The sequence below is a fragment of the Dromiciops gliroides genome, chromosome 6, assembly GCF_019393635.1.
Source record: "Dromiciops gliroides isolate mDroGli1 chromosome 6, mDroGli1.pri, whole genome shotgun sequence".
Taxonomy (NCBI): domain Eukaryota; kingdom Metazoa; phylum Chordata; class Mammalia; order Microbiotheria; family Microbiotheriidae; genus Dromiciops; species Dromiciops gliroides.
Genome location: NC_057866.1, coordinates 17,646,752 through 17,788,233, shown reverse-complemented (window position 1 = coordinate 17,788,233; position 141,482 = coordinate 17,646,752). Strand labels below are relative to the sequence as shown.

Here is a 141,482-nt window from a genome sequence, read left to right as displayed (position 1 = left end):
TAAGCTGGGGTTCAAGGATTTCAGGGGGCCTGGGAACTTGGGTCGGGAAAGATCACATCTTTATTTTTGCTTACCTCTTTCCTTCAAGTATAAAATAGGTCGCAAAATATGATTCTAAGAAGAGTCCATAGGCTTCCCCAGACAGGGTCAAAGGGGTCCACCCATGACACAGCAGAAGGTAAGAACCTCTGACCTAGAAACTTTTCAGCTCTAGATTCAATTATCTTATTACTTAAGATATAATAATATGATACGATGAAAATTAATAATAATAACATTAATTTATTGATTGATATATTATATCATGATAAGCCAAGAGGGACCTTGTCAGGCAGGGCCCAAATCCCAACTGATCCCCATACCTCCACCCAGTTTACAGATGAGAAAACTAAGGTAGAGAGAAATCTCCAAGCTAGTTAGTGATTTGTCTCCACCACATCCCTATCACGTTTTAAGGAGATGTGTTAAGAGTTAAGTCTGAGTCTCAGGACTTTTTGGTCCCAGATATTGGTGGGAGATGGTGTGAGTATGAATACAATCATACTCATAAATAGAGCCATACCATGGACACGTAGAAGATGAGAAAGCCTGGGTCCTTGGTTGTACAAGGGGACTGAGGGATGGCAGGAAGTTCCCTGGACTCGGTAATGGGTACAGCTGAGTTCACAGGCTTTCTCTCCCACTTATGAGCTTGACCAAGTTGCTTAAACCTCACTTCTTCATCTGTAAAATTAGAGGGATGATGATTATTCCATCTACCTCAAAGAATTATGGGACTGGGATGCTTGTAAGCTTTAGAAATCTGGGCTCTCTTATCCACGGGTGCCCATTCGTAGAGGTCTAACTGGAGTGGACCACACGACGTCAGCCAGTAAGTCAGTAGCAGAGATGAGCAAAGCAAGACTTTGTGGTCCCTGCTGGAGAGGAAGGGTGTGAAGAGTGTCCTGGCCACGTTACTCAGCCTGGGCTCAGCTCTCCAGGGTATTTGGAAGAGACAGAAATGAATCTGCACCAACACAGAACTACCTCAGATTCGGTAAAATGCGAAGTGTATGGTTGTGTTTACATCTGTGTAGGCACACACATATACAATGACACAACCACACTTGAAAACACAAACACAACCATGCATATGTATCTATGTGATTGTGGTTGTCTACTTAGAATTATGGGTGTGGCTGTGTATTTATATTGGGATACAGTGTGGTTGTGTTTATGTGTGTAACTGTACTTGTTTATATTATGATTGTGTGTGGCTGTTTACATTTCTAGATGTGATTGTGTTTTTATATTTGTGAGTTTGTACTTTGGCTTTTTGTTTAGGGGTACAGCTGGGTTTGTATTTGGGTACATTCCTGCTTTGTATGGTTGTGTGCTTTTGTTTAAATGTAATATATTTGTACTTGTGCATGGTATGGCTATATTTATGAGTGTGATTGTATTCATATGTTGTGTGTTTGTACATCATGTGAGGTTACGTGTTTGTAGTTGTAAATTTATGCTTATGTGTTTTTGTATTATATGAGTTTGTACTTTGTGTGGTTGTCTGCTTACGTCTGTTTTTGTGTTTGTGTTTGTATTTGAGCCAGTATGCATGTTTCTTTGTTTTTGTACTTGTATATATCTGAATGTTTGTTTTGTGGGTTTATGCTTATATGTGCGATTGTGTACGGTTGTATATCTGTACTTGTATGGGATTATGTGCTTGTATTTGTGGGCTTATGCTTATAAGTGTGATTGTATTGGTATGTATTTGTGTGTGGCTGTATATTTGTACTTGTGTGGGGTTGTGTGCTTGTTTTGTGGGTTTGTGCTTATGTGTGATTGTGTTGGCATGTATTTGTATGTGGCTGTGTATTTATACTTGTATATGTCTGAATGCTTGTTTTGTGGGTTTATGCTTATATGTGTGATTGTGTACGGCTGTATAACTGTACTTGTATGGGATTGTGTGCTTGTATTTGTGGGCTTATGCTTATAAGTGTGATTGTATTGGTATGTATTTGTGTGTGGCTGTATATCTTGTACTTGTATGGGGTTGTGTGCTTCTTTTTGTAAGTTTTTGCTTATTTGTTTGTGGCTGTGTGTGTTCATCTCAGGGACAAACATCTCAGCCAAAGGGGGAGAGGTGGGAAGGGCCTGTTAATTGGGTCTCTGTGTGTGTTTGGGATGGGGCAGAGAGCAGCTGAGAGCCCCCCAGCTCTGACATCAAAGCTGAGGAGCCGGCCTTCTTGCCCCCTCGCTGCTTTCTCACCTCCTCCCCTTTGCCTCCCCGCTCCTGCCCCCTCACTTCACATGTCTTTCTCTCTACTTTGAACTCAGCTGCCTCCAAGCACACCCATGTGGAGAGGCCTCTTTCTCACCTCCCCCAGGAGCTCAGCCCAGCTGTGTCCTAACAGCTGGTGCTGTTATCTAAGGAGAAGGTGGGGAGGGGACAGACAGACCCCAGGGCTGCCAGCTCCTGATCCCTTGAATCCTGCCCTGGGCCACCGCCACCCACACCCAGGACCTTATCTGCTTAAAACCAAAAGGCCCCTTGGCCTCTCCTGCCCCTGGCTTTGGGTCCAGCTCACCAAGACGTGGGGCAGCTGGGTCTCCAGACAGACAGAGCTCAGAGCCACGGGGGCTTCTGGAGACAAACAGACACAGACTCTCAAGCAGAAACTGAACACTGGCTGCAGCTGCCGGGTAATTGGGCAACCCGTTAGCAATCAGCCTGGCCCCAGCTCTGCTGGGTGCCAAGCAGTCCATTAGGCAACAAGGCTTCCTTAAGCACTGACTATGTGCCAGGCATTGTGCCAAATGCTGGGGATAGAAGGAAAGGTAGAAACAGCATCCAGGTCCTCCAGAATACATGTGAGACAAGGTCTGGGCCTTCAGAGAGCCTAACTGCTGTGTGTGTGTTTGCACGCATGCACACTCGCACACCTGTCTGTCTCTGTCTCTCTCTTTCTCTCTTCCTCTATCTCTGTCTCAGTCTTTGTCTCTTTCTCTGCCTCCCTGTCTCTTGCCTTTCTCCATCTTTCTGTCTCTATCTCTGTCTCTGTCTCTATCTCTCTCTGTCTCTATGTCTCTGTCTCTGTCTCTCTCATCTCTCCATCTCTCTCCTCCCACCCCTAGTAACTGCTTAAAGAATCTAACCATTCCTTTAGAAAATCAAAGCGTCTGCTTCACTAAGGCAACAGGGAAATGCGCACAATCGAAACCTCTACGGGCAGCAAAACAGCTTGGAATGAGAGCTGTGGCTCTGCGGGGAATCGGAATTTAGAGGTGCCGTGTCAGAGCTGGGGGCTCTTAGAATGCAACAGAGAAAATGCCAGTTAGAAGAGACCTTAGAATAGGGGCCTTAGAAAGCTGGAGATTGGGGGCAGCTAGGTGGCGCAGTGGATAAAGCACCAGCCTTGGATTCAGGAGGACCTGAGTTCAAATCCGGCCTCAGACACTTGACACTTATTAGCTGTATGACCCTGGGCAAGTCACTTAACCCCCATTGCCCCGAAAAGAAAAAAAAGCCAGAGATATAAGGGAGCTTAGATGGGAGCGTGGCAGAGCTGGAGAGGCCCTTAGAGTCTAAAACATGGACTACTAGAGCTGGAAAACTTTGGTGATCAGTGAGGCCAATGCCCTCATTAAACAAGGTCCCACCATGCCATGCACAGTTCAGTCAGCCACTGAGCTGCTCAGGCCCCTGGTGTTCAGATTCCCTAGTCAGCACACTGGCCAGTACACCCCAGCCCACACCAGCCTTTCAACAGATAGGGTAAGACAAGGCTATCATGGGGAGCTTTGGGGGGTGCAGTTACTGTGCCTCCCTTCCTCCCAGACAGGGCACTTCTGCTCTTGGAGTGTCTTTGTTAAACTCAGAGAAGGTGTTTGGCAGCAGGCATCACGAGCAGGAAACAGAGAGGAGACAGGAAGGAAGGAAGGAAGAAGAAAAGGGAGCAGGAGCCTGGCTCACACCCGGCCAGACTCCTGCTCGGGAGAATTATACAGTATTTCCAAAAATATTTACAGTGGCTTTCAATTAATTAAGTGCTATATCTGCCTGACAATGGGAGGACATGAGGACAAAGATCAACACGGTCGGCTTCCATGCTGGGCAGCCGAGGTACAAGGACCAGAACAAATGCGGATGCTCAGCCCATCAAAGGGATGGGCAGCTGGCAGAGAAGGGTTAAGGGGCTGGGGTGAGGAAATGATTAGGCTCTGCAACTAGATCATCTGGTTTCATATTTGTCTAACAAAAGAATATGTGTAAAATGCTTCGCAAATCTCGAAGCACTTTATAAATGTGAGCGGTCCTTATTCTTATCATTAGTGTCGTTATAGGGATCTTAAACAAGTCACGTCCCTTCTTTAAGCCTCAGTTTCCTCAACTGTAAAATAAGGGAACCAGAAAAGGCTTGGGTTTCCAAGGTTCCTCCCAAATCCTATGAATCTGCTGTGATAGGGGTAATTCAGGAGAGGCCTCTGCTCTGTTGTGGGCCTGGGCCTCCCTCTGGCCATCCCCGCCCATGCTCCAAGGGAGGACTCCGCAGGCCGGCTTTTTAATGGACTCCCAAATTACCCCCATTACATTATGAGAAAGGGATCATTCTAGAATGCTACCCAGGCGTATTCCTCAGGGGTCCCAAGGATCTTCATCTCCAGAACCAAGAGAATCCTGTTGCATTGTCTAGACTGATCTGAAGGGATCTTTAGAGAAGGGCATGAATCACAGAATCCCAGTGACAGAGGAGGCCATTCTCACTGATCATCCCTAAAGTGGGATCATCCACCTGGCCTGAACTTCAAAGCCAGATTAAAATGTAATGGAGTAGGGGGCAGCTAGGTGGCACAGTGGATAGGAGCACTGGCCCTGGATTCAGGAGGACCTGAGTCCAAATCCAGCCTCAGACACTTGACATTTACTGGCTGTGTGACCCTGGACAAGTCACTTAACCCTCATTGCCCACCAAAAAAAATGTAATGGAGAGGGGGCATCTAGGTGGCACAGTGAATAAAGCACCAACCCTGAACTCAGGAGGACCTGAATTCAAATCCAGCCTCAGACACTTGACACTTACTCTATGACCCTGGGCAAGTCACTTAACCCTCATTGCCCCCCCAAAAAAAAAATTAATTAAAATGTAATGGAGAAATGTTTAAGAAAATAAATAAAATACAATACTACATGAGAAATTCGTGGTTTCTAAGTCAATCTTGGCCCACAAGGATCCATTTCTATTCGAGTTTGACACCACTGAACCTCCCCTCATTTTACAGGTGAGATCTAGTGATGGCTTTATATTATCTTTCTTTCTATGTGAATCACATTAATTCAAATTCAAACTCCTCGAGAACAAGAACCATTTTTCTACTTTGCATCTCCAATGGCACTGAGTACAGTTCTGGGGAGATGGGGAAAGTTCAATTGATGTTTCCTCATTGAGTGCTGGGCCTGGAGTCAGTAAGATTCATCTTCATGAGTTCAAATCTGGTCTGAGTCCCTTACCAGCTGTGTGACGCTAGGCAAGTCACTTCACCCTGTCTGCCTCAGTTTCCTCAACTGTCAAATGAGCTGGAGGAGAAAATGGCCAACTCCTCTGGTATCTTTGCCAAGAAAAGTACAGATGGGGTCACCAAAAGTCAGACACAACTGGAAACTACTCAACAACAACGACAAATAACTTACTCATCCTGCCTCCCACCTTCCTTCAAGTCCTGGGCTTCATGGAGACTTGCACTATCAAGTATCCTCAAGGCTTGATGGATGGGGTTTTGTGGTTCCTGGTGTCAGGCTTAGATTTGGATTTAATGATTCCAGGTCATTGGCAGGGGAGTCTTGAGCATAGTAAGGGTTAAATTCTGGAAGAGATGAATAGGATGGAAGGGTTTATTTATTTGAATTCAGCTGGAACCTCATTGGTCCCAATTAAGTAAATATGACCTAGTTATCAGCTTTGGACTCCACTGTCTCATCGGTGTACTGGGCTGAGAGTCAGGAGACCTGGGGTCCAGACTCAACTCTACCAGCGTCTGACTGTGCGACTTTGGACACGGAGTCTCTATGGCCCCTTTCTGTCCTGACACTAAGATCTTTAAAGTCCTTCCAGATCTAGCATAGCACAGGGAACAGAACAGTGACTCTGTTTCCAGGAGACTGCGTTTAAGGCCTCCTATGAGGCCTTGGATAAGCCAGTTTCTCTCTATGGGCCTCAGTTTCCCCATCTGTAAGATGAAGAGGTTGGAACGGATGGCTTCCAATCCCTTACAGCTCTGATTCGTTAAACCTGATGGACTTGGAGAGGCAGCCTTGGCGATGCTGCCCTCTCGTGGTCACAGCATCACACTGCTACTTAAAATCAAAGTCTAAGAGGGCTTTTTGGTGTTGGTTTGTTTTTCAGTCGCATCTAACTCTCCATGACCCCATTTGGGGTCTTCTTGGCAGAGACCCTGGAGGGGTTCGCCATTTCCTTCTCCAGATCATTTTACAGATGAGGAAACTGAGGCCGACAGAGTTAAGTGACTTGCCCAGGGTCGCACAGCTAGTAAGTGTCAAGTGTCTGAGGCCGGATTTGAACTCAGGTCCTCCTGAATCCAGGGCTGGTGCTTTATCCACTGTACCACCTACCTGCCCCCAAAACACATCCTTCTTTTAATGAGCACAGGCCATAACTGGTCAGTGGGGCCACAGAAAGACCTATGACCTGGGAGACTTCTGGTTTCTAACCTTGGCTCAGCCCAGGCTATGGATGAAGATACATGAAGGAGGAGGTACTCTTTGGAATCAAGAGAGCGGAGCTCATCCTGCCTCTGCCACTTGTGACCCCTGTGATCCAGTCCCTTCATCTCTATGGACCTTACTTTCTACATCTGTAAAATGAAGTACCTGGACTAAGGTGCCTTGCAGCTCTAAATCTATAGTCCCATGAGCCATGAGGACATGACATCCGGATAAGACTGCCCCCGAGTGGCATCTGACCCTTCACCTCCGCCACCTCCCCTGCAGACCACCCAAATCCATCCCAGCGCAGGCTTCCTGGCCTGTCTCAGAACCTTGAACTGGTGGAATGTGTAGCAGAAAAAAGGGGAACCTTCTCAGTGCCTCTTATCTAATCCATGCCAGAGGACAGGGGTCAAGGACAAAGCCCCTCACTTCACAGAAATTTTCTATTTTATATAAATATATATATATATATATATAAAATTTTCTCGCATGCCAACACATTCAGCTATTACCAGCCTCCATACCCCTACCCGCTAGTGCTCTGCCCAAAGAAACACAAATTTGTCTGCAGAAACCTTACAAGATTTCTTGGGAGCGACCTCCAAGATGCCTTCTAAGCACCACTCCTTAAACCTAAATAACTCAGGCCCTCATTGAGTGGCCAACAATAGATCCCAGCCCAAGCCTCATTTTTCCATAGTTTGACCACTGGGTGGCTCACAGTGGGTCTAAATAGGAATTGTATCTCTTTTGGCCAGAATCCCTGAGGGTCTCCCCCCACCACCTTTATCTATTTTTTTTTTTGACTAGGTAAAAGAGCCCATTTTTTTTTTTTTGCCTCATTTCTTACCTAGCCTTAATTGTTGAATGGGTGTTGCCTCAGAACCAGCCTGGGGCCTGAAAGAGGAAGCCAGGATCATAGAAGAGGAGGATGAGCATCATCATCTATTATTATTATTATTATTATTATTATTATTATTATTATTATTATTATTATTATTATTATTATTAGTGGGGGTATGCCTGTGTTCTTGTGTTTTGCCCACATAAGTTATAATAATAGCTCGCCTTTATATAGCACTCTAATTTTGTAGAGACTTATATGTTATTTCATGTGATCCTCAGCATACCCCTTCAGGGTAGGTGCTGTTATGATTATCATTTTACATATAAGGAAACTGAAGCTGAGAAATATCAAGTGACTTGCCCACAGTCACACAACTAATAAGTATATATGCCAGGGACAGCTAGATGGCGCAGTGGATAAAGCACCGGCCCTGGAGTCAGGAGGACCTGAGTTCAAATCTGGCCTCAGACACTTAACACTTACTAGCTGTGTGACCCTGGGCAAGTCACTTAACCCCAATTGCCTCACTGAAAAAAAAAAAAGTATATATGCCAGGACTTGAATCAACCTTGGGAGCCACCTAGGGAAACCCAGCCTCTCATTTTACAGATAAGGAAACTGAGGCCTGGGGAAATTTAGTTACTTGCCCAAGGTCACACAGGCAGTTGTGTTCCTTACCACAGTATCCAGGTACAGTCAGGTAGGGGGTGGGACAGCCCCACCTGACTCTACCTGGATATTTTGGTTCCCCTGAGACATCTAAAGACCCCCTGAAGCCAATGAATGAATTGTCTGACCCAGCCCTTGCTAACGGCCTGCTCCTTGCTGAGCCCACAGCGACACCTTGTGGCCACATCCATGTCACACCAGCCACAGCTTCGGTCCTGCCCCTCCTTGGAGCAGAGGATCCTCCCATCACTTTCTTCTCCCACTCATCCCCAGCTAGAAGATGGAGCTGGGAAAAAGCCTGGGGCAATAAGTGGGGAAAGGGCTGAATGGAGAAATTCTTCCTTTGAAAATGTTCCTGATATCCCCGGGCAATGGCAGCAGCTTCCATATATAGCTCTACCCCAAGTGGAATGAGTGGACGAAAACAATTTGTTCCCATGGCCATGAAGGTGGATGAAGCCGGCAGACGCCAAGGTCATCGATTGCGCCTCAGGTTGTGTATCAGTTGTCTTGACTTTAGCCTTGCCACTGAACTCCGATGACTCTGGGAGAGCAAGGCTGGTGACTTTGTGCCACTCTGCCTCACTTCAATCCAAGTCACATGCAAGTCAAGACGTCCCCCTTTGATGTCATTGGTCCTCTTCAGAAACGAAAGACAAGCAACATGGGGCAGCGGGAGATCTAGCCCTGATGCTAGATCAGTGATCTTAGTCAAGTCCCTTTGGTTGTCCATTTTATCTCTAGTAAGATGAAAGAGCTGGACCAAATGCTCTTTACAGCTTCTGCCAGATCTAATATTTTCTATTTTATTCTAGGACATTCCATTGGGTCAGAGATTTAGAGCTCCAAGGACCCTTAGAGGCTATCTCGTAAAATCCTCTAATTATTCAGAGAACTGAGGCCCAGAGAAGTGATTGACTTGCCCAAGGTAATGCTGTTAGTCAGTGGCAGGGGTGGGATGAGAACCAAGGTCTTCTGGTGTCAAATTCAGGGCTTTTCCCCCAGACCTCATTGTGGACCTATATATACTGTAAAATCAGTTACACCTGTTATTCTGTAGTCTGCGTCATTCTTTGTTCTAAGGTGTCTTCCAGCTCTGACATCCCACGTTCTTTGTCCTAAGGGCTTTTTCAACTCAGATATTCCCCGTTCAAAGCTTCCAGTCAGGTGTGTGCTGGAGCCGGCTCAGACAGACCAGCTCTTGGGAACCAACTGTTAAATTTTTAGTGTGAGCATTTACGCCTCAGAGATGCATAAATACCACAAATCAAAAGGTGACATTGTTTTGCTGATTGTCTATACTTTAGAAAGCAAGAAATACCGATGCAGATTAATTTAAAAGTGTGTCATGGGGGCAGCTAGGTGGCGCAGTGGATAGAGCACCGGCCCTGGAGTCAGGAGTACCTGGGTTCAAATCTGGCCTCAGACACTTAACACTTACTAGCTGTGTGACCCTGGGCAAGTCACTTAACCCCAATTGCCTCACTAAAAAAAAAAAAAAAAAAAAAAAAAAAAAAAAAAAAAAGTGTGTCATGCCTTTTTGTGGGGCAGCTAGGTGGCGCAGTGGAGAGAGCTCAAGACTCATGTTCCTAAATTCAAATCTGGCCTCTGACATTTACTAGCTGTGTGACCCTGGGCAAGTCACTTCACCCTGTTTGCCTCAGTTTCCTCATCTGTCAAATGAGTCGAAGAAGGAAATGGCAAACCCCTCCAGTGTCTTGGTCAAGAAAACCCCAAATGGGGTCAGCAAAGAGTCAGACAGGACTAAAACAACTGAACAACAAACATGCCTTTTGAGAGAGCTGCTTTCGAAATAATTATCGGCACTCGTCTACTCCCAGTTCTGACATTCTTTGTTCTGCAGATCTTTGGTACCATTCTCTTTTGCACTAACCATGTTCTTTGTTCTAAGGTTCTTTCCAACTCTAACTTTCTGTTCCGAGGTTCTTTCTAGTCTAACAGCCTCTTCCAAAGTCCCTTTATCCCCACTGACATTCTATGATTCTGTAGTTCTCATCCAATCTCTCTCGATATTCCCCATGTTGCTCTCCTGCTCAATAATCCCCAGTGGTTCCTTATTAACTCTACAATAAAATACAAATCTCTCATTTTGCCATGTCAAGCCCTTCACAATCTGCCTCTATTCAGACACCCCCAGACTTATTTCCAGCAGCCTGCCACACATGCTCTGCGTTCTAGCCAATCTGGTCTCCTTGCCATTCCCTAAACTCCTCATTCCATCTCCTTCCTCCGTGCCTTTGGCCAGCCTGTATCCTTGCCTGCCTCTGTGTTCTCCTTACCCCCAGCTCCTGGAAACTTTAGCTTCCTTCAAGATTCAGTTCAAGTATGACCACCTGTGGGAAGCCATTCCTCAGCCTCAGGTGTTCTCTCTTTCCTCCAATTAGGTTCACTTTCTTTGCATGCTGTCTCCTCTGGCAGAGGGTCCCTGAGGGCAGAGTAGGAGTTTTGCCTCCATATTCCTAGTACCTCACATAACATCTTGCCCATCATGATGTTTCATAAGTGTTTGCTGAATGAAATGGGATGGGGGCAGCTAGGTGGCGCAGTGGATAGAGCACCGGCCCTGGAGTCAGGAGTACCTGAGTTCAAATCCAGCCTCAGACACTTAACACTTACTAGCTGTGTGACCCTGGGCAAGTCACTTAACCCCAATTGCCTCACAAAAAAAAAAAAAAAAGAAAGAAAGAAATGGGATCTCAAGCCCAGAGACCTCAAAGTCACAGAGAGGCAATATTCACAACAGCTGAAATGGAGCTGGAAGCTGACGCAGAGCAGCACTCGCAATTTTGTGGACAGAAATGTCTGCTTCCCTCTTTACAAATGGGAAAACTGATATCCAAGAGCCTTAATGATTCTGAGGTCACACAGTCCATCAGTGATAAAGCCAGGACTAGAATATACATACACACACACACACACACACATACACACACACCAGGTCACAATGTGCTTCCAGAGAACAAGTCCCAGATAACTCCAGATCCTTCATCTTCAGAAGGGGTTTATGCTCATCTCAAAAGTGAAAGGACTTGGGGCAGCTAGGTGGCACAATGTGTAGAGCACCAGCCCTGGATTCAGGAGGACCTGAGTTCAAATCCGGCCTCAGACACTTTACATGTACTAGCTGTGTGACCCTGGACAGGTCACTTAACCCTCATTGCCCTGCAAAAAATTTTAATTTTAATTTTAAATTTTAAAAAAAAAAGGGGGGCATCTAGGTGGCACAGTGGATAGAGCACTGGCCCTGGAGTCAGGAGGACCTGAGTTCAAAGCCAGCCTCAGACACTTAACACTTACTAGCTGTGTGACCTTAGGCAAGTCACTTAACCCCAATTGCCTCACCAAAAAAAAAAAATCCAAAAAAAAAAAAGTGAAAGGACTTGAAGAAAACAAGAACCAGGAAATTACATGTAAAAGGCTCCACAGTGGACAAAATTGAGCTCAATTGATTCAAAGTCCATTCACTAAAGCTCAGGAGCACACTCCCAGAAGAGCCCAATCACTATAAGTACCTATTGGCTCTTACTTTACACACCATTCTAACAGACTTTGTTTTCTAGTTTTCTTCCCAAAGCACTTGAAGGAAAAGGTTTGGAAAAAAGTCAGTATTAGAAAGGCTCCCACTAGCAGCAAAATAACATCTAAATGTCTTATAGGGGGTATTCAATGGCAGCTAGCTGGGGCAGCACACAGAGTGCCAGCCCTGGGGTCAGTAGGTTGTTATTGTTGTTGTTCAGTTGTTTTCAGTCATGCCCAACTCTCCATGACTGCATTCTGAGGCTTTCTTGGCAAAGATACTGGAGTGATCTGCCATTTCCTTCTTCAGTTCATTTTATAGATAAGGAGGCTGAGGTAAACAAGGTTAAATGACTTGCCCAGGGTCACAGAGTTAGTAAATTAAATAGAGGTAACATTAATGATATATTTTTGTTTGTTTGTGGGGCAATGGGGGTTAAGTGACTTGCCCAGGGTCACACAGCTAGTAAGTGTCAAGTGTCTGAGGCCGGATTTGAACTCAGGTCCTCCTGAATCCAGGGCCGGTGCTTTATCCACTGTGCTATCTAGCCTCCCCTAACGTTAATGATATATTAAAGCATCTGAGGCCAGATTTAAACTCAGGAAAATGAGTCTTCCTGATTCCAAGCACAGTGCTCTATCCACTGGGTCACCTAAATTCAAATCCAGCCTTCCACAATCACTAGCTTGTCAAGTCACTTTAACCCTGTTTGCCTCGATTTCCTCATCTGTTAAAAAAAAAATGAGCTGGAGGAAGAAATGGCAAACCACTCCAGTATCTCTGCCAAGAACCCCCCAAATGGGGTCAGGAAGAATCAGTCACGACTAATGAACTGAACAACAATGTCCTTCACAATCTGATGCCAAGCTACTTTTTCGCCTACACAAACTCTCCGTCCCAGTCATTATGAGCAGATCTTGTGCTTTACTATAAAAGAGCTTTTGGTCATTTCATTCTACCTGCTTCAAATGCTTTCACTCTTCCCTGCCAACTATTGAAACCCTACCCATCCTGCACTACATAGGCTCCTCCAGTAAGCCTTCCCAGCCCCTAAGTCAGAGTGAATTCTCTTCCTCTGACCTCCTCTAACCATTGTCCGCAATTTATTTGGCAACCAGTCAGTGACTCGTTCCATAGTTGTCTTGAACTATGCCATGAATTCCATTTTTTATTGTTAGTTCATTTTTCACTTCTTTTTGATGAAGCAATATGACTGTAAGGTCTTTGGAGACAGAAGACATGACAATCTTCTCTTCATCACATCTGGCAGGGGCAGTACCTGATAGAGACCCCTACATAGCCATCGTAGTCACAGGGCCTTCGTTTGAGGATTTCATTGGTGTGGAGAGCTCTCTCCTCCCCTCCCCACCTCCTCCTTCCCTCTCCCCTTTCCCTCCCTTTTCCTCTCTCTCCTTCCCTCCCTCTTCCCCTCTCTTCTCTCCCTCCTCCCCTCCTTTCCTCCCCCTTCTCTCCCCTTCTCCCCTCCCTCCTTCCCCCTCTTCTCCCCTCCCTCCTTCCCCCTCTTCTCCCCTCCCTCCTTCCCCCTCTTCTCCCCTCCCTCCTTCCCCCTCTTCTCCCCTCCCTCCTTCCCCCTCTTCTCCCCTCCCTCCTTCCCCCTCTTCTCCCCTCCCTCCTTCCTTCTCTTCTCCCCTCCCTCCTTCCCCCTCTTCTCCCCTCCCTCCTTCCTTCTCTTCTCCCCTCCCTCCTTCCCCCTCTTCTCCCCTCCCTCCTTCCCCCTCTTCTCCCCTCCCTCCTTCCTTCTCTTCTCCCCTCCCTCCTCCCACCTCTTCTCCCCTCCCTCCTCCCATTCATCTCCTGGTGTCAACCCTTAGGTGATGTGGCTCTCCTTACTCAGGTAGCTCAGGCTAAAGACACACAAACCATCACCAATCCCACACCCAAGGCCTTGATAGCTTGGTTGGACCGTGGCTCTCAAGAGCCCAGAGTCACCTCCACACCACCATGAAACAACTTAGGAGGGGAATTTTAGTGGAGGAATGATTCGGCAGCTTAAGCAAAACCTAATATCTTCTCTGTCCTTTGTGGCAAGATGTGAGTCTTCTGGTCCTCGGTTACCACATATGTAAAATGGAGACAATAACAAGTCTCATCTCCCTGGAGGGAGGGAGCTCTGCCGAATGATCTTATAAGATCCCTTCCAGTTCTAGGCATCTAGGATGGACAAGAGGGAGAAGCTCCAAACGGGAAAAGAGAAGCCTGAGACGAGTGGCCTGAAGTACCTGGAGGAATGTCATGGGGAAGAAAGATCTGACTTGTTTTGCTTCATTCCTGAGAACAGAACTAACAGCCATGGGTGGGAGGAAGTCTCAGAGAAACAGATTTTAGATTGATTTAAAGGAAAACAACCAGTTTTCCAAAAGGGGAAACAACTCCAAGTCGGGGTAACGAGGTCTTCCCGATGCCGACAGCCAATTACTAGGGACTTTCAGACAGGATTCCCTGTCTTATGGGGATTGGAGTAGATGCTGTCTGTAGTCCCTCCCAATTCTTATTTTCTGATGTTTCCTCCCCAGGGACCAGATCTTCTCTTGTTCTCGTCTGAGGTAAAAGAGAGACACGTTGCACCTGTATTGAGAAAGACCTGGGTTCAAAACCCACCTCAGACACTTGGCCAGCCGAGGGACCCTGAGAAATCAGTTTGCCTATGTAAAATGAGAGGATTGTACTTAATGTCCTCTGAGGTCTTTTCTCATCTCTAAACCTATGACCCTAAGATGAAGAGAAGATGAGGGAGGAGGAGGAAGAGGAAAAGGCAAGGCAAGCATAGAGGAAGGAAGGAGATAGGGAAGGGAGAGGCAAGAGAAGGAACAAGGAGTAAGCAGTTGGGGGTGGGGGCGGGACAGGAAGAAAAAAGGCCCTTCCTTCAACTGTATTTCTATGGAAAATGATTGCAGCATATCCTGTCACGCCCCTGAGGCCCTCAGCCTCCCCTGCCCGATGCTGCCCACAGCATCACAGGAGACCCTCCCACCTCCATCCCCAAAGTCCGTATCTTTTGGCTGGGCGAGCTGCTCCTTTTTAGAACCAATGACTAAGAGCCTCCACCTTGCCCTCCAGCAGATAAAGCAGGCCTCAAGGCCTGATGAAAGGAGCATTAGGCTAAGAGCCAGGATGCCCAGTCCCTCCTTTGGATTGAAACAACATGTTGTATGGCCTAGGGTGGGGGGGTCACTGCCTCCTCCCTCAGGCTCAGTTTCCATATCTGCAAAACAAAGGGATGGGGGGCAGTGCAGCTAGGTGGCGCGGTGGATTCAGGAGGACCTGAGTTCAAATTTTACTTTGGACACTTGACAATTACTAGATGTGTGACCCTGGGCAAGTCAAGTCACTTAACCCTCATTGCTCCACCAAAAAAAAAAAAGAGAAAGAGAGATTGGACAATAAACTACCTGAAGAAATCCTCTTCTAAGCTCCCACTCTATGTTTCTCAATCCCTGTGATTTCCTTCTGTTCTACCAACTGTTCTTCCTCACCTCTGAGAGACAGAGTGGCCTAAGATACAGGGTGCTGGATCCAGAGACTGGAAGGCCCTGAGTTCAGATCCTGCTTCTGATACTTAACACCTGTATAGGCAAGGCACTTGACCTGTCTGAGTCTCAGTTTCCTCAACTCTAAATGGGGGTAATAATATCACCTACCTCACAAAGTTGTTGGGAGATTTAAAAGGTATAATATTTGTAAAGTGCTTAGCACTGTGTCTAGCACATGGTAGGTGCCTAATTAATGCTTGTTGAGCTGATCAGAGAGAGAAATAAGGGCATTTGAGAAAGGGACTGGTATGAGGTAGGGCTAAGCCTTTTGGTTCTGTCTACATTCAGTTGGAGATGACCAGTAGACAGTTGGCACTTAATAAATGCTTGCTCCCTTCGCCAGGCCCATCCAACCCTGCATGGGAATCCCCTGAATAGCACTCCCAACAAAAGTTTATATAGCATGGTCGAATATACATTTGAAGAATTCCAACTTAATTCAATAATCATTTATCAATCACCCACTATGCGCCAGGGCCTGTGCTAGACACTGGGGATGTTTTAGTTGTGTCTGACTCTTTGTGACCCCATTTGGAATTTTCTTAGCAGAGACACTAGAGAGGTTTGCCATTTCCTTCTCCAGCTCATTTTACAGATGAGGAAACTGAGGCAAACAAGGTAAAGTGACTTGCCCAGGATCACACAGTTAGTAAGTGTCTGAGACCAGGATTGAACTCAGGAAAAGGAGTCTTCCTGACTCCAGGCCCTGGCGCTCTATCCACTGCACCACTTGGTTGCCCCAAGAAACTGGGAGTACAAAAACATAAATGAAAAAGGTTCTGCCCACAATGAGGGTGCATACAATCTGTACACATGTATGCCTATTAAGCAGGGATAAGGTAAATAGAGTATTTTGGGTAGAGAAAAAGCACTAACACCAGGGCCGGGATAGGGGTGATCAGGCAAGGCAGGAGGTGCTTTGAAGGAAGGTGGGTTCTCTGTGAGGTAGAGATGAGGAAGGAGAACATTCTCCTCACAGGGACAGCCTGTGCAGACACAAAAGCAGGAGATGGAATGTTGTGTACTGGGAAAAAAGGCAAACAGACCAGTTTTTCTGTAGTGTCGAGTACAAGATGGGGAGTAATGGGAAATCAGTCTGGAGAGATGGGTCGGAGCCAGATTGGGAAGGGCTTAAAGTGCTAAACAGAAGAGTTTGTACTTTCTCCCAGAGCCTCTGCAGTGTCATAGAAAGAGGGTTCTGTCTGAAGCCAGAGAGCCTGGATACAGATCCTAGCTTTGTCTCCCTGTGACACTTTGGGAGAGTCCTCTGTGACTCAGTTTCCTCACTTGTAAAATTAGGGTGTTGGCCTAGTCCAGGACTTCTTAACCTTCTTCCTGGAGTAATGTTTTCAAATTCATAAAAGCCAATTATATTGGAAGTTACCCCAAAAAACATTTTTTTTTTTCAGTTCATTGATGCCAGCTTAATCCTAGACTGGATGACCTCAGAGTTCTGTCCCAATTCTAAGTGAATGATTCCAGAGGGAACAGGACAATGAATCTACTTTGGGACAGCTCAGATCCATAGATAGTTACTGTCATTGTCATTGTTATTGTTCTAATATACAGGGAACCTGGTAATTTCAGGGGGTATGATGCATTGAGCATTAGCTGTAGAGACAGGAAGACCTGAGTTTGAATCCTGCCTCAGGTACTTGATAGCTATGTGACCCTGAGGAAGTTACTTAACCTCTCAGCCTCAGTTTCCTCATCTATAAAATGGAGATAATAATAAAGCACCTACCTCACAAGGTTGATATGAGGTTCTAATGCGATAATGTTTAGAAAGTGCCTTGCAAACCTTCTAGTGCTATATACATTCTGATCATTGTGATTATCATTTTTTAAATTGTTATTATCTTCTCCAGGTACTGCTGTATTGATTGCTTATCACAGAACGTAACAATCTCCAAAGAATCATAATGGCAGACGACACCAGCAGTAATAGAGACGTGCAGGATGCAACAATTTCCAACACATTGAACACAATAAGGGGGAAAAAAGGGAAAGGCATTTATTAAGCATCTATGGTATACCAGGCACTATACTGAGTGCCTTACAAATATTATCTTACTTTATCCTCCCAACCACCCTGGGAAGTAGGTGCTATTGTTATTCCCATTTTATGGAAACTGAGGCAGACAGATCAAATGACTTTCCCAGTGTCACCCAGCTAGTGAGTAGCCAAATCTGGATTTGAACACAGGTCTTCTTGACCTCAGGTGCAACACTATCTACCACACTTCCCGGCTACAATGAGAACATGTAAGAGATAATAGGTAGCCCAAGAGCTGCACTGGTAAACTATCTACTAAAAGAAACAGAGGAAGGTTGTCATCATGTGGAGTAAAACTCATGGAAAGATCTGAACACTGAATGAAAAGGCATAAAAGGGGAGGAATTTACAAGACTACAAGATACTTCTGGGGATGGGCTCTTTCTACACAGCAAGTGCTGATAACACAAACCTTGAAAGAAAGGACATGATGGAATCACCTAAAGAGCAGTAGAGTCAAGCCAAGTTTGTCTGCATTTTAGTTTGTTTCATGTTTTTCAAAGATAAAGTCAGTACAGAGAGAGAGACTGAAAATGCTAGAGAAGGAGAGCATTGAGTCATGAAATGTCCATCGGCATCTAGGAAAGGAGAGACTCTAGGATAAATAATAATAGCTAGCATTTTTATAGGACTTTTTCAAGGAAATGACAAATGTGAACTTGGACAGATTTTGAGAGATAGTGGAGGATAGAAGGGTCTGGTGTGCTATTGTCCATGGGGTCACGGCTAAACTACTGAACAACAATAAATAGGCTTTCAAGGTTTACAGAGTGGTTTGCAAATGTGCTCTCATTTTATCCTCGTGATAATCCTAGGATGTACATGGTATTATTATCCCCATTTTATGAGGCAAACAGAGTTAAGTGACTTACCCAGGGCTACACAGCTAGTACATGTCTGAGACTAGATTTGAACTCAAGTCTTCCTGATCCAGGTTCAGTTTTCTTCACTGCATCACCTAGATGCATATAAGAGATTCTCCTTCAGGGAGGTGATGCATCAGCACCCCATTGAATGGAAAAAAGAACAAAAAGATGGGTTTAGAGACAGAGACATCTTGATGTGAAGAACAGAGGAAATGAGAGACCATGAAATAAATTGACTCAATCTTTACAGACACATGGAAAGGAGAGTTATTACCGGTGGGAAGATATAGGGGTTTGAACCCTTTGTCTTTCTCCCTAGCCTTTAAGAAGGAAGGGAGAGGGGCAGCTAGGTGGTGCAGTGGATAGAGCACCAGCCCTGGATTCAGGAGGACCTGAGTTCAAATCCAGCCTCAGACATTTGACACTTACTAGCTGTGTGACCCTGGGCAAGTCACTTAACCCCCATTGCCCTGCAAAAAAAAAAAAAAGAAGAAGAAGAAGAACGAAGGAAGGGAGATCAGGAACAGCTCTGTGACAACTGTGTTGGGGATGAAAACAAGAGCCAAATACAAGCTGATGATGATGACTTGATACTGGACCAGGGCAACATCTTATCTGAGAGATGCTTTAAAGTCCTACAGCAGGAGTAGTGAAAGCAGATGGCTGTGACATTTTCTTTTTCTGTATGATGAAGGGCTTGAATGCCAATGTCCCTTCCAGACCTGACATCGCAAGTTCTGGGCTCTGTGGTCCCTCTTGGCTCTGACATTCTATGTTCTGTGCCCTAAGATCCCTCCCCCACTCTGACATTCTGTATTCTGTATTTCTGAACTCCAGGGAAGGTTATTAAGAGTGAGAATCTAAGGGGCAGCTAGGTGGCACAGTGGATAGAGTGCCGGTCCTAGACTCAGGAATACCTGAGTTCAAATCCAGCCAGAAGAAGAAGAAGAAGAAGAAGAAGAAGGAACTTTTTTTAAAAAGAGTGAGAATGTAAGATGAGGGCGAGGGTAACAGTGGCTGAGCTGACCACAAGATCCATGAAGGCCCAAAAGGACTTTGTTAATCACTTAGAAACTCTAAATCTATCGCTTTGTTTTCCTGTTGGTTGCCAGGTGAGTCTTATTCTTGGGAGAGGACCAGGCCCCTAAAGAGACACTACCATAGCCATGGCAACAGCCACAGCTGACTTTAGATGTTTTCTATATTAGAACATAGAATAACAGAGCTGTTAGGTACTGAATGTCACCTGAATCCCCAGGCCCATTGGTATGGGAGCCTCTCCTCACTGGTGCCTATGTGAGGAAAAGGGCAGAGCTGGTGTGAATGAGAGAAGAGGGTCCATCTCTTCACTTTCTTCAGCTTCTTAAGTCTCTTGAAGTCTTTTAAGTCACTTTGGACACTTCTGGCTTCCAGCTTCCAGAGATAACACAGATGATGCCAATCCCATTTCAGGCTGCTGAAAGGAGAATAAGATTCTGGGAAGAAGCTGACATGGGGGACCAACAGTGTCCATCATGTCCCTGTAACCAGCCTACTACCCTAGAGATTTCCAGTGACATCTGGGACTCTCTCTTTTATTTTTTTTTCAATTTTTTTTTGGGGGGCAGCAATGAGGGTTAAGTGACTTGCCCAGGGTCACACAGCCAGTAAGTGTCAAGTGTCTGAGGCTGGATTTGAACTCAGGTTAAGGTTAAATGATTGTCCTCAAACCCATCAATGAGTTAGGAGGATGTCTACCCCCAATCACGTGAACACTTCCCCCAGTGGGATGGGCAGATGAGAACAACTTGTTCCAATGGCTATGAAGCACCTGAATCAGACACTGGAGTGTTTAGAGCTTGGTCAGTCAGACACTGAAGACACCAAGGTCATCAGCTGCATCTCAGGTCATCACCAGTTGTCTTGACTTTTGTCTTGCCCCTGGACTATTCAGTGACACTGGAAGAGAGAATGAGGCCGACGACTTTGGGCAACTCTGCCTCCCTTAAATCCAATTCACATGCAAGTCAAGACATCATTGGTCCTCTTCAAAAATGAAGGATGAACAACAAGGTATCTCAAAGTCAAAAGGCCCCAAATGAACTCGTTATCTGTCCTCCTCAATCCACCTCTTTCACTGACTGCTCCACTTTCCATCAAAGACACCATCATTCCTCCATCCGAAGCTCTTCATTCTCACTCCCCATCCCACTTCTCCATATCCAACAAGTTACCAGCTCGTTGATTCTACCTCCAAAACATCTCATATCCAAGGTTGTCCTGGTAAATGTTTAACAACTACCTGAGGAAGGAAGGAAGCATGTACAGACTTTTAAGTTTAAATTCTTACATTTTTTCCATCACTTCCTGAAGCCTACACAATCAACAAAACACTAAATCGAGCCTTGATTTGTAGCATTTGCCAACTTCCAAGGCGTAAATGCCCACCTGAAAATCTGAGCCAGTAGGAGCTGGCTCCAGAACACTCTTGCATCACATCCATTGCCTTTTCCACCATTCACACAGCCTGCACCCTAATTCAGGTCCTCATGATCTCTCACCCAACCTACTACAACAGTCTCCTATTGTTCTCTCTGCCTTTGGTATCTCCCCTCTCTCTAATGCAAGCTCCACATAACCGCCACAGAGATAATTCTTAGGCAAAAGGCTGACCATGTCACATCTCTATTCAAGAAGCTTCAATGGCTTCCTAGAATCTCTAGGATATAATATAAACCCTGCAGTTTGCCTTTGGAAGGATCTAGTAATCTTGCTCCGACTTACCTTTCCAGGATGATTAGACGTTACTCTATCTCAAGCACTAGGCTTCTCACCTAACTGCCTGACTCACTGTTCCCTGTGTGCTACATTCCAACTCCCATCTCTGTTTTGTCCCATTCCTAGAGTGTTCTCCCTCCTCCTCTCCATCTCTTAGAAGTCCTAGCTCCCTTCAATACTGTTCAAATGCTACTTTCTTTCAACAAAAAGTCTTTCCTAGTTCCCATGGTTACACAGAATCACAGAATGTGAGAGATGGAAGCAACTTGGCAGTCATCTTGTCTAACTCATACTTGAAAAGAATCTCCACTATCATATCCTCAACAGACAGCATCTTGCTCTTGAAGACCTCTGAGGAGGGGGAATGAACCACTTTCTGAGACAACCCATTTCACTTTTAGGCAGTTCTAAATATTAAGAAGTTGAGTTGGGGCAGCTAGGTGACACAGTGGATAAAGCACCCACCCTGGATTCAGGAGGACCTGAGTTCAAATCCAGCCTCAGACACTTGACACTTACTAGTTGTGTGACCCTGAGCAAGTCACTTAACCCTCACTGCCCTGCAAAAAAAAAAAAAGAAAGAAAGAGCATCTTTGCAACTTCTACCCATTGTTTCTAGTTCTGTCCCCTAGGAGAGGGACACCTCAAGGGTCCTTTGGCAGAGTCCCGGGAAGTGGAAGGAGGCTAGGAATCCATCAGAGATGCTCAAACTGGGAACTTAAACTACAAAGCCCTCGAAAGTTCAAGGAGTTGTGATCACATCAGTGTCAGGGCTCCCTGCTTTAGGCATACTGCAGCCCTCAGAAATCTTCTGGATGCTGTGGCCAAAGTGTCCATTCCCTTATGGCTAGCCTGACCTCCCAACAGCTGGACCAGTCCTCAGACACACACACACACACACACACACACATTTCTGTCGTCGGGTCTATAACCAGTTTTCCCAGCCCGGCAGGCCGAGAGTGTGCACCCCCTGGGCTTTCAAGGACTCAGAGTCACCTACAAATGACCAGGAAGCAATGGGAGAAGGACGGAAGGTGGAGCTCGCTGACAAAAGTAAATAATGTCATGCTTTGCTCAGTTAACATCCAGTCAGGCCCCAGAGGAAGGAAAAACAATGTCATGTTGTCCTTCCAGCACCTTCTCTCCCCTCCCCCATGCTCCCAAACCATGCCCTTGACTTGCCCGAGCTTATCTCCATATTGATTCTGCACCTCTCCAGGGGCCCAACCCTAATACCAGTTGCTTGGGGGATGCAAATAAAAAAAAAGGTATATTTATGTATCCTTTACCTATAGTGATAAACAACTCTTCTTCAAGTCTTCATGGGTTCGCAGTCTTTAAGGAGAAAAGCTAACCACCCACCCACCAGAAAAGTGAAATAACCCATACAAGTGATGTCACCCGGCAACATCCACAATAAACACTGCGAGTGGCACTGGGGTCATGGGCTGGGGGTGGAGATCCCCGCAGGCTGGGCTGGTCAGCTGACAAAAACAGAACTCCACATTCCTGTCTCTCTTGCCCAGAGATTACAAGTCGGCACTGCTAACTTGGGCACAGCAAGCTGAGGTTAATGGGCAGCTTTATTTGGGGCCTGGTGGGCCCCACCTGATACTGTAGAATCAGGTAGGGGGAATACGAAAGAAGGAACAAGACTCCCAGCTGGTCCAGGGAGATGTAATGGCCAAGTCCAATTATACCCAACTCTAAGAAACTCATCTCATTCCTTGGTAGTCCTGGATTTTTATGACCTTGAAAGTTGCTCGGGATAAGTGGCATCTCCCCGGATCATAAATCTTGAGCTGGAAGGGACCACAAACATGATTTAACCCAATCTTTTCATTTTATAAATTAGGAAATCCAAACCCAGAGAAGTCGTGTTAGTCTCACAGCTTGTAATCAGCTGAGATCAGAATGAAGGCAAACTCCAGTGTTCAAATGCTGAGCCACTGTTGGGCTCACTAGTGCAGTGGGAGGCAACATAATGCAGTTAAAAGTATGAATGGCTTAAGAATCAGAGGACCGGGATTCAAATCCTGGCTCTGCCTGAGTGATTGGGGGCCTCAGTTTCCTCATCTTTAAAATGACAGTGTTGGACTACATGGCCTCTAAAGTTGTCCAAGCTCTGAGTCTATAATCTTATGATTCCATTACAGGGCCCTATATCCCACTCACCAACCCCTCCCTCACCTCCAGTCATAGTATCCTAAGGTTTTCCAAATGCTTTCCTTGTTAGAAGGAAATTGAAGGGGCAGCTAGGTGATGCAGTGGATAGAGCACCGGCCCTGGAGTCAGGAGGACCTGAGTTCAAATCCGGCCTCAAACACTTGACACTTACTAGCTGTGTGACCCTGGGCAAGTCACTTAACCCCCATTGCCTCACTAAAAAAAAGAAAAAGAAGAAGGAAATTGAGGCCCAGAGAAGGGGGAGGAATTTCCCTGGTCCACACAGGGAGTAAATAATGGAATTGGGTCTTCTGATTTCAAGTACAGCCCTATTGCCATCACATGACATTTAAATGCCAAGGGTAGCTACAGTGGATAAAGCATTGGGCTTGGAATCAGGAAGACATCTTCCTTAGTTCAAATATGGCCTCAGTCACCTACTAGCAGTGTGACCCTGGACAAGTCACTTCACCCTATTTGCCTCAATTTCTCATGTGTAAAAGGAGCTGGAGAAGGAAATGGCAAACCCCTCCAGTATCTCTGCCAAGAAAAGCCCAAATGGGGTCACAGAGAATTGGACATGACTGAACAAAAAACGAAATTATTCAGTCAAAAAACAGGTATCAAACGCATACTAAAGTGCTAGGCACGGTGCCTAATTCTGGTGTCTTCTGATCTGGGTGTCAAAAGTTTGGGCTCGAGATGAGCAGAATGGGAACACAGAGAGCCACTCAGAGACAAGAAACCCCATCCAACCTCTTCTCTCCCACCCTTCCGGGGAAGAGAGAACCCACCGTGTCTTATTATAGGGCCCATGTCACCCCAAAAAGGGCTTTTGCTTCCCCATCTTAAGCCAGCTGTCCACTCTGCCCGCCCCAGCTCCAGACAGCCAGGAATAATGCAAAGCATTGTTCCAGCTGCTAAATCAAACTGGCTTCTGCTGCCATCCTGGGGCCGCTTCCTGCCCCTCCAGGACCATTCTGAACATGTTTTTCTCCTTTAATTGAATAAGAAAAGAGATAACTGTGTGACCCTGGGCAAGTCACTTAATCCCAATTGCCTCATCAGGAAAAAAAAAAAAAAACCACACCGCAAAGAGAACAAAGTTGTGAAGAGGAAAAGATGGTGCTTGAAGAAGGGGGGTTTATCATAGTCCTGAAAACAACATTGCACAGACTCAGTAGCTCTCGGTTCCCCGATATTAACTCATGCCTTTGCAAAAGCTGCCAACCCTCCTTGCCTCCACTTCCTCTCCTGTGCCCAGCCCTTGGAAAGTTAGCTTCTGACCTCATCACTGAATCGAAACTGTTCTCACCGGGGCTACCCAGGATCCCTTAATTGCCAAATCAGATAATTTCTTTTCCGTGCATATCCCTGTTCACATCTCTGTAGCACTTGACACCGCTGATCACCTTCTCCTGGATACTCTCTCCCCTCTGCGTTCTCTTTGATACTGTGCTCTCCCTGTTCTCTCCCTACCTGTCACTCCCAGTCTCCTTTGCTTGATTCGTCATCCATGATCCGTGCCCCACCCCTATGAATGAATGTACCCCAAGGCTCTGTCCTGGGCGTCTTCTCTCTCAACTCTCTCTCTCAGGGACTTCTTCAGCTCAGATGGGATCAATGTAGATCCCATCTATGTAGATGACTCAGATCTAGTTATCCCACTCTCCTTTCTCTCCTGATCTCAAGAGCAGATCATAAACTACCTATTGGCCACTTCCAACTGGGTATTCCAGAGGAATCATCAATTCAACATGCCCATAATGCAATTCATTGTCTTTCCCCCAAAGCCCTTCATTCTTCCTAATTTCCTCCCTACTTCTGTTTAAGGCATCACAGTTCCTGTCACCCAGGTTCATGACCTAGGAGTCATCCTTGATTCTTGATTCTCACTCACCACCTACTATTCAATCAGGTGCCAACTCACTGCTTTTACCTTCATGACATTTATTGCATCCACCCCCTCACAACAACCAGACAAGCTAGGGCACACAAGAATTATTCTTAATTAATATTTTCATTTTAAAGGCAAGGAAACTGAGTCGCAGAGGGAAAGTGACTTGACCACAATGACGCATCAAGGGCCAAAGCTGAGACTCATAACCAGATTTCCTGATACATGGTCCAATGTTCTTTCCAATACACTATGTGGCCCCTCACAAAAGATATCCCTTTGATCCTGCTCATCATTTTTGTCCCTTTACAGCAAGAAGAAACATTTGGCAAGTCACTTAACCCTCATTTCCCCACAAATAAATAAACAAACAAACAAACGAATGACTGAATGAATGAATGAATAAACAACAAAAAAAAACACATTTGTTAAGCACCTACTGCGTACAGTGGGCAAAAAATATTATGAGGAAGGGAGGGTTCCTCCTATAAAAGGCTTTCCCTGGTCCCACCATTTATTAGGACTCTCTCCTGAAATCACTTCATATTACTTTGAATATGCTTTGCATAAGTCTACATTGTATCTTTAAGTATATGTTACATGAGGAGGGGGCACCTTGCCCCAGTGGAATATAAGCTTCCTGAGGAAAGGGGTTATTTCTATTTCACCTTTGCATCCCCAGAGCCTGGAGTGGTGAGTACCTGGTATGGAGTAGAAATGTAAATGTCTGTTGGCCTAAATTAAAGAGAGCATAGAGTCCAAAAAGGGGAAGCAGAGAGGTTAATAAAAACTAGAAGTGGTTACCCAGGGAAATTGATTTAACCACAGGAGAAGTGAGAAATCTTTCCTCAAGGTCTTTTTTTTTTTTCTTTTGGTGAGGCAATGAGGGTTAAGTGACTTTTCCAGGGTCACACACCTAGTAAGTGTCAAGTGTCTGAGGCCAGATTTGAACTCAGGTCCTCTTGAATCCAGGGCCAGTGCTTTATCCACTGTGCCACCAAACTGCCCCATTTAAAGTATAGTTATTGTAATATTGTAAAGACTAACAACTTTCAATCATTAGTAACTTTTTTAAAAAAAATTTGGGGGGGAGGTAATGAGGGCTAAGTGACTTCCCCAGGATCACAAAGCTAGTACCTCAAGGTTTTTTAAAATCAGTCAGAGAGCAGTTTGCAGGAGGTAGATGTGTTCCTGGAGGGAGAGAGACAGCACCATGGACCCAGCATGCTGCTAACAGAGAGGGTGAGAGATGGCACCAGTACATTTCGGGAAAAGAACTCTCCAGCCCTATTAAGCTCCCACTGGGCAACAAATGGGATTCAGTTACAGGCACTCATTTGCCAAGAATCATGGTGACTTTGCCAACTCAATGACTGACCAGCTTGCCTGACTGTCCAGGCCATTTTGAAGACTGGAACTGCCAAGAGTAGGGGATGACTTAGGTCCCCCTCCTTTGGGGCTATCCTTGAAGCTAACACACAAGTTGGGTTGCTGGTCTCTGCCCATAGATATCCATCAAACCAGCACCCCTCAGACCCTGGAACACCAGCAGTAGAACCAGGACACGTGAAAGACTTCACTGGGAGGCCAAATCAAGGCACTGGGCAAGGACTGCTGGATTTCAAGTCAGATGACTGGAGGCTCTGCCACTTAATCGTGACTCCTGAGTTTTACCTGATGACTCAGGGTTTACAAAGCACTTCATAGGTCTTTTCTCATTGGAGCCTCAGATTCCGTGAGGTGCAAACCAAAGGCATTTTATTAATCTCATTTTGCAGATGAGAAAGCTAAGGGTCACAGAGATGAAGTGACTTCCCATAATCACATGGCTAGTAAGTGTCAGACACAGGATTCAAACCCCTAACTCCATTTTTCCTGTTCTCCCCATCTGTTCCAGCTTTACTTTGTTCCCTTCACTGTCTTGAGTCCATGGCTGATCAGTTCAGGTATGCCCTACTTCTCTCCTTATCTAGTACCCCCTTGTCATATTGCAGGTCATACCTTGCCAAACTCCAACCCTGGATCACTTCCACCATCTGCCTTCTCCACTCCTATTCATATGCTCCTGAATACTGATGGAGGCTCACACTATCATGCTGAGTCTGCTACAAATCAATATTATCACATCTCAACTGAACCCTCACTGCTACCTGCCAATTCTTGTATACTTCCCTGATTGTCTCTATCACACTTCCCACAGCAGCTAATCCAAACCTCCTCTTTCCTTAACCCTCCTACATCACTCCTCATCTCTTCCCTCTCAGCAGAGGCACTTGATTCTTCTTTTTTTTTTCAGGGCAATGAGGGTTAAGTGACTTGCCCAAGGTCACACAGTTAGTAAGTGTCAAGTGTCTGAGGCTGCATTTGAACTCAGGGTCTCCCGAATCCAGGGCCAGTGCTGACTTTCTTTCTTTCTTTCTTTCTTTCTTTCTTTCTTTCTTTCTTTCTTTCTTTCTTTCTTTCTTTCTTTCTTTCTTTCTTTCTTTCTTTCTTTCTCTCTTTCTTTCTTTCTTTCTTTCTTTCTTTCTTTCTTTCTTTTTCTTTTTTTTTTAGGCAATTGGGGTTAAGTGACTTGCCCAGGGTCACACAGCTAGTAAGTGTCAAGGGTGTGGGTAACTAGGTGGTTCAGTGGATAGAGCACTGACCGGGGATTCAGGACGACCTGAGTTCAAATCCAGCCTCAGATACTTGACATTTATTAGCTGTGTGACCCTGGGCAAGTCACTTAACCCCAATTGCCTCACCCAGAAAAAAAAAAGTGTCAAGGGTGTGAGGCCAGATTTGAACTCAGGTCCTCCTAAATTCAGGGCCAGTGCTCTATCCACTGTGCCACCTAGCTGCCTCATGATTCTTTCTTAATGAGAAAACAGAAGCCATCCATCCATCCATCATGTTCTATACTCCCTTGTTCTATACTCACTCCACTTATTCATCATCCCATTCTCTCCTTTTCTCTAGTCTCAGGAAGAAATGGTCCTCCTTGCCAAGGCCAACCCCTCCACTTGTGCCCTTGATGCTATTCTTTCCCATTTGTCCTGGGGGCCTGCCACCCCATTCAGTCATTCATTTATTCAGTCAAAAACCATGAAGTGCTTCCTATGTGCCAAGCACTGTGCTAAGGCCTGTGGAAACAGAGAATGGTTAAAAAAAAAACAAAAAACATTCCCCACAGTTAGGGAGGTCACATTCTACGGCGGAGACAACATGTAAATAATAATGTACATTCAAGATATACAATTTATACATACGATCACATATGTACACATATGTGTAATCTCAGAAGGTCAAATATTAGCAGGTAGAAGGAGCAGGAAAGATCAATGCCCAAAAGGGATGAAGTCAGGCTATGAAAAGCTTTAGATTCCAAACAGAGGACTTTCTCTTTGATTCTGGAGGTAATAGGGAGCCACTGGAGTTAATGAAGGAGGAAGGTGAGGAGGTCAGACCTTCACCTTAAGAAAATCAGTTTGGCAGCTGCAAGAAAGTATGAACTGGACCTTGAAGCAGGGAGACCAAACTAGAAAATGATTGTGATAGTCCAAGTGAGGAAGATCTTTAATATCTCCTCATCCATTGGGGCACGTCTCCCATCCTGAAACAAAACCTTCACTTGCTTCAACCCCATACCTTGTCTCTTTCATTCTTAGAAAAAGATCTCCACACTACATCTACTGTCATCTACATTTCTTTATTTCCTCTTCATTTCTCTCTGGCTTCTCTTACTCTTTTCAATCTCCTATCATCTAGCTTCACTTATTAGCTGTGTGACCCTGGGCAAGTCACTTAATCCTGTTTGCCTCAGTTTCCATATCTGTGAAATCAGCTGGAGGAGGAAATAGCAAACCACTCCAGTGTCTTTGCCAAGAAAACCCCAAATGGGGTCATAAGGAATTGACCTATCAATTTAGTGACCCTGTCCCCCCAAAAAACCCTAAGACATCAATCAAATTGCTCCCTCTAAGGTTACCAGTGACCTCTTAAATGCTGTCTGACTTTCTTTCAGTCCATATTCTACTTGGCCTTGGCAGCTTTGAACATTGTTGATCACCGCCTTGCTCCTGCCCTCCCCCAATTTCCATAATGCTCCTGACTCCATTGTCTTTCTGCCTCTCTGTACTTTCCCAGTCTCCTTTACTGCATGATTTTGCTGTTCCCACTCACTAAATGTGGGTATGCCCTCAGGCTCTAACCTGAGCCCTCTTGTGATCTTATTGGCTCCCACACATTGAATGGTCATCTCTATGCGGATGACTCCTAAATCTATAGGTCCAGCCCTAATCTCACTCTTCAATTCCAACCCTGAATTCCACGTCACCAACTGTCTGCTACACATCTCCCCTTGGAAATCCTTCCTCTAGCCATCTCATTTGCAACATCACCAAAATGGAATGAATTACCTCTTTTTCCCCTAGACTTTGTGGCCTATTTCTCTTCAAGGCACCATCACCCTTTCAGTGAACTAGGGTCACAGTTTGAACTCTTCCCTCTGTCCCTTACCTCCCACCCATACTCAGTCAATTGCCAAGTTTTACTGATTCTGCCTCCACAATCTTAGTACCTCAGGTCTGGTCCTCATAACCTATCTGCTGGGCTATTTCAATAGCCTCTTAATTGGTCTCTGCATCTCAAATATCTTCCCTCCCCAATCAATCCTTTAAAAAGCTGCCAAATTAATTTTCCTAAAATGTAAATCTAACTATGTCACTTCCTCATTCAAAAATCTTCAACTGCCTTCCTGGAGCAAAACACGAGGTTGAGACACAGTCTTAGACATTACAAATATGAGAATTTGTGTTGATTATGTTTATTTGTTATGATGGCTTTGTTTTTGTGGGTTTTTTCCAATAGAAAATGCTTGGGGAGCAGCTAGGTGGTGCGGTGGATAAAGCACCAGCCCTGGATTCAGGAGGACCTGAGTTCAAATCCGACCTCAGACACTTTACACTTACTAGCTGTGTGACCCTGGACAAGTCACTTAATACTCTGTGCCCTGCAAAAAAAAAAAAAAATGTAAACTGACCAGCCTGGCAGCCTTTCCAATCTTACTTCCACCTACTTTTCCAATCTTATTTCATATAACTCCCCACTATGCATCTTCCATTGCAGTCAAACCAACCTACTCTTTCCCTTGGATATGATGCTTTTTCTCCTGCGTTCATTCTTTTGCATGGGATGTCTCCCATGTAAAGAATATTCTCCTTCCTCACGTTTATCTCAAGGAATCCTTCACTTTCTTCAAAGCAGTGCTCACGTACCACTTCCACCAGGCTTTTTCTGACCCCCCTCCCCCCGCCCATGTTGGCATTCTTTTGAATTCATTTATCTGTGTACGTGTTGTGTTCCCCCCAGCATACTCCCAGGACAATGTAAATGTTTCATGGCTTTTGTCTCCCTAGCACCTAGCGCAAGCCCTACATGCAATAGGTGCTTAATGCATGCTTGTTGTTGAAGTCCCGCAACCGCGACCGAGGCACTGAGCCACATTTCCCCCTATCTGGCTCTCCTTTTCCTCAGCTGTAAAATGAGAGGGCTGGCCGACATGTTCTCTAAAATCCCCTTCGTGTTTCAATCCTATGAACTCTGAAGCATTGCCAAACAGTTCTAAGTTACAAAGATAGTCATCTGTTTATATTCCTTCCCACTGAAGTCTATCCCAATCCAAGGTACAATAGAACTGGGGGACGGGTCACAGGGCATCTGGCTGATTTCCCAATGGGATTTTGCACCTGGAGTGAGATCAAAGTGGTTTTCTTGTTAAGAAATGAATTTGAGTTAAGGGGTTGAGATGGTTGCAAAGAAAAGTTTCAGACTGTTTTCAAATCCACTTCTCTTTCCTCTATTCCAATGATTCCCATTTAGTGGTTTACAAACCCCTTCGGGGTTCACTAAAATAATCCAAGGAGTTCGTGTTAAAAATTCTTTAGAATGATGCCTTAAGCAATAAATAATTGCCCAATTATCTTACAAATATATTTTCCCTCTGTGACAACAAGCATATGCATGTTTGAATCATTCCAGGTTTGTTTCTGCAGTGATTCCAAACCTTTATGATTGTGTGCACAACAATTTTGGTGTCTGTGCAATGATTTCATCAAACTCCATTTCTGACTAAAGGAAACATGTTCTTGCATTTTCTCAACCTTCCATCAAGTTGTTTTCAAACCTCCATAAGGGTTTAGCATTTCAGTAGAAATTGATTCCCACTCACTGGTCAGAAGCATATATGTACCCTCACCTATGTTCTGTATACTATTCAGAGTAACTCCCTTGTTCCCTTCTGTTACCATCTCATAATTATACCTCATCAGCTGTGGAATCGTATGATTGAGATGTCGCATTCTTGCGGGACAAACGTCAGAATGTTTGAAGACCATGACTGCTGGGCAAACACATTGCCAGTCCTCTTGAAAACCATCACAGATCCTCATATATGTTCTGCAGAAACAGTTCCCATGGCCTCTTGAGGCCTTCTTAAATTTATCCTCCACTATTGTTGCTATTTTTCTATCTGGAGGGTTTTCAAATGAATTTAGCAAAACCAGTTAGTCATTCAGTAGAGCTTCTGTGAGAGTCTAGTCAGTATGTCAGGGGTAAAAGAGAGGAGAGGCTCGTCTGAAGAAATTCCTTCCTTACAAAGGTTAGTCTCTATAGAAACACTGTTTAAAATGAAGTGATTTATTAAATTGGATTTCCAATATGCTTATCATTTAATACAGGCCGCCATTAGTCAGTAGAAAAGGGAAGGTTTTATGTTGTAACTGGCTGTTTATTTTCATTGTTTGGTAGGTGGCTCAAAATAAAAAACGAATTTCCACCTCTCAGCAAGAGAACTTGTGAAATGCTATTATTTTTCTACCACATCTTTGTGTGAGCAAGCATTTTTCATTATATTCTTGTTTTAAATCAAAATACAGAAATAAACTCAATGTTTAAAACTCTTTGTCTGTTGTTGTTCAATCATGCCCAACTCATCATGACCCCATTTGGGGTTTTCTTGGCAGAGATACTGGAGTGGTTTGCCATTTCCTTCTCTAACTCATTCTACAGATTTGGAAAAGGAGCCAAATAGGGTTAAATGACTTACCCAGGGTCACATAGCTAGTAAGTATCAAGTGTCTGAGGCCAGATTTGAACTCAGGTCCTCCTGAATCCAGGGCCGGTGCTTTATCCACTGTGCCACCTAGTTGCCCCCTATTATTTCTTAATCACTCTGTGACCAGCCAGCTTCAGGAATGCTCAGTTTCCTCATCTGTAAAATGGAGATAATAATAACACCTACGCTGTGGGAAACAAATGAAATAATACTTGTAAATCACTGCAAGCTTTAAAGCCCAATATGAATTCTGGTTGTTATTATTGTTATTAACCAGTCATAACGGCTAATAAATGGAATTGAATGATGCGTGGGAGCCAACTTCCAGCAAAGAAGCGATCCTCCTCCAGGCCAGGGCAGGAAACTGGCCTCTGAAGACCTGCCCGAGTTCTCAAGTGCTACCAAGCGGGATTCTGGGAGAGTCACAGGCCGGGGGGCCCATCCATCACTAGGACACCCCACAAGGCATGTGGACGGCTCGCAGTTTAGATTCCCAGACCAAGGCCTGGGCTGTTGTCTGAAACAAGGTCAGAGACTGGCTCGGAAGGAACCTTCCAACCGATGGAATGTGTCACATCTCACCTCTCCCTGGCACAGCCTCTGGCGCAGGGATGAGAAGAGTTCCCTTAAATCCTCAGCTACAAGGAGAGGAGAGAATGGAAGGACCAGGCAGAAATGCAGCCCATCATTCCTTCCCCCCCCCCCCGCCCCCAATCCTTTGATATAAACCTGACATTTTCATGGCACTTTTCAGTAAGAAGCAGTCTCTCATTTGCTCTCATTTGCACGATAGGAAGCACAAACCAAGGCAGAGAGAGGAATCCGAAGCGCTAAAGGGAGGCCAAAGACAAAGGAGGCTTTAGGTTCTGTGAGCAAACACATGAACACACTCAACCCACTTCTCTAGCACAGCTGTTCTCTAGGGGGGGACACACAATCCAGGGTGGGGGTGGGGGGGGCTCTATCTAGTTCCCTTCTCCTCCTTCTGGGAGCCAGTTGAATTCAGCCTGCGCCATAGTGCACAGAGTGCCAGGCCTGGACTCATCTTCCTGAGTTCAAATCCAGCCTCCAGCCTCAGACACTTAACTAGCAGTGTGACCCTAGACAAGTCACTTAACTCTGTTTGCCTCAGTTTCTTCATCTGTAAAATGAACTGGAGAAGGGAATGGCAAACCGCTCCAGTATCTTTGCCAGGAAAACCCTAAATGAGGTCACAAAGAGTGAGACACAAATGAAAAAATAACTCAGAAGGATGTACTAGGAAGAGATTTAGAATTGGGAAGAACCTTAAAGGCATTCTAGTCCTTCATCCTTATTTCATAGATAAGGAAACTGAGCATGTATTAATCTAGTCAGTCACAGAGAGATTAAGAAATAATTAATAGGGGCAGCTAGGTGGTGCAGTGGATACAGTACTGCCCCTGGATTAAAGAGGACCTGAGTTCAAATCCAGCCTCAGACACTTGACACTAGCTGTGTGACCCTGGGCAAGTCACTTAACCCCAATTGCCTCACCAAAAAAAAAAAAAAAGAATGGGACTAAAAAAAAAAATGGGACTAAGAAATAATTAATAATAATAATAATGGATGGTAAGAACATATTCACTTTCTGGGTCTACTGTGACCTGCTGTGTGACCTTGAGCAAGTAATTTCTCCTCTCCAGGCCTCAGTTTCCTCATCTGTAAACTGAAAGGGGTTGAATAGAATCAAAGATTCTTAACCTGGGGTCCAAGAACTTTGTTTTTTACTTTTTTTAAAATTTTGATAACTATTTCAATATATACTAGTTTTCTTTGTAATCTTCTTATTTATTATATGAATTTAAAACATGGTTCTAAGAAAGGGTCCACAGGCTACCCCACACTGCCAAGGGATGGGGGGGTCCATCCATGACACAAGAAAGGTTGACAACCCCAATACTAGATAATCTCTAAGGGCCCCTCCCGCTCTGGATCTATGAAGTCTAAAGCCCCTTTTAGCCCCAACATTCTCTGTTTCTAATTTGGAATTGGAGAGCTTGTCTCCAAATGTTACCTATTCTACTCATTCCCAGGGTAAGCTTGGCCAAATCCCTTCACCTCTTTTGGTGTTCATTTCCTTATGTGTAAAATAAAGGGGCTTCTAGGGGAGGTATAATGTAAGGTGTGTGTGGGGGAGGGATCATGTAGGGAATCGCTATCAGTCCAGGTAATTCCCTATTCAACCTGATGAGATTACAGGGGTTGAGCCAAAGTTTGGAGGTAATTCAGGGCACACCCTGTAATCTCATTATGTCTAGTGTTGAATTCCTCAGAGAGTGACTCCCTAGCTCACCCCTCTAACTCTAAGCTCTCTTCCAGCCCTAAATCTGGTGTGAATGGATGATTTGTGCCCCACCTGTAGTAGAGCAGTCTGAGCTCATATTGGTCTGATCCACCACAGTCGGAAACACTGTAACTCGACTCTAACTTGGTGATGTCATTTTGGTCCTCTTCATGAAGAAAGGACAACAACCAACCAACCAACCAAATCCTATGACTCCAGATGTCACCAAATTCTCCCTGAAGCCAGATCAGGATCCAAGAGCAGCTACTTTCCCCTCTGAGTCAGTAGAAAAAGCAATAGATTCACAATCACACCTTGGACCGACCCGCTTTTCTAGCCTTGTTGAATGAATGAAAAAAACATTTATTATTTATATACTTACCAGGAGTCAAGTACTGTCCCAAGTCCTAGAGATACAAAACAAAAAATTAAAGACAGTCCCTACCCTTAATGAGCTCACATCCTAGAGTACTGTATAGGGCAGAGCTTCTTAAACTTTTTCCACTCTCAATCCCTTTTTGCCTGAGAAATTTTTATGTGACCCCGGGTATATAGGTATATAAAATAGATACACATAACCTTTTACTGTTGCCAAATTTTTCGTGACCCCCACATCAGTTGCAAGACCCCATATAGGGTCACGACCCACAGTTTAAGAAGCTTTTGTATAGGGGAGTGGTGGCTAGGGAAGGGCATTTCAGGGGATAAATTTACAGGGATGGTGAGTGGATCACTCGGATGAGGGAGGAGGAGGGACATGGGGGAGGGAGGAGAGAGAGGAGAGGGAAGAGGGGAGGGGACGGGATGGGGAGGAGGAGGAAGGAGAGGGGGAGAGGGAAAGGGAGGGAAGAGGGGAAGGAGGGGAGGGGGAGAAAAAGAGCAAGATCGAGAGAGCACAATAGCACAATACTGGACAGTAATGTTAATACAGGTGTTTTTTGGAATACAGATTTCTTTCAGAATTCTTTACATAAGACCAAATTTGCACAATATGAATTTGCATAAAGCAAAAATTGTCTATATAAAAGAGAACTGTATATAAAAAGCAAGAACTGTGTATAAAATAAAAGGTAATAAAGTGGATGGGGCAGGTTGGGAGCCAGCACCTGTTAACTGGAGGAATTAGGAGGTTGCACTTGGGCCAGACTTTGAAGAGAGCTGACGGTTTGAAGAGGTGGAGATGAGAAGGGCATTAATAAGCCAGGAAACATTCCAGGGAGGACAAAGAGCATGGGAAAGGGCCTTGAGTCCACGTCTTGAAGGAGCTGGGCATGGTTAGCCCAGGGAAAAGAACACCTGGGTGGGCAAGGAACTTGAGTGATATGTTTTCATGTGATGAGAGATCCGTCACCGGGAACAGGGATTGCCGTCTAATACAGTGAGTGAGGAATCACGTGTGGGGAGTGGTAAGCAGGGAAGAGGTTATTTGGTGTCAAGAGCTAATGGCTCTGGGCAGCTAGGTGTGGCAGTGGATAGAGCACCGGCCCTGGATTCAGGAGGACCTGAGTTCAAATGTGACCTCAGACACTTGACACTTACTAGCTGTGTGACCCTGGGCAAGTCACTTATAACCCCAATTGCCTCACCAAAAAAAAAAAAGAAAGAAAGAAAGAAAAAAGAGCTAACAGCTCTTATTCTGCTGGACCCCAGAGAACAGAACTCAGAGCCAAGAGTGGAAGTTGCAAAGACATTCTAGGCCTTTTTGTTGTAGAGGAGTGTTGATCTGGGACCCTTAGTTCCCTTTGACCTTCTGGTGAAGCCAATGGACCCCTTCTCCGAATGTTTCTAAATGCATAAAATAAAGTACACGTTACCCTGCTCTAGGTGGTCTCTGAAGCCCCTTCCAACCCCTAAAATGTGAGTCCAAATTCAAGGGTTTGGTTTTTTCTCCCTATTACAACACAGATTGTTCTGGAGGAGGAGTATGTCCTTAGTCAAGTCTCTTCCTCTTTCTAAGCCTCGGTTTCCCCCCACGTAACATGACATTTCACTAGACAATCTCTAAGGTCTCTTCCAGATCTAAATCTGTTGCTGGTGAGAACCAGCTCTCTGGTTTCCAATAGCCTTTGATCTGCAATGGCCTTAATCTACAATCAATCTTCTTGAGAAGTATCAACTGGACAGTCCCTGGTGCTGAGATTTTCAAGAAGTTTTATAATCCCAGTCTCTCTGGTGAGGGAGGGGCTGGAAATCCTGACCATGCAGTCTACTTCCAGCATGTAGGACAATACATTAGGTTCTCTAGCCCTGGGTGGGGCACCCCCAACTAATTAAGAAACATTTCCTGCTCTTACATAGCTCACAATCTGGCTGGACACAATACCAGAGAAAGGAACTAGAATATTAACTGGCTGTTCAGAGCTGGAAAGGACTCCACAGAAGACCTAAAACCTAACACAAGCCTCTCATTTTACAGAAAAGGAAACTGAGACCCAGAGAAGGGCAGTTCAGTCACTCTCTCTGACCTCATTTGGGGTTGTCTTGGCAGAGATATTGCAGTGGTTGGCCATTTCCTTCTCCAGGTCATTATACACATGAGGAAACTGAGACACACAGGGTTAAGTGACTTTCCCAGAGTCACACTGCTAGAAGTGTCAGAGGCCAGATTTGAGTTCGCAAAGATGAGTCTTCTTGATGTCAGGCCCAGTACTCCATCCACTGCAGCACCACCTAGCCTCCCTCTCAAAGAGAAGGGAAAAGACTTTTAAAATCCAATCAATCAGGGGCAGCTAGGTGGTGCAGCCCTGGATTCAGGACTCCCTGAGTTCAAATCCGGCCTCAGACACTTAACACTTAACTGGCTGGCCTCAGACACTTGACATTTAACTAGCTGTGTGACCCTGGGCAAGTCACTTAATCCTCATTGCCCTGAAAAAAAAAAATCCAATCAATCAATAAATATTTGTTAAGCACCTACTAACTAATTAGGGAGACAACTTGAAAATAAGTATCTACAAATAAGCCATCATTTAGATGCTGGAGATTCAGAGAAGAGTTGAAAGACAGCTCCTGCCCTCTCAAGGAGTTCACAATCAAATGCAGGACACAAACAACTCTCTAGAGGCAGGATAAATAGGAAATAAGAAAAAAAAGGACCAGGGGCAGCTAGGTAGCACAGTGGATAGAGCACTGGCCCTGGAGTCAGGAGTACCTGAGTTCAAATCTGGTCTCAGACACTTAACACTTACTAGCTGTGTGATCCTGGGCAAGTCACTTAACCCCAATTGCCTCACTAAAAGAAAAAAAAAAGGGACCTAGAATTAAGAAGAGTTGGGAAAGGTTTCCTATAGAAGACAAGATTTTCTTCCAAGGGAAGCCAGGGACCAGAAAGGCCAGGAGGCAGAGATGAGGAGGGAGAATACTGCAGCTATGGGAGACAGCCAGAGAAGCTTGTTATATGATGTAAAGTGCTGGTTTGAACCTGGTTTCTACCAGACTGCTTTCTAATTTTCCTCAGTTTTTTGTCAAATTGTGAATCCTTAACCTAGTAATTAGTATCTCTAATACTATCAGGCACAAAGCCACCACTTCATTTGGTTCTGTACCATTGTAGACCTAATCTGTTTCACTAACCATTTGCTTTTTAAACCAATCCCAAATCTTTTTTTTTTTTTTGGGGGGGGGTGATTACTGCTTTGTAGCACAAATTGAGATCCGGTACCGCTATGTATATATTTTGAGTTGACTTATCAGTGTACATGTTGCATACCCACAAGACAACCTAAGTAGGAGCTGTTTTACTTTTACCTCTGTATCCTCAACTTTCCATACAGAGCTCATCTCCTAATGGACACTTACTAAATAACTGCTTAATTGAAATCAGTCCATAAGCATTTACTACAAATACCTACCCTGTGCCAGTCATGGTGCTAAGTGCTGGGAAAACAAAGACAAATGACAGTCCCTGCCCTCAAGGAACCCATCATCTAATTAGGGAGACAACCTGCAGACAAGTATGTACAAATAAATTATTTTACTAGATAAATAGAAATTACCTGCTAGAAGTAAGAGGGATTGGGAAAGGCTTCCCGTCAGAGGTGGGGTTTTAGCTGGGACTTTAAGAGAACCAAGGAAGTCAGGAAGCAGAGAGGAGGAGGGACAGTGTCCTAGGGATGGGGGACAACCAGTGAAAATGTCCAGAACCCAGAGACCAAGCGTCTTGTTCATAGAAAAACAGGGAACCCGGTGTCACTGGATCAAAGAGTATGTGGGAATGAGGGAGGTGTAAATTCTGGGCTTGGAAGTTGGGTTTTTAATTCAGGTTCTTTGAATCCAAATCCAGCTCCCAGCCGACTCAAATAGGAAGCCACCTTCCTCAAAAGTCTGCCTGTGATATGTGTGGTAGAAATGAGAATTATTTTTTTTTCCTGATAAGACAGAGGCCTTCCTCTCTTTTTACTCTTCTGTCATATTAGCTTATCAACATCCTGGATCCTGCTGCTCTGAGAATGCCAGACAGCCACCTCTTAGTAGCTCGGAGCTTTCCCCTAGAGAGACTCAGAAACCGAGGAAACGTTGGGCCTGTGTGTCACACAATACTCAGCCAAGGGAGTCCACTCGTTGGTTGTGGGGTAAGGGGCCTCTTCCCTGCCATGGGCAGTTGATTTCTCAGAAGTACTTGAGACACATTTAGGCAGCCCCACAGCAAGCTGGGAAAGTCTAGGCCAAGCCAAGGCTGGGCTACAGGCCAAGGACAAAGGAAGAAAGAGCCTCTTAGATAAGTCCTCGATGGGGTTATTGGCCTGAGGGATGTGTTGCAAGGTTCCCCCATAACAGAAGGCCCATGACCCTGAGAGCTGTACAGACTAAATTTAAATTCACAGAATGTCAAAGCAAAGAGGAGACTTAGAATATAGAAAGGGAATTTAAAGAAACACACGCACAAATGTTAGAGCTGGAAGGACCCCGAGAACATAGGAAATGGGAAAAATTGCAAAGCTGAAAGAGACATTAGAGCACAGAATATCAGCGCTGGGAGAATGCAGAAGAAAGCTATCCCAGCTGTAAGAGGTCTTCGAAGACAGAATGTCTGGAATGGGCGGAATCTTTAAACAGAAATGTCAGCGCTAGAAGGGGCAGCTGAATAGTGAATGTCAGCCCAGCCTGGAGGGGCCTTAGAACACGTGTCAGGTTGGGGGAAGACTGACCAATGAAAGCCCGCCGGGAGGGAACCTGTGTTGTTGCTCTTGGCTCGTCGGCTTCCTGTGGATGGGCAATGATGCTTAATGGACCCCGTGAAGGCAGATGTCCCAGCTGTTTCCTTGTAGGCTTACTGCATGGGGATGGAGAGCCTTTCAATTGGATGTTGAGTCAGTGAGTGCAGATATGAGGCACAAACAGGAAAGTTCTCTCTCTCCCTTAGGGCTTTCAATCAAGGAGGAGGAAATGCTGTAAGCCTGGGGGGGGGGGGAGCCCCTCCCACACCTGGGCACCATATGGCCTTGAATCTATAGAATGTGTGCTTCTTCCCTCCAGTTCTATTTGGTTCTTCTATCTATTCTTTACTTAGCTGGAGGCAGGTTCGGCGTCAGTGAGTAGAATACTCGCCTGGACTCTGGAAGACCCGAGTTCAAGCCTTGCCTCAGATACTTACTTGTGTAACCTTTGGTAAGAGTTCATGTAGGGGCAGCTAGGTGGCTCAGTGGATAGAGCACTGGCCCTGGAGTCAGGAGAACCTGAGTTCAAATCCAGCCTCAGACACTTAACACTTACTAGCTGTGTGACCCTGGGCAAGTCACTTAACCCCAATTGCCTCACTAAAAAAAAAAATAGTTAATGTCTTATTTACTTAACCCCTAAATTTCTTTGACTGTAAAATGGGATAATAGCACCCATCTCCTAGGCTTGTTGTGAGGATCAAAATCAGATATTTGTAAAGTGCTTAGCACAATGCCCGGCACATAGTAGGCGCTTTGTTGTTCAATTATGCCCAACTCTTTGTGACCCCATAGACCATAGTATGCCAACACTGTCCATGGGGTTTTCGTGGAAAGAAACCTGAATAGCTTGCCATTTCCTTTTGCAATAGATTAAGGCAAACAGAGGTTAAGTGACTTGCCCAGGATCACACAACTAGTGAGTGTCTGAGGCTGGGCTTGAACTCAGGTCTTCCTGAGTCCAGGCCCAGTGTTCCACTCACTGTGCCACCTAGCTGCCTCTTTAAGCACCAGTAGGTGCTTAATAAATGCTTTTTTCCTTCCTTCCTTCTTTCCTTCCTACCTAACTCAATTGTTTGTTTTTCCTAGATCCTAATAAATGATTATCAGGGATGGAACAACCTTGTGACCTTCAAAAAGTTGGAAGAGATATACCAGAGGTCGAGTGATAGGAATCCCTAGCAAAGTCTCCCATGGCCCCAAAAGACCTGCCCAGTGAGCCAATAAAGCTCTGAGGAGTGACCTGCCTGACCCACACCAAGAGCAGATCAATAGCTGAGACACTATATGCTGCAAGCAAGAGAACAAGTCATCCAAAGGCTGCTCTGCAAACAGAAGTGAATTCACTCTGTGTGTGTGTGTGTGTGTGTGTGTGTGTGTGTGTGGTGGCAGGGGATGGGGGGGGGGGCCCCCCGCGAGCAGAATACTTGTAGCTAAGTTTGAGCTCATTCTCCCCACGATCTGAGGTGGACAAGGAGAGTGAGCCTCCATTTGAGGAGGAGGTAACTACTTTGAGCCCCATCTTCCCAGGGATCAAGGTGCAGAGGGCAAAGGGTGCCACAATCTAGGACTTTTTTTTTTGTACTTTAATTCTTTCTCTGCTTTTCCAGTAAATATCCTTTTGTTAAAGATAATTGATGTTCATTGGTTGTCAGTGATTACAAGGAGATATCAATGCTAATTGATCCCAAGGGTCTGGTCAGTGAGTAGATAATATTGAGATATTAACTGACTGGATGATATTATAGAGGGCCAATATACAGTATGTAAGGCATTAGAACCTCACAACCCTTCAGGGATCCTAGAACCTTGAGGGGGAGTAGCGGCTTTGCTCCAGTGGAATTAGGGTTGAGAGAGTGAGCCAAGAACCAATGTCAAGGGGCAGCTAGGTGGTGCAGTGGATAGAGCACCAGCCCTGGATTCAGGAAGACCTGAGTTCAAATCCACACTCAGACACTTAACCTTACTAGCTGTATGGCCCTGGGCAAGTCACTTAACCCTAATTGCCTCACAAAAAAAAAAAAAAAAAAGAGAGAGAGAGAGAGAACCAATTTCAGAGTTGGGAGGTGCCCCCATCCCCCACTGGTTTCCTGCCTCCTTTTGTTGTCTCCCCCTTTAGATTATAAACTCTTCGAGGGCAGGAACTGTCTTTCTTTTTATTAACTATCCCCAGTGCTTAGCACAGTGCCCAGCACATAACAGGTTCTTCATTTTTTTAAATAACAAGTTCTTAATAAATGTTTTTTGGATTGGTTTAGAACTCACAAAGAACGTCAGCGCTGAAAGAGAACTGAGAACGTAGCCACCAAATGACGGAGCTAGGATCACCTACTTCAAATAATAAATAGAAAGTGTTCTTGCTAAACCACAAAGTGCCAAAGAACTCTAAAGGATGAGTAATAGTAATAACAAACATCGGAGTCGGGATTTGAATCCAGGTCCTAAGTTTCCTTCTCCTGCAAAATGAGGGAGCTGGATTAGATGACCCTGAGAATCGCCAGGACCTTCAATGCCATGGTTGTCGGAGCCCTGTTTGGGTGGCCAGGACCTGGGAGATAGAAAGCTGGAGAGGAACACAGAAGCCCAGAGGATCTTGCTGCTCCTCGGGCCTGTCATTGGCAGGGGCAATAAAACAGCCTGAGTGATTCCAGCCCAGCTTCCAGGATGGCTGGGAGGACTCCAGAATGAATGGGTGCCTGGCCCTTTGGAGACACCAGGGTCTATAAATATGGGGATAATTAGAGCCCGTGCCCAAGAGCCTATTAAAATATACTTTATCATTCTGAACGCAGCTGTTCTCTCAGACTGGTTCCTGGTTAGCACATCTTGGCGATCTTCCCTGGGGGAGAGATCATGCAGCTATAAAACCTACCAGCCTGTGGCCCGAATGGAGGGGAACTGGTGAGGCACTGCTCACCCACTCTATACAAAGTGGTGTTCAAGGAGTAAGGTAAGACCATAGGACTTTAAAAAAAAAAAAAAAAGAGGGACAGCTAGGTGGTGAGGTAGATAAAGCACCAGCCCTGGATTCAGGAGGACCTGAGTTCAAATCCAGCTTCAGAGACTTGACACTTAACTAGCTGTGTGACCCTGGGCAAGTCACTTAACTCTCATTGCCCCGCATTAAAAAAAAAAAAGACCATAGGACTTAGAGCTGGAAGGGGCCTTAGCCCCAGAGTCCAACCCCTTTTGATAGATGAGAAAACTGAAGCGCAGAAGGAAAAGGGGGAATTGACTTGCCTGAGTTCCCACTGTCCTCTGCTCTCCCCTGATCTCACCTGGAGTAGGTGTCCAGTTCTCAGCACCGTGGCTTAAGGATATATTTAAGAAGGATGTCGAGGCCCTGGAGGATGTCAGGAGGTACTCATCCTCTGAGGACTGGGTGAAGAAACTGAGGACGATTAGACGAGGAGATCAATGGGGGTGGGGGGAAGCATGAGAGATCTCCAGTATTTGAAAGACTGTTACATGAAACAGAGATTAGACATTCTCTTTGTCCCCAGAGGCCAAGAACTAGAGCAAAGAGTGGAAATGACAGGGAAATAATTTTGAAAATTTAGAATTGACATTGGGAGAAGCCCCCCACATCCTCACCCCCACCAGATCACAACACACACACATACACACAGGACCTCCTAACGATAACAGCTGTTCAAAAGTGGGCTGGCTGCCTCCAGAGGGGGTGAGTTTCCCTGCCTCAAGAATCTTCAAGTAGAGACTAGACAACCACCTATGTGGTATATTAGAGCGCCGATTACTTGGGTTTGGGGGTATTAAGGAGAAGAGGGTGATGGATCGTGTCAAAGGCTGCAGAGACATCACGAAGGATGAAGATTGAGAAAAGATCATTAAATTTGGCAACTAAAAGATCACTAGCAACTTAGGAGAGAACGGTTTTGGTTGAAATATATTGTCGGAAGGCAGACTAAGAAGTTAAGAAATGTGTGGGAGAAGCGGAGGCGCTTAGTGTAGATGGCTTTCTCAAGTTTAGCTTAGAAAGGGACGACAGATATAGGATGGTAGCTAGTGGCAATGGCCAGAATGAGAGGGTTTTAAACCCGAGTTCAAATCCTGCCTTGGACACTTACTAGTTGTGTGACCCTGAGCAAGTCATTTGACCTATCTGCCTCAGTTTGCATGTGTTAAACAGGAATAATAAAAGCACCTAAATTTTGTGAGGATAAAATGAGATGTTTGTAATGCACTTTGCAAACCTTAAAGCCCTGCATAAATTGCTAGCTATTATTATTATTAAAGATGGGGGAGGTAGGTAATTCATAGGCATCATAGGGAGTGAATAAAGATTAGAGAATAGGGATGATAGAAAGAAGGGGAAATCTGCTGGAGGGGACAGGTCAAAAGGAGACAAGCAAGGCACGGAAGAGAAAGTAGGGGAAGAAGTGTGAGTGATGAAAGATGAGGAGAGAGAAGAGCTCTCAGCAAACCATTTTTTTTTCCAGTGACGTATGGATCAAAGTCCTCCACTAATGGGGGAGGGAGGGCGCGGGAGTGGGCAGAGTCCCAGAAGCTTTGAGGAAAGATGAGGGGGTGGGATGTTGGATTTATCGGGGAGAGGGGGAGGAGGGTTGGGGACAGCTAAAAGCCTGGTCTGGCTGCTGAGAGGGAACGGCTGGGATCAGGTAACATTTTAGAGATGGGAAGGGCTTGTCCCAGGGTTTATGGGTAAATGCCACCTCAGGAGTTGTTCCCCGGACTCCCCACTGCAGCAGATCTGGATTACGTACACACATCCTCGAGCTGCCTAAAGCCCTCGGGAACCCAGCCGGAAAGCACGCTAACAATGGGAGTTTTTAGTTACTCCGCGTGACTCTTACGGAAGTTCCCCTAAAGTAGTCTAGCCTTACTTGGGGCAGCGGCGGCATCCTTGGATTAAGGACGCAGCCTCCAGGAGGGACTACTTAAAAGGAAATAACACTGACAGGGATCTATAAGTTCTGGTCCATTTGCAAAAAACAAACAAGCCGGCCTCATCGTCGTGTGAGCGATATTCGGTGTGACCCTGAACAAGTCACTTAACTCCTGTCTCCTCCTCTGTAAAATAAGCTTAGTCTACGTGATCCCTAAGCTCTGACTCTATGATCCCACCTTCTGGTCCACCCCCAGTCCCTGAAACCCCCGGGCACCAGAGGGGGCAGAAGTATCCCCCACCCCCAATAGGCTGCTCTTTTCTCCCAGTCCCCCTTCCCAGGCAGAAGAAGCCCATCCCATAGCGGCAGTGGCAGCAGCCCTGAGCCAACTGGGCTCCATTCGTCTCACTAATGAGGCTTAAGTGTTTGCTTTGGGCTCCTGCCAGTGCTGGTGGGCAGGAGAAAGGGAGTGTGGCTTGTGCCAACCACTTTTTCTGGGGCAGGCTGAACCTTCGATACACAGCACTGCTCTCCCTGCTCCCCACTATACTTTGAAGCATGGCATAGGGAAGAGCAGCCACCAAGTCCCATGCCCCAGCCCTGTGCCCCCTCCCCTCTCCTCCTGCAACACAGGCTCATCCTTCTGTCCCTGTACAACTCCTCTTGCAGCAGTGGAACAAGTGCCAGGCACTCAACCTGCATTTATTAGGCACCAACTGGATGCCAGGCACTGTGCTCAGTGCTGGGGATGCAGGGGGCAGCGGGGCAGACCACCTGGGTTCAGATCCCAACTCTGTCCTGAACTAGCCAGTAAGTTTTTGAACTACTTTGGCTTCTTTCATCATCTACACACCTGCCCACTGACCAGAAGCGGGTGATGAGGGTCAAAGGTAGTTTGGCAAAGAAAGTGGAGGGGATTGGAAGAGTGTGGCTTGGAGGCTGAGTCCCAGAGAGGCTAAATGGAATGGAGAGTGGGATGGGGGCTTCATCTGGGGCAGTGCCCAAGGTGGGGAAGGGAAGACATGTCCTCACATGTAGCAGAGCAGGAAGTGACCTTCCACAGGATTGAGATCCAACTCTTCCATTCCACAGATTAGCCAACTAAAGCCCAGACAGCAAAGCTACCATAGGTTTCACTGTCAGAGCCAAGCTGTGAGCTTTTTACTCTCAATGCCAAAGCTGTTTTCACAGGCCCACCAGATTACAGGCTGGGCGGCTACTTGGTACTGGCCTGAGACCCCAACCGACTAGACCCAGAGTAGCATCGAGGGGGTTGATGGTTCTAAAGCCAGCTCTAGTTTTTCCCTTGGGGGATAAGCACGAGGAAGTCTCTCCCCATCTGGGGGCTCAGTTCCTTCATTTGTAACAGGGGTGAACTAGACAAAACTGAAAATATCTCGTGTCCAAGCCCTACAGCCTGCCCTCTGAGGAAACCCTCAATAGCACCCACTTTTCAAGCAGCTCCGGAATCACCTCGACATCCCAAGGAGAAAAGACATCTTTGCATCAGGTCAGTGATAGCTTGTCAAGTGTCCTTCATTCGACCTCCCCTGTCTCTTGCACACATCCCCTTGTGTTCACCCATGCTCAGCTGTGAAAGGTTCCCCCAATACCCGTAAGCTCCGAGGGCAGGGCCTGGTCTGTAGTGGGTGCTTAAACAACGATAACCAAATTGAACCTGGCCTAACGCCCGGGCAGTCGTCCCTCCCCTAGGATGGATGTGCTGCCTGGAGTCCGGGACCCCTGAACACACACACACAGCAGGGCCTCCATCACCAATCCCCAAAAAACTTTATTGTTTCAAGTGACAAAACGTCCTTGGTCTCCACAGGGCTCCTGGGGGCAGAGAGGGGGCAGCCCACCGCCCATTACAAAAAATCCGAGGCTGTTATCAAAATGCTATAAAGTGGTATCAAAAGAAAACCCAAAGGGGGGGGTGGGGAAAGGGCCGGAGGGAGGGAGGGGCCAACACCGGCGACCACTCAAGTGACTGCATCCCGAGGGGCAGGGGAGGAGGCGGGGATACAAAGTGCATAAATGTGCCTGGGGGCGGGGCAGGGGAGGAGGCTAGAGTGAGGGGCGGGCCACCCGAGCTCCAGCCCTCCTCCCTGGTCCAGGGCCTCACAGGGTTGAACTGCTTCAGAAGAGCCACCTGCAAAGGCAAGAGGAAGAGCTGATTATGGGGGGCAGGGGGTTCCTCCATCCCGAGGACGGGCGGCCCCTTCTCCGACTCCCATGAACCTCCCTCTCCACCAGGACGGCTTCTGTCCTCAAGTCCCTGGACACTGGACACCAAAGGCTCCGGGCCTGCTTCTCCCTCTGCAAACCCCAGCTGTGATCGCTACTGCAGGTGACACTAATACAAAGGGTAATTCAAGGAGCTGTGAATGCCTCACTGTGAAGAGACCCTGGGCAAGTCACTGACTTGATGGGGTCCCAGTTTCTATCTTGGAAGAATGAGGGGGTACCCGACCTCTACAATCCACCCTGGATGTACAATCTCTCCTCTGATGAAGACCACAAGTCCCTGCCACTGTGAGATGCCCTTGTGGGCAGCCTGATGAGTCATGCCCTCTACCCTTTGCCAAGCCAGGCTACTCTGGGGGGCAGCGTTCAAAGTCAGACTGCTCTCTAACACCCCCCCCCCCACACACACACACACATACCCCACCCTAGGCTGCATCCCAGCAGGGCTTTGGTGGAGGGGGAATGACGAGACCAGGATGTGTGCCAGAAAGCACTGACAACCAGCGTGAAGGCCAGCCAGTGTCACGGAATCTGGGACCCGGCTGGGGGCCCTTCCGCTCCTGGGAAGGCCCTCCTCAAACACCCTCGCAGCGAGCTCTCAGACAGCACCCAAGTCCTACAACCTCTGGTAGCCCCCCAAGAACCAGATCCTTCAGGATGACACTGGGAAGGCCTGAGATACGACATGTTTTGTCTTTCAAGAAGAGAGATGCCCAGAGGCTCCGGTGGAGGCCACAGGGTCCTGGGGAAGGGCCCCCGGCTCACCTCTGAAGCGGCACCTCAGACCCTCTTCTTTTTCAGCTTCAATGCTTGTAGCCAGTTGGGGGATGAACCTTCGGACCTAGATGGCGGACAGAGAGAGAGAGTGAGGCCCGACGCCTTCCTAAGCAGGCCATCGAGTCGCTAACAGGAGAGGTGGCATCGGGACAGGATGGAGTGCAGGCTCTGCCACTGAATCACGTCCCGTCAGAGAGGGGACCGTGCACTTGAGTCGAGATCCGAGATCCGGGCAGAGGCAGCTCCCAAAGCAGAAGGGCTGGGGCGGAGCTTCAGGAGGGAGGAGGGGATGCTCACAGAGAGCAAATTGTTACCCAGCAGCTCAGGGAGCTTTTGCTCGGGTTGGGCCCACGCTGATCTGGGCCTGACAAGCAGATGTCTCTCTGGGCACATGGGGGAGGGCCTCCTGTGTGGGAGGATCCTCAGGTCCTTCCCACCTACCCTGAGGATTTCTCTGGCTTGGGAGGTAGCGCAAGGGGCTTCCCCAGGCCGGGAACTTTGCAGGACTTGGAGCGCTGGACGGCAGGTTCCTTCTGGGTCGACTTGCTCTCCGCCTGCTCCCCTTCCTCAGCTGAACGGTTTCGGGGACGCAGCTTAGCCTGTGTTTCAAAAGATCAAGTCACAGGCAGCAAAGGGAGCCCAAGAAAAAGAACAAGAGGGGAGGAGGGAAAGGGAAGGAGGAAGCTCGGTGGGGGCAGGCAGCCTGGTACAGCAGGGCCTTGGACCTAAGGTCAGAAGTCGTTCACATCCTGGTTCAGACACTAGCTGTGTGACCTTGGACAAGTAACTTAAGCTCTCGGGGGTCACTTTCCTCCTCTGCAAACTGAAGAGGTCGTATTAAATGGTCCATCTGCAATCTGGCTACAGGAAGGGAATGACCAGGCCCACAGGGACAATGCCCACCCTACCTGCAGCTCCGGCCCTGCCTCAGCTCAGGGGCATCCACCTGTGGGAGGCCGTTGGCTCCGGCCCTGCCTCCAGCCCCCCCCCAGCAGCCCAGCTGGCCGGGGCTGCCGGCTACCTTGAGAGCAGAGGGGCTCAGACCAGGAAACAGATTGACTTTCAAGCCCTTGGTCCCCAGGGACATCCGTGTGCGGCGGCTCTGTGGCTCCTCGACCACCTCGTCATCTGAAGACGGTACCCGGGATGTCCTCGGCTCTGGAGAAGGACAGCCGGGATGGGGCAGAGGGGCTGAGCACGGACAGCAGGCCCCAGTCCTGGCCTGGCTCAGCCCCAAATCACTAAGACCCCTTTCATGTCCACTATACCATGTCATATGAACCCCTCCCCACCAGGTTAGTGGGTGTCCAGAGACTGCAGTGTGATGGAAAGCGGCGGGGGGGGGGGGGGGAGACCTGGAAGGCAGAAGCTCGGCCCAAAGCCTGGCCTTGTTACTTACTCACTCAGGGATGTCCCTCCCTCTGGCTCTGCTTCTTGACCCATCAAATGGGGCAAGTCACTTAATCTCCGGGGGTCTCAATTCTGTCCGCTGCAAAGTGGGGGCACTAAGCCTTAAGCATCCTCCCTTGCTGAGTTGTCTGGGGCAATGCGGTCAGGCCCCTTACAGAAGCAGCCTCATCCCATGGCTGTCCCTCAGGCAGCCCCCCCCCCCCCCGCCATTTCCCCACCTGTGGAGTCCTGGAAGATCCAGGCGTCATGGTCAGCTTCTGAGAGCCCCAGGGTCCCCCCAGGCCGGATGGCAGGGGCACGGTGCCCACGCTTGCGACCCAAACTGGCACGGCTCCGATACATGGCACTGTCTAGAACCTCTGTGTCCTAGGACCAAAGAGAAGCACCTGAACCTGCCTCTGCCCCTCATCTGACCCAGATCTGGTCCAGTCGAATCGTCCTGTCTTCTCCTAACTGGCCATTTATGGCCCTGATGCTGGAGACCAGCTTCCAGCGATCTCCAGCCCCAGCTCCCCAGTCACCACAGTGTACCCGAGAGGTACAGGTGGAATGCCCCGACCCCCCTGCCCACACCTCATGTCCCTCTGCTGGAAGGGAAAAGGACTGGACTAGGGACCAGTGGCCTGGCATTCAGGCTCCACACTAGTTGTTATTTAGCCTCTTCTGCCGTAAAATAAGAGATTTAACGAGATGCCCTCTAAGGCCCTGCCGGTCCTGAAATCCATGGCCTCCCATGAAATAAGCCCTTCTGCATCCCTGAAATCAAGCCCATCTGCCCGGCTCCACCCATGACCCACGACCCAGGCCCCATCAATACCACCTCAATACTCAAAGGCCTTGCCCAAATCACAGAGACAGTACATGCTGGGTCCTCTAAGGATGCCCAAAGAGGCTCAGGGAGGGTTTAAGGGGTACTGCAAACAGAAGGCACTTAATTCTTGACATGATATTAAAGAGAGTTCAACAGACCCCAACCATGGACAGCAGATCCTTCCCACCTAGAAAGCCCACAGTGACTGAGGCCGAGCCCTGTCATTCACTGACCTCTATAAAGGAGAAGTCCGGGCTGGACAACCGGGAGGGAGGGCTGGGGAGCAGCCTTGGGGCAGCTGGGCCATCCCCCCGAGAGGCCCAGCCACCATCCACCTCCTCTGTCCGGCTGGCCTCGCCATCAGGCTGGGGCCGGCAAGAAGGCAGAGGGTCCCTTCTGAGCTCCGGCTCCTCCTCTTCCTCATCATGTGCTATCGTTTCCTCTTCTTCCTCCTCTTCCAACCAGCCCCTAGGACCCAAGGCCGCCTTCTCTTGGCCAGATGGTCTGGGAGTGCTGTTGGCCAACATGTCTTGCAACAGGCCCTGAGAGCCAGAAGGTGGAGACCGGGCACGGCACCCGCTGGGGCTGTGGGGGGAAAGGGGGTAGGAGAGGCTTAAGGACCACCAGGGGGACCGATCCGGCAGGCTTCCTGCCCACTCTGGAACTCCCTATCTTCTCCCAGCTCCTACCAGGCTCCTCAGAATCTGTCAGCATCAACATGCAGAGAAAAGAGCAACAGATGGAGTTTGGGTTCAAGTCCTGCCTCTGATGCTCACTGGTGGTGTGGCCTTGGGAAAGTCACTTCAGACCGCTTCATCTAGAACCTGAGGAGCCTAACCTTTGCACTGCCTACCTGGTCGGCAGGGGCAATTGTGGAGAAGCACACTACATAAAAGGGAGCTTTTGTTTATCATTTCCTTAAGAGACTGGGCCCCTTAGGGCTGACTGCTGCTCAGCGTGGGAGAGAATTGGTTTTGGTGTTGGGGAACCCGGGTTCAAATGCCATTCAGATAACACTAATATCCTCTCTTTGACTGGCCAGTGTGCACACACACGTACACATACATACACAAACATGACCACAGGTAGTCCCCTGCCAGGGCTGGAAACAGTTGAAAGCTCAGCATACAGGACGGATGCAGGCCAGCAAGCAGCCCAAGAAGGGGGGAATGACAGGCCACCTGAGTCGCTCTGTCTTTCCCCAAGCCTCTGACTGATGGGAACCAAAGCCAGGGAAGGCAACAGTGAGAGAAGAAAAGCCAGCTCGAGACTGAGCGGTGGCAGTCCAGTCCTCGGGGCTGTTACACAATGAAAGCTGGAGGCAGGCTTGACACAAGGGTCGTGCCCTTGGCCCAGGGGACTGTGTCCCAGTTTCTCTGAGGGGAAGCAAACAGAAGTAACCAGGGAGGCTGGGAAAGATGAATGTCCATGTAGTGTGAGGCTTCACCTTCCAGCCAAACAGACGGAAAGGGCGGCAGGGAGATGCCGAGGCCCCACTAAGAAGAATTCAGAGGCTCGTGGGGGGCAGGGGGCGGGTTGCAAAGCTGACCCTGCTGTGGCGCACCCTCCCTCCCACCCCACTTCCTCCACCTCCCATCCTGTGGAGGGCTGCTTGAGCCATTAGCAGACCTGGGGGCCAGGCCCAGATCTGGACAGAAGTGGCTCAGCGCCTTGAGCACAGCAAATCAAATGGAGGCTACGGGGAGGGACAAGGAGAGCACAGCCTTGTGGGAAGAGGAGTAGGGTATAATGGGGTTAGGTTCCGGCCAACCCACTTAGGCAATGGACTATCCGGAACAAGGCTCTTCCCTTCTGGAACTCAGTCTCTTCCTCTAGAAAAGGAGGTGTTTGGACTCAGTGATTTCCAAGGTCCCTTCTAGATCCAACAGTCGGTGTGGTACTTGGTAAAAAAGTAATAATGATAATACAAATAATAATAAAAGAGAGCCTTAAGCTTTACAAAGCACCTCACGCATGTTATCTCATTTGATCCCCACGCCATCCCGATTCCTAAAGAGACAGAGGTTCTATGACTACACCCATTTTGTAGATGAGGAAACAAAGGCTGAGAGGTCCAAACGCTCTGACCTCGGGCAAGTCATGGATTTTCCTCCTCTGTCAAAGACAGCTGGCCTATGGGACCACCGAGGCCCCTTTCAGTTCAGAATCAAGGACGAATCTGACTGGCCTACAGGGTCACAGGGCCTGAGGAATGGTCAATCCAGAGGCTGGGGCCCAACACAGCTGGGTAGGAGGCCACAAACACCAACTCACAAATGACAAATGCTACAGGGAATGAGGAAGAACTGGGACACTAATGTACTGTTGGTGCAACTGTGAACGGGCCCAACCATTCTGGAGAACAATTTGGAACTATCCCCAAAGGACTATAAAAGTGTGCATACCCTCTGACCCAACAATACCACTCATAGGTCTATATCCCAAAGAGATCAAAGAAAAGGGAAAAGGTCCAATTTGTACAAAAATATTTATAGCAGATCTTTTTGAAGTGGCAAAGAATTGGAGATGAAGGGGATGCCTACGATTGGGGAACGGCTGAACAAGTTGTGTTTTTCACAATTGTGATAGAATACTATTGTGCTATGAGAAATAACAAGGTTTCAGAAAAACCTGGGAAGCCTTTATATGAACTGATTCAAAGTGAAGTGAACATAACCAGGAAAACATTGTACACAGTAAAGACAATTTTACAAGGATGATCAACTGTGAAAAGACTTAGCTACTCTGATCAACACAATGATCCAAAGCAATCCCAAAGCAATCATGATAAATGATGCTTTCCACCTTGAGAGAGAAATGGTAAACGCTGAAGAGAGACTGAAGCACACATTTTAAACTTTGCTTTTTTTTTTTTTGCAACATAGCTAATATGGATATATTTTTACACGATTTCATATGTTTAATTTTCATATCGTATTGTTTACCTTCCCAATGAGTAGGTGAGACACTGGAGGGAGGGAAACAATTTGGGTCTCAAAATTTTTTAAAAACAAATAAATAAATAAATATCATCTTAAAAGCACCAACTCACTGGGTAACCCTGGGCAAGTTAATCTTTCCTGAGACTGACTGCTTCATCTTTCAAGTATGTTGGGGGTGGGGTTGGCTATCATGAGACAGTCTTGAATTTCTTTTTTATCTCTGACGTCCCTGCCAGCTCGGCCTATCGACACACAATTAATACATGTTTCCTATGTGCTGGGCACTGAGCTGAACACCAGGGACACAGAGAAAGGTAAATAGAGTGATAATGTTAGCATTCTTTTTTTTTTTAAGTGAGGCAATTGGGGTTAAGTGACTTGCCCAGGGTCACACAGCTAGTAAGTGTTAAGTGTCTGAGGCCAGATTTGAACTCAGGTCCTCCTGACTCCAGGGCCGGTGCTCTATCCACTGTGCCACCCAGCTCCCCATAATGCTAGCATTCTAATGAAGGAGACATGCAAATGACTAGATGTGTACAAATCCATATGAAGCAGATGTGGGAGAGAAAAGCCATAGCAGCTGAAGGCTGGGAAGGCCTCTGGAGGGAGGGGGGGAGGGGAAAATCTAGGAGCTGCAAGTGAGGAAGAGGAGCGTTGTGATTTGGGGAACAGTGCATCCCCAGGTACAGGCTCAGGAGACTAGCAGGGCCAGTGACACTGGGTCATTTTGTGCAGGTGGGAGTGAGGCACAGGCTGGACCAGGCTGTGAAGGCTTTGGCCCTAGGAGCTGTGGAGAGCCCCTGGAGTTGATGAGAGGCTAAGGCCTGGTGGAATGAGGCCCTGAGAAGAGAGGGACATGGCAGCCGAATGAAGAAGGAATCAGAATGGGCAGAGATGGGAGGCAGAGAGAGACCAATGAGGTGGTGGATGAGAGCCCACAGCCAAGTGGTGGCTTTGGACAGACAACGAGATACAGAAACGAGATTTAGGCCAGGCATAGCAGCACATGCTGGAGGCTGAGGCTATGGAAAAGCTTGAGCTGCAGTAGGGCTAAAGTTGGTCAGGTGTCTGGACAAAGTCTGGCACCTATATCACCCAGGGCTGGAGGGTCACCATGCTGCCTAAGGAGGAGCAAAGTCCCGGTTCAGAAAAAGTAACAGGTTAAAGCTTCTGTACTGATCAGCACGAGATCAGGCCCAAGGAAGAGGGAGGGAGGGAGAAGGGAAGGGAAAGAAGGAGGGGGATGGAAAGGGAGAACTGGGAGGGAAGGAGAGGAGGGGGAGGGAGAAGGTAGAGGCGGGGAGACAGGGGAAAGTGGTGTCTGGGGGGGGTGGTAGTGCCCTCAAACTGTAGTAGGGAAACTTGGAAAAGGAGAGTGTTTGGGTAGTAAAGACAATGAGTTCTGTTTGGGGCTTGTTGAGTTTAATATGCCTTTGGAACATCAACCCAATGGTAATGCAGGCCTGACACTCCGGAAAGGGCTTAGGACTGGATATATCAATCTGGGAATTCCCTACATGGAGATGCTACTTGAGCCTGTGGGACCTAAAGAGATCCAAATGGAGACAGTGAAAAGAAAAGAGGGCCCAGGAAAAACCTGACATGATGACCACAGCACATTCAAGTAACTCAAAGACTTCTGGTCACTCAAACCAGGGCAATGATCAGGCCCAGCCACAGCCCTCAGGGTAGGAAGGACCCTCAGGTGGGGTCCACCTCAAAGCCAATAGGGCCTGGACCTTCTGTGGGTAGCCCCCGCAGCAGAGTCACCACAGTCAGCTATCTCCTAGCATACATGGCTGAGACTCACCCTGCCATGTGCTCTTCCTGCTCAGCTTAGCATCTCCTGGTGTGACTGTGTCTGCACCAAGCAGAGCTCTACATCTCCTTTAGTCTATATTGGAAAGATCTTCCCCTAACCCAAAGGAGAGCCCCACATAGATACATGTATGACTCTTTAAAAGAAACCCTTTGCACAGCTGTAGGGATTCAGATGAAGTGAAAGGGAACCATCTGCTTCCTCACTTTCCAAACGGATTCCCCACTGGGTTCCTTTCCACAATGAGATTCTTCCCTGCATAAAGCAAGGGGATCCTTGAATTATGTTACAATGAAGACCACTGGCTGTGGATTTGGGAGCCCGTGGGTTCCCCTGACACTTCCTAGCCATGTGGCCTTGGGTGAGTACCATCCTGGATACAGATGGCATCCTAGGCCCCTTCCAACCAGAGATCAGAGATCCTCTAAAGTCTAAGATCCCCTGGCTACGGTTGGCTGGTCAGATGATCTAAAGCAAGGAGATCTGAGAAGTCTGAAAGGAGGTAACAGAGATCGAAGCTCAGAATCAGTTGGGTTGGCTCAGCCCACCTGGCCTCTTTCTGGAATCACAAGCCTCCCTTCTACTTCATCTCCACCTCATTTTACTCGTCCCGGTGCTGCCTCTGGCCCTCAGCCATTCCCCATCTGAACATCAGCTCCTTGAAGACAGGGACTGGTATCCTCGGGGTTGAGCACAGTAGCAGCCTGCTACATATTGTTGCCGTCCAGTTGTGAAAGTCATGTCTGACCCCTTGTGACCCCACTTGGGGTGTTCTTGGCAAAGATACTGGAGTGATTTGCCGCTGTGGCTCGTTTTACTGATGAGGAAACTGAGGCAAGAGGATTAAGTGACTTGCCCAGGGTCACACAGGTAGTGTCTAAGGCCATATTTTAACTCTGGGAGCAGCACCACCTCCTGCTCCCCTTCCCTACTGCCTCACCTTCCAAGGCTCCCCCCAAAAGGCACCACTCTCCCTTCTCCCCTCTCTCCAGAGGCAGCAGAACCCTGCCCATCCCCTTTCCAGAGAATCACAGATTTCAAGCTGCAAGAGGCCTTAGAGTCGCATGGTTCAACCCTCTTGTTTTCTTCCTACAGCTGAGAAGACTGACTGGCCCAGCATTCCCCAGGGAGGAAGCAGATGGATCAGGCTTTCGAGTGGGGCCCTGTGATTCTAGGCCAGGTGCGTGCCAGCCCACCCGACAGGCTGCTGGATCCACAGGGGCACCAAGGACATGACTGTACCGTCAGCATCCCGGGAAGCACAGCCCAGAGCAGCGCTGGACCCAAGCAAGGAGCCTGGGCCAGGCTAAAAGCACCACAGGTACAGGTCAAAGAACCGGGTTCGAATCCTGTCTCCACCAATACCTTTCTGTGACCATGGGCAAACTGCTTCCCCTCCCGGTGCCTTAATTTCCTCATCTGTAAAGTGAAGAGAGTGGATACAATGCTGGCGATTCTAAAGTTCCTTCCGGCTCTAATGTTCCGAGGTCCTGCTCCATAGAGATTCTGTGATGATAAACGTGTTAAGTGTGAGGCGTGAGTACCGAGGAAGTCAAGACATCTGAGAAGGAGGGGGAAGATGGAGCGGCATGCGGCCAGACTCTGGCCTTCTTTCCCCAACTTGGACGAGGCCATTTACAGCTGAGGAAACTGAGGCCACACAGCCAGTTGTGGCACAGCCAGTGCTGGGACAGTGACCCTTCCGCTCTGCTGCCCTGCCTCCAAGCTCCTAGCAGCGGTCTCCCCCGCCTCTACCGCTGTATTCCAGAACTCCTCAGGTAGTACCTTCTTCCTAATTCTTCCCCAGACCCCTCACCTTCTCTATCTACCCATACCTGCTGGCTCAGAACCCTCCCCTCTCCTTCTCTCCCCCTCAATTCTAACCTCAGCTCCTCGTCCCTGCCCACCCCATCCTCAGAGCCTCCTTTGACATCCCTTGGTATCACACAGCACCAGTTTCTGACTAGTCTTATCTCCTTCCTCCTTCCTTTACCTCCTAACACGGCGTTTCCCAAACTCTGCTGCAAAGCACATTGAACCACCTCAATTTTCTTGTTTGCATTTTTTTCAAACAGTCTCATGTTTTTTGTTAAACGGCATTAAAAAGAAATCATTTTAGAAGACTTTACTACAAGCTTTCTGTTAAAGTTTTGTTTCAACTGCAGGGTTCTTCCACTGTGGAAAAGCTTGAGGAGGATTCTGCTAAAACATTTCTTAAGCACCAACGATGAGACTCCAGACACCACATCCTCATGCTCCCTGACCAGCTCCTATTCCATCTTGCCTGAGAAATTCTTCTGAAGCCATGAGTGGAGACCCTTAACAATTGAAGCAGCAGCACCAAGAGATGGTAAAAGAAAAGGTTGGGGGTGGGCAGGAGGAGTAAAATAGAGGCAATACCTAAGAATCTCTATCCTTTTCAAATCAGAAAACATTCTATTAGTTTTGTGACTCGAGGGTCTATTCTGCCTAACCTGCCCTGCTCGTGAAGTAACCAGGTTTGGCCTCTCAATAAAGAAGTATCCTTTCTCTGGGACCGTGGGTCACCAGGTGGAAAGAAGCCAGGTTTCAACTTCCTTCCAGCTCCCAATCTTGGGACTTGCTTTCACCCCTCTGCCCAGGGCCTCCAGAGGAAGTAGGGCAGGAGGCTTCTGGTTTCTCACCCCTACAGGAATGAATGGCTGCCTGGCCAATACTCTCTTTATTCCCAGAGCCTGGGGACCTACTTAGGACAGACACATATATACCAACCTCCATCTCCAAAGTCCCTAAGAGGAAGTCCATCTATCTTTACATCAAAGTGACTAGACCCCACTAGAGGCGAAATGCATCATGCACTTGAGTTGGTACCTTGACCTACCCCCACTGTTCTATTATCTGATACTGTGGGAAGTTTTACAGAAAATTCTTCCTACTGAAAAGTTTGATGAAACCATTTTGGGGACTAAATATTGGGAAGCAATATATGAACATCTTATCTTAGAAGCAGCTAGCTGGTGGACAGAGAGAGTATTGGGCTGGGAGCCAGGGAGACCTGAATTCAAATCTAGCCTCAGACACTTACCAGCTGGACAAGTCAATTGACCTCTTATCTTCCTCAGTTTTCTCATTGGCAAAATGGTGATAATAAGAGTGCCTACCTCCCAGGGATGTTGTGAGGATAAAATGAGGCAATATTTGTAAAGCATTTTGCAAAACTTAAATCACTACATAAATGCTATTATCTTAAACACTTTATGCTTTCTAATTCTGTCATTTTTCACTTCTCCCAAACTTCAGGAGGAAAATACAATAGAATCTTTAGAAAAAAGTGGTGGGGCAGGGGAAGACAAAATAAACCTTTGGGAGGTAGGCCTTCATGTCTCTACCTCAACTCCAGTGCAAGTGTGACAGGGCCCACTCTGCCCTGGATTGGGGCTCCCTTACCTGCTTCCTGAGTTTGCGGTTTCTCTTGAGTCCATCCCCATGTCAGACACACCATCCTCCAAGGGCTGTGAGGAGTCGGCACCATACTGGCTATCTGCAATGCCAGGCCGGCTCACCTCCCCGACTCCCAGCTCCCGAGTTTCTGAAGGCTCTCCAGACTCCAGGCCACTGGATAAACGAGGGCTTGCAAGGTCCACATCGCCAGACCAGTGTACCTGGCCAACCCCACGCTCTCGGGCTTTACTTGGACCTCCAAGATCCAAGCTACCTGAAAGGTCGGTGTTCCGGAGCCCCAAGTCCTTCTGCCAATCCATCTGTCCAACTCCACATTCTCGTGCCTCACCAGAACCCCCCAACTCCAGGGGACTAGATTGGTTCGTGTTCCTCAAGTCCAGATCATGGGGCCAGTCCATCTGTCCTACACCATGCTCTCTGAGGCTGCCCCCTGTGCCCAGGTCTGTGCTGCTCAGCTTAAGGTCGGTTGTCCAGTCCGCCTGTCCTACTCCATGCTCCCTTGACAACAGAAGATCTCCAAGTTTCGTATCATTGGGTGCATCCTCATTCCTCATCCCAAAACTGTGAACCCAGTCTGTCTGTCCTACCCCACACTCTCTAGCCTCACTGGGCCCTGTGGACTCTATGACCCCTGAGACATCTATGTTTCTCAGTCCAAGATCTGGGGTCCAGTCTTTCTGTCCTACTCCAAGCTCCCTGCATTGCCCAAGCCCTCCATTCCCTAAGCCACCGGGCATATTCGTGATACTTAAGCCCAGGTCAGAGGACCAGTCAGTCTGTCCGACACCATGCTCTCGGGCCTCACTCGACCCTTCTGATCCCACACAACCAGATACATCCAAGTTCCTGAGGCCCAGATCATCAGTCCATTGTGTCTGTCCCATCATAATCTTCCCAGGTGACACAAAGTTGGTGCTTCCCATTGTATCTGAGCCACTAAGACTGCCTAGGCCTGAGCAATTGCCTCGATCAGTTCCAATGATACCAAATTGGTCGCTCTTTTCTGTTCCTTCGATTCGGAAGTCACTGGTCCAATCTCGTCTCCCTAAACTGAATTCCCTCTCTGTCTGACTCATGTCTTGTTGGTCAAATTCAGCAGGCCAGTCTTTTTTCCCAAATTCCCTGGACTGGCGGTTGGCATCATTGCTCCTGTAAGTGTCAGCGTGGTCTTTCTTCCCAAATTCTCCCTGATGGTTATGGTCATTGCTTTTGGGCCAACTGGTCAAGTCTCTTTCCCCAAGCTCCTGGTCCTGTAAATTAGAAGTATTAGGGCCATATAAGCCCTCGGTCTCTTTTTCCAACATCTCTTCCCTGTTTGCCTCTCTAGAGTAATAGCTGTCACTCTGATCTTTCTTCCCAAACTCTTCATCTTGCTGTTCTGAGTGTCCCACATTGAACACACCACTCAGGTCTCTCTCTCCAAAAGTTCTTTCCAGGCAATCTGCATCTCTCTTGCTGCTACCGCCATAGTCACTCATCCAGTTTCTCTTCTCAAACTCTTGGTCCTGTAAATCAGCATCCTGGCTACTGTAAGTCCCAAGTGAATTTCTCTTCCCAAATTCCCAGTCTTGTAATTTGACAGCCTGGCCACTGTAAGTCCCAAGTGAGTCTCTCTTCTCAAATTCTAGGTCTTGTAAATCAGCAGCTTGGCTACTGTAAGTCCCAAGTGGGTCTTTCTTCCCAAATTCCTGGTCTTGTAAGTCAGCATCCCGGCTACTGTAAGCCCCAAGTGAGTCTTTCTTTCCAAATTCCTGGTCTTGTAAATCAGCATCCCGGCTACTGTAAGCCCCAAGTGAGTCTCTCTTCCCAAATTCCTGGTCTTGTAAATCAGCATCCCGGCTACTGTAAGCCCCAAGTGAGTCTCTCTTCCCAAATTCCTGGTCTTGTAAATCAGCAGCTTGGGTACTGTAAGTCCCAAGCGAGTCTCTCTTCCCAAATTCTAGGTCTTGTAAATCAGCAATTTGACTACTGTAAGTCCCAAGCGAGTCTCTCTTCCCAAATTCTCGGTCTTGTAAATCAGCAGTTTGGCTACTGTAAGTCCCAATTGGGTCTTTCTTCCCGAATTCTTGGTCTTGTAAGTCAGCAGCTTGGCTACTGTAAGTCCCAAGCTGATCTGCCTTCCCAGATTCCTGAGCCATAAAATCCCCTCCTAGGATATGCTCCTTGGTCTGGTCTCCATTGCTAGTATCAAACTCTTCTTTCAGCCCTGGCTGGCCAATGCCATAGGCATGACTCCATTCTCGGTGGCTTTGTGCTGCCCCTACACGGCCATCATCAATGACCCAATCCCTCTCACTGGAACCTGAGCACCCAATGCCATAGCCTCTGGTGCCCTCTCTGGCCCAGGGGGAAGAGGCGCTGAAGGTGCCAGTGTGCGAGTCTACACCAATTCCAAATTCACTTTTCAGGTCTTTCTGAGCCCATCCCAGGAGCCCCTACAAAAGTAGAAAAGGTACAATTAAAATGATGCTTAGAGGTAAGACCCAAGACACACACAGGATTCAAGGTGAAGCCGTTTTACCCCATCTCTTGGAGATCCCTTGGAAGAGATTTGACTGCACACCAAGGGGAAAAGAAACAAAGCTGTTCAGGTGGGGGTAAGAGGGGGTAATGGGAGGAAAGGAGTTGCATCACCAAGCCCAGGAGTCCATGCCCCATAGGTCCACCATGCCTAAAGAAATAGCCCTACCTTTATTGAATCTCCATATAGCCAGGATCCACAAAGGAGCCCCCAATCTGTTCCCTCAGGGAGACTCTCCCCATCCCCCACAGCCCCTTACCCTATCAGCCCTGGCAGAAGCTAGCATGTGGGTGAGGAGAGAAGCTGCACCCTCGAGTCTGAAGATGTCTTTGTCTTTCCAGGCCACACTTACCCCCCCAGGCTTGATGACCCGGGACACCAGTTTTGGATCTGGAGAGCGAGCCCGGCCCGCCTCCTCCCACAGGGCTGCGTTGGCCAGCAGGCGCTCCAGGATCGATGTGCTGCTTTCTTCCCCACTTTGGGCCATGACCCCCACCCACCCTGGGGTGCCGAGTGAGGCCTGACAGTGGCAGGGTGGCCCTAAGAATGAGGGGGAGACAGCACTCCCTTCTCCCAGACTTGTCTGACTACTTCTGACTGCTCCCAGAGAGACACTGGCTCAGGCTGAGCAGCTGCAGCCAGCCCCTCCCAGAAACAAGTTGAGTCACACATAGCCCAGGACAGACACACCTACTGGCTTTGGAGCCAGCTAGCCCTTAACCCCTTCTCCTCCTCCTCTTCCTGCTCCTCTTCGGCTGCCCGCCCACCCACCCGCTGCAGCTCAGGAACACAATGGCTGAATGCCCAGGACCTGCACACCACCTCTCCCAGGCCCCACCTCTGGCTTGGCAATCTGACAAAAACTTAACTGAAGAACAAATCTGAACTTAGGGCGCTCTATTAAAGGGCAACAAGGGTGGAATGAAAACTGGAATACCACTCAGGAGACCTGAGTTCTAGTTCTGACTCTGCCATCGTCTAGTGGTGTGACCTGGGGTAAAACACACCATCTCCTCTTGGGGCCTCGCTCTTCTGCTTCATAAAAAGAAGTGTTGGCATTTAATCATCTCTAAGTCCCCTCTAACTGATTGATGTTCCATAGTCTAAGATCCCTTCTAGCCCAGTCGTTCTGGGTTCTAAGAATTCTCTCAACTCTGACACTCTACCTGCTAGATGCCCTTCTAGTTCTTGCAACTTGTGTTCTAAAGGCCTTCTCCCGGTCCCCCAGCTCTCTTTACGTTCAAAGGTCCCTTCTGGCTCAGACATTCCAGCTCTAACATTTTACAAGGGCCCTCCCAGCCTTGACACATCCTGTGTTCTAAGGGCCCTCCCAGCTCACACATCCTACGTTCTAGTGGCCTTCCCAATTCTGACCTAGCATGTTCTAAAGTTCTTCTCAGTTCTGGCATTCCGTGCCTAAGTTCTCTTGGTCTAACATTCTGTTTCTCCCTTCGGCAGCCCCACACCATCAGACACGTAGAATCTTAGCAAACCTCTGCATCGGGTCCAAGATCTAAGCCCAAATAGCAGCCCTCTTTATGCCCCAGTCCACCTTGGGCCCCTGTCAGCCCTCACCTCAGGGCTGGCACTGGGCATCTGAGTCTCACACTGCTCAGGTACAGTTGCTTTCCGGGCATCATTGGCACTGGGAGGTGGTGAGGCCAGGAGCTTGTCTAGCCAGCCAGCATCACTTTCAGGGGCCCTCAGCTCAGGTGACATTCTTGGGGGATCCCCTCCCTCAGGTCTGGTCAGGCTGGTCTCTGCTTTTGCCAGGTCTGGGGCATCTTCCTGGGAGGGTGTGGCCTGCTCAGGAACATGGGCATCGGCAAACAAGATGCAAGGCTGAGCTAGGGGGAGGGGAGGCTCCTGCTCCTGAGCAGGCTCCAGGACGGGCAAGGCTGCCTCCTCTGGTGTGGGAGGGAGGGGGGTCTCTAGTCCAGCCAGTGCTTCTTCAGTTCCTGCTACCTCTTCCGCCTGCTGTAGCAGCGACGGCCTCGGTGAATCCGGGCCTTTGGGATGAAGCTCAGATGGGGGCTTGGAGGGAGTGGGAGTTCTGTCATCTCCCAGTTGGTTCTGGGAGACCCCACAGTGAAAGCTCTCGCTCTGAGCCCGGGAGGCAGGCCTGGCTGGCCTGGAGCTCCTACCCCCATCAGCCTCTTCCCCCTCCCCCTCAGAGAGACCAGAGTCATCAGCTTCAGTGATGGGGGAGGGGGGGGGGGATTCGAGTCGCCACACTCCCAGGCCCGAAGGCCGGGTGGGGAAGGTCCACTCGAAGGACTGTGACAAACTCCAGTTGGACTCTGTCCCGCTCCCAAAGGGCTGCTCCAAGCCGCCCCCCCGACCCTGGCCCTGAGGCAAGGCGGCCAGAGACCCCCCCAGCTTCCTCGGGTCTTGGGTGGGGGGCCGGAGCACACCTTCTGAGAAGCGGCGCTGTTCCAGGTGGGGGGGCCGGAGGCTTGACTCTCCGCCCTCCTCCTCCTTCTTCTCCAGGGGGAATGTACGAAAGTGCTCCGAAAACTGGCCCCCTGGAGGTGGGGTCTGGGGAGAGGTGACCTGGGGGGGCTCTGGAGTGGGGGCCCTGGGGGCCTCTGCAGGGCTGGCGGCCTTCTCGGGGGGATCGTCCCCCGATGGGAAGGATGTGCCAAGTGATTTCTGGGGCTCAGGTGGCTCCTCTCTGGGGAGGGTTGGGCTCTGGGGTCCTGGAGCTCTCTGAGGGCTAGGAGAGCTATCATGAGGCACAGAACTCGGTGGGCCTGAAGAAGGGACGTGGTGTGGATGGACTGAAGACCTGGAAGCCTGTGAGGGAAAAAGTCATCATTACCCATCCGAGCACAATGAACAGGGCACAGGGAGCAGGCAGAAGGGCCTCCGGCTACCTCTACCCACTCCAACCCACTGCCCTCCCCTGGGTGAGATGGACAACAGGGATGAAAAGAACTGTGAAGGACGTCGGGAGAAGAGGCTGATGGGGAAGGAGGAAAGGAAGTTGCCAATCTGGCTGCCTAAGTCCTCTGTCTTGAAGCTCCAAGGAAGCCTTTGGACAAGTTCCTTTCAGAGAGAAGGGGACGTCCACTCCACAGACAGGGACAAACAAGCTCGAGCCCTAAGGGCGAGCTTGTGCTTTGTCATCTTTGGGGGCCAGAAGAGCATGACGTTATGGAAAGGATTACCTTCGGTCTAGGGGCCCTGGTCCAAATTCTGGCTCTGCCACTTACTACCTGCATCGCCCTGGCCAAGTCATTTAACTTCCCCGTACCCTGTTTTCCTCATCTATCAATCGAGGGGGTTGGACCAGAAGGCTCTGCACATCTCTTTCAGCTCCACATCTGACTCTCTGATACCCTAGGAGCCCCTTCTATCCCACCTGTGAGCAGCTGCCACCTCATCTGAGAGGAAGTGGGCAGTCGAGCAATAATCTAGAAAAGGCCCCTGGAAGAAGGGGGAAAGCCGAGGAAACAGGAAGGGGCAGGACTCATGTTGATGCTGGTCCTTCTCCCTCACAACGGACTCTCAGCGAAGACTCAGCAGAGCCTGGGCCCCATCCTGAGCAGCCCCACCCATCCCCTCTTACCACAGGCAGGGCTATGAGTCAAAGGCTCCCTCACCCTACAAGCCAGACAGACACCAGCCCGGCCTCGAGGAGGGACTTAGAGGGGAATGGAGGGAGGGAGGGGGTGTCAACCCCCTCTCCTCAGCCCTCCCTGCTCCTCCCCTACAGGCCCTGGGGTCTCAGAGGCCTAGGAGGCCCTATCAGGAAGGGCCAGGTCAGAAAAGGGAGAGGAAGGGGGAGGAGGATCCACTTTGGGAGCAGATGGCATTAAGTCCCACCCCCCCAAACTACAGAACTTGACTCCACTGCTTTTGGTCTGGGAACAGACCCTGGGCTAGTCGTGAGAACACCTCGATTTCTCATCCCTGCTCTTTCACTGATTAGCTTTGAGCTCTTGAGATCTTAAGAAAAGTTTTTCCTGTGTCTAGGTCTTGGTTTTTCTTTCTATAAAATGGGTCGGTTGGGCTGGATAAGCTCTGAGGTCCCCTTCTAAGCTCAGATGTTGGCATCTCTTCTGAAATCCTTTCTGGCCCCAACACCTTCAAGTCTGACATTGTCTATTGGGTCCCTCCCAGGGCTGAAGTTCTATGGTTTTATTCTAGGACAAGGGACACTTACTTCATGGGATGATGTTGTGCTTGCCAGGTCTCCACTGGATGCCAGGTCCCCATTGGACTTCAGGTCGGGGGAGACAAACCTGTGGGGTTGGGGGGGCACAGGAAGGAGAGACACAGACGGTTGGTTGGAAGTCTGTTACAGAATGAGGAGAAAGAGAAAGGTCCCTGGGGAGAGAGGAAGCTGAGTCCACAAGGGCTTCGCCACCACCATATGATCTGCTACAATTCTTAAGCAGCCAAATGACAGATGCTTCCCATGCAGCGAGCCATTTTCCATCCCTCACATTCCAACTGAAATCCTCTGAGGACAGAGGCTGGGGTTTCTCTCCCTTCTCCCCCAACACACACACACACACACACACACACACACACACACACACACACACACACACACACACACACACTTCCTGCCTTCTATCTCACATTGGAGCTACATTCTGAAGGAGATGAAACAAATTCCTATTCTATCTTAATACTTTTTTGTTTTAGTAAGTATTAGTCATTATTTAATAAGCAGAATGAGAAGGAAGACAAGTCCAGTTCTAGCATCTATTCAGTTGTTTCAGTCATATACAACTCTTCGTGACCCCATTTGGGGTTTCCTTGGCAAAGATCCTGAAGTGGTTTGTCATTTCCTTTTCCAGCTCATTTTACAGATGAGGAAATCAAAGTAGAAAGGGTATAAAGTGACTTGCCCAGGGTAACGCAGCTAAGTATCTAAGGCCACATCTGAACTCAGGTCTTCTTTCTCCAGGCCCCAGAGCTCTGGGCACTATGGCCTCACCAAGCTGCATACTTGTCTCTGGGCCTCGGTTCCTTCCCTTTTCCATAAACCAGGGAATTAATATTCAAACACATCATGTCACAGAGTGGTTATGGGGAAGGTGCTATGTAAATATGGTATTAACTTGGAAGTTTCCAGGGCTGTCATATTACTGGGCCCTCCACCCAGCAAGAAAGGATGGCTGCCCCCTCACCTTTCTTAGAAAGCTTGGGTACAGCACAGGAGGGGTTAACCTCACTGCCATCACTGTCTTCCCCCATCCCCCCATTCCTTTCTCCCAGCCAGGTGATAGAGATGCCAGGTTGGCTGGGCAGGTGCCTCCTCCTTCCGGGTTTGGCTCAGCTGCAAGCACTCAGCCCCACCCTGCCACCCTCCTCGCCCAACGAGAGGCCAGACTAGGCCCCAAAAAGGCAGTTTGGCCCCAGGCTGGCTCCTGTGCCTGGAGGAGGGGGCTGAGCCACAGCTGACATCTCCACTCTGCTCCATCTCTGCTCAGCTATGACCCCCCAGGGCTCAGGACATGCCTCCCACTGAGAGGGCCCACAATGCACAACACACTCCCATCCCAACAGGCGGGCAGGGCTGGGGGAGGGGGGGGTTACAGGTCTGCTGCATTCCTTAAAAGAAGTGAGCAAGTACATTTTTTGTAAACAGAATCACGATTTAGATGCACTGGGGGGGCGTGGGGGGGGTGGATCAGGAATCTGCTATTTAAGGAGCCAGATGGTGAAACCATCTGTAAAATAAATCATCAACTCCTTGATTTTGTTATGGAAATGTGGGTTCTTCCATATACCATTCTTGCAACTCATCAAACAGCCAAGTTATTCTGCCTCCTCTACCTGTGTCCCTGGCTTATGTCTCCTAGAGGCCTGAAACCTCCTTGAAACAGGATTATAGATTAAAAGCTGCAAGGAGGGGCAGCTAGGTCACACAGTGGTTAGAGCACCGGCCCTGGATTCAGGAGGACCTGAGTTCAAATCTGACCTCAGACACTTGATACTTACCAGCTGTGTGACCCTGGGCAAGTCACGTGACCCTGGGCAAGTCACTTAACCCCAATTACCTCACCAAAAAACAAACAAAACAACAAAAAAAACCCCCAAAAGCTGCGTGGGACCTTAAAGGTCTCTGGTCCAATGCCTTTATTTGACAGATAAAACTGGAACCCAGAGAGGCAAAATACTTTGTTCCAGGATGCACAGCCTAAGAAAGCCAGGATTCAAACCCAGGTCCTCGGACTCTAATTCCCTTCCCTTGGCTCAGAGGAGGCCCCAACTGGTTAGTAATAAGGGTTTAACACTGGCCCACATATGCTAAAAGCCTGCAAGGGACAATCATAGGCATAGTGACATCAGAGCCCCTGGCCCCATCCCACCCTGGCCAGGGAAATGGACATGACAGAAAACAACCACCTGCTGCTCATCTCCTCTGGACAATCTGGGACTGAGCTTCGATGCCCTTCAAAGCTCCTTTGAGCCCTGCAGCCCAAGGGTGGTCCCGCAAGACTCCCACAGGAGGAGGATGTCTCCCCCTCCCCAATCTCCCATCCTCTCTCACCTCTCCTCTAGCCTGCTGCTAGCGCCTTCAGCCTGGTCCTCTTGGGGCTCTGCAGGGCCTCGCCCAGCTGGACTCTGGCCTCCTTCTTCCTGCCCCTGCTCTTCCTGGGGCAGATCCCTGGAGATGCTCTGTGCCAAAGCCTCCTCATGCCTGGGGCTCTGCACTGGGCCATAGGCTCGTGGGCCATAGTGGGAGCTGCCATCGTGGCCGAAGGTGAGGCGGGAGCCCCAAAGGCGTTCGGGACTGGGGGGGCCCTCTTTTCGAGGCTGGTCCATCTTGGCCAAGATCTCTTCCACGGTGTTGGTGGAGAATCGATCTGACGGTGGGCGGAAAGGAGCAGGAGCCTTCCGGACCCCGGTGGGGGCTGAGCATCGGGCTGGAGGGGTGGCCGGGGCGCCCTCATCCTTGTTGGCCTCCTGAGGGCTAGCTCCAGTGGATGGTGTATCCGGGGCTGGCCGAGGGGAAAAGGCCAAGGGGCGCTTGCTGCCGCCATAGGGCTGCGGTCCCGCCAGCATGTTCATCTTCCTGGCAGAAGGCAGCTCTGCCAAGGGACCTCGGGGGGGTCTCGGTCCCAGTGGCACCAGCAGGCTGGGCTTGGCCGGAAGAGCCGGCTTGGCAGGCAGTGTCCGGGGCTCAGGCTTGGGCTTGACTGGGGGTTTGGCCTTTGAGTCCCCTACAAAGAAGGGGAGAGAGGAAGACGCGAGACAGATGTTGGAAAGCACATACCAGTTCCCAAATCAATGAAACAAATACGAATGAGGTGACAAAATAATTCTGGCACGTTCACAGACCCCCAGCGTCACACAGCTCCAGGGCTGGAAGGGCCCTTCCTCACGGATCGTCTCATCGAATCTCCTCCTTTGGCAGAGGAGGAGACTGAGGCCTCTAAGGTTTGCCGAGTGTTCTACAGGCATGCTACCGTCCGATCTGCAGCTCCCTTCTTGGTTCCTCTGACTTTCTTCAAGACCCCAACCCGACCTTATGCAGGATGACCCCCGTCCCAAGCCCACAGACCCCCAGGCTGCTGCTGCCTTCCCCTACCTCCCCTACGGAGAGCTTGTATGTGTACCTAGTCATTTACACATCTCTGCCTCCTGAGGGAAGGGGACAGGTAGCTCCAGGGGGCCTGCCATATACAAAATGCTTAGTGACCGTCACTTGAGCCTCACAAGATTTGTCATATCGTATATCTTGGCTAGGTGACAGAATGGATAGAGTGCTAAGCCTGGAGTCAGGAAGGCCTCAGTGCAAATTTGGCCTCAGACTCTTCCTAGCTGTGTGACCCTGGACGAGTCACTTGGCCTCTGCCTGCCTCATTCTCATCATCTGTAAAATGGCAATCATGACAGCATCTACTGTGCAGGGTTGTTATAAGGACCAGAAAAGATAGTAACAGTAAAACGCTCAGCAAAGTAGCCCACGGTAGGCACCGCAGAAAGTTAAGCTATCCTCACAGACGAAAGGAGCAGGGCTCAGAGGGGCCGAGCGCACCGCCCATGGCCACCAGCAGCAGGGCTCACAGAGGGCTTGTGAACGCCCAGGCCAGGGTCCTTTCTGCTCTGACGCGGCCTCTTTTGCCTCATGGGCCTGAACCCAGGGCGCCCAAATCCCTCATCCCCATAGGGGTCACCCAAAGGAATCCCTCGTTGCAGCCAGGCTCCCCTCCGTGAGGCCGGCCATCCAGGGGCTCAGCCAGGCAGGCCAGCTCTCCACAGAGCACCAGCCGGGAATGGCCTGGGGGTTTTCTCCACCCCTGCTTCCCAGTGCCATGATTCACCCTGAGTCACCTGTGCATTCCTAAGGCAGTGCCCTCTCTGATAACAAGCAGAGAAAGCCATGGGCTTCTTCGGGAGGAACTGTGATGATGAGATGCCCTCTCCAATTCCTTCCACATTTCCGGTATCACTCCCCTCCCCTTCCCTCTTGCCTCCAGCTTTCCCATCATGAGCTCCCAGGCTCATTCCTGGGAGAACAGCGTCTCCCTCCCCAAGCACCCAGCTCCACCCTGCTCCCATCTGTACCTGGCTCTGGGCCAGCCGGCAGCAGCTCCTCGTCCATCTCCTGGGGGGGCCGGGAAGCCATGGGGGAGCTTTCCCTGAGAGTGGATAAATTCATCACATGCAGCAGACCCTAAAGAAGGAGCGGAAGAGGACAGAACAGGGGAAATCAGGGGAGAGGAAGACACAGCCCGGATTAGGGGCCAAGGGAAGCTGAACTTGGGCAGGGAGGGCGAGAGGGACAAGGGAAGGGAGTGGAGGGCTAGCCAGGGAGAATTCGGGAAAAGGGGAAAAGTTGAAGGGGAAAGAGTGGGGCGCACAGCAGAAAGCCCAGCCCCTGGAAGCACTCCCTGGCCCTCTTGTCACCCAAGGCTCTTGGGAATAGCCCAGCCTCCTCAACCAGGCCCCCACTTACCTTTCCCACGTTCACAGCTGCCCACCCCCCACCCCCTGTGGGCACCCACTTCCCAACAGAGGGCACTAGGCCGGGCAGGGCACTTGGGCCTCAGAGGCTTGAGCTCTCCAGCGAATCACTTCACCTCGTGGGGGACGGGAAAAACTCGATCCACGCCAACCTGCAGCTGCTCCGCCCCAGTGCCCCAGCCCCTTCCTAGTCTCCCTCCCTCAGCTGGGAGTGGTTCCCAGCCCCTGGCTCCCCCCCTTTTGCCTCCCCAGCCCTCCCTTCAGAGCCTCTGTCAGAGCTGCCTCCATCCAAACACGGAAAAACAGGGAATAAAAAGTAAACATCTGGAATACATTTTTCTTCTTTTTTTTTTTTTTAATTTCTCAATCGCTCTGGCGTCGGCCTGGAATTTAATGAGGTAAAGCCAGGGCCTGTGCCTGTTGCTATAGCAATGGCCTCCCACTGGATTTCTAGCTCTTCGCCAAGAGGAAGGAGAAGGCCCTGCGCCCATAGAGAAAGGGGTAAGGGCTTTAGAAGCCCTGACTCCTGGTCACCAAGGCCCGAGCGCTGGGCACACATCCTCTGAAGAAGTGACAGGTCTACTGGGGCAGGAGACAAAGGGGGAGAGGTATGGGCCTCCAGACTGATAGCAAAAGATTGGGGGAGATCGAACAGAGCCTGCGGGGCCACAGGGCTCTGCCACAGAAAGAAGTTATGGTCCTACCTGGAGAATGGACACCCTGCCCCCCAAGCCTGTGTAACTGTTCTCTGTTATTCACTCTAATACTCTTGGCATTTATGACTTAACTGTACGGACAGTAACTGTTTCCTGCTCGGCCTCTCACTCTCCTTGGCATTTCCCACCCCTCAGGTGCCTGCATTCCTAGCTCTCTCCATTAACTCCCACACTGCCCCAGTTGTGGTAAGTCACCTCCTTGCCTTCTCCTCACACTGACCCCACCTCTACTGTTCTTATTCTCCAATCCCACCCTCTCACCCATCAGCTCCAGCCTTCAGAACCAGCCTGGGGGGAGGGGGGCCTAAGCTACTAGCCCCTCTTCCTCTGGGGCAGTCTCAGGCTCCTTCCCATCACCTAATTCACACACCCTGCACCTGATCTCCACTGGGCTGGGAGGCTGGGGCCTAACCACCCTTCCATGACACACACCCCAGCTGGCTGGGGGGGGGGGGGAATCACACTGAATTGAGGGCCCAGCTTTTGCAGATCTGACCCCCCTTCCCTCCAAGCAGGAAGGGAAGGAACTGAATGAAGCCTGGCAGTTTGGGTGGAGAAAAACCACAATGGTGCTAGTGTTTGGGGGAGGGAGTTAGAGGTGAAAGGGCAGAGGGTATTTCTCACAAAGGAAACTGTCTTTGGACCTCTGAACCCAAAAAGGGATTGGGGAGGGGCCCCCGGGATAAGAGGGAGTCCGCAGGAACCTGTCTCACCTAGGGGGATTGTCAGAGCCGCTGGGACAAGCAGAAGGCAGGAGCAGAATGAGAACAAGGCTTGGGGAGGTCTGGGGGCTCTCCATCCTGCGGGCTCGGGGTCAGGAGCCAGGGGACCCTGGGCGGCCGGGCTTCTGGGCTGGGCGGGGGGCCGGCTGAGACAGCCCCCAGAGGGACAAAGGGGCCGGGGGAGCCCACCTGCACGGGGAGGCCATGAAGCCTGGGAGGCCGAGAGGGGCCGGGCCGGCCTGCGGAGCCCGACGGGCACGAGGCCACCGGCCCGGGGGCACAAGGACTTCCTTCCCGCGGGTCTGTTCCCGGAGTGGGGGCGGAGGGAGCGGGCGCCGGGGTCGCCTCGGCCTTTGTACGCCCGCCGCCCATCACCCGCCGCCGCACGGCAGCTCGGCCAGTGCTGCGGCCGCGGTGGAGACGTGGAGAGCTCCGGGCCTGACGGCGGGGGGTGGGCGTGGGGGGGTCTCCCGGGGGGGGGCGGAGGACGGGGCCGAGTCAACGGAGGGAGGGCAGGGCAGAAAGGCCGACGAGCTGGGGCGAGGGGGGGCCCACGGAGGGGCCCCAGGGCGGCCCGCGGGGGGGCGCGGACGTGGGCGCCGGACGAGACGCAGCCGGGGGGGGGGCCCGGGCGGGGGATGATGGTGGACGCGGCCCCGCGGGGGGGGGGGGGCCGGGCGCACTCGCGGGGGGGGGGGGGCGCGTGAGCAGCCCGGCGCCCGGGGGATGGGCGAGAGGGCGCGGCGACGCCCCGTCTCCACCCACGGCTGCCCCCGCCCCCGAGCCCCCTCCCCCGCCCCGCCCCCGAGCCCCCTCCCCCAGCCCTCCCACTCTTTCTTCCCGGGTTTCTGGGGATTTCGGAGGCGCCTCGGCCTCGGCCGCATTTCGAGCGCGCGCCCTCGGCTTGGAGGGGGGCCCTGCCCCCCACCTACGCACGAGCTCCGCGGCCCTCGAGCCTCCCCAGACCTCGCGGCCCCTCCGGCCCGTGGGAAACTTTGCACCCGCGCCACCCCAACCCCCAGCACGGTGTAACCCCCCCTCCCGCCCCCTCCTCTTCCTGCTCCCCCCACCCCGACGCCCCTCCCTCCCTCCCCACGCGCGGGCCCCGCCCCCTCCTCCGCTGGGCCGCCCCCGTCCGCGCTCACTCACACGCTCCCCGGGGCTCCGGCTCGCCTCGACTGCGCCGCCCGCGTCCCCGGTCTTAGCCCGGCCCGGCTCCAGCCACAGCCGCCGCCGCCGTCACCGCGGGACAGACCCACTGAGAGTCCGGGCGAGGCCCCGCCCCCGCATCTCCCGGCCCCGCCCCCTGCCCGCCGTCATGCATATTCATGAGCTGCCGACCCCGCCCGAAACGCCTTCAGGCGGAGCGCTGCGGCCCAACCTCGCGGGGAGGAGGGCGCGTAGGCTCCGCCTTCTCCGCCATTATGCTTGTTTATGTAAACGAGGGGCGCGCGCGCCCGGCGACTCAGCCTCCCCCCAGCTCCTGACGCAACTAGGCCGCGGAAAGGCTGAAGAAGGGGCGGGGAGCACCGAGGCGACGGGCTAGAGCGTCCCCCGGCCGAGAAAGTCAAGCCGAGGCTCGGGGGCCCGAGCTTAGAGCGGCACCATAGAGAGGAGGCCTCGGTGCCTTCAGAGCGGCTTCCTGCGGCGGAGCGCGCGGTGCCGCCCGCGGTTTACGGGGGCCGAAAGCGAATCCCAAGGACTCTCCCAGGGTCACAGAGTCAATAAAGAGAAACTACTCTGTCATTTGGGTAGCGCGAGGGTCACGATGCCCATTTTACAGTTGAGGAAACTGAGGTCCCGAGGGGCCCAGGGAGAGACCCCAGAGCAGCCTCTGCGCCCGGACCGCGGACTGAAGCACCCCTCCCCAAAACACACACACACACACACACACACACACACACACACACACACACACACACACACACACACACACACACACACTCTCTCTCTCTCTCTCTCTACCCCCCCCTCTCTGTCTCTGTCTCGTTTCCGGCCCTCATGGCGCCCAGACGTCCGGACCCGGTCTTTACTGGGGTGCACATCTTAGACGCCGCCGCCCTGGCAGGAGGAGGCGGCGGATAACGGCGCCCGCCTCGCAGGGCTGTCGGGGTGCCATGGGGAAGGGTCCGAAATCTGGCCCCGCCAGGGCGGAGATTGGGGACTGCGAGGGCCCGGATTCACTCTAAGCCCCGCCCCCATCCCATTTTAGAGGAAACGGGACCGAGTGACGTGGGGGCGAAGCGAGCCCCGGACCGGGCCCTCCGGGTGCTACCGCGGCTCCCCCTCCCCTCGCACCCCATCCTCCTAAGCACGGCATCTGGACCACGTGGGCGCTTCTCCGGCGGGCTACTATGAACCCATAAATGTAGAGGAAAACACGACATGGACACATGTAATTAACACCCTCGGCTTCCTTTGTCATCCCAGTCTCCCAAAAACTCCACGGGGCCCATCCACGGATTTCCCCCCCCCCCCCCTCGCTGGCTGCCCACGGGGTCCGTGAAACAAGACTAAATGATAGAAGTACCTGGAGAGCCACGCATCTCCCTGCCCCTAAATCTTGTGTTTACACTCAATGGAGAGTTCCATGGCCCGGTTCAACACAGGCCTGGTGCCGATTTCCCTGGTAAAGGGAACTCCCTTTACCAAGAGGTCAGCGCTGCATTAGCAAGTGTTGAGACTTGCCCAGAGCCTTGATCCCCTACGTGGTGGAATTGAAAGTGGGAGTCGTAAAAAACTTGCCAACGGTAAAAGATTATGCCTACCCGTCTTATAAACCTATATCCCCGGGTGGAGTGAAAATTCCCGGGAGAAAAGGGAGAGTGGAAAATGTTTAAGCAGCCGTTTAACGACTCACTCAGGGTCTCACAACCAGTATGAGCAGAGGCAGGTCTTGTTGATTCCAAGGTCAGCTCCCTAACCACTAGGCCCTGTTGCCTTTCAGATCCCATATTTGAGGACAGGATATGAGCAGGCTCATCAGCCTCCTTTAATAACGGTGCTGTAAGACTCTGGTACACCTCTTCAGGCTCAGGTTTCTTCAGGTTACAGAAGGCATTCAATCCTGATTTAATTATCCTAAGCTTGGAGACTAACGTGGCTCACAGGTGATTACCTATGGAGCCGAGAGCTCAAATACAGACTAGATAATGGAGTAGGATGACTGGGGAATCTTTCCTAATCAAATCAGTGCCCACTTCCCAAATCTCAGGTGGTTCATCCTGGGAGCAGGGGGTGAAAACGATCACTCAGATGGGAATGAAAAGGAGTGTACCTGAAGACTGGATTCCCGGCCATGGTGGACCCACCCAACCAACAGGGACAGAGGGAGGCTGCTGCTTATGCTGACCACAGCAGTATCCCTGGCAAGGGAATCAGCAGGGCTGATGGGGTCCATCTGAACACCGCTGATAAAGTCACTTTGCTTTATTAAACTTTTTTTGTGACTTCCACTGACCAGGAATACAAAATAAAAAATAGAAATCAGCCCCAGCAAAGGGCTACCAAGCTGACCCTGTGTGCGCCCCGGCTGCAGCTTCCCATGAGCTGCCCAGGGACAGAGAAGGGACCAGCTGGCAGTACCGTGGAGAGGAGAGCATGTGAAGCATGACCTGTGCTCCAACCTTCACCTTCTTCCCAAATTCAACTGTGTCATCCCTGTGAAGCTGCCTGGAGAATAAGCCCTCCCCGCCCAGTAACTCAAGTCCATCATCAAGGAGGGCTGCACTGCCAGCTGAGTCCAGGATTATTTCTCAGTCTAGGGGCTGCTGGTGACAGGGTATGGATGGAAATTGTAGATGGGGAGTCGAGAGAATGACAGGGGCAGCAGAGGAGATGCGGCTTCTCTACTCCTCGTCTGAGCCGGATCCTGACTCTTCCGAGCTGGGAGGCGTGCTGGCCAGTTCCTCCTCCTCTTCAGAATCCTGGGGGGGGGGGGGACAGAAGAGGGCACCTTGGAGGCCAAGTTTACAGACCCACTTGCCCAAAGCACTTCTTCAAAATGCCACAGACCCATCGGGCCCTCCCGATGCCCATTCCCAACTCCACTGGCCCAGTCTTTCACCCATCTCCTGCCCTCGCCAGAAGGGACTTGAACAGCCACCCTGATGTTCCTTCCTCTATTCCACCTCAGCCACACAGACAAGGTCAAACCCTGGAACCCAGAAGCGTGCCACTTCCTTGTGCACTTCATCGTGCAGCAAGATGCCGTCAGTTGAAACGCTTCTCTCCTCACTACCCTCTGCCCCCGTGATGGAGGACAGGGCCATGAACCTCACTTAGGAGAGTTCAGTTCAGAACTGAACCTGGCTGCACTCGGGGCTGCTCTGACTTTTCGGTCTCACCCCCCCGCTTCAACTTGTTCCTTTCCCCATTAAAGCACAACCCCCCCCCCCCCCCGGGCAGAGAAATGTCTTTTTCCTTCATCTTTGGATCCTCAGCCCTTGGCTGGGTGCCAGGCACACAGTGGGTTTGGTGCCTGGCACACAGTAGACACTTCATAGGTATTTAATGACTGGCTGTTCCTCTGGGCAGAGGATCACAAATCTCTTATGTATCCAGCCCTTCTCTCCTTTCTGAGTCCATCCAATCACAGGGGCCTGCTGGATATCTCAAACTCAACATCTCCCCCCTCCTTCCCCCAACCCTCCTCTCGACTCCCCCACGAGTCAAAGGTGCCACCAGCCTTGGTGTCATCTTCAACCCTTCCTGCCTCGAGTCTCTCCCCACTCCAGCCTGTCCTCTACACAGCTGCCAAGGTGACTTTTCTGTGTGCCCGGCTCTATGAGCTCCAGGAACAAACACCAATTCTTGTTGGGCTTCCAAGGCCCTTCAGAACCTGGCTCTTCCCCACATTTCTGACTCTAGGCTCCAGCAAGGCCGGCCCGCCTGCAGCCCCACAAAGAGGACGCTGCCCTCACTTTCTTCAGTTCCAACCCCACCACCTTCAGGGGCTCTCTCCCTTTCCTCCTCAGATTACCCTCCATCTGCTCTGCAGATGCCACGTATGCACCCAGTTACTCATTTCCCTGCCATCCCTCCCATGGGAATGTCAGCTGTGGGTTTTGGCCTTTCTGTAAGCTAGCACTTAGATCAAGGCTTACCAAAGGTTTCATCAGTGGGGAAAGCCCCACCCCAGGCCTCCCCCAGCCCCCACAAGGCCTGTCGGTCCCACCTCGCTCCTCCTCCTCTTCTTTTTGCTCTTGTTCTCCCCTGAAGAGCTCTCGTCACTTGACACAAATTCTCTGCTCTTGAAGCTCTCGCTCAGCTGTTTGGATGGAGACTTGGACGAGCCTTTGGGAGGTGCAGGTTTTTTCTCCACCTTCACCTTTCCTCTCTTCTTCTTCTTTGACTTATCCCTGTAGGCCACATGGCTTAAGACTGGAGGCTCCCATCGTTAGCCCCCCCCCCCCACCAAGGTTTGCAAGGACCAGGGGGCACAGACCTCTTTCTAACCCCACACCTGTCTCCTGAACCCTAACACCTGAGTGTTCCACACAGTAGTTTCTCTCCTACAAACAACGCTGCTTGCCACACTCCCCTGAAGATGGTTCTCCCCAATCCATCACAGTGCCCGGCCAGACTCCTTCAGGGTGTGATGATGGAAGAAGGGGGCCGTACTTCAATCCAGGCCTAAGATTTTCCTTGAGGATCGGCTCTGGATCCATCCTTTGTCCAAACACTCCCTAATTTATCACACTTGTGTGTGTCCACATCCTCCCTCTCCCAGCAGAATAAGTGCCTTGAGAGCAAAGTGTTTGTCATTTTTTTAATCGTTGTACCTCCAGCACTTTGAGGAGCACTACATAAAGATTAGAGACCTAGAAAGTATGTGCTGGATCTGAATTTGCTGAAACGTGGAGCCCCAAACTCAACAGGAACCCTCTCTGCATCCAGATGACGTCAGGAACGTCATTGTCCAACCTCTGAAACCTTCCAGGGACGGGGAAGCCACTACCCCACGAGGGGTTCCCCTCCACAGGGACCATCTGTTCTTTCCTGGAGCCAATCGGCTTCTGCAATCTCCACTCACTGCTCCCTCGGGGCTGAACCTAATCCACCCTTTCACAGTACTTAAATAAGAGCTCCCTGCCCCTCCACCCTCCGCCCTTTTCTTGGCAGTGGCCTCATCATGTTCACCCCCAACTGGGGACACTCTTTCCAGAGCCCAGAGTTGGTACTTACTTCCTGTAAGAAGACTCCGCTCGGCCCCCTTCACTGTATTCCTTCATGGCCTTCTCATAGTCTCTCTTGGCCTCCTCAGCCTTTCGGTCCCATTCCTATCATCCCACCAAAAAACACTCATAAGCTACAGACATCTGGTCCTTATCCACAGACTGACATCTCCAACCACCCACTCTCTTCCCGACACGGCTTCATCACAACCCACCCTGCTGGCTCTGTGGCTCCTCACCTCTTTCTTCTCTTTGCTCATCCCCTTCCAGATCTCCCCGGCTTTCTTAGAGAGATCAGTGATGCTGATGCCTGGGTGATCCGACTTGATCTTTTCCCGACTGGCATTAAGCCACAACATGTAGGCAGACATGGGCCTCTTGGGGGCATTGGGATCTTTGCCCTTCTTACCCTGGAGGAATAGGGAAATTCCAACTGTGTTCATATACCCTGACCCCCAAGTGCTACCATCTCCCTTGGACTCCAAGGCGTCCCACAGGGAGGCCCCTAAAAGAAGAGCCAGTGGCTAAGAGACCCCTTTGCTTCCAAGAGAAGTTCAGCTCCCCAGGGCACATACAGGGCTTGACCCAAGTGCTTTCTCCCATAAGTTAATCCTAGTTGTCAGGAGCTGGAAGAAGACAAGCTGCCGCCTGCCTTCACTCTCTCCTACAGACAGTGGAGTCTATGGGGAGCCTGAAGGGATCACAAACGCTTGCTCTATTTGTCTTCCTTGGATGGAAGCCGTCAGAGCGGGGAGGACAGTGCTCACCTCCACAGGCTTCTTCCGGGACTTCCGTTCCTTGACGATCTTAGCTTTCTTAGCCAGTTTCTTCTTCTTCTCATCCCTGTCACTGTCGCCCTCATTACTGGAGGAGCTGGCAGAGGCATTGCTGTCAAACCTAGGAGGAAGAGAGAGCTTAGGAAGGAAAGGAGAGGGAGGGAAAGGGGAAGGCCAGGATAAACCTCCCCTCCCCACCCTGACCCGACCCTGCTGGGACAGCTGAGCAGCCAGAAAAGGCAGAAGGGCCGAAAGCTCCTCACAGTCCTCACACACAAGTATGTGCACAGGATCTGCTCCTTCCTCTCCACATGACCCAGGAAAAGTCACCTGGCCCCTCCCCTGGGCCTCGATTACCTGTCTGTAAAAAGAGAAAGCTAGACTAGACGAAGCCCCTTCTAGCTTTAAATTCTAGACTCTTTTCCAGATTAAGTGATTTGAGGGGAGGAAGAGGGAGGTTATTGCAATGGGACCCTATTCTCTTTATGGTCATGTCTTAACCCAACCTCCTACCCCAATGGTAGAAATAGGCTTTAGTGCAGAAGAGACCAGAGACTCACTACTTCAGCCAGCCCCGTCTTTTTTTTGTTTTTTTTAAGTGAGACAATTGGAGTTAAGTGACTTGCCCAAGGTCACACAGCTAGTAAGTATTAAGTGTCTGAGGCCGGATTTGAACTCAGGTACTCCTGACTCCAGGGCCAGTGCTCTATCCACTGTGCAACCTAGCTGCCCCTCAGCCCCGTCATTTTACAAATATGGAAGCTGAGGTCCACAGAGGGGTCACGACCTGCCAAACGTATAGGCCTTACACAGAAGAGTCAGTTCCCCCAAATCCAGTCCTCTTTCCACTACCACACAACCTCACAACTGCTCCCTTTTCTTTTTTTGTTTTGTTTTTTGTTTGTTTTTTTTGTGGGGCAATGGGGGTTAAGTGACTTGCCCAGGGTCACACAGCTAGTAAGAGCCAAGTGTCTGAGGCTGGATTTGAACTCAGGTCCTCCTGACTCCAGGGCCCGTACTCTACCCACTGCGCCACCTAGCTGCCCCCACGACTGCTCCCTTTTCAAGGTAATTAATTCACCACCCAAACTCCAAAGTCACGAGGTCCCTTCGTGCTACTGGTCACTTCTAGAGGCCAGGACAAAGAACACGTAGATATCTGCTGAGCCCAGAGACAATGGCCACCGCCTCACCCACATCTGGCAATGCCCAAACTCACTCCTCTGCAACGTCATCCTCCTCGTCCCCAGGGTTGAATGACTCATCTGCAACAGAGTAAGAGGACATGATGGTGCATGCTGGCCCTGGAGTGGATACCGAGCAGGCCAAGCCCGTCCCCAGACCCAGTCCTGCCCTGCCACAGTGCGGCAGAGCAGAATCACCTGCATCGGGCCCCGTCTCAACCCGAGGTGCTCACCAGTCTCGTCTCCTGAGTCGTCACTGCTGTCATTGGCATTCTCCTCACGGATTTTGCCCTCTTCCTTCATCCGCTCAAGGTAGGCATCGTGCTGATCTTCATCTGAGTCAGCGTATTCATCGTAACTTGGATTAATGCCCTGGAAAAAGGAGAGGGAAGAGTAAGGACCAGTTCACCTCCCCCAAACCCTTACTCTCATGAGCACACTCAAGAAATTCCCCAGCATGCTTGTGAGTGAGACAGAGAGAACAGCTCCCAGGAGAACCTCCACACACAACTGACATGCGGGGCCGAGGGCCCGGGCATTTCCTGTCCTCTGAGTTAGAAAAGACTGAACTTCTCCCAGCCCTGGGGAGGGCTCATGCTTGGTTAAGTAGGCTAAATCACAGCCATGCTGTGGAAACCTGCACCAGGAGGAAGAGGGGTCACACGCACCTCTTTTTTCTATAAGGGTGAGGAGAGAAGAAAGAGTGAAAAAGTTGCCAGACTGACCACTACCCTTACCCCAGAACAAGAGATGACAGCACAGTGGGTATTCCCAACCTGCCCAACCATATGAGTACCTCTTTCAATCCTCGGTTTTTGATGTTGAGTTTCTTGGCATTCACAAAATCAAATAGCTTCCCATACTCCTCCCTGCAAGGAGAGAAGTTACAATGGTACTAGGTCTGGCTGGAGAGGCAAGGGAAGAAGGCCACAGGGTCAAAAAACTGAGGAGCGCAGGAGGACCTTAAGAGATCGTCTAACATAACCTCATAGTGGACATGCAAAGTCCCAAGCTGCTCCCTTCCCCAAAATCCATCTTCTTATACCAATATTCTCTAGACTCTAGTCAGATAACACTAAGATCTCAAAAGAAATGAAAACTATGGATTACCCAAAGAGCAGAGGCGAGAAAAATTATGAGTTTAAGTGGGCTGCAACATGCCACAATTACACCAGAAATGCAGAAAGTCCAATTAAGTGATATCATTGAGAAAATGTACAACTGGAAATAAGGTGGGCCCCTGGAGAACAAGGAGTGGGAAGCCTGGTGTTGCATAAGTATTCATGATAAAGTTTAAAAAGGAAGATCTCTATCATGCTATTAATGGAAGAAAAGTGGACAAGAATTCGAGGAAGAAAAGGTGTGGACAGGGAAGTATTTTGTACCTGTGGAGAGACCACCCATCTCATTGAGAGCACAGATTCATCAAGGTTTAGAAGCAAGATCAGAAAGAGAATGGGGCCAAGGGATGGGTATCAATCAGGGTACACAGGAACACAAGTGAAAGGGGTGCTTACCTTTCAATACTGCTGAAGGTATACTGTGTCCCCTGCTTTGTCTCAATTTCAAAGTCGAAGGAGCGAGTAGTGGTCGTGCCACGGGCAAAATTGACGAAGGAGATCTCATCAAATCGGATGTGCACAGGTGGCTTATGCACGTAGATGAAGCCCCGCTCCAGGGGGTACAGCAGTCCTGAGCTGGCTTTGTAGGAACAGGTAATGCACTGTGCCCCTGAGTGCCTGGCGTGAGGGAAAGAGGGATCAGGGCAGGGACCAACATTACACAGATTCAGGAAAGGGCAATGCCTACACATGGGGCACCCGTGCTGACAAGAAGAGACAACACCAACTGGAACACGTGGTGAATTTAACTGTCCCCAATCATTTTTATTTTACTCCCCTGTTAGAATGTAAGCTCCTTGAGGACAAGGACAGGTGTCCTCGTTACCTTTGTCTCTCTCGTGCTGGGCACACTGCCTGGCACAAACCTGGGGTGGTCACAATAACAGAGCAGATAACTGACAACTAATGCAGTGGAATTATCCACAAGACGACCGAGAAGAAAGTGGACCATGGACGCAGTATTAGGTGGCGACAGGTGTCACCAACACGGCTGGCAAACCCAACAAGCACTCCCATGCTGTGGCACTTTATTTGTGGTTGACCACATTCTGCTACAACCACCTTATGAGGGGCCACAGTATCAGGATCCCTATGTTCCAGGAGCTGCCCAAAGTCACAGAGTAAGCATCAATGTCAGGCCACAAGCTGAGGGCTCCCTCCCACCATCTCAGCCTCTCACCCACCCCTGGAAGTTGCCCGGCACAGTGATCTTGCGGTTCACTAAAGCTTTCATGACGCGGCTGACCATCTCATAGAGGGAACCAGACATGTTCTTGGTAAGACGACCCTCAAAACGCTTCTCCACCTCATCCCTGCAACCACAGAACACAACTGATCAGACGCCTCCCCATCTCCTTCGCTCTTCCAGTGGTTCTGACACAGCTCACTAGCTTACTCATTCATGTTGAGAGTCAGCGAGATGTCCTCATCCTTGGAGAAGAGAAGGATCAAGAAGTGATATCGGGTCTGGCCCTGCTTGATGGGAGGGTCCAGGCTGATCTGGGAAGGATGAAGGAGAAGGCCGAGTCAGGACTCTACAGAGGGGCTGCTCTGACCCCAGCGAGCCAGGGCGCTTGGAGGTAAAAGACCCGCATGACTCCAACTCCAGCCCCAAACCCCGACTTCCCTCATCTCGATCCCAGAGCTCACCACAAAGAACATCTGGCGCTGGTCCTTGTGAGGCAGCAGGAACAGCCGCAGCACGGTGGTGTACGGGATTTTGTAATCAAAGGTCTTGCCATGGAGGTGCAGGAAGGTGGGATAGATGCGGATGTCGTAGCGGCCTCGGGGCGTCAAGCACTGCAACTCCCGGAAGATACAGATGGCGTCTCCGGTGGCCTGGATCACGTCTGCCTTAGACAGCACATTCTGGGCAAAAGCCTAGGAAAGAGCACCCTTGCAATAAGCTGCAGCCCGCTTCTCCTTACCCAACCAGGCCGCTGCCCGCCAGCCCCAACTCTCACCTCGACAGGGTCAACGCCGTCCTCCTGTGTGGGCGGGACATAGAAGCGCACCTCCATCAGGGACACCTCCGCGTCATCATTCTGGTGAAATTCGAGCGTCACTTCGTTCTTGCCCGTGGTGCACTGCGACACGTTACTGAGAGGGATCTCAAAGACTGGCTGTTCACCAATATCAAAAGACAGGAGCTGCCCTGTGGAGAAGCAACTATACTGTAAGCCTGGCTAAGACCTCTGATTTTCTCGTACCCCTTAAGTTACCTCGAGGGCCAACTGACTGAAAGCGGCAGAAGAGTCAGGCGTTAAAGCCGATCACCGACAGAAACTTGGAGACCTATCTGATACAGATCACGTCGCTTTAGGAATTCCTGATCATTCCCCCACAGTTCCAAATTTTCTGGACTCACCACCAAACTTTACTGTTCCCCAATTCCAGCCCTTCACACACAGGTCCTTCTCTACCAACTCCAAACGGTAGTGTGATTTGAAGAAATCTGACAGTTTCTCAAACTCCTGCAGGGGAGAAAAAAGATCCAATGAACCTAGCTTAATCCATCCCTGATATGATCTGCACAGAAAGTAACAAGCCAGTCTATACTCACACCTCCAAAGCAACCTACAGTTGAAAAAAGTATACTCCACTAATAAACTAAATAAGAACTTGACCCTGGAGAATTGTACAAAGAGATGGAGTCAGGTAGGCAGAACCAATATAATAAAAATGACCATGCTACCTAAATTAATTTACTCTGTGACATACCAATCAAACCACCAAAGGATTACTTTACAGAACTAGAAAAAAAGAAATTAACCTGCAAGAATAAAATGTCAAGACCCTCAAAGGAAATAATGGGGGGAAAAAAGTGAGAAAAGGGCTTAGCAGCACCACATAGCCAACTACACTACAAAGCAGTAATCATCAAAGCAAATTTAAAACTGGTTAAGAAATAGAGGTAAATTGGTGGCACAGATTAGGTTCACAATATACAAAAGCAAACAAACCCAGCAGCCTAGTGTTTGATAATCCCAAAGACCCAAACTGCTGGACTAAGAAATCACAATATGACCAAAAAATGTTGGGAAAACTGAAAAGCAGTGTAGCAAAAATGAGGAGTAGACCAGCTTCTCGCACTATATACCAAGACACACTACAGATGGATATATAACTTAGACATGAAGAAGGACATCACAAATCAATTAAGAGAAGCAAGGAAGAAATTACCTTTCAAATCTATTGGTTGGTTAATAGTTCAGTTCTAAGGCTAAGGAAAGAGGTCATAAACAAATAAGAACAAATAAATGGGGAAGTGAGCACAGTGAATAGAGAGATGGACTTGGAATAAGGGAGACCTGGCTTCAAATTCAGCCTTAGACACTTATTAGCTGTACGACTCTAGGCAAGTTACTTAATCCCTGACTGCCTCAGTTTCCAAATCTGTAACATGGAAATGATAATAGGACCTGCTTCCCACTGTTGTTATGAGAATAAAATGAGATTACATTAGTAAAGAGTTTTGCAAGTCCTAAAGCTCTATATAAATGCTAACTTATCATTATAAGGAATAAGCAAGATAAAATGGGCAATTCTGATTATATGAAATTAAAAGGTTTTTGCCCCAAACCAATGCAGCTATAATTAAAAGAGAAATCAATAACCAAGAAAAAAATCTGCAACAAACTTCACTGCTAAGGGACTCAATTCCAAGAAACATAGAAACTGATTCAAATCTATAATCAATCAATAAACATCTATTAGGTGTCTACTATGTGTCAAGCACAGTGCAAAGCAATGGGAATATAAAAAGAGGCAAAGGATAGTCCCTGCTCTTAAGAAGCTCGCAATCTAATCAAGGAGACAACAAACAAATCCAATAACCAATAAATCCAACACATATAAGTAAGCTATATACAGGATGAATAGGAGATAGTTAACAGGGGAAGGAACTAGAATTAGGAGGGGTTCTGAAAGATTTAAAATGGGATTTTAGTTGGGTCATAAAGGAAGACAGGGGAGCCAACATGTAGAAATGAGAAAGAGCATCCCAGGCATGGGAGACAGTGAAAGAAAATGCCCAGCGCCAAGACGTGAATATTTATGGAACATTGAAGAAACCAACATCACTGGACTGAAGAGCACATGCAAGGGAGCAAAAGACTGGAAAGCCAGGGGAGGGCTAGGCTACAAAAGTACCATTCCCCAAATGATGAATGGTTGAAGGAAATAAACAGGCAATTTTCAAGCAAAGAAATCCGAGTTATTTACAGCTATATTGGCAAAAACGGATCCAAATAACTAACCATCAGAGAAATGAAAAACAAAGGAAGTCTAAGGGTCTACTTTACACCTATCTAATCAACAAAGCTGAAAAAAACAGAAAATGACAGATGCTGAAAGGCTGTGAGAAAAAAGGGCACATTACTGTTCTGCAGATGGACATATGAATTGGTTCAGCTAATCTGCAAAGCAATCTGGAGCCATACCCCAAAATAAATTAAACTCTCCTTTTGATTTAGTGATACTACTACTAGGCCTATACTCCAGAGATCCAAGAAAGATAAAAAGGACTTATCTCTAACAGCTTTCTTTCTTTCTTTTTTTTTTTTTTTGGGGGGGGAGAGGTAATAGCAAAGAACTAGAAACTAGGGTGTATACCCCTCAACTAAACAAATAATGGCATATGAATGTTATGGAATACTAGTGTGCTAGAAGAAATGACTTAAGTTGATACTTGGTTTGCTAAGCAAACAGTACCAAGAGAACAATTTGCACAATAATAACAACACTGAAAATACTTTGAAAGTTGTAAGACCTCTACCCCATGCAATGACCAACTGTGATTCTAGAGGACCTATAATAAAGCATGCTTCTGAACTCCAGCCCGAGAATTGATGAGCTTAACACATTTTGGATATAGCCAATACAGGAATTTTTTTTTGGTTTCACTTTGCATATCTGATATGAAGATTTTGTTTTCCCCTTTTTTGCTCCTGTGGGGGTAGGGACAAAAAAATTGATTTAGGAAAAAAAAAAAGTAAAACAAAGGGATTGAATTAATCAGCAAGGACAAAATGGGAAAAATAATATGACAAACTCACATGACCCTAAAACCAAAAATGGGGAAGGTGATGGCCAAGCATCACTAAGAAGCCACAGAATACTGTCCTGTGGCCCCTAGAATTACACAATTACAGGATGACAAGGAGGAGCAAGAGACTAGTTATCACTGGAAGGAATTTCAGACAGGTTAAATAAGAATGGGCTCAGTTGTGGTACAGAAGGAATTGGCAGGAGGAAGAGCAAATCTCACCGATTCCCGAAAGCCATCATACTTATAGAAGTGGCCATTCTTAGTAAGAAGCTTGAGGCCATGGCCCAGAGCCACCCGTCGCCAGATGCCCTCAGTCAGCTCCCCAGCCTGAATGTTGTCCACTTTGCCCGTTTTACTATTCTTGAAGATTATACCCTGGCGGCTCAACCGAAGGCGACCATCATTCTGGAGGAGAAAAGGACCAAAGTGTTCAGAGAAGATATCCATAAGATGTGCTCTGACGCCTACCCTGGGGGACAGCAAGTTGCTCAGAAAACAAAGGCATAGAGCAGACAAATTGAGGCAACGTGGTATCGTGGGAAAAGCACCAGGCCGAGAGTCAGGAAGCCTGGGCTTTTAGCCCTTGGCTCCGACACCAGGACCGAGAACAGACCAATTCTACTTTCTGGCCCTCAGTTTTTCACCTGTAAAATGGGGGGTGGGGAGAGTTTGAACCAGATAAGCTATCAGGGTCCTTTCTGGTTTTAAGAGTGTATAAACCCATGTCTTTCCCACAAGGATACTAACTTAGGGTAGTTAAAAACCAACCAACCAAACTCAGCCTCCCTGAGGAAAGAGATTTTCATGCCATTTCAGTCCTCCCCCTACATTGACTAAAACCAATTCTTTCTCACCATAGAACCTTTCACTTCCTGGTAGATATCATTGAATTCCAAAGTCTCTGCCATGCTGGCCCCAGCACCGGACAACAGAAAACTAACCAGAAAACTCGAGGAGGTGACTGACCCAAGAGAAGCCTACTGGGATCTGGAGACAAAACAGTGACAAGGGAAATGAAAATGTGGGATACACACCAAGTCTTACTTAATAAATGTTTATCAGACCCCGCACCCCCATCTCTTAGTGGGGAAACAGATTGGGCAGCCCCAAGGCCCCAGCCAAGGGAGAAAGGTCTAAGATCCTAGGACAGAGGCGGAGGCTACAGGGACTGTAGCCACAAGGCTGAGGGTGGCAAGCCTAATCCCGGGATGGCATCTCCTGGCATCTGCAAGCAGGCCTGGATCCCTGGGGGCTGCCAAGGGGCAAGCAGGCCCCCCCCCAGCCCCCCAATCTAAGGGTTCTGCAGGGGGAACAGAGAATCCTCGGCTTCTTATAAAGTGCCACCGAGGCGCCCCCTCCTCCAGGAAGTCTTCCTGGTCCCTGTGACACCCCCCCCCCAGGAAACCAAACTGCTGGAGGGCTAGGGGGACTTCCCATGCCTGTTCCTAGTCCCCCTGGATGTTCACCCTGTACAAGTGAACTCGCTTGTTTCCCTGCTAGGCAGGGGTCTCCTGGGGGGCAGGGGCACTGACAGGCTGGGACCAAAGGAGCCCCCAAGGAGAACCCCCCCCCCATCTCCTGGTTTGAGCCCCCTGTGCTCCTTCGTGGGCTCGACCTGCTCACCCCCCCCCACTCACAGTAATTAACAAATGGGACCCAGAGTCCCCTTGATCCCCAGCCCCCCCCCCCGTGACCCCTGGTCCGCTTCCTCCATGCCCCCCACCTCTGCCTAGCACACCCCCTCCCCTGGATGCTCCCCCCCCTCCCCCAGGCTCTGGGTAGCCCCTCCCCCTCACGTCCCTCTCCTGACATCTCCCTCCTCGGTCCTCCAAGGGCCCCTTCTTCGTCCCCCTCCCCCCCAAACCCTGTCTCTCGCTCTCTTCCTCTGGCTGTTTCCTCTCTTCCCCTCCCCTCCCCTCTTCTCTCCCCTCCCCCACCCCTGGTAAACCCCCCCCCCCCCCGCGACACACACACTCCGCAGGATTACTGCCGCCAGCCCCCCCCTTCCCCCGCCCCGCATCTCACCTCCTCAACCCCGCGCTCCTCCAGGGGGCATGGACACGGACACGGGGGAACTCGGGCGGGCTCGGGGGGGCGGGGGAGGGGGCTCCGGGATCAGGCTCTTTTCCCGCGTGCGCAGCCCCGGCTCCCGCCACCGGAAGCGACGCTGCCATAGAAAGAACGAGCGGGCTAGAGGGACCCCGGTGCGGCCCTGCTGGCCCGCGGCGACACCATAGAGAGGCGGGAGGACTGCGAGAGAGGAGGAGGGAGGGAGGGAGGCGGGGCTGGAGGCGGAGAGGGGAGGGGGGAGGAAGGCGGGACCGCGACCTTGAACCTGCACGTGCGCACCGCCGCCATCGCCGCCGCGGGGCGCCCCGGAGCCCCTGGGGTCCTCGCCCGTGCGTGTGGCAGTTCGTAGGCTTGTGTCTGTCTGTCTCTATCAGTTTCGGGATGGGGGGGGGGCAGCGTGTGTGTACGTGCGCGTGCGCGCGGTCCGGGGCTACGTGCCCGCAGGTGTGCAGGACCCTCCCTGTGTGGCTGGTGTTCCTGCGGGTTTTGTGCTCCGGCTGCGTATGCAAATATCTGAGCATCTGTGTGCAGGTGTGTGCAGGTGTGTGCACCCGCGCACTGCCTTGGGGCCTGTGCCTGTGAGCCCCTGTGTGGTAGGAAGTGGAAGCCCCAAACTACACCTGTAAGAACTGAGTTCAAATCCTGGCTCCTTTGAATAAGGTCTTTCAGCTGCCCCTGCTACTCCTTCCTCTTGTGTAAAATAGAGAGGGTTGCTAGGGGGTCCAAGGGCAAAGTTCCTCCCACTTCTGAGTCCCCTGATTGCTGGTGCTGGTGGTGGTGAACACCAAGGAAACACAGCTGCTCCACCAGCCAGCACCCCCCCCACACACACACACACACCCCACCCCCAAGCATCAGTTATAGTAAATGGACAGATTTTGAATACTGTGGAAAAGTTCTCTTGCCTTGGCAGCATACTTTCCAGGGATGTACATAGAGATGATGAGGTCGATGCACACAATGCCAGAGCTACCTCAGCATTTGGGAGGATCCGAAGGAAAGTGTGGGAGAGAAGAGGTATTACATTGACTCCCAGACAGAAAGTCTACAGAGCTGTCATGCTGACCTCATTGCTGTAGGCCTGTGAAACCTGGACAGTCTACTGGCACCATGCCAGGAACAGGAATCACTTCCATTTGAATTAGGAAGATTCTGAAGATCGCCTGGCAGCAGAAGGTACCAGACTCTGAGGTCCCCTCTCAAGCTAACCTACCAAGTGTTCAAACTCTACTGCAGAGAGCACAACTCCAATGGGCTGGCCACATCTAAATGCCAAAGGTGGGCTTGCCTAAAAGACTCTTATGGAAAGATCACAGAAGGCAAGCGCTTGCAGGGTAGTCAGAAAAAAGAGATAGAAGGACACTCTCAAGGTTTCTCTTAAGAACTTCGGAATGGATTGCATGATGTGGGAGACCCTGGCACAGGACGGCCCAGCATGGCTCGCCCTCATCAGAAGAGGGGCCGTGCTCTATGAGCAAAGCAGAATTGAAGTAGCTCAAACAAAATTTGAGATTCGCAGATGGAGAGAATCCAACCCCAAATGTTCACATGGACTGTTTGTGCCTGCCCTGTGGTAGGTCATTCTGAGCTCATATTGGTAAGACACACTGTCCCTTGACTCTAACTTAGTGATGTCATATTGGTCCTCTTTGAGGAAGCCCTTATTCCCCCCAAATTTCCCATTCATAAGAGGTCCTCAAGAGAAGATGGTATGGTCCCTTGGATAGTATGTTGTAGGTACGGTTCTTCTTCAGGTATGGAGAGGGGGCTCTATCAGCCCTGAGATTCTGATTGTCCCACAGGACAAGGAATAGCCCCCACCCCACCTGCTAACCAGATGAGAATCTCTGAACTCCACTGTGCTAGGCCATGGGTGAAGAAACAGAAGCCCTGAAGGATAGAGTGGGTCCTCCAAGCCCATGCAGTGAGTTAGCAGATGACTTCCCACGACCCCATCCCCTTGGAGCTGTAACTTTTACAAGTGCACTCCTGCTGCCTCTCCTCCCAAAATGCCCCCTCCATAATCACAATCCTTACACTCCTTCTAGAGAGAGGCAAGCAAGCAGATTTCAGTATCAGGTTCAAGCTCCGGTGTCGGGTTCACAGTGGAGCCGGAACTGATTTGGCAGCTCTGGGATCTCAGAAGCCAGAAGCAATCCCTTTTCCAACAGTCCCCGAGTACAATTCATAACCACTCATTCCTAGGGCAAGACAGGAAGGGGTCTTGGGAAATTGTTCCCACTAGACTTGTGGCTGCAAGTGCTCGTATGCCCCAAATGTAGTGTTTTGAGGTGTCCAAAGACCCACATAAGTTGTTGTTGTTGTTGAGTCATGTCCAACTCTTTGTGACACCACTTGTGTCTTCTTGGCAATGATACTGGAGGGGTTTGCCATGTCCTTCTCCAACTACAAATGCGAAAACTGAAGCAAACAGGGTTAAGTGACTTGCCCAGAGTCACACAGCTAGGAAGAGTCTGAGGCTGCACTTGAACTCCAGTCTTCCTGACTCCAGGTCCCAAGCTTTATCCACTGCACCACTTAGATAACCTCCTACCCCCCCCCCCCAGATAAGCTAGAGGAGGTGGAAAGAACACTGGATTTGGAATGAGAGGACCTCAAATCTCAGTTCTGCCATCTAAAACCTGTGTTTTACGCAGGGCAAGTCACTTCCTCTCTCTGGGCCTGTTTCCTCATCTATTTTGTGTGTGGGGGTGGGGGGGGGCAATGGGGGTTAAGTGACTTGCCCAGGGTCACACAGCTAGTAACCATGAGGTGTCTGAGGCCGGATTTAACTCAGGTACTCCTGACTCCCGGGCGGTGCTCTATCCACTGCGCCACCTAGCTGCCCCCCTATACCTTCTTTCTTAACAAAATGTTTATTTTCTATAGGAGCTGGATGGTAGAGTAGATAGAATTCTGGACCTGGAGTCAAGAAAAACTGCATTTAAACTAGCCTCAGATACTTGCTACCTGTGTGACCCTGGGCAAGTCACTTAACCAAAATGTGCCTCAGTTTCTTAATTTGTAAAATGAGAATAATAATCATCTCACCCACTTCCCAGGGTCATCCTAAAATTCAAATGAAATATTCGTAAAACACTTTGCAAACCTCCTAATGGACCAGATGACGCCTAAAATCAGCCACGTAAATGCTAGCTATTATTGACTTGATTTATAACTCTAAAGGGCTGTAACAAAATGGCTCTGTCTGTTGTATTCCTCTTCTGTGCTTTGTTTTCTTTTGAGAATTAAAAAAAATACTTTGTTACTCTTTTTTCATTTTCCTTATTGACTCACCATGGTCACCCAGCTAAGGGGCTGAAATGGGATTCTGCTCCCATCCTCCTTCAATCCAACCTGCTTCCTACTGCACCATGAATAGCTAGCTAGATGATAGTTGGGATTAGCAAATCAAATACCAGAGCCAACTTTTGTTCCCCCAAGAAAATCATCCTGTTTTTTCTTCAGCTGCTTGCTGCCTCCCTCCCCCCCCCCCCTTTCTCTCTCTCTCTTAGAAAATCAAATTAAGTATTTTCTGCCTCCCCACTGCTGGCAGAGAATTAAATAGGATATAATGTTGTATCATCAGATGCGGCCACTGGATCAGATTTTTTTTTTCTTTCAACTTTCTTTCTTCCTTTTTGCTTGTCTTTCTTTGTCAAAAGGGAGGGTTTACTCTGATCTAGTAGGCTGAAATGTCAGTTATAAAGACACACATCAGGTAAACATTTCAAAAAACTATAAAATGTCTTATTAGGAAGAACCCTAACCATCGATACCTAGCTCTAGACTTGCTTACTTATTTACATTTAGAGACCTCATGTCAATGCGTTAGAATATTATTATTTCAGTCTGTTCTCTCCCCTTCATGGTCTGTCCGTTCATTCTGATCCCTTTCCTCATATCGTTATAGTTTGTGTAGACACCATTGCCCTGCATCTTCTTTTTTCGCTGTGTGTTTTTTCATGACAATTTCTCCATATTCCTTACACATCATCGTAGTAATTGGATTATAGTATTGTATTCCATGAATATACCACCGTCTGTTGAAATTCAGGAGTGGATTAATCACAACATCTGAACTTTCTAGGCCATTTGGTTCAACAATTTTAGAAGTGAAGAAAAAAAAAAAGATATGAAGAAACAGACTCAAAGAGGTTAAGGGACTCATCCAAGGTCACTTAGGTACTCAGTGGGCAGAACAGGGGCAAGAGCCAGGTCTCCACAGAATAACAGAATCTCAGAGTTGGGGAGGACCATACAAGCCATCTAGTCCTACTCCCATCTGAACAGGAATCCCCTTGGCTACACAGGAAGTAGCCTGATGTGGTGGAAAGGGCCTTGAATTAGGAGTCACAAGACCTGAGTGTGAATCTCAGCCCTGTCAGTTACTGCCTGTGTGATCTAGGGCAAACCCCTGGGCTTCAGTTCCCTTGTCTATAAAATGAGTAGAGTGTCTGGGTCAGTTTTACTGCCTGCTGAGGCCATCCAAGTTTTTCCTCACATCAAGCCTAAATGTGCCTCCCTGCAAATCCCACCCATTGGTTCTTGTACCATTCTTTGGGATCATATGACATCAGCTTCCTCCTCCTCTGACCTGATGATATATATCTCTTTAGATACTTGAAGAAAGCTTTTCTGACCCCCTGCTTCTCCAGTCTTCTCTTCTCCAGGCTAACCATTCTAAATCCCCTCTCAAGCAGTCTCCACACCCCTCGATGTCCTAGGCATCCTCCAGCTTGTCAATACTCTCCCTAAAATGTGGTATCCCAGAGGTAGTTTGATCCGAGCAGAACGAGGCAGGGTTACTAACTGTTATTCCGGAACTCAGAACGTAGGCTGAGATCATATTAGCCTCTTTGGCTGCTCAGTCACACTGTTGGCTCCCACCCAGTTTGCACTCCCTAAAGCTCCCCCTCTCTCCCAGATGTTTTCCCCCATCTTGTACTGCATTGGTTTCCAACACAAATGTAGAACTTTACAGTTATCCTAATTCAATATCATCTTATTAGATTCTGACTAGTAAGGCATTAACATCTTTTTTAGAACTTGACTCTACCATCCAACATGGAAGTCATCCCTCCCCCATTCCAGTTTTAGAAATGCCATCGAAAAGAAATCCGTTGTCAAGGACAGTGCCGAGCAAAGATCCCTAAGGCACCCCACTAGAGAGCTCCCTGAAAGTGGATATTGCCCCATTCATAAATATGATCATTAGGCTAACAATTGCCCTTGTCTTGTAGGCTCTCCTTAATTCTCCAAGCTGACAGGGACTTGGCCATCATGTCTGTCTTTCTATATCTTCCGTGCTCTGGATTTCAGCTTATCCCAACTGGTGACTGCACTTCACTACAAGTATCTCCCTTGCCATCCCCTCACATATCTTGGGTTTCAAGTCCCTCTTAACTAAGAATCTATTCCTTTTACTCTGAGTATCTCTTTCCTTGGCAGAGGAAATAAGCAAAATTCAAGCTGAGGAGTTCTCCCTTCTCTCGGTTATCCAGGATCATCATCTGACTGCTATCCTCATCCCTTCTTTGATATTCCTCCTATCCCCAAAAGAGCTTAAAAAGCCCTTTTTATGCATCCTCCTCCTCAGGTCATTCTCTTCCCAAAGAGCTGGTCCAGTCATTCTTATTTATCTTTAGTGGCCTTACTCCTTATCCTTGTCCTTACTTCTATCTCCTGTTCACATCTTTTTAAAAATCTAAGTTGATCAGAGAATCCCCATGTATATACATCTTTTCTCTTTAGATAGCTCTTTCTTTTCTTCCAGGTTACAATCATGTATTTTTGTTTCATTGGAAGTCAAATCTGCCTCCTTGCATTTGGTTCTCTATGTTACCCTATTTATTATCTAAACTTTGCATATTTGTGTGTACAATCCATACTTTGTTCTTACCACATTGTATTCTTGGGCATTCTTAAATACTTAGTCTCCTTGTCTTCTATTAATATTTTTCCTATTCTCTCTCTGTGATATCTATCTCTATCTATCTATCTATCTATCTATCTATCTATCTATCTATCTATCTATCTATCTATCTATCTTTCTATCTATCTATTAATGCCTTCTACTCTCTGTGATATCTGGCCAGACAACTCTATGTGAACAGTTTTCTCCTCTCCAGTTTTCAGCTTGAAGTTTGCTTGATTGGTTCTAGAAAACTGCAGAGACATACATTTTGACTGGACCTCATTAGGCGTCTCCATCCCTGGCCAAGAGCCTACCCTTCCTATATTCTAAGGCAAAGTTCGGAAACAAAGACCCCATTCTCAGACGAAATCTTATTCAGTCGCCATTTCCCAAATCCAGATCTAACTTCCACCCACAATAATAGCCCTTGTGCCCCCATTTTTTTGTTTTTGTTTTCTCGTCTAGGACTTTGCAATCTGTAGCCATGCTCTTTTTCTCCTTCTGATGGGCTTTAACCCTAAGATAAGGAAATCGGAAGGGTAGAGAATGGAGATTGTTAGTTGTTTCTAGAATTTCAGGGAGACAAGGTGTATAGGAAAGGGCAGGAAACATTCATTAATCCATTCAACAGATATTAATCAAACACATATTATATGTAACCCACTGTGCTAAATAATTGGAGGAGATAGAAAGATGAATGAGACATAGTCTCTGTCTTCATAATAGTAATAAGAACCCAGAGCTGGGACGCAGGGAGGTTTATGGGGTAGGATGGGGAGTCAACAGCGGAGCCGCCAAGGATGGAGCAGAGGCAGTATGCAGTGTAGATAAATCAGAAGTCCCAGGGGGCCAAGTCCATCAATTCAGAATCCAGGATTGGAGATACTTCAGAACCCACCCACCCCCCTGTGACATCACTTGAGGGGGGTGGAGATCAAACAAAAAGAGGGGTCCCGCCCTGGGCTCTAAACAGTCTGAGTGGCCGGGGAGCTGATACAGGGCTCAGTGCTAGGGTTTCTTGGCTCAGAGGGTTTCCTGCCCCACCTCAGCTGCCCCCTCATTAGACCACCCTTTTTACTATCTCCTTCAACCTCTCTGTCCTGAGACCTTCACTCTGCAGGAGGCTGCTATCAGTCTCTGATTCAGGGACAGCTGCTTCTCACTCCCCCCCAGACAGCTTCTGAGTGTTTTCTCAGCATGAACTGCATCTCAGACTTCTTCACCTATGAGACTACCAAGTCAGTGGTGGTGAAAAGCTGGACCATTGGAATCATCAATCGGGCAGTGCAGCTTCTCATCATCTCTTACTTTGTGGGGTGAGTATGTGCTACCAGCCTAGTGGGGTGAGGGCAGCTCCATCCCCAGTAAATTAGGGAGGGATACTCTTTTCCCTCTCTCCTCATCCCATTGTTTCGATTCATCCTTCAAGGCTTCTCCTCTTTTAGGAGGGAGGGTCTTCCTCCCAGGAGGCAGGTTCTGAAAGACTGAGTCCTATGCCCAATTTGGAACCCTGTCTCTGAACATTTGGGGGAGTGAGGTTCAAATTGTACCCTTCCTCTGGGGCTAGAGGTCATGTACATGTCTTCCTTTATCCTTTCCTCATCTCCTGTGCCAGAAATAGGCACAAACCCCGAAGCTCCCTCCTGAAAAAAAGAAGTCCTTGGTGAATAGGAAGTTGAGGGGGGCACCCAGGCATGTCCCAAGGCCAGGCCAGAATGTCAGACAAGCAAATGATGGGGGAAGACAGTAAGAGTGAGGGAGGGTTGGGGAGGATCCAGGGCTGAAAAGGAGAGGAAAGGGTTCTAAATAGGCATCTGAACTCACCTTTGCCTTCTCTGGTAAGATGCAAAAATGAAGGAAGAGTTGATGGAAGAAAGGGAAACTGGGGGTCGAGGTGGGAATCGGGAGGAACGGTTGTGTTAAAGAAGTAGGGGCATTCTTTGCCCTTGTCTGGGAGCTACAGGAGAGGAGAGCTGCCCCTTGGGGAAGACGTGCACCCGGGCAGCCAGGCATAATAGCCATTAGGCAGAGGCAGAGTTGCTAAAAGGGGGAGGAGGGAGGCTGGATCGGAGAGTCGATTCCTTCAGTTACTCTGTTCCTCTGTCCCCTCCTTAGGAAACAGGAAATTATTGTCCTTATCAAAAAAGCATCCATCAAATGTGTGCTTATCCCCTGGCCCTGTGGCAAAGACTATATCCTTCGAGGAGTGCTGGCGGAGCTCTGATCGATCCCCCTTTGGGAGATTCGGGGTCACAGGGAGGCGACCCCACCCCAGACTAAAGGGCTCCGGGCAGACTGTCTGCCATCCACCTGCTCCACGGGGTTTATGGTGTAAAAATCACAAACCAATGTCAGGAGAGTTCCCCTTCGGGCTAGGTAATTGTCTAGCTCTGACTAGACTCTTCGTGTTTGGGAGGGGGAGAGTCCCGAGAAAACCACCTGAAGTCAAAGGAGAAGCGGAGAAGGCCCGTGGGTTTGCGTGTATTCCTCTGTGTTCAGAAGGGTGGAGGAGTGCATAAAGTTGTTGGGCATCTGTTGCTGTGAGTCCTTGTTTGAGGTCATTAGTATGTAAGGTCAGGTGTGTGTTTGTGTATTTCCAAAGATGAATACATGTGAGTGTGCATGAGGAACTGCTCATCCATTGAAGGGAGGTGGTGTGTGTGTGTGTGTGTGTGTGTGTGTGTGTGTGTGTGTGTGTGTGTGTGTGGCTGGGGGTAGGGAAGAGGACTGAGTGTATTGATGTAACGGCAATGAGATGCTCCATGGGGATCTGTCAGAGCCAGAGATGGATGGGGCCTGATGTGGAGAAACCAGAACACCTCCCCCTCAGGAAGAAGCCGGAGGAAGGTCAGTTGAACTCTAGCCCTTAAAAGATTGATGGAGGAAGGAAGGAAAGAGCTAGAATCTGAAAGCAAGAAGCAGCCAGGTGGCCCAATGGATAGAACACTGAACTTGGAGTCGGGAAGACCTAAGCTCAAATATTGACTTAGACACTTCCTAGCTGAGAAAGTTGTGGTTCCTCCCTCACCCTCAGTTTCCTTCTCTGCAAATCAAATAAGATAGCACATGTAAAGTACATGGCAAACCTCAAAGCACCATATAAATCCTGGCTATTATTCTGAGCATGGGAAGAGGAAGGACAGCAGGAAAGGCAGAGTGGTCAGGGAGGGCATTCGTTTGTGCCTTCCAACAAAGATTAGGACTGGACTTGAAGAATACCTCCAAAGACAAAGTGAATCACTTGCCAAGCCTGCTCCTTCTAGGAAGTACCTATGGTGCATTAGGCAGTCAGCAGTGTGCTCAATCGGGCAGACTTGGAGTCACAAAGGCATGGGTTCAAGGCCTGCCTCTGACACATACTGTCAGCATAGCCACAGTCCTCATGCTAGAGATAACTCTGCAAGTTACAGAAGAATCCGTGACCTGCATGGGGGAAGAATTTTGCATTCCTGGAGTTCCCCACACCCATGGAATCACAGGTCTGGATTTTCCCCAAGAGAGCATCAGATAGTTGAAAGACAAATGACTTAACCTCTTTGGGCCTCAGTTCTTTATCTATTAAATGGGAGGCAAGAAGGAGGAGGGAAGACTAAGAGCAGATGATCTCTGAGGAGCCTTCCAACTCTAAACCTCACAGTGTAACATATGGTTATGTAGTATCCCTCCCACCATTCAAATTTAAGCTGCCTAAAAGCAGGGAAAGTCCCTTACCAGGGAGTTCTCTTCATCTTTTCTTTTCTTTTCTTTTCTTTCTTTCTTTCTTTCTTTCTTTCTTTCTTTCTTTCTTTCTTTCTTTCTTTCTTTCTTTCTTTCTTTCTTTCTTTCTTTCTTTCTTCCTTCCTTCCTTCCTTCCTTCCTTCCTTCCTTCCTTCCTTCCTTCCTTCCTTCCTTCCTTCCTTTCTTTCTTTCTTTCTTTCTTTCTTTCTTTCTTTCTTTCTTTCTTTCTTTCTTTCTTTCTTTCTTTGGCAGGGGGAGTATCTTCAATTTCCCCAACGTGGAGGATTCAACGTGAAAACTCTATTCACTGGGGAAGCTAAGCAACCCTAGACAAAATTTATCATCTTTAGAGCATTCCCTAAGTCCCTAGTAGATTAAATGGGTCACACTGGCTGTGACCAAAATAGGATTTGAACCCAAGCCTTCCCAATGCCAAGACTGGGTCTCTATTCACTATGCCGGGTTGCCTCTTTGCTGTGCACACAGTAGGCACTTAATAGATAGCTGCTGAATAGCTGAATGAATGAGCTTCCTGGAAACTGCCCTGCACATAGCTCAGCATCTTTAGGATTCCTCTGACACTCGGTGTAGAATCTTCCATCTATAGCTAGCTATAGCTGGCATTCATCCAGTGCCATAGAGTTTACAAAGTGCTTGAAGAATATGATTTCATTTTGTCCTCACAATAACCCTGAGATCTTGGGGCTACTATTATTATTTCCCATTTTCAAAGAAGGAAACTGAGGCAGGCAGAAGTGAAGTGATCTGCCTAGGGTCACACAGCTAGTGGGTGTCCGAGCCCAGATTTGAGCTCAGGCTGGTCTGACTCCAAATCCAACATTCTATCACAGTGCCACCTAGCTGCCAAGCTCCCCAGGTGCCTACAGGTATCACATATCAGAGCCTACCCCTTCAAAGTCCTTCCCTCATCACCCCATTAAACAAAATAAGCCCTGATTTAAGTCCTTTAGACTCTTGCAGCCTTCCCTTCCCTGCTCCACTTTCTGTACTCTCTGACTTGCCTTGTACTCTTCCCTTCTGTGTTCCAGCTTTTCCTTTCCCAGCCCCCACTCTGTCTGTCTCCCCAGACCCCAGCTCCTGGATACATTCTCCCTAGCCTCCTCAGATCCACATTAGGGAAGGGATAGCAGGGTACTGGGTAGCCTGCTATGAGCTGCTTCCAGAATATCCCAACTGCTAGAGAGTTGCCACCCCGCCTTCCGCTCTATAAATAATAAACCAGGAACATGAGAATAAAATATTAAGCCAGAGCAGCGGAGGAAATTCCAATAACCCTACACTCAGGCCTGTACCATCTCCTTGCCTCTGGCTTTAAGAGACAGCCCCAGTCTCTCTGCCCTACAAAGGAAACATGCCCAAGTTTGGAACTGCCTGCCTGGCATCCTGGGTCCCTGTGGGACCACTAAAAGTCTTCCGTTTGTTATTTAACAGTTAGCTAGTGATGGCAACCATCCTTGAGCACTAAGGCTCCCTTTCCACACACCCCTCTGGGCCATTTGGAGGCACCCCAGAGGTAGAGAGGGCTGCGAAAGCAATTGGTTAATTACAACAGAGTCCCCAGGCTCTTTCTCCTAAAAATATGGCTATGCCAGGGAGACTCTCTGCTAGACAGTAGAGGGAAGCTAAGAAAGAGGTGGGGACCAAAGTGGATCCAGCCCCTCATCCTGAAATTTTACTGGATAGAGGTAAGGATGGAGACCTCATAGGAATATGTGGGTACTGTTGGAAAGAGGACCGGACCTGGAGTCAGACTCCTATCTCTGGGCTCATTTACTGGCCTTTTGATCTTAAGTAAGTTACTTAACCTCTCTGAGTCTCAGTTTCTTTCTTGGTAAAATGGTGGAGGGGACAGATAATACCGTACCAATAGTGTTACTTTCGTGATCATGATCGTGATGTGGTGATGATGAAGAAGGAAACAGGCATTGTGCTAAGGGATTTAGAGATATGATGTCATTTGAACTTTACAGCAATGCTGGGAGATAAGTTCTATTATTATTCTCCATTTCACAGATAAGGAAACTGAGGCAGACAGAGGTCAGATGACTTCCCCAGGATCACCCAACTTGGAAGTGTCTGAGGCTGGATTTGATGCCAGATTTTTCTGACAAGTCCAATCCCCTTTATCCAAAGCAATGCCTAACTTCCTGGAAGATCATTATGAGGCTCAAATGAGATCAATTTTGTAAAGCACTTTGCAAACTATATAAATGTTCAGCAACACCACACCCAGTTGCCTTGGTGATGGCCACAATGTAAACCACAAGTTAAGAAATCCTGAGTGGCCTAGGAAGGTTGTTCCCAAAGAAATGGGCATACAGTACAGGAGGGGTTTAAAGGAGATGGGTAGAACAGATCAGAAAGGACTGAGGGGACAAGAAGAAAGGAATGGTAGGTTCAAAACAACTCATTCCTTTCCTATTAAACTAGGAATTCCTAATCTTTTTGGATTATGGACACATTAGGCATAATGGGGAGGCCCTTCTTAGAATTTTGGGGTTTTCCCCCAAAATTCATAATAGAAGGAAATGTTAAATTTCAGTTAGAGTTGGGGCGGCTAGGTGGCGTAGTGGATTCAGGAGGACCTGAGCTGTGTGACCTTGGGCAAGTCACTTAACCCTCATTGCCCCACCAAAAAAAAAAAAGAAAAGAAAAGAAAATTTAGTTAGAGATCAGGGAAAAGAAAGATGTAATTGACCCATCTATGTTTATAGACCCCCCTGAAATCCTTAGACCCCCAGATTCAGAACCCCCTCTCCCAGCCCTGAACCTACCCCCCCCCCCCCGCCCCATGCTTTCCTATTTCTACTAAGGATATTACCATTCTTCCACTCACTCAAGTTAGCAAATTAGGAATAAGCCTTGGTATTTGTCTCTGGCTCATTCCACACATCTATTCGTCTGCCAAGTCTCAGTTATTCTCCTTCCTCAACATCACTCCCATTCATCTCCTCTTTCCACTCTTATGAAAACCACCCTGATTCAGTCCCTTTCACTTATTATGTGAACTAGTGGGGCAGCCTCCAGCTTCTCCCCTCTCCCCTCCATCCTCCATACTATTGCCCAAATGGTATTCCTAAAGCACACGTCTCCCTTCTCTGCTCAAGGAAGCAGTTTCAGGGACTCTTCTATTCCCTCCAAGATACATTACAAAATCCTCGATTTAGTATTTCAAGGCCTATGTAATGTGGCTCCACTCTCTCTTTCCCCATTGATTCCATATTACTCTCTCCCCGACACTCTGCAGTTTATCCTGACTGGCCCACTTAACTCTTTCCTGTACAAGACATCCCAGCTCCCAGATCTCTGCTTTTCATAGGTTTCTCCCTTGTCTGGAATTCTACTTCTTCACCTCAGCCTCTAGAATCCCTAATATCTTTCAAAACAAATATGCTTCAGCATCAGGCACTGGGCTAAATTCTAGGGATGCAAGACAAAAACGAAACTAGAACCTAACGCTTGGAATCACTTCTATTCAATCAGGAGAAACAACAGACATGCATGCAAACATATACAAAATGGATGTCAATCCAAACAAATTTCCTGGACAGAGTGGTGCCATGGGGGCAGGGCAGAATGCACACCCTCCTCACTTCAGCCTTTTTGAATTCTTAGCTTCTTTTAAAGCTTGTGGATGAACCAAGAATTCTTTTTTTTTTTTTTTTGGTGAGGCAATTGGGGTTAAGTGATTTGCCCAGGGTCACACAGCTAGTGTCAAGTGTCTGAGGCAGGATCCGAACTCAGGTCCTCCTGACTCCAGGGCTGGTGCTCTATCCACTGTGCCACCTAGCAGCCCCAAACCAAGAATTCTAAAAGGTTGAAGTGAGGAGGGAGTGTGTTCTAGGCACGAGGGACAGAGAGGGGAGATAGACTGTTGTATGTAAAGAAAGGATCAGTTTGTCTGCATTGTAGATTTCCTGAAGTTCAGTAATGAGTAATAAGCTTGGAAAAATCAGTTAGAGCAAGGTTATGAGAGGTTTTTTACACCAAACAAAAGTTTGTATTTTGTCCTAGAGTTAATAGGGAGCTATGGGAGATTATTGAGCAGAGGAGAGACATGATCAGATCTGTGCTTCAGTAATACCACTGTGGCAGCTGAGTGGAGGAAGGATTGGAGAAGGGAGAGACTTTGGTTTTCTTAAGTCCTGCTTACTACTGATTTCCACCTCCTTGCAATTACTGGACCCCACCTCAAATTAATTTGTTTTGGTTTTGTGTATATTTTGTATTTATTTACCTGCTTATGCCTTGTTCCGCCCCCCCCCCATAGAGCCATTTTGAGAGTGGGCAGAGTCTGTTTCCTGTTTGCTTTTGTATGCTCAGGACCAAGAACATGAGTGGCACCTAGTAGGTGCTTAATAGATGTTCGATGCATCCAATGAATAGAAATAGGAATGGCCGGCATTGTGGAGAAGGAGGAAATGTTCAAGGGACAGGGTTGGAAGCAGGAGGAGTTTGGGGACATCTCTGAGCTGAGTGTTTGGGGTTTTCTTAAATTTGAAGAGAATTTTCACCATGTATCATAGGAACAACAGTTTGAGCCACTGCGGGCAGCAGTTTATCCACTTGGTGGTCCTAAGAGGTAGGTGAGAAACTGTGGGCAGGGAGTGGGGGAGGGAAATGATTTCAGGGGAGTCCCTCTGGAGGCTGGGTATTCTGAAATCCATTAACTAGCATGGGGGAAGGCGGTCAGAAGGCAAAATGAAGACAGGTCAGATCAGTGGAGGTAAGTGGCCACTGGGTGGCAGCACTGACCAAGGAATCAGGGCTTGGAATCCTTAAGCATTCTGAAGCTTGTCTCTACCATCAAGTGCTTCTGATGCACAAAACATAGAGGCTGCATGGAATAATGCTAAACAAAAAACAAAAAACAAAAAACTGTCCTTGGAGTCAGAAAGACGGGTTCAACAGATGGAGGCATGTGACCTTGGAAAAGTTATGTAACTTCTGTGCTTTCGGCAATCTGGTGACTACACTAATTGCAATGAAGGTTCCAGCCTCTGAGGGTCGCTCTGCTCCTTTCATAATCTTACAAACTACAACCCAAACCCATGCACCCAACAACAGTCCAGCTGGGCTCGTGTGCAAACCATGACTGTTTTAAGCTTACCCAACTGTCCCGCTTCCTCTGGGCTAGACACATCCCTTCCCAGACTCTCTAAACAGACCAAGAGAAGCAGCTGCAACTTTCAGCATTTATCCTTCCAACTTAGAGACTTCCAACAGGGAAGCAAACAATCAGAAAGAAGATTTGAACGGCAACAGGTTGTAATGAAAAGAAACCTGAATTGGGAGTCAGGGAAACCTGGCTTCAAATCCCAGCTCTGTTGGTTACCAACACAAGCTTGGGCAAATCATTTCTCCAATCTGAGCCTCATTGGCTTCATCTTCATCTTCATCTTCATCTTTGCTTTCTCACAATATGATACGTTCCATTTCCCACATCTCTTTCTTTGTCCAGGATGTCTCTCATGCCTGGAATGCTCTTGCTCTTCATCTCCACCTCTGGAAATCCCTAGCTCTTCAAGGCTCAGTTCAATTGCCACATCCTATATGTGCCATTCCCTCTAGTTTGTAGAAAGGATAGAGATCCTGCTCTCCCCATAAGCCCTGAAGTCCATCTTAAAAGAAAAGAAAAATATCTTGTTTTTACATTATCTAAATTTCTATCTGTATTCCTCCTACTCCCCTTCTCATAGAATCTTCTCTCATAACCATATTTAAAAAGAAAAAGAGGAAGAGGGGGAAAATTAGCCAAACCAATCAATATATTAAACCAAAACAAAACCCTGCAGTATATGCAATGTTTTACACCCATGGATTCCTTTCCCATACCCACCTCTGCAAAGGAAAAGAGGGGAAGTCTTTTCTTCCATCTCTTCTTTGGGAGCAAACTGGTTCTTTGTAATTTTACAATATTCCAAGCACTTTTTAATCTACTTTGTATACATTTAAAATTTATCTTTGTGCATGATGTTTTCCTCAATAGAATATAAGCTCCTTGAGGACAAGAACCGATTAAAAAAAATCTTTATATCCCCAGTGCCTGGTACAAAGTAGCTGTTTAGTAACTGCTTGCTAGTGGAAGCAACAACAACTTGTTAGTCAACAAGTCAAGCCAACAAGCATTTATTCAGCACCTACCACGTGCCCAGTACTATACTCAGCATTGAGTATACCTACAGGTGCCCTGACGGTTACTCACTGAGAACAAAACATGGTTCCTGCCCTCAAAAAGTTCATACACTAATGGGGAAGACAAAAGTCAAACAACGATGTATGTATAAGGTATAAAGCAGGTATGTAGGAGCTAATCCCAGAGGGAAGGCATTACTAACATTAAAAGTGAGGGGCTGAGAAATATTTGGCTATTATGTAAGGAAGAACTATCTATCAATCAGAGCAACCAAAAAGAATGGCATGGGCTGCCCCAGAAAGAGTTAGTTTCCCCTTCCTTGGAGAACTGTAAACAAGGGCTGGGTGGACCATTTGTTGGGTCTGCCCTAGAGGTGATTCAAGTTCAGATATAGGTAATTTTCTTTTTAGTCATAAAAGTATTTTGTTATTTCCAGTTATATGTAGAAATAGATTTCAACCTTCGTTTTCATAAGATTTTTAGTTCCAAATTTTTCTCCCTCTCTCCCTTCCCTTCCTCCTCCCCAAGAGAAAAAGCAATCTGATACAGGTTACATATGTACAATCACATTAAACATATTTCTGCATTAGTCATGTTGTGAAAAAAAATCAGAACAAAAGGGAAAAAACCTCAAAAAAGAAAAGAAAAGGAGAAACAGTATGGCTCAGTCTGCATTGAGAATCTACAGTTCTTTTTTCTGGATGTGGAGAACATTTTCCATCATGAGTTCTTTGGATCATTGAACTGCTGAGAAGAGCCAAGTCTGTCACAGTTGGTCATCACACAATGTTGCTGTTACTGTGTACAGTGTTCTCCTGGTTCTGCTCACTTCACTCAGCATCAGTCCACTTAAGTCTTTCCAGGTTTTCCTGAAATCTGCCTGCTGATCATTTCTTACAGTACAATAGTATTCCATTACATTCATATACCATAACTTGTTTAGCCATTCCCCAATTGATGGACATTCCCTCAATGTCCAATTCTTTGCCACCACAAAGAGAGCTGCTATAAATATTTTTGTACATGTGGGTCCTTTTCCATTTTCTATGATGTCTTTGGAATACAGACCTACTAGTGATATTTCTGGGTCAAAGGGTATGCACAGTCCCATAGGCTTTGGGCATAGTTCCAAATTGCTCTCCAGAATGGTTGGGTCAGTTCACAACTCCACTAACAATGCATTCGTGTTCCAATTTTTCCACAGCTTCTCCAACATTCATTATTTTCCTTTTTTTGTCATATTAGCCAATCTGATAGTTGTGAGGTGGTTCCTCAGAGTTGTTTTAATTTTGCACTTCTCTTATCAATAGTGATTTAGAGCATTTTTTCATATGGCAATAGGTAGCTTTGATTTCTTCATCTGAAAACTGCCTGTTCATATCCTTTGACCATTTCTCAATTAAGGAATGACTTCCATTCTTATAAATTTGATTTAGTTCCCTATTTTTTTTAGAAATGAGGCCTTTATCAGAAACACTGGCTGTAAAAATTGTTTCCCAGCTTTCTGCTTCCTACAGATAACTCTTGATGGCTGAATCTCCTTTCCAAATCACATTCCATAATTTTATGACCTTCTGAAAGTCTTCTCCAGTTCTAAATCTTATGACCCCCTTGTCTAATTATAAGGCATAAATAATCACATGCTGGTCTTGTGAAGGAGGGGACCCTTTGTCCTGGCATTTCTTCTGTCTTTGAATATTAGAAATATTCCAGGGCAGGCCTAACATGAAAGACATGTTGGCTTGGTAGAGTGGTCATTTATATAGAGATCTCCTTAGGGTTGTAGTAAGTTTGAGGGGCCCTAGTTTTATTGACTTTGGGACCTCTATTTCTCCCTCTCTCCTGGCCTCAGGTGGGTATTCTTACATGAAAAGGCATACCAGGTGCGGGATACAGCCATCGAGTCTTCAGTGGTGACTAAAGTGAAGGGCTTTGGACGCTATGCCAACCGAGTCATGGATGTATCTGACTATGTGACCCCACCCCAGGTAAAAACTTTTCTGAAGGTCATGTGGGTGGGGGAAGCCAAAATGGGGAGATCTGGGGGGAAAAAGGAAGAAAAAGAGTCAGAGTGATATTAGACTCTAGGCCAGAGACAGTGGAAGGTCCTGAGACGGCTAAATTAAGGTCCCCCTAAAACACTAAAATTTAAGGGAATGATAATTACCTGTTGGGAAGGTGAGAGGTCTTGCCATTGAAAGCACTGGCCTGAGAATAAGGAAAACTGGGTTCTAATTATAATTCTTGCCTTATATTTCCCTAAGTCACTAAATCTTTCTGGGCCTCAGTTTCCCCAACTACTAGATAAAGATAATAATGTCACCCTACCTGATATGAATAGTAATAGTGGACAGTTTTACAAAGCATAGTAAATATAATATCTCATTTGAGTCTCACAACAACCTTGTGAGGTAAATACCTCAGGTAATATTTATTCCCATTCTGCAGAAGAGAACATTGAGGCTAAGAGAGGGGAAGTGATTTACTTGTGGTGGTACAGCTAGTTAAGTACAAGAGGTGGCATTCAAACCCAGGAGTTTGGAGAGGATCAAAGGCAGGGATATCTGTGAGAATGCTTTAGAAACTGTAATGTAGGAGGTTACAAATGTAAGAGTGTTTTTCAAACTATGATTGCATTTTTTTCCTCTCCCACCCTCTACTCCAAAGGGGACCTCTGTCTTTGTCATCATCACCAAATTGATCATCACTGAAAACCAGAGGCAAGGATTCTGCCCAGAGGTAAGAGTAGGTGGAGGTGGAAAAGGAAGGACCAGAGGCAACAATAATGATAATAAAGGGAAGAAATGAGTGAGCTAAGGGAGGGAAAAGAGTATGTTTTTAAGAAAGCGAATGGTAGGGCTATCAAGGATGTCATCTGAATAGGGACAACAGTGCTGCTTAGATGGAAAGGAGTGAAATTGCTGGAGAGAAGTTCCTGCAAATGTAAAGGCTGGAGATGCGGTGTGAGTAAAGCAAGAATAAGTACTTATCTAGATGGACTGTGGAGATGAAAGGCCAGAAGCCAGAAACAATGGAGGAAGAGAAAGTAGGCTAAAAACCAGGAATCACAATAAGGTCTGAAGGAGATTATAGAGAGAAGAGGTCCAGGATTTAGGATGTTTGCCACATTTATCTGGACTATGGATGTGTGTGTGTGTGTGTGTGTGTGTGTGTTTTAATGACATCCATATGTTTCCAGCCCTGCCCTCCAGCTTCTAAAGTCCCTTCACTTGGAAAGCTGCCACTACCACAGCCCTCACTTTTCTCCATGAAAATGGTTTAGTCCAGAGCAGTGAGAGCATAGAGTAGTTAAGAGCAAGGTCAGAGTCAAGAACATGGGAAATGAATTCTGCAATTGGACCAGTAGCCCTGCCTCATGGATGGAAGTCCAGAACCTTTTCCCTACCTCTGCCCTCCCCAAAGAGACAAAGACTGTTTCCACCTGATTCAGTCTCCATGTCTAAATCCATTCCCTTCCTCCCTCCCTGCCTCTCTTAGCTCAGCTTTAAAGCTACCATCTACGTGGGATCTTTCCTGATCCCCCTACTCCCAGTCAACCAGCACTTGTCCTCCCCTTTCATCAAAACTATGTGGTGTTAGGGGGCAGCTAGGTGGCACAGTGGATAAAGCACTGGCCCTGGATTCAGGAGGACCTGAGTTCAAATGCGGCCTCAGACACTTGACACTTACTAGCTGTGTGACCCTGGGCAAGTCACTTAACCCCCATTGCCCCACCAAAAAAAAAAAAAAAAACCTATGTGGTGTTTTATATAGATAGATGATAGATAGATAGAGATGTGCATCTATACACATCTATATACATATATACATACTATTATATATACACTATAATATATGATACAACATGATATAACATTAATATAATGTCATATATAATATAGTAACATCACATCATTACCATATCCTATCCTATCCTACATGTAGTCTACCCTGGCACAATGTAAACACCCTGAGGGCAGAGAACATTTATTATGCCCTTATCCTCAGTGCCTAGCAAAGTTCCTGGCTCTCATAAATGTTTGCTGATTGACTGAGTGAATTTTAAAAAGCATTACTTTTGCCCTGAGGAGGGGCCTGGTCCTGGGCTAGGCTCAGGGATACACAGATTAAAAACAAAATAGTCCCTGCCCCACAGGAAATTGTATTCTGCTGTGGAGGAGGCTGGGTGGCTGAGGGTAGAGGGGAACACACAGAGAGATAAGTAACTATAAAGTATGAACAAAATAAATGCAAAGTAATTTCTTGGGGGATGCACCCCCAATGACTGGGGAGAGGTCTTTTGGAGGACATGGTTCATGAGCTGCATCTTTTTTTTTTTCCATTTTCTTTGGGGGGGGGCGGGGCAATGAGGGTTAAGTGGCCTGCCCAGTGTCACACGTCCGAGATCAAATTTGAACTCAGGTCCTCTTGACTCCAGAGCTGGTGCTTTATCCACTGCACCACCTAGCTGCCCCTGCATAAGTTGCACCTTTAAAGAAAGCAGTGGTTCAAAGAGGCTGAGGTTAGGCAAGAGAGCATTTAAAGCATAGGGGCCAGTCTCTGAAAAGGCCCAGAGGTGGGAGGTAACAGAAAACAACATAGAGGCCAGTCTGGCCAGAATGTAGATGCTGTGAGGGTAACAGACAATCAGTCTTGAAAAAGAGACTGTAGCCCAACTCTGAACAGAAGCCATGAGGAGCCATTGAAGTTGGGGGCAGCTAGGTGGCACAGTGGATAAAGCACTGACCTTGGATTCAGGGGGACCTGAGTTCAAATCCGGCCCCAGACATGTGACATTTACTAGCTGTGTGACCCTGGGCAAGTCACTTAACCCTCATTGCCCTGCAAAGTAACAGGGTCAGGTATGTGGAACACTCATTTGGCAGCTGTGTGAAGGATGGATTGCAGGGGAGAGAAGGGGGTAAAGGATCCTGGCCCAGGACTCCTAGAGGGGGGTGCGCCATCATAGCGTCTCCCCCTGCTGGTGTCTCTGCAGAATGAAGAGAAGCACGCCTGTACCACAGACAGGGACTGCCGGGCCGAGAGCTTCACTGGTGGAGGTGAGTGTGTCCCTACCATGTCCCTGCCCAAGATGCTGCTCCCATCTCAGCTGGGGACCCTGGGAAGGAAGCAGGGTTAATGTTGGGGGAGAACCTAACCCCAGTACCAAGGCAGAAGGGGGCCTGGCAGCAAATCTATGCATTTTCAAACAAGGTTAGGAATACAGGGGGAAGGAAGAGACAGATGCGACTGTCCCCTCAGAATTCTGGCTTCTTTTGACCCCCAACTGTTCTTCCTGTTATGGAGACCCTGGCCAAGGGGGTCCTGGTAAATGTTTAACAGCTGGTCCTCCACCAAAAAACAAACAAACAAAACGTACCAATGACAAACATTTAAGTTTAATCTACATAATAGCACTTTATCAGTTTTCCAGGTGCAAGTGCTCACGCTGAAACCTCTCTCCAATAGTTTGGCTGGTTCTAGGACATCCCAAAGCAGACCTCCCTAGCTCAGATAGGTGGGGGTAGAGGTAAGAAAAGGCAACAGGATGGATCCCTGGTTGATGTGACCATCATTCCCTCCCAGGCATTCTCACTGGCCGCTGTGTGAACTATAGCTCGAAGCTGAGAACCTGTGAGATCCAAGGCTGGTGCCCTGTGGAGGTTGACACAGTGAAGATGTAAGAGCTGAGCCCCCTGATGCCCCCAAGCATGGTGGAAGAAGATGAGCTAGCCCCAGGCACACTCTGACTTCCAAGCATGTGCCCTGATAGATGCCCTAGGAAGTCCCTACTCTTGGGGCTTAGGGAGCATGGTGGGGTTCCCTTGCCTGCCTATTGGTTTTCCTTCATTTTCCTTCCTGAGTAATAGCAGCCTAAGGCAGGGGTTCTGGAAGGTTTTCCCTTTAGTACTGAAAGGCCTGGTTTCTACAGGGTTGGGGTCATGTTTGTCTACCCTTTGGAGAATCACCTCCCTATCGCCATGTAGGGAGTGGGGCTCATTTGTCCGGGCTTCCCCACTCCTCTAGGAGCAACTCAGAGTTCTGCTTTGATCCTGCAGGCCTGTCATGATGGAAGCTGAGAACTTCACCATTTTCATCAAGAACAGCATCCGCTTCCCTCTCTTTGACTTTGAGAAGTGAGTCTTTGGTTTGTACCTAGAACCCAGTCTGCAGCTTCCTCTCCAACTCTCCCCCTCATCTTCTTTATCCTCCAGAACACACTCTGCGGTTTCCTTTCATCTTTTTCCTCATTGTTCTTACCTAGAACCCAATACACAGATTCCTCCCTACTTCCCTTTATTCTTCCCCCTAAAATTTGACCCATAGCTTGCTGTTCCTTCTATTTTTCCCCACTTAGATTCCAATCCACAACTTCTTTCCTCCTCTCCTCTTATTCTGCCCCCTTAGAACTGATCCATAGCATCCCCCCCCCAGTCCCCTTTTTGTACCAAGGAAGTTGACACTACACAGGGGGGCATAAGAGACAGGTACATCTGGTTACATTCATTTTGCTTCCTTTATTGTGCTTTTTGCCCTTTCTTATAATTTAGACTGAAGAAGGTAGTAGACCTTTCCCACACCATTCCCCAGCCTAGACCTCCCTTGATGCTTTTACTTGAACCACCTCTAAGCAATGAACAAATGCTTTGGGGCTCATAGTCTTCCTGGGCTCAGACATAACAACAGCTCACATTTACATAGGGCTTTAAGATTTACAATTCACTTTCCCTACAGTTATCCTGTGAAGGAGGTAGTGACAGGATCATTGTGTCCCCCCCCCCCCCCCCCCCCCCCCCCCCCCCCCCCCCCGGGGATGCTTTGGCCTCCCTGCTGATAAGCTTCAGAACCAGGATTAAAACCCAATCCTTTTAAGAGTACAAATGAGTAAAGTTATAAATCACCAAATTCTTCATCATGGTAAAAATAAGAATATTAATATAATCACATATGTGACAATGGGGCAGCTAGCTGGCACAGTAGATAGAGCTCTATCCACTGCACCACCACAAAAGGCTACCAAGAGGAAGAATGTAGTGCTGTGCCCTCAACCAGAAGAGAGTCGTGGTTACTTTTTCCCGGTTGTGACTATTTTTCTGAGCTGTGGGACTACAAATGACTGTCTGTGCTTACACATTCTCTCCCTCCCCCCCCCTAGTTTATTGAAACACAAACACATCTCTCCACTGGCTCTCTTATTTCAGATAAAGCCAATGAACTGGTGTGAACTAGCTGTCCATGAAATTGGCTGCTCTGGCTTAATTTACCTGAAGGCAGTGTTGCACAGTGGAAAGTACTCTGGATTTGGAGAGAGAAGACCTAGACTCGAACCTGCTACTTATGAACTGTAGGGCCTTGGTCAAGGGGCTTCTCTTCTAGGTGACTCACTCAGTCCAGAAGGGTCCAAAGTCACCTAGCTAGGAAGCTTCAGTGGACAGCCCGTGAGCCTCTGACCTCAGTGTATTTTCTACTGTATCAGATCATCTCCCAATGACATTGTGTTCTAAGATCCCTCCCCACTCTGATGCTCTATGGGTCCTTCCAACTCCAGCACTCTATACCCTACCTGTGATTCATTGTCTTTAAATTGATTGAAAACCTGTCCAGATTACATGCTGTGACTACTGACATCTCCTTTCCTTTTCTTTTTTCTTCCTCTCCCCTGATCCCTGAGAAGGCGGTTAGGAGGGGTTGAGGTGGGACTCAGCTTTTTTGCTCCTTCCCTAGCTGGTCTTTGCCCCAGTGTGCTAAGAGTAGGAATGTTCTCAGTCTCAGCACCCAAATCCCCCCAATCCTGCCGTCCTCTGGTCTCAGGTCCTAGGCTGGGAGCCCTGTTTCAAGCTGGGCAGTGTGGTCTCTGGTTTGGCCCTGGCACAGGAATCCTCCAGAGGCACCTCAAGCCCCAGGAGATGTTAAGTGAAAGCCCAATTTTTCCCTGTCCCTTGTCAGCCCCCACCTGATTCTTCTCCACTCATCCAGGTTCTCTCTCTTTTTTTTCTGCTCTTTCCCAGGGGAAACTTGTTACCCAACCTCACCTCTGCAGACATAAAGAAATGCCATTTCCACCCCGAAACTGCCCCCTTCTGCCCCATCCTTCGGGTGGGCGACGTGGTCAAGTTTGCAGGACAAGATTTTACCAAGCTCGCCAACACAGTGAGGACTCCATTCTCTTGTCCCATGTGGTGTCAGCGCTTCTTCTAACGTCTGTGGCCCGATGGGTTTCTGTAGAGTGGAGGTGGTCCAGAAAGTTGGGACAAGACCCCAACCCACCAACTTCCTCTTCTCTTTAGGCATCTTTTGACTCTGGATCAGTTGGAACTCCTCCATTTTGGTCTCTGCTTTCCATATGGTGCAGTGGAGGAAAGGGGCTAAACTATACCCACTCTGTATCTTGAGAGTAATTGAGTTATTGAGAATGTCCAAGATTATTTAAAAATATATATGGTACAGGGCAGCTAGGGGGCGCAGTGGATAGAGCACCGGCCTTGGATTCAGGAGGACCTGAGTTCAAACCCAACCTCAGACACTTGACACTTGCTAGCTGTGTGACCCTGGGCAAGTCACTTAACCCTCCATTGCCCCGCAAAAAACCCCCAAAAAACAAAAAAAAAATTATATGGTACCCCAGACAATGGGAGTTAATTAAGAAACAGTTAATTAAGCACCTACTATTTGCCGGGCATTGTTTCAGATCAAAGAAGACCTTAGGTTTGAATTCTGCTTCTGATACTTACTAGGTATGTGAGCTGGAATCCACATCTATAAAATAGGCCTAATAATAATAAATTCTTTCTCACAAGGTTATTGTGAGGGTTAAAGGAGATAACATCCCTAAATTGCTTTGCCAATCTAAAACACCATATAAATGCTGGCTGTTGTAGTTGTTGTTGTTATACTAATGTCTGGTTTCTCTCCTCAGGGAGGAGTCCTGGGCATTAAGATTGGCTGGGTCTGTGACTTGGATAGATCTTCAGATCAGTGTATCCCCAAATACTCCTTCACCCGACTAGATGGCATTTCTGAGAAGAGCAATGTCTCTCCTGGCTACAACTTCAGGTAATTCCATGAAGGGATTGGAGCAGAGATGTGTTATTCCCAGTAGCTTCATGCCCACTGACAACAGGGAATAAAGGGTCCTCCATCTTTAGGATCATAAGGTCTTCGTGAGGTACAATCTCAGAGTTCAATTTCCATTTGTCACATCAGTGATTTAGCACAATCTCTCCTTTGGTTGTTGATTGTTTATATTTCTGCTTTTGAAAACCATTTGTGTCTTTTTATAATTAGCCATTGGGCAATGACTCCACCTTATATATTTGTGTTGGGATAGAAAGAATGCTCTGTTGAGGTTAGGAGAGAGAGAGAAAGGGAGGGGGAAGGAGGGAGGGAGGGGAGGGAAGGAGGGGGAAAAAGGGAGAGAGGAAGAGAGGGAGAGAGGAAGAGGGGGGTACTTCTGCTTTAACTTCTTAGGATATAGATGTAAGCAAACAAGTCAGTTCCTACCCTCAAGGAGTTTACATTCTAATAGAGGAAGATAACACCTGTTGTGGAGTAGGGAGGATAGTGGGAGGCAAAAGAACAAAGAGGCAGCCAACAAAGAGAAAGTGAAGTCTGAAGAGTGAGCCTTGGCATCTGTGGAGCCCCTAGTGAAGGTCTGTCTCAGGGCTAGGGACTCATCAATCAGAGGAGCAGGCCCCAGAGCAGGGGATATTTTCAGTGGGGTGAGGCTTCAGGGGAGGGAAGTAGAGAAGTCCAAGAGAGTGAGTTAACCTGGAAGTGAAGTGAATATGACTGGGCTCCTTCTTAAAATGAAAGTCCAGGGGCAGCTAGGTGGCGCAGTGGATAGAGCACCGGCCCTGGAGTCAGGAGGACCTGAGTTCAAATCTGGCCTCAGACACTTGACACATACTAGCTGTGTGACCCTGAGCAAGTCACTTAACGCCCATTGCCTCACCAAAAAAGAAAGAAAGAAAAAAAAAGAAAGTCCAATATACTCGATTTGGAATCAGAAAGACCCAAGTTCGAATTCTGCCTCAGACACCTAGCTGTGTGACCCTGAGCATGACCATTGATCTCTCTGACCTTCAGTTTCCTGATCTATCAAACAAGGATGATCGTAGACCTACCTCATAAGATTGTGAGGACTGAATGAGCTCAGATACATACAGCACTTTGCGTACCTTAAATAGCAACAACAACATCAATAACTACCACTTATTGTGCTTTAAGGTCTACAGATCACTTTACAAACATCATTTCATTTTGTCTTTACAATGACCTTAAAAAGACGGTGCAATTATAATGCCCACTTTCTAGATGAGGAAAATGAGGCAAAGGGGCAAAGTGATTTGCTCAGGGTGGTTCAGATAGTAAGTGTCTGAGGCAGGATTTGAACTCGGGTCTTCCTAACTCTAGATCTATCCGGTTCCACTCATTCATTTTACAGATGAGAAAAATGCAGCTCAAAAAGGAAAATCGCTTGCTCAAGGTTGCATCATCTTATATGAGAATCAAATGAACTAGGGATGTTTGAGCTGAAGAAGAGATGACTTGTGAGGTGGGGTGTGGAGGGCTGGTTATCTTGTATTCAAAGAGGTGCCTTGTGGAAGAGGGGTTAGGACTTATTTTACTTGATTGTTAGCCTACATCACTGAAGAACCCAAGCAATTACCATCCTCCTCTCTCCTTTCTGTGTCAGTTTCCCAAAGTTCTGTCTCCTCAAACACCTCAGTGAAATTAAAGGAGAAGTTGAATAACCCTTTAAACATTCTAGAAGAAAGAGGCTCAAGATGTTCAAATCATGAGTCCATGTTTACTAGGAATAATAGTAGCAAATTATAATGATACCTGTTGTCATTCCTGAAAGTGAAACTTTACTATGCTTCTCCACAATCTCATTGGTAGCACGGAATGTTTAACACGAACCAATAAGTACAAACTCAATTAAACTGGGCACCAGGAGCTTAAGGAACTAACTTCATAAACATCGTTTGAGCTATCATCATTGGTGCTTATCCAGAGCTTATCTAGTTATAAAGGAAAGCCCTTCCTTTAAGAAGCTCAGCATCTGACAAGGGAGCCAAGAAATAGAGGCATGCCTGCCTGCTAAGGTCCCTTCAAGCTCGAAATGTCTGTGATTCTCTGCCATGAAGATGTCAACAACAGACACGGAACTGCTTCCAGAAAGCCTCCCGTTCGTTAACTGACACCCTCAAGCAAGACTAGCTTTGTGTCATCCTGGGGCCTTTTTCCAAGTGTTTTGGTCGGGATCCAGACGGAGAGATTTGGAGGAGTGCTGTACTAAAAGTCTAAAACTGAGAGATTTGCTAACTTGGCTATGATCGTCTTTCAGCAGTTTCTAGATGTGGGTCACTTCATCCCCATGTTATGCTCGCTGGGCCCTGGCCTTGGCCAGTGTCATCATTTACATGGATTAACCCTTGGTTAATGGGAGCATTTGGTTAGTTAGAACACCCTGTTCTCCCATCATCCCTGTTAAATTGAGGTGTTACTGTGTGGGTGTGTGGGTATGTGGGGAGATAGGCATAGAGATGATGGATGGATAATAATAGGAGTTTTGGTGAAACTTGGTGAACTTCAAGCTCTCTCTGAGTCAACAGTGTGACATGGCAGCTAAAAAAGCCAATTTGCTCCTTGGCTGCATTAAGAGAGGACCAGTGTCCTCTACCCTAGCCAGACCACAGCAGGAGGGTTGGACTTGCTTCTGGAAGTCACATTTTAGGACACTGACAAGCTGGAGAATCCAGAAGAGGACAGCTAGGATGGTGGGGGTGCTGAGGGGCCCCCATCCAGAAGAAAGCAGCCTCGGGAAGAAGACATAGAGATGATAACTCTTCAAGTATTTTGCGGGTTGTCACATGACAACTGTTCTCTAAATATTTGGAAACCTCCAAATAATGCCATAGGACAATTCCTGGAGCAGCCAAATCCAAAGATCTAAGTATTTGACTTGTTCTGCTTGGTCTGAGAGGACAAAACTAGAAGCAAAGGGGTAAGATGCGGAGCCAGAAAGAGATGTGAAGTCAGGAAAACATTCCCAAAGTTCTGCACGTGGAGTCAGAAGGTCCCAGCTCTGCCACTTCAGTTCTCCTCTCTGTGCCTCAGAAACTGAGGTAAAATGAGAGGGGAGGACTAAAAGACTTTGAAGACCATGTCCAGTACTGACATTTTAGGTTCTCTGTTCTGAGGTCCCTTCAAACTCCGACATTCTATAAGGCCATAGAAGGAAGTGAGTTAATCAGGGGGCATGGGAAGCTGCAGGGATTGATTTCAATGAGAATTCACCTGTACGCTAGAGAAATCTTGGAGTGGGAATCAAGGGAGATGTCTTCTCCACCTTATTTTGCCACTTCCTGCTTGATCTCTGTATCCCTGATTCCTCATTAGTAAAATGATAGAGCTGGACTAGACGAATTCCCTCCCAACTCTACACCTTCTGATCCTACAAGAGATTTGGGAAATCTTTTCTTCTCCTTTCTGGTACGGAACAAGATAAAGAGCTCCATTGGGGAAGGAGCAATGCGAAGCCGAATACTGCCTGTGTCTCCTCCAGAAGAGGAAACTGAAGCACAGAGAAGTTTAATGGATTGCCCATAGTCACATGGCTATTAAGTGTCCAAAGCATGATCCATGCCCATGTTGTCCTGACTGCAAGGTCTACATTCCCCTTACACTATGTATGATTTGATTAGGATGGCATACTGTGGAGCATTATAATAGCTTACACTTGTGCATGGCTTTACAGTTTGCAAAATACTTACTTCCATTAACTTATTTGGTAAGACAAGGTAGGCAAGAAGGATTGCCTTCATTTCTTCTCTTCCCCCTCTTCCTTTCTCTTCTTCCTTTCCCTCTCTCCCTCTTTGTTTCTTGTTCTCTAGGTCTCCTTTCTCTCTCCTTTCCTTTTCTTTCTTTCTCATTCTCTAGCTCTTTTCTCCTCTTTCTCTCTTTCTCTTGTTCTCTAGCTCTCTTCTTTCTCCTTTCTTTCTTTATCTCCCTTTTCACTTCCTTCCTTCCTTCCTTCCTTCCTTCCTTCCTTCCTTCCTTCCTTCCTTCCTTTCCTTCTTTCTTTCTCATTGGACCAAGGACTCCTGGTGAGGAAACCCTCCCCTAAAACAGATCACCAAATGCTCAACAATTTACAGAGTTGGCATGGACCAGTGGCGTCAAACTAAAATAGAAGCAGGAGTGCACAAACCATACATAAGAATCCCTGAGGAGGCCTCATTGACTTAGAAGACCACATATTAGGATTATCTATATTCTATTGTATTTTTATTTTTATCCCCAGGTATTTTATGTGTTTTGTAGTTATTTGGAATGGGATTTACTTTTCTGTTATTGCTTCTTGTATATTTTTATTCATATTTTTAAATATTTCCCAATTATTTTTTTGTGTGAGGCAATTGGGGTTAAGTGACTTGCCCAGGGTCACACAGCTAGTAAGTGTCAAGTGTCTGAGTCTGAATTTGAACTCTTGTCCTTCTGACTCCAGGGTCGGTGCTCTATCCACTGCACCACCTAGCTGCCCCCTCCCAATATTTTAATCTGGTTCATGCTACATTGGAGAGGGCCTCTTGTCTGACACCTCTGGTGTAGAGCATTAAGTTTTATTGAGTTGCTCAGGGTCACACAATTAGTATGTGGCAGAAAGAGGACTTGAACCCTAGTCTTTCTAGCTTTGAGGTCACCTCTCCATGTACTATGTCACACTGCCTTTCTCTAGTACATGCAGCTGAGAAAACTGAGGCATGAGAGGGATTAAGTGACTCTTCCAGGGCCATGTGACTATTAAGTGGCAAAACCAAGACTTCAAACCTAGATCTCCTGACTCTCACAGCCTAGGGACCCTTCCCCTACACTCCCCTTCCCACCCCTGGGTAGAGTCCATTACAGTAGGAGTAGCCTCCCTCCCCAGAGGTGATGGAGACCAGATAAGGGTGCAATGAGATCTTGCAGCCTCTCCGCCCAGTGGGCCTGCCACTCTCTGCAGCAGCATCAGAAGCAGTAGCAACAAAATAAAAGTCTAATTTCTTGTTTCTTGAGTCGCTAACTTCCACTGGCAGAAAAATATATATATACACACACACATACATATATATGAAAATTTTGGATTCCCTTTCTTGGTTTCTGGAACAAAAAGCTCTTCTGCAGTTGTTCGTTGCTTCTTGTGTGATCAGTGTTTCTAAGCGATCCCTTTTTGCTGGAAGCCAACCATAACAGCTTTCATGAGGCAATGAAGCTCAGCTCCACTTGGTTTCTATTCGGAAACATGCCGTTCAGCAAGATCTAAGGCCAATTGAGAGGGAGAAGAAAAAGTTTGCCCTTGGCTTTCATTAGCCTTTTTATAATCTGGTGGGTTTTTTTTTTCTTTTTCTCTTCTCCATCCAGCATCCATACCGTCTGTGTTAAGAGCATTCATCTGGCTAATTTCCATGAAAATAGCATGAAGGCTGTCTTTACCAGTGAGCAGGCTGCTGCTGGAATGGTCCCTCAATCAGTGCTTGCAGTAACCTTTGTCAGATTCAAATGCATGGTTAAAAAAACCCAAAACACCAAAAACATTGGATGGACTAAAATGCTTGGCAAAAGCAAAACAGAACAGCCCAGTTTCATTGAATTTCCTGACTGATTATGGATGAGCCAAAAAAAATCCTATTTGAGTTCAACTTACTTTTGGAGATGTTTCTAAAATGCAAAAGTCCCCTTCCCTACCTTATTAAGTATAATGAAAATGACTGAGTCCTGCTTTGTTGCTCTGGGATCTTCAAATGCCTTCAGCTCAGTACTTGTCGACGTTTGATTCAATAAGTATTTATTAAGCACTTACTATTTGCTACATACTTAGGTATACGAAAACTGAAAACAAACATTCCCTTTCCCAAGGAGCTTACAGTCTACTGGTAGGGAAACCGTATCTGTGCTGATTAGTAAATGCAAAATTTATTCAAGGTAAATATAAAATAAGTTTGGTTGGTGGAGTGGAAAGCACTAGCTGGAGGAATCAGAGTGTCTTTTCAGAGATGCTTTTGCACTGAGCTTTGGAGGGAGTAAAGGGTTCCAAGAGGTGAAGGGCGGAGGAGAGTTCCAAGCACAGGGAAGATGAGATGTGGAATGTCTTATACAGAGAACAGGAAGCCAGCCAGATTGTCTGGAATGTCCATGTGCGGGGGGAGAGGAAGGGAAGGTGTATCTGTCTGCCACAGGATTGCAAAGGGCTGGAAATGCCAAAGAATTTGTATTTGGTCTATAGGTGAAAGGAAATCCCTAAAGCCTCTTGAACAGGCAGGGCAGTGACTTGATCAGATGTGCTTTAGGAAAACCAATTTGGCAGCTGGGTTAGAAGGTGGGTTGGAGAGGAGAGACATCCATTCCTAACACATGGTGCTAGAGAATAAAATGGAAGTGGTCAGTCAACAAAGTGTAGGAGATCGAGCTATATCTACACAGGGCATACTCAAGGCAATTGATTTGTGCTTCTATGTACCTAAGTTTTTCCTTCTGACTTGCTTCTTTTCTCCTAAAAGTCGAGTATACTTCCCCATACCTCCGGGGGTGAGGGGAAACCGACTAGACATTTCGGTTTCGGGTCGTCGAGGTAGTACTTTACTATTGTTTGAGATCTGAATCAAGATCATTTCCACAATCACTGCTTTCTTCCAATATGTTGTCATGGAAGGACTGTTGCATTTGGAGTCTGTATTTCAGAGTCCTGGTTCCTCCACTTTCTAGCTCTGTGGTCTTGCTCAGCATTGTGGATGGTATAGTTAATTGGAAGTTAGAGGACCTGGCTGCAAATCGTGACTGCCACTTATTACCAGCATGATCTGGAACAAGTTGCACGATCTCTGTAAGCCTCATTTTTCCCATCTGTAAAAAGGGGGTCCAAGTATATTACCTAGGCATTGTGGTAAAGAAGAAAAAAGGCATTGGCTATTTAGGAAGCCTGGCATAGTAAATATTGACCTCGACTTGAAGGCAGGAAGACCTGGGTCTTCCTGTTTTATATACTCACTAGCTTTTGAGTGTGCCTCAGTTTCTTCATCTGTAAAATAAGAGAGTTAGACTTAGGCTTCTAATGTCCCCTCCAGTTATAAATCCATAATTCTATGACATGTGAGGTCCTTTCTAGTTCCAAATTTATGGTCCTATGATCCTTTCTCCTTCTGGGTCTCAATTTTGAATCTGTAAAATTAGTTGGAGTAGATGATTTTTGTTTCCTTCTAAATCTAAATTGATGATTTTTCTATCCTCTTCTCTAGTCGTCAGTTTCCTTATCTGAAAAATGATAAGGATGGATTAGGAGACTGAACTTGAAGTTCCTTTCCAATTCTAAATTTATGTCATATTCCTTCCCTTCTCTGAGCCTCAGTTTCCCTGTGCATGAATTGAACTAAATAGTTTCTAAGGTTCCTTCTAGCTCTTAATCTATGATCCCACAAGGCTTCCCTTCTCTGAGTCTCCTTTTCCGCATCTGTAAGATGAAGGGGTTGGCAAGACCATCTCTTTAAGGTCCCTTCCAGCTCTGAACTCTCTTATTCAATGACAGTGGAGTTCACTCAAAGCGAAGTCAGGTGTTTTTCTGGTGACTTCAGGGGGTAACCTTCACTTGAAGTACTTAACTAATGAAAGGGAGTCAGCTTGTTCTGCTCGAAGTAAATCACTCAACCTTAGAACAATCCTTTTTACAGTATATCTTTTCTTGCTGTTGTATCAGCAGCCCCCCAAAGTGCCTTTTTCAAAAGGCAAAAGCTTCTCCGTGAATGACACCTCGTCTGCTTGGAGACACCAGCTCAACGCCCAAGTTTTCCCTTGAAAGTAGAATATGGCAGCTTGTTACCACCTCATGTAGCAGTTTTCTAGGCCCAAGGCACCAGGCTTTGAGTAAGCACCCACATACACATGCACACACATACCACTTTCTCCACCACACATCGGGATGCTCACCTGATGAAACATTTCTAAACAGATGTCAGGAATCTTGCAGGGAAATTCACAGAATGATTTTTATTTACATGGTTCAATACTTCCAAAATTTGTGATTTCATCAGCATGGGTATTCCCTCTGCCAGAGCAGATTGCAACCCCCTCAATGACATAAGAGACAGTCTTAGAGAGTTTCTGTGGCTGACAAGTTCACCACCCTGCAGTGAACCTTGTCAGGAGCCTTTCCATATTGAGCTGGGATTTTCCAATAATGGACAGTGGTAGGTCTGTACTTGAATTCTTTCCAGCTTGGTAGGACCCACCAGAGCTTGTGATCTGTGGGCTCTGTGCCAGGATGAGGTAGCAGAAGAGTCAAATAATTTCTCTAAGCCTCATTTTTCCTCATCTGTAAAAAGGGGGTTCAAGTATATTACCTAGGCATTGTGATATGGAAGAAAATAAGGCACTGACTATATAGGAAGCCTGGCACAGTAAATATGGAACTAGATTTAAAGTCAGGAAGACCTGAGTTCAAAACCTGTTTTACATTCTCACTAGCTTCTGAGTATGCCTGCGTTTCATGTGTAGAGAGAGTTTGATCATTGGAGTGATCATAAATTAGATCAATACATTGCTTCTATTTTTAAAAGCACCTGGAACAGGGCATGGTTTAACAGGCAGAAATGAGAGAGTGGAGAATAGCGGAGAGAGCATTAGACCAGGAATCAGGACTAATCACTGGACTTTGAACATTGTATTATGGGACTTTGAACTTCTCTGGGTCTGTTTTCTCATCTATCCAGTGAGGAGAGAAGACATAATGGTTCAGAAGAAAGAGTTCTGAACTTGGCATGAGATGGCTTCAATTTAAATTCTGAATTTGTCATTTTTACCTTGGGCAAAACATCTCTCTAATCCTTAATTTCCCCATTTATAAAAGGAAGGGGTTGGACTATATGATCTTCAAGGTACGGTCTATCTTTGAATCTATAATCTAATTATCCATGTGACTAGCTGATTTATACAGTGCTCCTAGCTCTGCTAGTCTAGGTTCTAGACCTTAGGTTCTACTATCCCTTGCCATTCTAACATTCTATTTTCCATGAAAGGCAGCATGACATTGGAAGATGAGGACTGGATTCGGAGTCAGGAAGACCTGGGTTCAAATCTTGCCTCAGATGTGACCATGGACAAGTTACTTAACCTCTCTGGGCCTCTGTTTACTTCTCTGTAAAATGAGGAACTTGATGGCCTCTAAGATTCCTTCTGACTCTAAGCTCCATGTTCTAAAGTCCCATTTAACTCTGCCATCCTGTGTTCTAAGGTCCCTTCTATCTCTAACATTCTCCATCGTAAGGTCCCTCCCAGTTCTGACATCCCATCAATCAAACAACATATATTTATTCCATGTTCTAAGGCCCATTCCAGCTCTGACAGTTCTATGTTCTAGGTTTGGGGCTCCCTTCAGTTCTCAATTTCTATGATTTTAAAAGTGTGTGTCTATTAGGAATGTCAGATCCCTAAAAGAGTTCTTTGTCATTTATAGCTCTATTATGTAAGAATTTAGATTCAGCCTTACATGATTGAGAGTTCTGTTGCAAGGACTAAGGGGTTTTACAGAAGAATGAGATGGGCCAGTTAATGCCATGGGCCCTTTTATTTGATGTATTTAAAGGAAGATAACCGGCTTAACTGGAGATAGCCAAGGGAGCATAGGAAAAGGGGAGAGAGCCAACAAAGGAAAGGTTTCATGGCAGCCCAGTGAATCTCTCTGTCTCTGTCTTTCTGTCTCTCTCTGTCTCTGTCTCTTTCTGTCTGTCTGTCTGTCTCTCTCACACACACACACATACACACCCACCCTACTGGGCGACTTACTGGGAGACTAAGTCCTCCAAAGCAGGACTGAATTGGCAGAGAAGGAGACACAGTATGACTGGAGTTGTCTGAAGGGATCCTTCTCCATAGTGGTCTTCAGGCCGTAGCAGAAGAAGGGAGTTCTCAGTGGACTCCTCCCAGCACTTAGCCAGTTGTTGCAGCACATTCTCACTGGAGACCCCTGTGTGTGTCTTCACCCTAGACATCAGGGCAGCTTAGGCAGTTGTGGAGTCAAGGTGACTCCCATATTTTATGGGCAGGGGACAGTTCCTGCTCAGCCCTTGCTCTGATTGGTTTTCTACCCCACCCCTATCAGGCAGACAGGAAGGTGCCAATCAACCAGAAAATGAGGAGCTTCTAGCCAGGAAGCTTCTAAGCAGAGAAGATCGAGAAAGGAGGGACTCCAGGAAAAGACTAAAGCAGGAGGTTAGAGTATAGTTAGCTTCTGGGGCTGAGGACTTGGCCTGAAAAGCCAGAAAACACACACACCCCAATTATAGAATTATTATACATAATGACATGATATATGATATACTTCTATACAATAACTATATTTTATAGTATATAATATATAATCGTATATATAAAACATTAGCTGATTATCACTAGTTTTTGGTGCTTTAAGGCTTGTAAAGTGTTTTACAAGTGTTATTTTATTTGATCCTCACAACCCTATGAGGTAAGTGCTATTATTATTTCCATTTCACCAAGGAGGAAACTAGGGCTAAGAGGAGTTAAATGATTTGCCCAGAGCCACAAAGCCAGGAAATTTCTCAAGATTTGAATTCCACTCTCCTGATTCCAAGTCCAGTTCTTTATTCTGTGTTCCCACCATGCTGCCTCATTCAACTACTGATTTATTGTTTCAGTTAGGACATTTTGTATGATCTTTATTTACATGTCACTACTAATAGCATTGGTGGCCTCCAAACCCTAAGGCTCTAGAACTGCTAAACATAGCCCCACCCTAGTATCCTCTAGGAACCGTGCCTGGGTATAGAAGGGTTAAGAGAAATGTGATGGATGCCGCCTACCAGGCCCGATTTAGTCCTGGTTTGTGGGGCCTGGTGAGATATCTAACAGTGAGGGCTCCCAACCTTCTGTAGCCCCAGATACCTGCTGTGGGCCCCCCAGAAGCCTTCCTTCCCTTCACAGGGCTCTGTCTTGGCAAGCACCAGTCTCTAGTTCTCCGCCAACAGTGACAGCTTTGTCCCATTCACAGCCATCCCACTGCTTCTCTCAATAGCATCTCTGGGGTTGTCACGGGTCCCTACTGCAGGGGCTCCCCCACCTCACCAGGGGATAAGAACAGTCCTTTCTGGTGCTTGCTCCCACCCCTACCTCACCAACTACCCTTCCTGTGGCTCCCAATTTCTGCTGCAGCCAGCTGCCTCACTCTTCCCAAATGTTTTGTCTTTTCTGGGAAAACACCCCAGAAGGAATCAATTTCTCTCTTTATATTGGGTTCCCACCTAAAGAAGAGCTCGGGAAATCAGGAAGGTCAGTCACCAAAATGGAAACTAAAGTGGGTATTACGAAGGTGAAACATGCAGAAGACTTTGTGGATATCCTTCCTTGTCATTTCAGTCATTGGATCATGGAATGTTTGTGAAGGCATGAACACTAAAATACAATGTTAGATCTGGGAGGGAATACAAAATGTCTGAGCCTGAACAGACCTTAGAGAATGTCAGAGTCTGGAGCGAACTTAAAACACATAATATAAGAGCTGGAGGGACCTTAGAATGTTAGAACCGGGAGAAACTTGAAAGGTTACAATGCTCATTTCTCTCACTTTACAAATCTAGAGATCACAAATCCTTTTAGTATCTGAGCTGGAACTAGCACCCAGCTAGCTCTCTTGACTCAAAGCTTAGTGCTAGCCTGCTAACTTCTCTTTTAGGGTCTCTGGCTTCTGCAGTTTGAAATTTGGAGGTTACCAAGGGAAGAGTAGAAAATCCTAATTACTGTGATCACTGGTCCTTGGAAACTAGGGCAATAAAACCCAGTTGGCATACTAGCTTTGTCTCTAACCAGTTTCTCTAACCAGGACCCAAAAGATATGGGTCTGAGCCAAAAAAGAAAATCAAGCCAAGAAAATCAGGAGGCAAGCAGAATGATTGGGCATATCCAGGTCTTGTCGTTTTTCATTCAATTCCGCAAACATTTATTAAATGACTACTATATGCCAGGGACAGCATTAGGGGACACAGAGGCAAAAAAAAAAGTTCCTGCCCTCAGAACATTTATATTCTTCTGGGTAGAAACCACATGTACACAGATAAGTTGATACAACCTATATGCAATGTAGCTATAAAGTAACAATAGAAATTGGGTGAATCAAGAAGGACCCTGGAAGGAAGTCCTGGATCTGAGCCTTGAAGGAAGCTAGTGTTTCGACTTCTTTATACATTTCTTTTCTTTTCTTTTCTTTTCTTTTCTTTTCTTTTCTTTTCTTTTCTTTCCTTCCTTCCTTCCTTCCTTCCTTCCTTCCTTCCTTCCTTCCTTCCTTCCTTCCTTCCTTCCTTCCTTCCTTCCTTCCTTTCTTCCTTCCTTCCTTTCTTCCTTCCTTCCTTTCTTTCTTTCTTTCTTTCTTTCTTTCTTTCTTTCTTTCTTTCTTTCTTTCTTTCTTTCTTTCTTTCTTCCTTCCTTCCTTCCTTCCTTCCTTCCTTCCTTCCTTCCTTCCTTCCTTCCTTCCTTCCTTTCTTTCTTTCTTTCTTTCTTTCTTTCTTTCTTTCTTCCTTTCTTCCTTCCTTCCTTTTTTCCTTCCTTCCTTCCTTCCTTCCTTCCTTCCTTCCTTCCTTCCTTCCTTCCTTCCTTCCTTTCTTTTTTTTGAGCAGGGCCATGAGAGTTAAGTGACTTGCCCAGGGTCACACAGCTAGTAAGTGTCAGGTCCTCCTGAATCTAGGGCCAGTGCTTTATTCACTGCACCATCTAGCTTCCCCATGTTTCCACTTCTTATCAAAATTAGTAACATTTTCAGGAGAAGGAGGAAAGGAATGAGTTGGGGTAGGAAAAAGTCAAGGAAAGAGAACAGTAGTCACCTGCTCCCCTTGGAAACTTGCCTTTCCTCCCCAAGTTGTGATCTAATCCTGAATGGTCCCCCCAACCTATCTGTGTGATCCTTGGGAGGTAATATGCAGCAATGGAAAGAACCCAAGACTAGGAGTTGTGAGACCCAAGTTCTTGGGTTGTTTAAGTACTGACACCCTGTATGAGACTGGCCATTCGCTTCCCCTCCCCTTTCTTCTCTGGTAAGGGTCCTAGGTAGTCTCAAAGGTGCCTTCGAGCTCTGCCATTCAGTGAACCATTGCCCTTCCTCCCCTTCCAGCCCATAGAGGGCCTGCCTTCCCTCCTGCCTGAGAAGGTAGTTCTCTCTCTCTTCTTCCCCCTTGGGAGGATAATGTTTCCTGCTAACCTCTCCCTGGGGTGGGAAGAATCAATAAAGGCTTGGCTTTAAAAGGGTTTACTGCTTCTTGAAAGATAGGTGCTACAGAAAAGAAAAAAAACACACCACACTTTGATGCTTCCTCTCATTCACTTTCCATTCCACGCCATGCTAAATTTAGCTTTCCATTTTTTCACCCTGCGTTGATAGACAGTGTCCAAGCCACTGATAGATTCATTCAGTGAGGCTAACAGTTGGGCATGTGGTCTCTGTTTTTCTGGCTTATATAGACAGTCTTGGCTGAGGAGTCTGCACTCCTGACTCCTAGTCTTATCCCTGTCATTAACTATCCATGGAGCACTGCCTCCCTATTTCTTTTTTGTTTGTTTGGGGTTTTTTGCAGGGCAATGAGGGTTAAGTAACTTGCCCAGGGTCACACGGCTAGTAATTATTAATTTTTTTTTTTTTTGCGGGGCAATGGGGGTTAAGTGACTTGCCCAGGGTCACACAGCTAGTGAGTATCAAGTATCTGAGGCCAGATTTCAACTCAGGTCCTCCTGAATCCAGGGCCAGTGCTTTATCCACTGTACCACCTAGCTGCCCCTAAAAAATATTTTTAACACATTTCTTCCTTGCACAGTATCAAGGCACTGGATGGCTAAGGAGGACAGAGGGCCCTAAGATATGGGAGAAGAGCAAGCTCTGAATATGCATTTCTCTAGCTTCCCATTTCTCACTGGGATTGGATGGAGGCTTCAACAAACATACATTCATAGCCCCCATCTCTCCAGTGCTTTGCTGTTTAGCAAATACGTTCTATAGTTGCTGAGGTAGGTGGCATCAATATGATCATCCCAATTTCAGACTGGGAATCGGAACCCCAAGGAGCTTAAGTGACTGGCCTCAGCCTAAACAACAGCCTATGGATTTCAACTAAGGTCCATCTGACTCAAGCTCCACTTCTCTTTCTGCCTTGCTGTCTTCCACAAGGGCATATGCCTCAGTGATGCCCAATGAGTTGCTTATAATGTTTTCTCTTCCAGAAAAGAATGCATGTAGCACTGCTCTCTTCCACATCGGCATGGCATGGGGAGGATCTCACTGACTGAACAGAGAAAAGAACGTTATTTTAGGAAGTAAGGTGGCGGTCAAGGGAGGGTGCACCACTGAGTCCATTATCTTTTTTTTTTTTTTTAACTTCTTGGATTGTAGGTTTGCCAAGTACTTTAAGATGGAGAATGGCAGTGAGTATCGGACACTTCTGAAGGCATTTGGCATCCGTTTTGATGTACTGGTATATGGAAATGTGAGTCCTCAAAGCTGAGCATGGCAGAAGGGTGAGGGAGGATGCCCAGGGAAGATGTGAGAAGAGTCAAAGGGATCTTCAGGAAAGGAGAGCCATAAACCTTTGGATAACACAGCGGCCCCTGGGATTCCTTTACTCTTGGGATCTAATGTTTCTCAGGTTTTCTATAGGATTGTTCTGAGGGAAGGATCTCTTATTAAATACCCTCCAGTGTTTATTTGTTTGTCCGCAAGCTCACTATGTCACATTGCACCTGCAGGCTGGCAAGTTTAACATCATACCCACCATCATCAGCTCTGTGGCAGCCTTTACCTCAGTGGGAGTGGTAAGTCTGGGTGCCTGTCACTTGAGCATTCCCCAAAGGTTTCAGTTAGGGTAGGAAGACAGCTTCTATTGGGGGACTCCATGGTGGCATTCTAGCAATACAAGTGAGGCATATTTTCATCCATTCCCTGCTCATCTGCCTGTTTTATGGTGGCATCTCGTGTGACAGTCCTCTCTGTTTACTGCATCACCATGAAAATGAGTTTGGGGATGGCCAAAGTAAGTAGAGACAGTGTTTGGTAAGATAGGCATGTCCCCTCTTTCCGTGCCTCTACCCATGTCTCTCTGTCTCTCCTTCCACCTCCATGTTCCAACATTAGAATGTTGGAGTTAGAGTCAAAAGGAAATCTCTGCCAAATCATAGTTTTGTGACCTTTATTACTTTATGTCTCCAAATCTGTTTTCTTATCTGTAAAATGGGGGTGCTAAGACTTGCATTCCCTGACTCTTGGAGTTCTTGGGAAGAAAGAACTTTGTAAACTAGTCACACAATGGAAATATGAGCTATAATTAATTTTACACTGGTCAAGTGGCCTGTGCCCTCTGTTGCTCTCTCTGTTTCCTCCTGTCCTCCCCATCCCCTGTCCCTGCCCTCACCCCATCTATAGCACTCTAGTTCCTGGGAACTTCCCCCACCAACAGTCTCTCTTCCTTCCAGGGCACAGTCCTCTGTGACATCATCCTCCTTAACTTCCTAAAGGGTGCAGACCAGTACAAAGCCAAGAAGTTTGAAGAGGTAAGGATCCCAAGAGAGGCCAGAGGAAAGCAAGAGATGAGGGGAGGGCCAAAGTAAAGGAACAGCAGTTAGGAAGAGCTTCTGGCTCTTCCTGTCAGAGCCACTCAGAGCCACTATCACTGCAAATTCAGGCCAAGAGAAATAGGAACAGGGAGGTAGGAACTGCTGCCAATAGCCCCACTGAAGGTCTCAGCTTCTCCCCCACTGTCTGTAGGCAGACATGAAAATCGCAGAGATCCAAGGCTTCTGGCTAGCATTTCCAAACCTAGCCCTCATACTATGGCCATCAAACTGAATGTGTTTGACAGAAGGGAAAGTAAAAGAGCCAGGTGCAAATTCAGCATGGTGAAGCAGTAAAACTGCTGCCCAGGTATGTCCTGTGGGTTTCTCTGTGTTGTGTAGGTGCCTGGAAAAGTCTTGTGAGTTGGGTTGTGCTTTAATTTGCCTGGAGTTTTCAGCACAGAAGACATCTAAGAGTTGGGTAATTGTGATTTTACGTCATAAGGTCAATGAGTTAGTTACATCATTGGCAGCATCTGAACCTTTTCCCCTATGCTCTCAGGCATGCCTGCGTAAGAGGCAGTTTGTAGTCTTAGGCCCCTGACAGGAGAAGGAGGTTCAGTAGGAGGAGAAAGGTAAATATGGGTGGGTCACGACAGAGAATAGGGACTGCATTATCAACCACTCCTTCTCCTGTAAGATCCCTGGGCACAGATGGTTCCTATAGCAGGATGTTTTAGGCTCCTGTCTTCTCCTCCCATCTTATCCAGGTGAATGAGACAACCCTGCGATCTGCCACTTCTACCAACCCCATGTACCCCAGTGACCAGACCCTGGAGGGCAGAGAGGAGAAGCAATCCACAGACTCCGGAGCCTTCTCCATTGGTCACTAGGCCTCCTCGCTCCAGTTTATCATTACGTTTATGCTATAGGAATCTATACCTCATGACAGTGGACCTTCCACTGGGGAGGAGGTGGAAAGGGGAAGAGGCTCAGTGTAGGAGTGGCAATAACCCAGACCCAGTTCCCAGACCTCCTGGTGTGCCAACCAATAAGCAGCGCTCCCTGCTAGGGCTGTGAACATTCTCACTGAGAGTTTGTCATCCCCCAGGGCTTCTTCTGTCCTACTACTTCTTTCAACTCTGAGGCTGAAGTCTTGCTTACCTCACTGCCTAAGGACACCCTTGATCCCCTTACCCACTGCGTATACTCATGTGTAGAATATCTATTTGGTGTGACTGTGATGATAGCTTCGGTGTATCCACACTAGATGACTCCCTATATGCCATGTAAATGATTATGAGCTCATTGTGGAAAAGAATTGATAATGAGCAAAGAAGAAAAACTGGTGCCCGAGGTGGACCCCTAGAACAGTAATGAAGTTTGTGGACATATTCCTACCTTCCCTTTCAGATCATTCCCTTATTTAGGGAGCTTTAGTTTTTTCCTATTGCCCCTAGGATAAAATGCAAACTCCTAAGGCTGGTGTTTAAGAGCCTCTACCTCCCTTCCCAGCTTTATTTCACAATACTCCTTTTTACATACACTACATGCCAGCCAAAACAGGCTATTAGCTGTTGCGCCAGCTTGGCATTTCGTCTCCCACATCTGGTTCTTCATACAGGCTACCTACTCTCTATGTGTGTAATACACTCCCTCCTCATCTCTGCCTCTCAATATTTTTGCTCTTCCTTCAAGGCTCATCTTGGGTGACACTTCTACCATGAAGCCTCCCTTGATCCCTCTTTCCTCCCAGTGGTGGTACTCTTTCTCCCCTCATATTATCTTGTATTTACTTATCCATGTGCATGTTGTATCTATCAATAGAATGTAAACTCCTTGAGGGTAAGGACTGTGTCATCTTTGTCTTCATATAGCCAGTATCTAGCACAGTGACTTGCACATCATAGGTGCTTAATAAATGTTTGTTGCATTGAATTATCTGACCCTTGCTTCTGACCTCTTTCCTAGTCCAAACACCTGTTCCATGTTTCAGTTCCACAAGTTCTTGCTCTCAAAACATTCTAGACCAATTCGATCTTGAATATGTCAGAAACTGATCATTTAAGGTGACCCTTCCCAAAAGTTGATAGGAGATTCTTGAATATTTTGAAAGTCTTCAACAACCAAAGAAGTGATTTTCAAATGGCAAATTTCTAGGCATTATGACACTTGATGGGGAAAATATTTGGGAGTAGGGATCACTGCCTAACATTATTAAGATTTTAGGGCAATAAGAGAGAGGGAAGAAGCCATTTGATTCAGCTTGTACTTGACCCAGAAGCCCCTCATATCTAACCCATGTAAATCCCATTAGTCCATATGAACCTCAAACTCCTGGAGTATGATCACAACTCAATCTCTAACTGAGCCAATGAGCCTCAGAGCCTTGGAGGTGGTCCTCAAAAGGGCTCTGGTTGGGAATCTGTGGGCATCGGTGACATCTCCATTACAGTGCCCCAAGGGAAATGAGCTTCCTGTCCTGATTCTCAACTTGGAGCAGGGGTGGTGTACAGAGGGTGACTGTACTCTACCTCCTCTCTTTCCTGCCCAGAAAGGACTCAAGCACTGACCCTAGAAGGTATTGATCAATGGCTGGTAATAGGGATGTAGATCCTGGCTTTTTAAAGGAACCCAGAATAGGGGAGATAGTGGCTCCAGTTGTTGCCCTGGGAAATCAGTTCCCAAATTGTGCTCCCTCATTTGGATGCCTCCAGAAAAGTAGATGTTCCAATCCCTTACTTTTCCCTAGTTTATCATTGCATGAGGCAGCGGGTCATAGTAAAGAAAATGCTAGGCTTGTACTCAGCAAGACCCAAGTTCAAATTCTGCCTCAGTTACTCCCTAGCTGTGTGACCCTGGGCAAGTCACTTAATTTCTCTGAGCTTCAGTGTTTCATCTGTTAAATGGGATGATCATATCACCTACATCCCAGGGCTGTTGGGAAGATCAAATGAGACAAAATGAGGAAAGTTCTATGAAAATCTTAAAGCACTATATAAATAGCTTCTATTATTTCCTAGGAACCCCAGGGAGTTGATGGTTAAAAGCAAGATGTGGTGGAAAGAAAATTCAACCTGTAATTAGATCACTTGAATTCAAAATCCTGGTTCTGCTGTGCGACCTTGGGCAAGTCACAAGAAGTCTGCTTTTGTTTTGGCCAGACCCATAATTGTATCAATGTAGCAAACTCCTTCTACCAGTGTAGATCAGCATTATTCTGCAACTTAGAATCTTAAGGAGTTGCCTCCTGGCCCTGAGAGGTTAAGTGATTCACCTAGGATGATAGAGCCAATATGTATCAGAGGTGAGACTTGAACCCAAGGCCAACCTGATGCTCCTATTTTTATTACATTACATGCTTCAATAAAATCATCAGACCAGAGTTTTTGAGATAGATGAGATTTTAAAGGCCATTCCCTCCTTTTATAGGTGATGAGATTGTGTACTTGTGAGATTTAGCAAACTGTCCAGAGTTACACAAGTAGTAAGTAACAAAGACAGGATTTGAACCCAGGTCCTCTCAATCAAAATTGAGTACTATTCTGATTCTCCTCAAGTGCTCAAGTCATTTAGGGCCTTGGTTACCCCATTTGTAAGATGAGAAGATGAGTTATAGAACCTCTAAGGTCACCTTTGGCCATAAACTCCATGACCTTTGACCTAGGGGTCACAGCTTCCACTACTGAGATTGGCTCTTCAATTCTAACTAAGCCCCAACAACCTCCTTGGGGACTTCCAGAACATTCCATGGAAACATCCTGATCTAGTAGTGGGAGGAGAAGGACTAATTTGTCTTTATTTTGAAGAGATCAAATGGTACAATAGAAAGAGTACTGATGTGGGCAGCTAGGTGGCACAGTGGATAGGAGCACTGGCCCTAGATTCAGGAGGAACTGAGTTGAAATCCAGCCTCAGACACTTGACACTTACTAGCTGTGTGACCCTGGGCAACTCACTTAACCCCAATTACCTCATCCCCCCCCCCCAAAAAAGAGTATTGACTCTGGAATCAAAGGATCCGGGTTCAGATCCCACCTCCTTTCCCATTTGTATAAATAACTGTGGGTGGGGGCAGCTAGGTGGCGCAGTGGATAAAGCACTGGCCTTGGATTCAGGAGGACCTGAGTTCAAATCCAGCCTCAGACACTTGACACTTAACTAGCTGTGTGACCCTGGATAAGTCACTTAACCCTCATTGCCCAGCAAAAAACAAACAAACAAACAAACAAACAAACAAACAAAAAAATAACTGTGGACAAGTCATAAACTCCTTGGAGCTTATTCTCATGTATAAAAAAGAAGGGTTTGGGGTAGCTAGGTGGTACAGTGGATAAAGCACCGGCCCTGGATTCAGGAGGACCTGAGTTCAAATCTGACCTCAGACACTTGACACTTACTGTGTGACCCTGGGCAAGTCACTTGACCCTCATTGCCCTGCCCCCGCCCCAAAAAAAAAAGTGTTGGAACCAGAGGGCCTCTGAAATCCCCTTCGGTTCTAGATCTGGGATCTCATGACCCTTCTCTACAGAAGCTTCCTAGTCTACTTTCATCCCCAGACCAGGGAAGATGAGGCCCCCTCCATCTGGGAAAAAAAAAGTTTACCAGATATAGCTTCCAATGCAGCATTCCCAGACTGCTTCAGAATTAGCCAATCTCTGAGAATAGCCATGGGCTCTTCTCTTGATGCCAGACCTTGGCAGAGTAACTGGAGGCGATAGGACACATCAACTACCCCCCTCCATAGATGCACAAGCTAAAGGATCTTGACCATAATCACTTCCTCCCTAGGAGCTTCTTAAGAACGCCACCCCTGGACTCTCGTCATATCCAAGAGCTGATGCAGGCTGACGATCTATTAGTGGAAGGAGAGTGATCAGAATGAGGGTGGTGGCTGCTTTTGGGTTTTTTCCCAAAGAGATCATGGAAAGGAGAAAGGGACCCACATGTACAAAAATATTTATAGCTGCTCTTTACGTGGTGGCAAGGAATTGGAAGTTGAGGGGGTGCCCATCAATTGGGGAATGGCTGGACAAGTTGTGGTATATGAATACAATGGAATACTATTGTGCTGTAAGAAATGATGAGCAGGAGGAGTTCAGAGAAACCTGGAGGGTCTTACGTGAGCTGATGATGAGTGAGATGAGCAGAACCAGAAGAACACTGTACACAGTATCATCAACATTGAGTGTTGGTTGATCTACTGTGATGGACTATATTCTCACTAATGCAATGGCACAGAAGAGTTCCAGGGAACTCGTGATGAAAGAGGATCTCCAAATCCAGGGGAAAAAAAAAAAAAAAAAGAACTGCGGAGTATAGATGCTGAATGAACCATACTATTTCTTTTGTTTTTTATGCTGTTGTGTGTTTTTTTTCTATTTTGAGGTTTTTCATCATTGCTCTGATTTTTTTCTCTTATAACATGACTAATGCAGAAATAGGATTAATGTTATTATGTGTATATATATATATATATATATATATATATATATATATATATATATAAAACCTATATCAGATTACCTGCTGTCTAGGGGAGGGGGGAGGGAGGGAGAAAAATCTGAAATTGTAAAGCTTGTATAAACAAAAGTTGAGAACCATCTTTACATGTAATGGAAAAAAATAAAATACTTTATTAATTAAAAAAATAAAAATTAAAAAAAAATGAGGGTGGTGGCTGTCCCCATTCTCTTTTCTGATAATACAACACCTGGGATATTGTGTTCTGTCCTGGATGCCACATTTTAGGAAGAATTTTAACAAACTTTGAAACAGTCAGGAGAAGGCTACCAGGATGTCGAAGAGAATGTCGTATGAGGAAAAGCTGAAGAATACAGGCATTCTGTACCTAGGGAAGTACTAAAGCTACTATGTTAAGGTTCTATCACCAATCATCCTGGCTTTGAAAGGCAACATGGTACAGAGGCTAGCTGTTTAGGAAGACACAAGTTCAAATCATACCTAAGACACTAGCTGAGCAAGTCAATTCCCCTCAGTTTCTTCATCTGTGAAATGGGAATAATAATAACTATACTCTCTACCTCACAGGGAAGTTATAAAGTTCAAGTAATATAACATGTAAATTGCTTTGTAAACTTTAAGGGTCTATGTTGGTTATTATCCCTGGCTGTTTGGCCCTGGGCCAGTCACATCATATGTTTGCATATCAGGTAAATGGATCTCATAATAATCCTTGCACTGTCTCCCTCACATGGTTGTAAGAGGCACAGACCTTAAAAGCTCAAACAGCTGTCAGTTGTCATTCTGAAAAATATCTGAGCCTCTGTTGAAAAAAATGGTCGTGGACTCTAGAATTTCTCACAGAAAAATCAGAGTTTACCACAGAAAACTTATCTTAATCCTAAGGAATGTTAAAGGGCTTAGACAGGACACCTAACTACCCTTTCTCCTTCAAATAGGACTACAGCTAGATTGCTCAGGTGTTCCTTTTATATTTTCCTGCCCCAAAGGAAGAGGTAGCATTACATGATGGGAAGAGTACTGGGGTGGGGGGGGCAGCTAAGTGACTCAGTGGATAAAACACCAACCCTGGATTCAGGAGGATGAGTTCAAATCCGGCTTCAGACATGTACTAGCTGTGTGACCCTGGGTTAGTCACTTAACCCCAATTGCCTTAAAAAGAAGAAGAAGAAAAGAAAAAAAAGAAAGAGTACTGGGTCTGGAGTAAGAGAACCTGAATTTGAACCCAAATTCTACTCTGTATTGCCTGTGTGACCTTGAACAAGTCACTTCCCTTCTCTAGGCCTCAGTTTCTCCCTCTGAAAAATTTTAGGAGGCTGAACTAGGAGATCTCTAATATCCCTTTAATCTCTAAATTTTATGACTTTAAGTAATCCATTTGGGGCCTATTCTAAACAGGGGTGAGGGGAGGCACCTAGGTGGCACGGTGAATAAAGCACCAGCCTGGGATTCAGGAGGACCTGAGTTCAAATCTGGCCTCAGACACTTGACATTTACTAGCTGTGTGACCCTGGGCAAGTCACTTAACCCTCATTGCCCCACCAAAAATAAAATAAAATAAAATAAAATAAACAGGGGTAGGCATGAAGAGTCACAAAATGTGAATAATGACAAGACAAGAATCAGAAGGAACTGCAGGGAATCTGAGTTTATTAAAGTGGGAGAGGGAACTTGACTCAATAGGAACAGATAAAGGGCAATGATTGATGGCATGAAGTCCTACTCCAGCCACTACCTGTAAAAAAAGAGAGCAGAATGAAGATGGTCTTCCAGCCCTATCCCTAAAAGAGTCATAAGATGTAACTATGTCAGAGCTGGAAGGACTCTCTGAACATAGACTGTTAGGCTGAAATGGACCTTACAGACCATCCAGCCTAAGCCTTTCATTTTACAAAGAAAATTGAGGCCCAAGGTTACAGTGTTAGTAAATGGAAGAGCTCAGATCCAAACACAGATTCATTATCCATGTCTGTGTCCATGTCCATGCTAATCATACTATCCCCTCCATCTTAGCCACTAGAGAACTCCACTGCCCCAAGTCTATCACTTCAAAATCGAGAGGACCGGAAGAACTCATAGAATCCTCCTTCACACTTGGCAAATGGAGATGGAGATGATCCCAGTTTCCTCTGGGGAGCCCATTGCGATGTCACTGGGATGGGGAATCCCTGCTCCCCCTCCCAACTTTGGAATCAAGGTTATGGGTTCTCAGGAAGCTCAGGTAGAACTGAAGATATCGCGATCTAATTTTCGTGTTGTCATTTCCACCTTCCATGTTCCCTGACTTACCATTAGTACACATAGCTACACAGCGGCCCCAACCAAAGAGTGGCTGGCCTATTGCCCAGTATGAAAAATCCCAGTTGCTCCGATCAATCCATTTAAATTTCTTGACGAAGAACTATAGTTAAGACAGGAATTGGTAGGTCAAAGGGGGTGAAACTGATGAGCTCCAAAACATGCAAGCCAAGGAAAACAAAACATGAAATCTTAGATCTGAGAATAGCATGAAAACTCATCTTGTGCAACTATCTTAACTCACACAGAAGTAAACCAAGGCATCAAGAATGTAATTGACACAAAACTAGGAAGGACGAGAACTTGGAACCAGGCTCTCTGACTCACAGTATAATTGCACTATATTCTACTGGTAGGCTGTCCTAAGAAAATGCTGATAATACCCTGTGATTCTCACCTACTGCCTTAGGAACTGGGTCTCTGTGCACTGGGGAATGGTAAGTGAATGTTAAGTTCTTAAAGAGCATTTGTCTGGAAGCTGGGTAGTCTGTGTGATCCTCAGGTTTACAGGGATCCTTTACAAAATCCTGCTTCTCAAGAGAATTTTGACAGGGTGTGAAGGTGGATATCACCAGGGATTCTCCAGTTATAAGTTCAAGGATGTGGGTGTGATATGTTGGGGGTATCATCACCCTTTAAGAAGGGTAAAGGAGGGGGCAGCTAGGTGGCGCAGTGGATAAAGTACTGGCCTTGGATTCAGGAGGACCTGAGTTCAAATCCAGCCTCAGACACTTGACACTTAACTAGCTGTGTGACCCTGGGTAAGTCACTTAACCCTCAGTGCTCTGCCAAAAAAAAAAAAAGAAGGGTAAAGGAGGGGGCAGCTAGGTGGCACAGTGGATAGAGCACTGGCCCTGGATTCAGGAGGACCTGAGTTCAAATCCAGCTTCAGATACTTGACACTTACTAGCTGTGTGACCCTGGGCAAGTCACTTAACCCCAATTGCCTCACCAAAAAAAAGGGGGTAAAGGAAAAAAAGTCATGTACATATTTGACCCATTTTCTTACCCAGCTAGTGGTGTAAGCTCCAATCCAAACCCAGCGTTGGTTGATTCTTTTAGCTAAATTCTGGAGTTTGCAGTTGAAGTCAGAATTGTGGATGGAAACTAGATTGCCCCTGTAGTTCTGCTGACAGTATCTCTGAGAAATTGTAGAGAAAAAGGCAGAAATAAGTACAAAGAGATGGAAGTAGAAGGAAAAGATCATTCACATTGAATATCAGAGGTTCAGATTTCAGTCCAACTTCCAAGAATTGTCCCCATAGGAATTTTCAGGACAGATAAAACACATTTTACCTCTATCCCTACACCAGCCTCCATGATATTCAGAGAAAAACGTCTCTCTCTTCTAACCACTTCTCATTCTCCCAAACGCTATTTCTCTATTCCCAGGACCTCCATCCCAGCCCAACGCTCACTCACCTGAGCTTCTGTAAATGTCTTCAGTTTTCTGATTAACACATATCTGACATGAAACCTTGCGTTCTCCAGCACATAAACTGTCTCCTCTTTTTTGGCTTCCAGAGTGTAATTATCTTTGGCAGCTGAGACTGACTCTGTGACTTCTTTCTCCTTCTTAGAGGATTTGTCAGCAGAAGCAAGAAATTCTCCTCCCTCTGGCACCTTTGACTCCTCAGCCTGGGTGTCTACTTCCTCTAGTTTCTCTAGGTTAATAGCCTCATTTCCTGAGATAAAGACGAAGAGCATAATAAATACTGGCCATACTCTTTCTTTTGCCTCCCTGCAGGTACCACAGATAGCTCCTACACCATTCAGATCTTGAGGTTAGTACTCCCACTAGGTTTAGATTGCAAAGAAATTATTAAAAAAAAAAAAGGGAAAAGAGTTCACATGTACAAAAATATTTATAGCAGCTCTTTTTGTGGTAGCAAAGAACTGGAAACTGAGGCGATGCTTATCAATTGGGGGAATGGCAGAAAAAGTTGTGGAATGTAATGGGATACTATTGTGTTATAAGAAATGCTGGGGGGGCAGCTAGGTGGCGCAGTGGATAGAGCACCAGCCCTGGAGTCAGGAGTACCTGAGTTCAAATCCGGCCTCAGACACTTAACACTTACTAGCTGTGTGACTCTGGGCAAGTCACTTAACCCCAATTGCCTCACTAAAAAAAAAAATGTTTTTAAATGCTGGGCAGTTGAATTTCAGAAAAACCTGGGAAAACTTACATGAACTGATTCTGAGTGAAGCGAGCAGAATCAGGAGAACATTAAATACAATAACAACAACACAGTGCAATGATCAACTATGATGGATTTAGCTCTTCTCAGCAATACAATGATCTAAGACAATTCCAAAAGACTCATGATGGAAAGTGTTCTCCATACCCAGGAAAAGAACTATGGAGTATAAATGTAGATTGAAGCCTACTATTTTCACTTTTGTTGTTGTTGTTTTTTTTTTTCTTTCTCATAGTTTTCCCCCTTTGTTCTGATTCTTCTTTCACAACATGGCTAATGTAGAAATGCCTAATATGATTGTACTCTATAACTTATATCAGATTGCTTACTGTCTTAGGGAGGGGGAGGGAATGGAGAGAGGGAGGAAAACTTGGAACTCAAAATCTTAGAAAAATGAATGCTGAAAACTATATTTACATGTAATTTTAAAATAAAATACTTTTAAGATGGAAAAAGATGGAAAAAGAATATATATATATATATATATATATATATATAGAGAGAGAGAGAGAGAGAGAGAGAGAGGTTAGTGTTCTTACTTAAAGTTTATCTCTTGGGGCAGCTAGGTGGATAGAGCACTGGCCTTGGATTCAGGACATCCTGAGTTCAAATCTGGCCTCAGATCCTTGACACTTACTAGCTGTGTGAACCTGGGCAAGTCACTTAACCCCAATCACCTTACCAAAAAACAAAAACAAAAAAAGTGTATCTCTTTTTGGTTGGAGGTAGAGGTTGTAACAAATTTCATTACAAGGTTATGGGAACATTACTTCTGATTGATGCTACAGGACCATAAAGGAAAGGAGTGGAGAGAGGGAAAAGTTACTGAGAGATATAAGAAAAGCCTTAGACCCTTTACCCCAATATATAAGAAGTCTAACCCTTTAAGAAGAGTCCATAATCTCCAACAGAAAGTTGAGGAAAGATACGAGAGATGAACAAAGTCCATATTTCTTTAGTTCTTTGCAGAGGCTTCCTCAGAATGGACCACAAAATATTTTGGTGTTTCTAGTATTATTGTGCTCATTTTGTGGAGTTGAAAACCAAGATTCAGCAAAGGAAAGTGACTTAGGATCCTAGGGGCATAGATTTAGAATTGGAAGGGACCTTTGAGGTCATCTAATCCAACTCTTTCATTTTATAGTTAAGGAAAATGAAGGAAGTTAAGTGACTTGCCCTGGGTCACACAGGTGACAAATGGCAACTCCAGGATTTAAACCCAAACTAACTCCCAATCCAGCACTTATTCCACTGTACCATACTAACTTCCTGAATGAAGAATTAAAAAAAAATCAAAAGACATCTTGGTCAGCGGTCTCACTGACCCAAATAAATGACAGACTTGGAGGTAGATCCCAGGCCTGACATGAAATCTATAAAAATTTTACTCGCATTCTATGATCTTACCCCATAACCAAATTTATTTAGATCAACGAACAAGACAAATCCATAGGAAACTAGGATGGATGGAGAAAAGATGGGGAAAGAGTTGAAAAACTTATTCTTGGGGGCAGCTGGGTTGTGCAGTAGATAAGGCACCGGCCCTGGATTCAGGAAGACCTGAGTTCAAATCTGGCCTCATACACTTGACACTTACTAGCTGTGTGACTCTGGGCAAGTCACTTAACCCTCATTGCCGCACCAAAAAGAAAAAAGAAAGAAAGAAAAAGAAAAGAAAAAAGAAAAACTTACTCATATGAAGAGAAGAAACTGTCCCCAACAGGACAAATGAGAGAATGAAGGCAAGTTTCATCACTGCTTAGTCCTTGGGGTGTGGACACACTTTCTCCTTAATCTGGGGATTTCTTCCAAGGACCCTAGATGGAAGAAGGAATTATCTCTGTTAATGAAAATACTGGTCTGGGAAACATGGTCATGAAAAGGATAAAAGGGAAGAAAGGATGTGTGGGGCTTCAGTGGGAAGCATAATGTGAATTTAATTTATATAAAGGTTCCTTTTTTAGTAGCATGCATCCCTATCTTTGATACCCTAAGACCGTGAGCTCCTTTTTGAATTGAATTGAGCACTGCCCCACTCCAAATTCTCTTCCTGATAGAATAAGGCAGGGAATAAGGAAACAATAGTTCCACCCTGTGGGGTAAGGGGGGAGAGGGTCATGAGAATTATAGATCTGAAAATAAATTGAGCATACATCCAGAGTCTCTTGTTTCAGGAAGCCATGGGTCCTTGATCTTCCTGCTGCTGCAAGGGACAATACTTACCTCCCTGGGCACAGGAGACCCAATTTCTCAGCACCTCAGATAACTGAGTGTTAGCCTTAAACCCTTATATCAATGTTTAGAGGAAGTGGCCAGGGTGGCGAAGATGTTATTGCCCCAGGTCTGAGGGAGGATAAACTAATAACCAGCAAGGTTCCTCATTAACCTCTGAGGCGAGACTATCCCTCCTAGGCTACTCAAATAAACAGTTATAGGAACCAGTCATGAATCTGTTGTAGGGGTGCCTTGACATAAAACCACTCAGACTTGGAAAATAGCATTTCCTTCTACGCTCTATCTCAGGAAAAGAGGGAAACACTCGAGGTTTAAGAAAGTTATGAATCAGGTGACTGGGACAAGGGGTGTTGCCTGTGAAATCAGGATTATGTCCATATTACTGGCCTCTAAGGAAAAGTTTAGTTCCTAGGGATCAAGAGAAGGATTTGAAGAAATAAGATCTCTATCACAGCCATGTTAGGGTAAGAAAATGAAATCAATTGACCTAGGTCTAAGAGGATGGCTTTTTCATTTCTTCTTCACTAATTGAGATGAGTGGCTGTTAATCATCTACACTCAATCATTCATCCTCTCTAGGGAGCAAAAGCACAGGACCATGCAATGGCTAGCTGGGCATAGGGTGGCAATGCCCATGAGACATATGTTTTTGTGCTAAGTGTGAAAATCTATTTAGAACTGGAACTCCAAACCTTGGTCTCACAAGCAGGAGGCCTCAGAATCTTGGAGTGGCTTAAGACAGGAACACTGATTTTAATCTCTGCTGGGTCTCAAAGAGATTGTAGGGATAGCTCTGTCCCATGCCCCCAAAGGAAAAGCTTCCCTAGCCTGAGGATCAAGGCATTTATTCCTAGAATGGGGGGAAGAGGTGGGGACACCCAATCCTAGGCCTTGGGAGACAAAGCTGTTTAGTCACCAAGATTGGTTAATAGCCCCTGAGCTATAAGATAAACCCTCAGCGGTGAAGGGCAAAGTCTCTTATCAGGGTTCTGGGGAAATAGTGGCTGAGACAGTTGCCCTGTGATATCAGGCTTTGGTTGCCCTTTGCTTCATGTTCAGATACTTATCTATTTGTATGTGCAACTTGATCATCTTCACCCACTTCCACAATGGGATTGGCTTGGGTGAAAGGAGAGCAAAAATTCCCCATAGGCTCATAGACTTAGAGATGGAAAAGTGGGAATTATAGGACAGAGAAAAGTAGAGGGAAGATTGGGGAGGGTGGCTTTTGAGTATCAGGAAAGGTGATAGGAAGGAAAAGTGACTAGAGAATAAGAGGGAGGGAAGTATATGGGAAAGAAAAAGAGACTTGAGGGAAAATAGACAGAAAGGAAAGAAAGAGAGAGGAATAAAGCAAAAACATGCTCACAGTCCTTGGGGAGTCAGCCACTATTCCCATATGGAGTTTGCCAGGTCCTTGGGCTCAGTTTCAGGAATAATTTTCCACATCCTGCATCCACTAATCTCCTTGAATATTCCCAATCCACCATCCAAGTAAGTCTATTCTTCAGTGCCGGACCCTGGCAGAGTGCAAATCGCTTCAACTGCCTCTTCACTCATCCTCTGGCACAAAAAAGGCAGACAGCAGTGTGATAGGCTGAAGAGCAAAGGGTTATATACCCCAGGAGGTCCTCTAAGACCTTCTGCTCTTTTTGAATCAAAGCTTCCTTGGAAAACTTCTATACATATATCACCATTATCACTGACCACA

At 47.4% G+C, this 141,482-nt stretch overlaps 4 protein-coding genes across 9 annotated transcripts; 1 reads left to right on the top strand and 3 right to left on the bottom strand.

Annotated features, from left to right (window-relative positions):
- Positions 1–46,250: 46,250 nt before the first annotated feature.
- On the bottom strand, positions 46,251–72,121 carry TNKS1BP1 (tankyrase 1 binding protein 1). Of its 4 annotated transcripts, none has more exons than XM_043969868.1 (12): positions 71,965–72,121; positions 68,979–69,087; positions 66,958–67,630; positions 64,615–64,693; positions 62,022–63,242; positions 57,911–60,360; positions 49,957–50,308; positions 49,131–49,278; positions 48,524–48,660; positions 47,944–48,101; positions 47,491–47,566; positions 46,251–46,630 (listed from the first exon to the last, which is right to left on the bottom strand). In XM_043969868.1, exons 2-11 carry the CDS (start codon positions 69,070–69,072, stop codon positions 47,506–47,508), a joined length of 5,373 nt encoding a protein of 1,790 aa, XP_043825803.1. In that variant the 5' UTR covers positions 69,073–69,087; positions 71,965–72,121; the 3' UTR covers positions 46,251–46,630; positions 47,491–47,505. The 4 variants fall into 4 exon arrangements, with proteins under 4 accessions (XP_043825803.1, XP_043825804.1, XP_043825806.1 ...); XM_043969869.1 differs by lacking the exon at positions 71,965–72,121 and adding an exon at positions 70,807–70,945; XM_043969871.1 differs by lacking the exon at positions 71,965–72,121 and adding an exon at positions 69,494–69,525.
- A 2,108-nt stretch (positions 72,122–74,229) lies between these two features.
- On the bottom strand, positions 74,230–87,303 carry SSRP1 (structure specific recognition protein 1). 2 transcript variants are annotated; one of them, XM_043971774.1, is made up of 18 exons: positions 87,148–87,303; positions 85,977–86,109; positions 85,342–85,527; positions 82,441–82,546; positions 82,037–82,227; positions 81,723–81,953; positions 81,469–81,572; positions 81,257–81,385; positions 80,469–80,690; positions 79,748–79,820; positions 79,620–79,628; positions 79,185–79,323; positions 78,987–79,032; positions 77,759–77,888; positions 77,231–77,401; positions 77,002–77,096; positions 75,992–76,175; positions 74,230–74,741 (listed from the first exon to the last, which is right to left on the bottom strand). In XM_043971774.1, the coding sequence occupies exons 2-18, from the start codon at positions 86,028–86,030 to the stop codon at positions 74,664–74,666; spliced, it is 2,148 nt and encodes a 715-aa protein (XP_043827709.1). In that variant the 5' UTR covers positions 86,031–86,109; positions 87,148–87,303; the 3' UTR covers positions 74,230–74,663. The 2 variants fall into 2 exon arrangements, with proteins under 2 accessions (XP_043827709.1, XP_043827710.1); XM_043971775.1 differs by lacking the exon at positions 79,620–79,628 and having other exon boundaries at positions 87,148–87,293.
- Positions 87,304–94,101: 6,798 nt separating this feature from the next.
- P2RX3 (purinergic receptor P2X 3) lies at positions 94,102–128,528 on the top strand. The gene is made up of 12 exons (XM_043972560.1): positions 94,102–94,425; positions 104,836–104,971; positions 105,651–105,722; positions 107,980–108,043; positions 108,570–108,663; positions 109,043–109,120; positions 110,993–111,134; positions 111,901–112,037; positions 126,403–126,496; positions 126,756–126,821; positions 127,479–127,556; positions 128,327–128,528. Exons 1-12 carry the CDS (start codon positions 94,307–94,309, stop codon positions 128,447–128,449), a joined length of 1,203 nt encoding a protein of 400 aa, XP_043828495.1. The 5' UTR covers positions 94,102–94,306; the 3' UTR covers positions 128,450–128,528.
- Positions 128,529–134,672: 6,144 nt separating this feature from the next.
- Positions 134,673–139,889, bottom strand: LOC122732700 (proteoglycan 3-like). 2 transcript variants are annotated; one of them, XM_043973041.1, is made up of 6 exons: positions 139,760–139,889; positions 139,229–139,353; positions 136,761–137,023; positions 136,348–136,479; positions 135,330–135,441; positions 134,673–134,775 (listed from the first exon to the last, which is right to left on the bottom strand). In XM_043973041.1, the coding sequence occupies exons 2-6, from the start codon at positions 139,287–139,289 to the stop codon at positions 134,717–134,719; spliced, it is 627 nt and encodes a 208-aa protein (XP_043828976.1). In that variant the 5' UTR covers positions 139,290–139,353; positions 139,760–139,889; the 3' UTR covers positions 134,673–134,716. The 2 variants fall into 2 exon arrangements, with proteins under 2 accessions (XP_043828976.1, XP_043828977.1); XM_043973042.1 differs by lacking the exon at positions 139,760–139,889 and adding an exon at positions 139,690–139,708.
- Between the last annotated feature and the right edge of the window lie 1,593 nt (positions 139,890–141,482).

Coding starts and splice junctions, on each gene's coding strand:
- LOC122732700 (XM_043973041.1), bottom strand. CDS start 139,289: ATGAAACTTGCCTTCATTCTCTCATTTGTCCTGTTGGGGACAGTTTCT. Junction 135,442..136,347: donor GAGCTTACACCACTAGCTGG/GTAAGAAAATGG, acceptor TCTTAACTATAG/TTCTTCGTCAAGAAATTTAA. Junction 134,776..135,329: donor TGTAGCTATGTGTACTAATG/GTAAGTCAGGGA, acceptor CTTTTTTTACAG/GTAGTGGCTGGAGTAGGACT.
- TNKS1BP1 (XM_043969868.1), bottom strand. CDS start 69,072: ATGAATTTATCCACTCTCAGGGAAAGCTCCCCCATGGCTTCCCGGCCC. Junction 64,694..66,957: donor AGCAGCAGGCTAGAGGAGAG/GTGAGAGAGGAT, acceptor CCAACCCCACAG/GTTTGTCTCCCCCGACCTGA. Junction 48,661..49,130: donor GATCTTCCAGGACTCCACAG/GTGGGGAAATGG, acceptor GTCCTTCTCCAG/AGCCGAGGACATCCCGGGTA.
- P2RX3 (XM_043972560.1), top strand. CDS start 94,307: ATGAACTGCATCTCAGACTTCTTCACCTATGAGACTACCAAGTCAGTG. Junction 94,426..104,835: donor ATCATCTCTTACTTTGTGGG/GTGAGTATGTGC, acceptor TCCTGGCCTCAG/GTGGGTATTCTTACATGAAA. Junction 111,135..111,900: donor TTACCAAGCTCGCCAACACA/GTGAGGACTCCA, acceptor TTCTCTCCTCAG/GGAGGAGTCCTGGGCATTAA.
- SSRP1 (XM_043971774.1), bottom strand. CDS start 86,030: ATGGCAGAGACTTTGGAATTCAATGATATCTACCAGGAAGTGAAAGGT. Junction 82,228..82,440: donor GGGAACAGTAAAGTTTGGTG/GTGAGTCCAGAA, acceptor GCTTCTCCACAG/GGCAGCTCCTGTCTTTTGAT. Junction 81,954..82,036: donor ACGGCGTTGACCCTGTCGAG/GTGAGAGTTGGG, acceptor GCTCTTTCCTAG/GCTTTTGCCCAGAATGTGCT.